Raw genomic sequence first — 144,179 nt, 5'->3', positions numbered from 1 at the left:
AGCTCAAGAGGGGCAGACCCACTGCATGTGAGAGGAATGTATCAGGAATACTTAAACCATCCTTCATGTCAGAGCAAAGCTGCTCTGTGCTACAGCCACCCTCATTCCCCTGTCTTGCTTGTGCTGTTCCCTCGGCAGGGGTGACATGACCATCAGAGCATTGCAGATGTTTGACAGGTTTTACTGATTACCAACGAGCTGCTTTCAATGAGGCACAACTGAGCAAGCACCTTAGTTTCTGGTGCACACAACTGCAGAGAAAGTTTTTGATGCAGCTCATACTCCCTGTCCTGGTTGCCCAGAGCAGTTCCCTGGAGGGCAGATGTAGATCGCTCCCAGCACAAAGAGCCTGGGCAGAAGGAGGCTGAGCCTACCTCAGAGAGCAGCATTGGGTGTAGCTAGATGAGTATGCATATAACTTTACCTAAAATTATTTTGCATTTATGGCAGACTTTGTTCTTATGACTCAGTAAGTGCTGTTTCTCTTAGGAAAAGGCCCTTCTGGTTCAGTGTGATGTGCAGATCATTCACACCCCAAGGGAAGTACAGTGGGTACCAAATCCAGCCAGATGTGCTGGGCATACGTATAGCGGAGCCACAGGACTCTGAAGCCCTGAGGCTGGACTGAAAGTGAGAAGACTGTGGGTTTTCATCTCGAACAAGGTGGAGGCATAAGGTCTGCCAGCTGTGGAGGTGGATTCAGCAGGATGAAAGCCAGGGCCTGCAGCTCAGCTGCTGGGACAAGGATATGACAAAGTTACCCGCCAGCTCAAAAATCCACGGGTACAAACATGAACATGCTGTCTCTGCAGTTTTTCTTCAAAACCTCTCACTGTTTCCATGGTCCCTGAGGCCCAGTTTTTCAGCTGTTACAGAGAGTTTTTTGCTTAATTTTAGGGCCAAGATGTTTTCTGTCAAAGGACCAGATTTCTGGAACCAAGGCTATGTGTGCTCATTCTGTATTGTAAAGCAAAGCACACGTTTACCTCATGCAAATAAGACATCATCAGTGGAAAAACATAACCAAAGCATGCTTACCATACTGGAAGGAAAGATAAGACTACTTTTACTCTTCAGATTTCGGTGGTTACATGTTCCTACCTCCTAAGTGTAGCACTTCTATTTTTATATTAATGCATGTGGTTTTAGTATATTATTTGAAAACTTCAGCTTCTAATTAATACTGTCCAAAATAATTCTGTTCCTAACACAGGATAGAGAAATACAGTTTAACCTAAAGGTACAGGTAGCAATGAGGTGCTACATTTATTAAGTTCGATTGCAGAACTAATTGGCTCATAATTTGACAAATCACCACCACAATACATAGTCTGCATGTGTTTAAAACATATCCTCCTATAACCAGCTTTCAGATCCCAGTTAAATGTAGTAGAAGTAGCTAGCACTTAAAATAATCCCTTACAAATTGTAGTTTCTCCATATTTTTTTCCTCCAATCAGTTAAATTAGATCTTCTTTTCCAGGCTTAGGGTTTAGAAGCACAATAAAGTCTGGTAGGTATGAGTTCTTGATGAAAGCCATGTAATGGTGGGCAAAAGGCCAAGAAACAAAGATTTAAAGGAGCTAATTTCCTGTTCACTGAAGGATGTGTGTGAGGTCACATGTATTTATCTTCCATCATGACTCCATACTTTCTTCTGGAAGGGGAAGGAAACTTATCTTCATGTCATTTCTGTGCTGGTATTTTAATTTTAGAGGACCTCACTGTAAAAGAAGGACCAAGAATCTAAGCAGTCCAGGGAAGGATCTTAAATTCTTGAAATATTTAAAGTACGACGAAGTAGAAACAGTCCACAGAAAAATGTCATTAGCTCTCTGCTACCAACCTAAATATCTGTCTGCACCACCACTGAAGACTGAGCTAACCTACGCCCTCCATGCCTGGATTGGTCTCACAGAGCCAGAAACCTTTTTCAGAAAAAGTCTTCCTCAGAAATCACATTCCTGAATATTCTTTTCATGAGTCTGCAACTGTAGTCACTTGGCTCTCAGTTATTTTTCTCCAGTGTTGGCAATTTGTTGTTTCTCTCAAATGTTCATCTGGCTCTGTTTTGCTTAATCGTGGTGTCTCCCAAAGGTCTGCACTAATGAGTTTCTGCATTCATACCATATGCTTTCTTTGCCATGGAGAAGTTTAGTTGAACAGAAAACAGATTTGGAGGCTCTTTCTATTCCCTTCCTCTTCTATCTTCAAATCTGAAAGATCTTCTAGGCAGAAGAATCTTCTTGGGTCCCTTCACCCTGTTAGAATCAGATCACATCTTAACAGTGCTCCCATGTAATATAGATACGTGGCAAAACTTTGAATGTAATTGTCCAGTTCCTTCTTGTTTTGGGTTTAGGTTAAGTAGCTTTTTTGGGAGCCTTCATTTGAAATCCCAGAAGTCAAGGTCACCCACACACTCAAAAAGTGGTGGCAACTTTGGGTGACAAGAGACACCAGCTTCCTGTTGAAAGAGCTGTGCTTCCCAGAGTGGTGTTTACAGCCAGGTGGGACAGGGAAGGACTGCTCCTGAGAAAGGGGAAGTCTCAGGAGGTTTTAGGAGGCTCAAGGGAGCTAGAAGACCAGCACCAGAAAACAAACCTCCCAGGAAAGGCCAAGCCTCCCCTGGAGGTAATCACAGCTAGCCCAAATCACCCAAACTACTCAACTGATAAAAACAACCCGTAAGAGCTAAATATTCCAGACAGAGAATATAAAAACTTATTTTAAATTATCCAGTTAGGAAACAGCCCAGAAGGGAATGGTCTTTACAAGAAAGTCCTTGGAGGACTATTATTCCCACCCTTACCGGCAATTGCTCTCTCTCCACTCCCATAAATTGCCATCCCAGGGCACTTCTGGCACAGATCTGCTATCAACTGCAACGCTTAGCTTAGTGAAGCATCACAAATCTAGCTCCAGTAACATAAAAGAGTTCCCCTTTTTCCCCCATATGAATCACTTTGTTTCTAGTTTTCTCTTGTAGATGTAATGCAAGCAGTGTTGAAATGACATTCCAGTTTTTCAGATTGTCCATCAAGTTGAAAGTGTACATGAGTGTTGTTTGATAATCTAGGTCCGTGGTACATGGCCTGTTCCCTGGTACAAAACGCTATCCGTTGGCTGGAATGTAGGGACATATGGAGGCACCTGGTGCTTTTGGTCCTAAGAGCAGCAGGAAGGAAGACGTCTCATACCAATAGAGCTGTGACAGGACACCTTCCAGGCAGGGAGCCATTCATGCACTGTCCATGCATGAAGTATGGGAAGATGCTGACTGACCTGAAGGATGGAGACAAGGACAGTGGCGTTAACATACACTGGAGCTGGGGGAATTACACAGAGTTCATATTGGTGAGCACTGGGAACATGTGGCAGAGCAGATTTGTTCAGGAGAATTCTGGGGGGGAACACCAGTTTTCCGGTAGTGAAGGACTATATTTTTTTTATGGTACTAGATTAACAGCATCACTCCCTGATATCCTCCAGAAAGAACCTATTTTCTTATTCTGGAGGCTGCCATTTCTCAACCTGTTTGTTACTGGAGGCTCAGGCAGGTCTGATGCGCTTTGTCACCATCCCAGAGCAGCATCCAGGACAACCTACCTCCTTAGCAGTGGTGCCAATTACAGCCCATCACAGGGCTGTGCTGGACCTACCTTTGCATCCCTTCGTGGCACTGAGATGGATATCTCAGACCTTCTTGGTCATGAGAGTCCCATCTAAGTAAGAGACCAACCACAGCTGAAGTTCACTGGTGATGTCCTGCCCTCTCTGCTTTGCAAGTGTACTGGTAAGTAAGCAGAGCGTTAAAACCAGAGGATGGAGTTTTACTCTGAGACATTAACTTTCAGGCAATGGTATCAAATCTTAGCTGATTACCTAGGCACTGCCAGAAGAGCAGAAGACAAAACTGTGCTTATGTCTTCAAGATACCAGTTCTAGTTTGTCTGCTGAAGATACTGCTGCTACATTATTTTACATCTGAGGTTTTTGCCCAGGTGTTTTTCATATGCATTTTTTCAGTTACTCTGGATTTTCTAATTCTCTAGTTTGGGGTTTTTTTTGCCTGGTTTTACAGACACTTCACAGTGTTCAGGATGCTTTATGTAAACACTGGGCTTACCTGTAGGATGTCCCCTGATAAACCTGACTATCAGTTATACAAACTCAGATTTTTCATAAGACAGACTTCTTGAAGCAGACCAAAGTATGTTACATTTATGTATGGGAAGAGACTTAATCTACTTTTATATCAATTTTGAATAAACCAGAATTTTCTCCAAAAGATCTGCCTAAAAACCTTTGTCTCCCAACTTGAAAATATATTTCTGAAAGTAATAAAATTTTCCATTACACCAGCGAAGTAGATATTAAATTTTATTTCTCTGAGTATCAGAACTTCCCCTCCCTCAAGGGATGTCTTCCGTGTGTCTTTGCAGACTTGATAAACGAAGAACAATGAATCCAACTGATGTCCCACCTTCAGAGCAGAGTTACTACAAAACAGGGGAAAAAGAATATTCCTACAGTAACTGGAATTGAAAAAATATTTTCCTTGTGTTCTTAGCATACTCAGAAATTTCTGGCAAAAATCAGGACAAGGTATCTTTATCCATTCTCAGAATGGATGAGGAGCTGACTGAGAGCTTGTGGTTCAGGATTAAAGGGAAAGCAGGGACAGGAGACATTATAGTGGGGGTCTGCTACAGGCCACCCAACCAGGAAGACCAAGTGGATGAGGCCTTCGATAGGCGGACAGGAGCAGCCTCGTGTTCACTAGCCCTCGTCCTCATGAGGGATTTCAACCATCCCGATATCTGTTGGAGAGACAACAGAGCAGGGCATAAGCAATCCATGAGGTTCCTGGAATGCACTGGTGATAACTTCCTTCTCCAAGTGATAAAGGAGCCAATGAGGAGAGGTGCTATGCTGTACCTTGTTCTCACCAACAAGGAGGGGCTGGTGGGCAGTGTGAAGCTCAAGGGAAGCCTTGGCTGCAGTGACCATGAAATGGTGGAGTTCAGGATCCTTAGGGCAGCGAGAAGGGCACACACAAAACTCGTTCCCCTGGACTTCAGGAGAGCAGACATTGACCTCTTCAGGGATCTGCTTGGCAGAGTAGCATGGGACAAAGCGCTGGAGGGAAGAGGGGCCCAAGAAAGCTGGTTAATATTCAAGGATCACCTCCTCCAAGCTCAGGAGTGATGCATCCTGACAAAGAGGAAGTCAGGTAAGAATGCCAGGAGCCCTGCATGGATGAACAAGGAGCACCTGGATAAGCTCAGACATAAAAAGGAAGCCTACAGAGGGTGGAAGCAAGGACAGGTAGCCTGGGAGGAATACAGAGAAACTGTCTGAGCAGTGGGTTAGGAAGGCCAAAGCCCTGATGGAACTTAATCTGGCCAGGGATGTCAAGGGCAACAAAAAAAGCTTCTATAGGTACATCGGTGATAAACGGAAGACTAGGGAAAATGCAAGCCCTCTCTGGGAGGAATCTGGAGACTTGGTTACCTGGGTTATAGAAAAGGCTGAGATACTCAATGACTTTTTTTTCCTCAGTCTTCACTGTCAAGGGCTCCAGCCGCACTGCCCAAGATGCAGAAGGCAAAGATGGGGACTGGGAGAATGAAGAATTGCCCACTGTAAAAGATCAGTTTCGAGACCATCTAAGGTGTACAAGCCTATGGGACCTGATGAGATGCATCTGCGGGTCTCGAGGGAACTGACGGATGAAGTGGCTAAGCCACTATCCATCATATTTGAGAAGTCATGGCATTTCAGTGAAGTTCCCAGTGACTGGAAAAGGGGAAATGTAACCCCCATTTCTAAAAAGGTTAAAAAAGAACACCCGGGGAACTACAAGCCAGTCAGTCTCACCTCTGAGCCCAGCAAGATCATGGAGCGAATCCTCCTAGAAAGTATGCTAGGGCACAGGGAAAATAAGGAGGTGATTGGTGACAGCCAACATGGCTTCAGTAAGGGCAAACTGTGCCTGACAAATCTGGTGGCCTTTCAACGACTGGGTTACAGTACTGCTGGATAAGGGAAGACCAACTGACATCATTGACGTGGACTTGTGCAAAGCATCTGACACTGTCCCGCATGACATCCTTGTCTGTAAATTGGAGAGACATGGATTTGACAGATGAACCACTCGGTGGATAAGGAATTGGCTGGATGGTCACACTCAAAGGGTTGCGGTCAACGGCTCCACGTCCAAGTGGAGTGGTGTTCCTCAGGGGTTGGTGTTGGGGCCAGTGCTGTTTAACATCTTTGCTGGCAACATGGACAGTGGGATTGAGTGCACCCTCAGCAAGTTTGCTGAGGACACCAAGCTGTGTGGTGCCATCAACACGCTGGAGGGAAGGGATGTGCCATCCAGAGGGACCTTGACAGGCTGGAGAGGTGGGCTCACGCAAACCTCATGAGGTTCAACCAGGCCAAGTGCAAGGTCCTGCACATGGTTTGGAGCAATCCCAAGCCCAACTACAGGCTGGGCAATGAGTGGATTGAGAGCAGCCCTGTGGAGAAGGACTGGGGGTATTAATGGATGGAAGAGTGACTATGAGCCAGCAATGTGCGCTGACAGCCCAGAAAGCCAACCGTATCCTAGGCTGCATCAAGAGGAGTGTGGCCAGCAGGTCGAGGAAGGTCATTCTGCCCCTCTACTCTGCTCTTGTGAGACCCTACTTGATCTGTGTCCAGTACTGTGTCAGTGCTGTGTCCAGCTCTGGGGCCCCCAACGTAAGAAGGACATGGACCTGCTTGAGTGGGTCCAGAGGATGACCATGAAGATGATCAGGGGGCTGGAGAGCCCAGGCTGAGAGAGTTGGGGGTGTTCAGTTTAGAGAAGAGAAGGCTCCAGGGAGACCTTATAGTGTCCTTCCAGTACTTCAAGGTGCCTACAGGAAAGATGGGAAGGGACTCTTTATCAGGAAGTGTAGTGACAGGACAAGAGGAAATGGTTTTAAACTGAAAGAAGGTAGATTTAGATTAGACATTAGGAAGAAATTCTTTACTGTGAGGGTGGTGATGCACTGGAAGAGGTTGCCCAGAGAAGCTGTGGCTGCCCCCTCCCTGGCAGTGTTCAAGGCCAGGTTGGACGGGGCTTTGAGCAACCTGGTCAAGTGGAAGGTGTCCCTGCCCATGGCAGGGGGCTTGGAACTAGATGATCATTAAGGTTCTTTCCAACCCAAACCATTTTATGATTCTATGATGACGATTTTACTCCTGTATGTGCACGTAACTGTAAGGGCAGCTTGCCATACACTTCACTCATTTAGAGAAAACATCCCTGTAATGGATGACATAACTATGTAAAAAATAACAGAGCCTGGTGGTAAATTTAATGTGCAGCTTTGACCAACTGTCTTTCTAATACTCCATCTCCTTAGGACTTTCTCATTTCAGGTGTCCTAGCCTCCTCAGCTGTGGCTCTGTCTTCCTCTCTTTGTTTTCTTTTTTCTTCTCCTTTATTAAATTCAAACTACAGGACAAATGTTTCTTTCTCTTCATCCAGGTATGGAGATCTCACCTGCTCTAAGCCAAAGGGAGGTGAAAGTCTATTCAATACTAGTGGAAACTTTCCTACATGGACAAAAAAATATCTCTGGGAAAATGTGGCATCTTGTCACATGAAGCACATATTGGCTTAAATACCAGTGCTGTTGAAGCGAGTGGAAATTTCCTGATGGATTTCAGTGAAGTTGGAACTTCAGTCCTGGAGTGTGGGACCACAGAGCTGGGCTGTCTGGGGGGACACCCCATGGTCTTGGCCAGAAACGCTGGCAAACATGTCCCGTGGGAGCTGGTGCTGTTTTAATGCTTGCTCTTGATCACCACCAGTGCTGTAACAAACAGAAATGGTTTTGTGGAAAGATGGTCTTCATCACTTCATGGGAAGACGTGACCTCTGTAACCAAGTGCTATGGTCATCCCAGAGGACTTTGATGTCAACCACTTCTTCACTGTCTCCTTATTCATTATGCTGAGAGAACACAAATAACATTCAAACATAATTATGAGGTCATTGGCCAATTTGGTCAGTTAACTTATTTGCTGCCCTTTCGCTTTAGCTGACAGGGGAGGAGGGAGTCCGAGCAGAGACCTCCTCATCTGACCCACCACCCACACTGTGACCACTACTGGAGACAGAACCACAGAGAAGTATCTCCTTTCCCTGAAATATAAACCTACCAAACACTACAAATGACTGGTGCAATTAAAACCACAGTGCAGAGAAGGATGATAGGCCCTTAACGTTTTGCAGGTTGAACAAGATAGATGGAAGCAATAGTGTCTTTTGGGGCTCAAGAGAGACACAAGCAAACTGCCTGTCTCGGCACATGCGACTCGCTGGCCAAAGGGAATTAGGCAGGGAATCGGCCGCCAGATGAATATCACGGTTCAAAACCGATCACTTGTGTGTTATTTTCTTTTCCTGTTTTGTTGTCCTATTGTAGTTGTTTTCTGCTAGCTGTTGCCATGCCCACGTAAAATCCTCATGGTGACTCTCCTCTTAAGGTGTTTGGTGTGGTGAAGGTGGGCCCAGAGAGCACATGCCATAGCAGAAGCCTGTCCTTGAATCCTTCAATTCAAATTTCTTCTAATCAGGCTGTCCTGCTCAATGGATACCTTGAAAAAACTCTTGTAGAAAATGGATGTGGCTGCTGTCAAAGAGCAAGAATTCAGATGGGATGTTCAATCCCTCCTTAAAAAAACCTTAGACAAAATTGCATTTTCCTTGGACAATGCTTCCATCCAGATACGGCAGCAACCTAGGTACGGTGGGGCTCTCTGGTGCACTCTCAGCGTATCTTGTTCTCCCCCCGACTTTATCAGAAGCAACAAGAAAATGCTCTTGATGTTGAATAAGCTACCCTGATATACAGACACCTGACCTGTGTAGTGGTCAGTCTGGTGACCAGACACATACCTGGAAGATTCCCAGATATCTGGGGTATCTTGTCCTACCCAAACCTGCTGGCATCCAGCCCTGAAAGCAGGATATGAGACAAAATAGACCCTGGGTTTCATCTCCTGCTCTTAAAAACCCACTACCTTCTTGAAACCCATCCTGCCCACCTCCTTCTGCCAAGCTCCAACCTGCACAGCGGATTCTGCTTCCTAGCACCAAGCCAGGGCTGGCACAGCATTCATGTCTGATGGAAATGACAGTTTCATTATTCCTAAAATGATTTGCTGAACTTGAAATAAGAGTGCTTGGCACAGAAAGATGCATAGCAGATACCATAGACCAAGCCAAGGAGTTTGGGGATACCTCATACTTACTAAGAGGTACAGCCAGAAAAAAAGCCATCCGTTTCCCTCTAAAATGTCCCTCTGTGTGTGGGTAACAAGAAAATGCAGCCTGAATTGTGATAGTAGTTGGAAATGTTTTAAAATCCATTTGCAGGTCACGTCTAGCAGGCAGGCTGGCTGTCATCAGCTCTGATTTTGCCATTTCATTTCCACTCGCTCTCATTCATGTGGAAAGACCCTGGAGTGCCCTGGGCTGTGATCTGCTCAGTTCTATTTTTGGCTGTCTCCTTTCTGAAGGAAGGTGATTTCTCACATGTGGTTGTTTTCCAATTATCACTTGTTGCAACATACCCCCTGGTTATATTACAAAGAGAATCAGGTGGCAAGTACATATTTACAAGTCTTTATTCTAAAGCACAGGAATACTTTACTGATCTGAGCTTTGAAATGAAACTGTGGGCACTCTTGGATATCACGTTTCTTCTGGCTGAATTGACCCAGCCTTTTACTCTTCCACGGGAGATAAAGAAAATTAATTATCATCTAATTTACTTGTGTGTGCGTGTGAATAGAGTGAGGGTGGTCCATTGCAGAAAATTAAAAATAAGCAAGTGTCTCCTACAGTATGCTCTAAAGTTCCCATTGTATTTGCTATTAAACAGGCTTTCTTTCAGTTACTGTTCACCCACTGCACACCAAGCCATGACCCAGCTGCTTCCTTCATTTCAAAAGCTTAATCTTTTTGATGTATAATACTAGTTTGTAAAGCACTTTATCAGGAAAGCATGGATTTGTGAAGGGATGAGTGGGTGAGCTAGCTGTGCTGTGGCCTTTCTGTTTGCTCTACCCCACTCACAAGATGCACGTGATTACATTTGAGCTCTCTTAGCAGCATAAGTTTGAAAACTGGAAAAAGTGTGATGATAAATTAAGTATTTCCATTAGCAGGGAGCAGATGGACTAGTTCTGCATCAAAAATTAGCTCAAATATTGACAGCATTACAATAACACATCAAATACAAGAAAACAAAAGCCTTGGGGCTGCCGCACCAGCTTCTGGCAAACGGTGTCACCTTCCCTCCCCATCATCCGCTGTCCCAGCAGAGTCCCAGGGCAGGTCCCAGGAGTCCCAGTGCATCCCAGCTGCAACAGTGGGATTGGCAGGGGCTTGCTTGAAGCAGCCTTGTCATCAGTGGAGGCTCCCTTCTGTGTGAACGTGCAGGACCAGCTTGGTGAAACCTCCAGCAACTGATTTTCCTCCATTCTGTGAGCTCCCAGAAGTGGCAAAAGTCCCATGAGAGCTGCTAGGAAGAGAGGATCTGTTGTGTTGATGCTGTGGCTGTTTCATGGCTCATAACCTTTGATTTTTTTTGGCAGCCACCTTTTCCTTTGCAGCAGTGTGGTCAGCAGGTGTCTTTTCTCCTTGAAACTTGAATGAATTTGACATATTTCTGCAGTTTCTGTTACTTTGGTGAGCAATTTATCCCAGGGCCTTTACACTAGCTGTTTTCCTCTTCCAGCTGTTTGCACACATCTGATGGAATGATTTCATTAGAGCAGCTTCAAGATCATTGTAGTCAATGCCTCAGATTTCTTTTACAAGTCACTGAGATGCAGTTCATTTTCTTGCCTGTAGTTTTGGGGATTGAAATTGAGCTGCATCAACATTCTGGTAATTTCTAGTTGTTTTTTACTCATCTTTTCATTTATAGACATCCCACTTTTTCAAGGCAAACAATACACCCATTATCCTCCTTCTTTCTATGCACTGTTTGATTCAGAAAATCAAATCTGATAACAAACTCACAGAGCTTTTAATCTACTAATGCATGTATTCAGCCTATGGTGAGTTGTTTTGGCTCTGGTTCAGATAAAGAAAAGTACCAGATGTAAACACGATACTTGTAGGGCCAGGGAAACTGAAGGAGAAAACCAGCATCTTTCTGAGAGTGACAGAAAGGTGCACACAGTAAATGTAGGAGTTCCCTGTTTAAGATATGACTTAGGGCCTGGACTGTGCAGCCTTACTTTGTACCTTGGCATCCAGTACTGGAGATTTCTGTGAGCAACAGCTAACAGAACAAGTGCTGAGAAAGAAAGAAAAGGTACGATCAGGCTGCAAAAAGCATGGGCAACGAGTTGAAATATTCAGTAATAGCACCAGATAGCCACAATGGAAAATACCCTAAAAATGTGTCATTACTCTCTATACAGGCTTGCAGTTGAAATTTCAATACAGTAAGTGGACTATTTCCTTATCAAACGTGACAGAAGGCAGAGCGGACTGTAAGGTACCATACAAATATGAACTATGACCATCATTTGAAGCTATCCTACTGAATAGTCCGACACCTGGAAATCCATCTACCAGTAAGAACAGTTATTTTGTCCATGTCTAAATCATATTTCTGAACTTTTTCTACCTGTCAGTAGTTAAGTTAGAAATAATTATGTGATTCAATAGCATGTTGCTGGAAAAATAAGTAGTATGAGAAAAGAGGTCATTTTCCCCTGTTCAGTTTTGTTTCCATGCTCCTTTCTGTGCTGTTCTGACTCTCCATGTATTATATGAGGGATTCATACTAATCTGAAGGAAGAATCAAGTGGCCTGGAAAGACCTTATTCTAAATTACATGTGCACTTGGGCTTCTGACCCATGGGTCAGTCTGATAGAATAAACTGGTGTGGTGGATTTTATTGAAATGGGTTTTATTGAAAAGAATAAGCAAGGGAGTTTACTCTTAAGGCAGCAAGGGTTAATCTGCTACAATTTTGCTAAGTTAATTAAAATGGAACAATCCCATGATTGCATCAGGGTTTCTATTAAGACTAAATCAATAAACCAATGGGTTCAAATCACGGAATCATAAATTAATGCAGCGAGTAATCAAACTGGAGTCCAAGGTTGGCAATGGAAGGAATTAATTTGTGTTAGTCCTGTTTCAAGCTCTCGTGAGAGCAAGGGATAGAATTTAAGTAAAAACCAGCTTCCCTTCCATCTGAGGCTGCACTGTGTAGTCTAACCAGTGCATGAAATTATTTAACCAGTGAAGAATCATTTTGGTTTTAGGCCCATGCCAAGGAGACGTTGTAATCCCATCCTGTTTCATTTTGAGGAAATGCAATTTAGACAGTTCTCAGTGGTTCCTCTTTAACACGGCCTCTTTGTGCACGGCTGCTGCCAGCAGTTACGGGTTAACTGTTCTCTCCCAATACCACAAAAGCTAGAAACTTCCCAGAGAAGAATAAAGACTCCTTCCATGAGGTGTAAAAGAAGTGATAGAAAGAGGAGCTGCTGCCCCCAGACCAGCTGCTCTTTCCCCTCCCCAAGCACTTGTTCCCATCAGCAAACTGCCAGGCAGTGCTATTCTGACCTGTCTGTCTTGGGGAGAGGCTATTCCACTATTCCACAAGACAGTTTTCTTTTTAATGTATTTCTGAATTTGTTATTCCACTATAAAACATCCATCAAATTGTTTATGGCACACAGAAAGTCCTTCGTGTGGATGTCATGGTGCATCCTCCCTCCTGATCTTCTGGAACAATTGCCCTTACACAGACTGCCCTCCCTGCCCACTAATCAGCCAAATAAGTGGCAAGACTTCAGAACAGTTTGGAATTCTTATTTATATTATTGTTTGTTTTATTTGAAGTCCCGTTAAAATTCAAGCTGTTTTACTTCTTAGAAGAGAGACTTCAGCCTCCTTGCTGTGGCTGTGGCCTTCTTGCTGCCATGCCTTTATCCAGGCAATTTCAGGAGAGCATACTCTGTAAAGCTAAATAATATGCTATTTTCCAAACATTTCATGCATTTTCTTCTCAAGACAGAGTAGTGCAAGGAAAATAGTGAGCTTTTACCTGTGGAGATTTAGTTCAGGCTTCACTGGTGAAGTTTCAAGAGACCCATTTTTAAAGACACTTGAAGATCTTGACAGAGAACTTGTAGGATTTTTAGTACTATCTTCACAGCTGATTTGTAAGCTTTTGAGTTTCTAACTCTCACTCAGACCAGTGCCTTTAGAAATCAGGTGTAATGCCTAATGAGTGGGTGCTTTGAGCAAGTGAAAAATTGTCCTATACATTTCCCTATGCTCAAACCCCTACCCCTGGTACTAAGCACCCTACTGTGGAAAGTGCCCCGGTAGGTATCTTTTCCTATGTTTATCCATTTTCATGTATTGCTTCAGTTGAGGGTGACCATCAGATGAACAGACTCTTTAAGAATTGATTAGGACATTAGAATAAGCACAAGACAAGGAAGTCAAAATGCTGTAATTTTTACCCCTCGCATGTAAACTGGAAAAGTTATTTCTACCTTTAGTTTTCTTGTGTATAACATAGGGTGGGAAACTGTGCCCCTCCTTTTCTGAGCTCCATCGTCACAGGTGTAGGCTATTACATGAGAGAAAGGGTAAAATCTTTCTTTGTCAGGGTGACTTCACACCTGATGTAATCAGTACACCATCAATAATCAATACAATTCCTGTCCAAATGCAGTGAAGTCCTGTGTGGTCACCGGATCACACCAAACAGTCAGAATAACCAAATTATTTCTTTCAGCTGAAATCACTTTTATGGTGCAACGCCTGCTGGGCATAAATACATCACATCTGGCAGAGCTGCTGGGGTTGTGCCATCACTGGGTAACTCTAGAGGGCTGGGCAGGCAATGGTATCCCTGCCAGAGACTTCTATGGGACAAGTAAAAAATATACAGGCAGGATAGCGTGCTTTACTGGATTTGACTTATTTTTAATGAATTAGAAAAAATCCATGGTAAATTCATTAAGACTTTTTTGTGGGGGTCTCTAACCAGAGTCCCACAACTGGGATTTAAAGGTCCTGAGACAAGATGTAGAAGTTTTTCTCCTTGGATGAGGCCCAGAGAACATACTGGAAAGATAAATGCACACTTCTCTGCTCATCTTCTTTCTTTCTTTGTAAAACATTTAGGCTTAGATCTTCCCTGGAGATAAATTGGCACGGTTTCACTCATTGCAGTAGAGTTACAATAATTTACAAAGGGCCTATGCATTTCAAAACACATCCGTTATGGCTGGGACAGAGGGAATACTGCAAACCACGGTTCCTTCTGAATGACCACAATGCCGTCCAGCTCCTGGTCCCCACCTGACTGCCCTCCCTGTCTCCACTTTAAAGCCAGGCTCGGCAGAGGTTTTCTCATCCAGCACCCGGGTTGTGACCTGGGGACAAAAAGTGCCTGAAGGAACAGAGCTGCAGCCAGAAGCAGCTCAGTGCCCGTCTGCCCACCCCAGACAAGCCAACGTGATCCCGCTTGCTGTGCTGAGCACCAACAAAGTTAAGCTTCCCTGCAGAGCTGCATCTTGGAGACCCCCCACAACCTCTGCAGCTGTCCCCAGGGCCCCTGGGGAGAGCTCAGGCTGCCTCGCACCCCTTCTCCACTTTGCAGCCAGAGTGCAGGGCCCTGCATCCAGCCCGGCCTCGCAAATCCCCCAGCCTTCCCCCAGAGCCTTTGCAGGCTTTTGGGGTTTCCATTTAGCGGCCCTCTGAAGTAATTAATAGAGGGCCGTATGCTGATTCTGCAGAGCCCATTAATCACTTTTGCTGAGACAGAGGGACTGTTTGTACAGACTTTGCAGAGATTATCGCCCTGGCTCCGGGATTTGTCACGTTGCATTACAAATGGCGTTTTAGTGAGCTCCTCAGTTCCCAGTGGGCCATAACCTGTCTGAGGCAAAGTCAAATATTGTCAAGCAGCAGAGGTTTCCCAAGAAGGGGCTTATCTGTTCCAGATTGCTTGATTATATAAATAGGACTCTGATATGAGATACAAATGAAATTAATTCCTCAAGGGTTACATTTGATAATGGCACAGAAATTAATCTTCAGTCGCAGAAACAACACTGGCTGTTTCATGGAGTTTAAGTAAAAGCCTGCAGAGATATCCACTATCCCACCAAAAATATTCCTTTATTTTGCCTTTTGAAATAATTATATTATTATTCTTGTAACCTACTGAGATTTCTTATTTGAAAATGTTTTAATAGGGATTAATTCATTAATAACTGAAGGAATGGGCACAGCAGCTACAAAACAGCCAAGCCACAAGCACTGTCCTGCACAAGGCTGAGTCAGTGTTCCCAGCTTTCAGATCTGCTCCCCCAGCCACAATCTGGTAGAAGGATGAACCAAGATTGAGTTTTACAAGGTCATTTAATGTGCGTAAGTACTCCAGTGTGAGTTAGTTGCCTAACACCATTGGGGAGCTCGTTCTAGATAACGTAACAAGCAACTGGGAAACTCCCATGTGATTCTACAAGTTGATGCTGATCATAAACCCATTCCTGGAAAAGTTTACCAGCAAGACAGTCAGATAAAAACAGTCATAAAGCCAAGAACATTAGTGAAGAGTAAATGTTTTCAGTATTTTACTATACATTTTTCAGCCATTCCTTCTGCTCTCAACTGAAGAGCAGAATTTCCAGTCTTAAACTTTCATTTAAGCTTAGTAATTTAGATATACTTAAACTTACTTAAACTTAGCAACTATTAGCATTATTGGTTCTTTTTTAAGGTTCTTTTCTGGGCCAAATGTACCTATACATGTAAATGCATCCAGTGCCTTCCCCAGACTCTTGATCTCCATCTGTTAAGTGGCTCTCATACACCCATGCAGAAGACCAATGCACCTAAATGCCACAGGTTTTTCTGTGGCTTTCAGGGAGGAGAGAACCTGGAAAGAGATGGAGGAGTGAGAGGAGAAGAGGGGAAAGGAGATGCAAAGGCTGGTGGGATCTGGCTTTGATGCAGAGATGCTGGTGCAGGGGTACAGCCAAAGTTAAGTGGTGTTCATGTCACTCTCAAATGTACCAAACAAATGGTGCTTACCACTAGGCAGGTGAGTAGGATAACAAGAGAAATGTGTCCAGGGAGTGGGATACACAGTTTTGGCCCAATTATGGAAAAAAAAGCTGAGAAATCCTTCAGGAAAAAAAAAAAAAAAAAAAAAAGCGAAAGCAGGGCATTACTCTTCTTCAGCTTAATGGTACCAGATTTGTTTGTGGTGGAGGTAAACTCATGTATAACAGCTGAGAAAGCTGTAATCAAATGTAGTTTAAAAAAAACATACATGAAAGAAAAGTTTTGTTATTTAGAAGTTTGGTGATTATGTATTTTGAGCAATCCTACCACCTGCAGCTTGAGTCAGCTAGCTACTTCTGAGACTTCTGGGAAGCACAAGTGAACAGATGGTGTGTTTGTGACACCATCAGGTAGTGGGCAGTGAATATTAGTAAACTGGCAAGTGTCCACCAAAAATTATTCCAAAGCAGATAATTAAATAAGTTATAAATAACAACAACAACATATAAATTAAAAAAAAAAATCTCAATAATTGAAAAGGAAGGAATGAGGGGAGGAAACAAGATTTTTTTCAGATTAATTATACAGCCTTATTTCTTACCTTTTCCTAGTCCATTACACACAAAGACCAATTAAAAATTTAATAATCATCCCTCAGATAGTCTACATAACTGAAGCTAATTGTCTGCCATTTTGATACTGTCAAGTATCAATGTAATAACAATGTTCTAGTTCTCACTAGCATTGAGAAATAAATACAGACTTGAAATCAAGTCCCCCAGACATGCAAAAAACCAGATAGATGGAAAAAGTCCACTGATTGGCACAGAGCAGTGATTTGTGTGAATGGCATATCCCCATTTTAATTTTAATATCTTCAGCTCAGAAGCTTGGCAGGCCTGCCTGGGTTCTGATAGCACCGACTTGGATTTTTTTGTGCAAATTTCTCTGACTCAAGCTTGGTGCCAATGGTATTGTTCTTGATTAGGTCAACAATAAATTTGACTTCTTTTCTACACAATGCAAAAGGAAATACTGCTATTCAGTAAGCATTCTGATGATGATGATGATGAAGAAACCTTATATAATTTTTTAGCATCCAGGTTAATTAATAAAAGTCTAATATAAACAAGCAACTCTCATTCTGAAAACTCATTGTGGATAATGAGAGGCAAGGTCTACAAGTTGGATAGAAATACAGTCACATGACTTAGGGGAAGATTCTGGCTATGGAAATGCAGTCATACAGCTACTGAGGACTACAAAAACCTTGCTAGGGCATGCAGAGAGGCAGTCAGGAAGGCTAATGCTCTGCTACAATTGAAATTGGCTGAAGATGTCAAGAACAACAAGAAATGGTTCTTCAGATGCATGAGCAGTAAGCAGAAAACAGGGCAGACGTAGGACCATTGCTAAACATGGCAGGGAAACTGGTTACTTCTCAGCGCAAGGCCACTGTCTATAATATTGGAAAAGTTGTGTAGCTCAGGAGATGTCCCTGATGATTGAAAGAGGGCAACTGTCATACCTATCTACAAGAAATGCCCAAAAGAGGACCCAGAAAACTATAGGCCTATTAGTCTTACTTCAATCCCTGGGAAAGTTATGGAACAAGTCCTCCTAGAAAGCATGGCTAATCAAATGAAGCAGGTGATTGGAAAAAGCCAGCACAGATTTACCAATGGCAGATGATGCCAGACTAGGCTGATCGCCTTCCACAACACAATAACCTCTTCTCTCGACATAGGATTGATACTAGGTCCCATGCTCTTCAACATCTACATAAATTATCTGGAGATGGGATTGAAAAGCACCCTCACCAAGTTTGCTGATGACACCAAAGTGGGTAGTGCAGTGGACGTATCAGAAGGGAGAGCCATCTTATAGAGACACCTGGACAGGCTGAAAGAGCAGGCTAGCACAGACTGTATGAAGTTTAACAAAAACAAGTGCAAGGTCCTGAACCTGGGACAACATAACCAAAGAGCCCAGTACAGTCTAAGACCTGTGTGTCTGGGGAGCAGCCTTACTGAAAGGGACCTGGGGATGCTGGTGGACAACAAGCTGACCATGAGTCAGCACTGTGCTGCTGCAGCAGCAAAGGCAAATAGGATCCTGGGCTGCATACACAGAAGCATTACTAGCAGTGGTAGAGACATGATCATCCCACTCTACTCGGTGCTTGTCAGGCTTCACCTGGAGTACTGTGTCCAGTTCTGGCTTCCACAATTCAAGAAAGATGTGGGCAGACTGGAGAGGGTCCAAAGGAGGGCCACAAAGATGATCAGAGGGCTGGAGAACCTGTCCTGCGAGGGAAGACTGAAGGAGTTAAGTCTTTTCTCCCTGTAGAAGAGAAGGCTCAAGTGGACCTCATCACTGTATTCCAGTATTTAAAGGGTGGCTACAAAGAGGACAGAGACTCTCTTCACAAGGAGCCACATGGACAAGACAAAGGGCAACAGGAACAAGTTGCACTGGCAAAGGTTTCATATTGACATAAGAAAGGATTATTTTACAGTATGAACCATCATTCAGTTCAACAACCTCCCCAGGGATATGGTGGAGTCCCCATCACTGGAGGTTTTCAAGATGCGATTGAACAGGGTTCTAGATAATCTCATCTAGGCTCTCTTTCCCATGAAGGGTTGGACCAGATGATCTTTTGAGGTCCCTTCCAAACTGGGCTGTTCTATGATTCTATTCTACTCAAATTATCATTTACATCTTAATTTTAGGGTACAGGGACACAACCATAAGTCTAGTGTATGGCTGAGTTTTATTTAGGATTTATTGTATATTAGGCGAAGACTGAGCTCTTACAATAGTGTCATCACAATAGCCCGCTGACTTGTGCATGATAGTGATCCCAACCTCTCAAGAGCTTGGGAACTCAGGGAAATACTTACACCATCATTCCACAGGTGTGAAGGCAAGACACATACAGGGCCAATGGCATTCAGCTGAGGCACCCAGGGATTCAGTGACAAACCAAGAGCTGAATGCAGAGTTCCTGTCCTGTGCCTTTTCTCACAAGACTGTCCACACTCTTCCTCTGTATTGGATTTGTGTGGTGGGGTTTTGGTAGAGGCGGAAGGGGCTACAGGGCTGGCTCGTGTAAGAAGCTGCTAGAAGCTTCCCCAGCTCCAAGTTGGATGCACCTTTGGCCAAGGCCGAGTCAATTAGCGATAGTGGCCACACCTCTGTGATAACATGTTTAAGGGGAACCTGCAGTGGAAAGAGGAGTAGGAGTGAGGGAAACACTTATGCAGACACCAAGGTCACTGAAGGAGGAGGAGGAGATGTGTTGGAGCAGAGAACCCCCTGCAGTCCATGGTGAGAGGGCAGGCCGTTCCCTGCAGCTGGTTGAGCAGATGTCCCCCTGCAGCCCACAGAGGACCCCCCATGCCCAAGCAGGTGGCTGTGCCCGAAGAAGGCCGGGACTCTGAGAGAAGCCCACGCTGGAGCAGTCTGTTGCTGGGAGGACTGCAGCCTGCAGGAGGGACCCAGGCTGGAGCAGTTCATGAAGAGCTGCAGCCTGTGGGAAGGACTCACATCGGAGAATTTTGTGGAGGACTGTCTCCCATGACAGGGACCCCACACTGGAGCAGGGGAAGAGTGTGAGGAGTCCTCGCCCTGAGGAGGAAGGAGCAGCAGAGACGATGGGGTGATAAACTGATCACAGCCCCATCCCCCGCGCCACTTGGGTGGAGGAGGTAGAGAAATTGGGAGCAAAGCTGAGCCCGGGAAGAAGGGAGGGGTGGGGGGAAGGTGTTTTAAGATGTAGTTGTATTTCTCACTGTCCTACTCTGTTTTGATTGGTACATTAGTAGTGGTGGTGGTGTTTAAATTAAATTGATGGGGTTTTTTTCCCCAAATTGAGTCTGTCTTTTGCCTGTGAGCATAACTGGTGAGTGAGCCCTCCCTGTCCTTGCCTTGATCCCTGAGCCTTTTGTTATATTTTCTCCTCCCCATCCCGGAGAGGGGGAGGAGTGAGCGAGCAGCCACATGGTGCTTTGTTGCCCACTGGGCTTAAACCACAACAACCTTGAAGAACATCCAGCAGAAAGCAGCAACACTCTGGTCTTCTCAAGTGGGCTTGAATAAGCTGAAATCTGCTTTCCTGTTAGATGCCACTGTTCTCAATGCAGAAGACACTTCAACTTGGAAAAGAAAGGAATGAGGGGAAATATCACAGAGGTGTATGCAGTCATGAGCAGCATGAGAAAGGTGACCAAGGAATGACTGCTTCATGCTTCATCTATTACAAGGGCTAACTGGTAGACAGCACATTCAAAACAGATACGTGAAAGTACTTCTCACAAGATATGTTCAAATTCTGCAACTCCTTATCACAGAAAATTAGAGGCTTAAAGTTTACACGGTCTCAAGGAAAGACTGGAAAAATTAGTGAAACAGAAATTCATTGTGTGCTGTTAAAAACAAAATATTTTCCCTCGGTCAGGAACTCCCTAACAAATTGTCAGAAAGTTGGAAAGTGATCTGGGAAGTAGCAAAAAAATGTTTTGTCTATTTTCATCCTACTCATGAGGAACAGCTTTCAGCTGCTATTGGAGTTGCGATGCTGGGCTAGACAGATTTTTGGACCGTCCTGGAACAGCCGTGCTTGTATTCTTGGGAGCTGAAAGAGAGGTCAGGGGTGGAAAGAGGGAGCCAGGAATTCTAGAAAACTGCTCTCTTCATTTTTTCTGAAAACCTGTCTGTCGAAATGGGTGCCAATTCACAAAGTGAAAAATTTCCTCAGTGTTTCTCCAAGACAGTCTGAAAGAATAACCGCCCCAAAGAGTCAAATCAGTAGCATCTTCGGTCCCACAGGAATGAATATGGCAAAAAGATCATTCTGGATCAACTGGAAGTCAAGACTGTAACAAGAAACTTTTGAAGTCCCCTACTGAGTTCCTGGAAGGAGATAAGACTTAAAAAAAATGTACCATGCTTTGGGTCATGGTTTCCACAGCCAGAAGAGCCTCAGTCTATCCCAGGCTATTGCTGCAAATGCCCTTAGGAGCAATTAATTACATGAATTCACCCTATCAATAATGGCACAAGTAAGGTTGCTCCTGGATGCAGTATCTGCGTACTGGGCAGTGAGCCACATGCAATGTCAGGCGAGCTCTACAGAAAAAGGATTTGGCTGCAAACCTGCCACTGCTGCAAAGTGTGTAATATTGAAAAACCATAAAGACAAGGAGTGTTTGGCATCATGAGACCTACATTCTGTGGGAACTCTCAGTCTATCAACGCAGGATCTGTGAGCAGTTTAGTCAGTCCAGCTCCCTGTTTTGAAAAGGCAGAAACTGAGTCAGAAAGGGCAATGACGTTTTCTTAAGGGAATTAGAAAGGTTTTTTTTTTGTTTGTTTATGGTTTATTATTCTGTTCCCTACTCTCCTTGACCGCTAAGCCATTTCTGGTTCACCTTTTGCTACTGAGCAATTCTTTCCTACAGTTAACACCCAGAAACCCTCATATGTATTTTTCTCTCTCCCTTGGTTTCTTTTAAATCCCAGTGACTAATCTACTGTCTCTTTTCTTCCTCCCAGCTCTTGGCTCTGTGGTGTTTTTAATTGGACCCTTGTTAACAGCTTCGTTGTTTCCCTGTATCCATACACAGAGCGCAGCTGCATGATCTTCCGCTCAACCATAGAAGAAATCAGAAAATAAAGTCCCCTCGAGAGAGCCCAGCCTGTCTCTTCTGTACAAGCTGTAGCAACTTTTGCAAAATGACTGCTCCGTGGGCAGACAGCTGAGCTCTCTGAGACAAATTTGGGGCTTGGAGTGCACAGCCATAATAATTACCAGAAACACATCACAAGCCCCTCTCCCGTCATTAGTTAGGCCATTTCTAAATCACAAGGTGCAGTCTCTCTCTCACTCCTGACTCTCTGGGTCTGAAAACTTTTGCTTTCTGTCATTCTCTCTTGGTACACTGCAATCTTTCTCCCCGAAACTGTAAATGATAACACCTGCTGGGGCTCTTATTTGTTCACTCCCCGTATCTCTGGCTGCTCCCTGTGTGAGATATTATGCCCACACAGAGGTATGAAATATACAGTAGTTGCTTCTGAAACTTCTATATGAAAGATGCAATGAGAATAAATAATGGCATTGTTCTGGCGTTCTTCATCTTGTATCTGACAGAACATGTTCAAGAAACTCCAGGAACACTCTAAAGCTGATGGAGAAGTCATTCACACCGTATCAGTGTAGCTGAAAACAAATGAGCAGGACTACTCTGGACATCCTGTTTTCCTTTCACCACCAGAATGTATTTATTTTGCAAGTCATACCACATTCATATTTACTTTAATGATTCATAAACATCCCAGGTTCCAGAAGCTTCTAATTAACTCCTCTATTTAGCGTCGTTAACAGATGCTCAGGGAGTGATTTATTGTACAATACCGGATCACACCAATGTATAAATCCAGCCAGTTGAATTGGCAGACAGTCTGGGTAAGTATCTTCTGCTGCTGGTAGATGAGACTCTGTCCTAAATTCAGCATTAATGCCCTGCAGACTGTGGCTGAAGCATTATTGTTTTCTTCTTCTATTACTCTGCACATGTAGCATACATTGTACCGTGCAACAGTGGTTATTTCCCTCTTTTTAAAAAAAAGATTTAGTGAGGTACTGCATAGGATTCAGGATATATATTTATCCCGAGAAAAAAGAAAATCAATAGCCCCAAAGAAATTTTTGCACAAGCTCCTTATAATTCACCTCTGGCTTTCTGTTTCAAAATGCTACAGCAAAATGATCCCAAACTTAATTAGAAGAGTCACATTGGGAACCCTGTCTATACTAGAGATCTGGCCAGATCTCCAGAGCATTTATTGATAAAGAAGGGACTGGGACTGGGCACCATGGCTTTGGGCAGAACATGGAGCTGAACACCTACAACAGCAAAGTTCGCTCTACAGGTACTTCCAGAGAGGTGTTTTACACAACACCTAGGGACGCTCCCAGTGACTCACATCTCTGAACTATAGAGGGACTCCGGCACGCTTTCTAGCTCAGACCAGCTAAACCTCCACCAAATCCTGGCAGGCAGAGGTAGTGCAGCCAGAGAGCATCCACACGGGGCGGTTCACAGGCACCCACGCCGATGTGCACTTCGAGAGCCTAGCCTGGACAGACCCAGTCCCTGCCAGCCAGGCTCGGTGCTACAGGCTGCTCTTGGCGTTACTGATTTAATGATATAAATACAGCCCGTCAGCCTTGGCCCAGTGGGCTTGTTTTACTTGGAAACTGGGGTGTTGTTTTTTTTTTTTAAATTTCAAAATGATAACAGCACATGGTCCAATTGCCTCTGCTTGTTGCCTGGGCAGATGCTCTCTTTGAAAACTGAGACAAGCTATTTACCTTGCTGGCAGAAAGCTACTACGCTGCAGACCAATTTTACAGCTTTTCTCTTAAGAGCTCACTCCCTTTTCATTCCAGTTCTTCCCAATGGCAACACCATGACTCAGTCTGTGTTAACAAAATACTAAGGAAACACAGATAAATATTGTTTTAAATTCCTTAAGGTGGGAATCATTAGAGGACTGTTAAAATATTCTTTTTTGCAGCAATTATGTTTTTGTCTGTCTATAGTCTTTAAAAAAAGGTGTATTTAAGCTTTGTGTTTCAACAGCACTGAAAGTGACTATTGTAAATAATTAGGGTGTGTTTTCTGCTCAATTTTTAAAACCAGTATTTTTAGTAAAGTGACTGGGTTTTAATATACTTTTGACTGAGAAGGAGATTTTGAAGATGAACCATCTCCGCTGTCTGCTCCAAGCTTTACTTATAGCAGTGCTTTCTGCAGATGGGTTTGGGGAGGGGGAAGAAATACAAGCAATATTTAAGGGGGAATGGGAAGCAAAACTACAGTAACATGTCACTGTGCCCAAATAAGTGAAGGAGCAGGGAATATGACAGCTTGAGACAGGCGATATGCATCAAATATGCTGCATTAAGGAATTTCTAGTAGTTACTAAATTTCTCCTCAGGACTCACTATTAGCAAACAGCGTAGGAACAATACCACAATGAGCATGACTGTTTTAAATTTTAAAGCTTTCATCTTGAGTATAGCACCCTTCCTTGCCGCTTTCATCTCTCGGGGTCAGTTCCCAAGGCGCATGTGGTCTCTCACCTGGAACAACGAAGGCACCGTCCACTCCTAACAGCTGTGCTGCAAGGAACGGCTTCGACCTGGGCCTGCAGCAGCAGCAGACCATGCTGCAAGCATGGCACACACTGACACAGCTCTCCTGCGCTGGCCGGAGGGAAACCTGCAGATTCTAGGGAACAACCCTGCTGGTTCTGCTAAGACCGGCCAACTCCCATCACTTGGGCTCAAACCCCATGAAACAACTGTCCTTATAGTTTGAAAAGTCAACAGAAAGCATCATACATTATAGCTGTGTACTCCAGAAATTCAAAAATTTCTGCAGATAATGCACGTGTAAGAACTTCTTTGCAAACATTTTGACACATAGGTTGAAAGATTGTTTAAAAAACATGGCTTAAACTCATGTAGGTGAAGCAACAGAAAGCCTTCCTTTTAAGAATTACATCTTGCTTGAGTAGAAATGCAGCTAGAAAAAGTTAAAAATCTGGCAAGAGGTGACTGGGAACCCTTTTACAGCACACTTATGCCACAGCATGTACTGTACTGCATAACCCTCTACTAAGTCATCTCAGTCACTCACTTCTGCCTCCTCATGCCACCAAACATGCAAGGCACAGGAAATACCTACTAAAGAAAATCAGGTACTTGAAACATTTTTGGCAACTCCCTCCTCCAACCCAGTTCTATTCTAACCTTACAGAACAGTGAAACAAGCATCAGGGTCCGAGTCTCATCACCATCAGCTGGCTATATTTCAGGACTCCTCCACAGCTGTGCTATACTGTGATGTCATTTGGTGTTAGCCAGCGCTTTGGTTCAGCATTTTCAAGTTGCATTCTTCCTATCTAAAAAGGAAGAATAAACCAGAAATAAACTAGATCCACTAGAGCTGCCATTATAATGTCAGCAATATCAACACAATCACATGCCCTGCAGGATCTTCTTAATAAAAGATCATGAGTAACAGGCATATCAGGTCACATGGAGTTTACAGAGTAATTTAGGCTGGAAGGGACGTCTTGAGGGCATGTGGTCACTTTGCAAAAGAGTTAACTTTTGTATTCAAACAATACAGATACATAAGATACTATGCTCTTTTAGGTCAATTCCACATTCTGTAACAGAACAACTGTCAAAACTAGTTTTAGTAAAAATAGCAACCTAGATTTAGAAAGAAGTCTAGAATCCCACCAAAACCTGTATGAAACCCAAGAAGCATTTCTAAAAAACTGCTACCAATCATGTGAACTCTTTGGCAGGAATTAAGATGCTGGAGAGAATAATGAAACATGAAGGTTCCTAAGTATTTTGTCACAAACCCCATTACTAAACAATAGAATAAATTACTAGGACAATAACCTGCAAATGTTGAGATGCAGTAATAACCAGTAACACCTCATAAAAATAAGTTTTATTATTAATAACTTGATTTCACATGATTGCACATTAATCTTTCTTTTTGCAAAGTTCAAACAATGTTCAAGTCCTGCATTGTTTACAAAGATGGGTTTACTCTTCTTCATTCTTCTACACTGACTACATGGCTTCTGCTTTAACTCTCTTTCGCTTTCTTTTTCTTCTTTTATTCTTTTCAGCAGAAGGCTCCTGACCCTCCTGTGTTTTCTTCTTTTTCTTCTTCAGACAGCTGAGAGGATTGGGGCCACCTGCCCTTTTTCGTTTTCTTCTCTTTTCACCTTCTTGCTTTGCTAGACCTTCTTTTTCTTTAAGCTGCACAATACTTTGTTTTTGGTGCTCTGGAACAAGCTGATTTGTCTGCAACTTTTGAACAAATGCCAGAGATTTAGGAGAAGGTTTGTCTAGCACCATAGTGTTCTGAATAATAAAGAGGAGAGGAACGCCGGCCTTCTTTTTCACTTTGTTTGCTAAATCCTGGTCCTGTAAAATTAAATACTTAGAGTCAATATTTTCGGATTAAACGATATTTGCAATTCAAATGCACCTAGGTTTAATACAAAACTACAAAGATAAATTACATTATGAAAAAGATAAGAAACTTAATCTAGCAGATATACATTGCAGTGCGTTTCAGAGCAATTTAAATTTCAATTTCACTCCGATTAGCTGTACTTCTGATAGAAAATTTATTAACGTTTCCTTTTTTCATGCATGTATAAGCATACTTTCATTTTTTGAGGAAAAAGCCCTGGTTTATTGGTATGCAGTCCACCACAAGAAGTAACATAATTTCTTCCATAACAAGTCATTTTAAACTCCTTATATCTTATGTAAGTATACAAAATTCTACTGTAAACCATTTTATGTATCTTTTATATAGCTTATATGACTTATACATACAGACCTAAGAAAAAAACTACCTTTCTTATTTGTACACAAGTTCTACCTTTATTCTTTACTTAAACCCTCCAAAGTTTCTTAAAGTTGAAGTTACATGGTCATTTAACACTTAATTTCACTTTTCAGACTACTGCAAAAAAAAGTTCAGGGCAGGGGATGCACACACAGGCGATATGCAAATTAACATCCATCAGTTGTCTTACATGTCTATAGGTAGTCAGTATGTTTTCTACACTTTCTGCTAAACTAAGCAATATCCTTCTATGGTAAAAACATCTAGTTCAAGTAAGACAAAAGATTCCCTCCTTAATTAGCAAATACCTCTAAGAGGGAACAAGGCTTTACGAGACTAATTCCCACAAGCTTAAAATCTATTAAGATTAAAAATCTAATACTTGAGGTTTCTCTGGGTTTCCTTATCCTTGGTACCAAAGGATCACGGAGTTACGTTTCCCATGAGTATTTACCTGTGTAGCAATAAAGAAGTGATGAGGGTTGCCTTCTTCAATCATGGAAAGTAAACAGGCTGAACCACTCACAGGATCCTTGTGGTGAGAACAGTTTCGAACCTGAAATCTTTGGGCAATTAATTTTGCTCCGTACAGTGCTTTCCCCAATGATTCCAGTTCTTTTAGAACACATCTGAAAACCAAAAGCAACAATGATTTCTAAACAATAACTATGAATTTTTTACAACAGCAAAAGGTTGACACGAGTTAATTAGGTAGGAGCAATGCCCAGTTGTTCAGGATCTAGGATTTGTAAATGGCACCCTGTAATCTGAAAGCAGTAGCTCATCTAAAAACATCAGCAAGATTTCCTCAGTTCCAAACAAGATTAACCAGTAACAACATTAAGTTACATTAAATAATATAAAAATATTTCCTATCAGTGACAATGCCAAGTCCTTACATTTATGTTCAGATACCACCTAGCATATGAACTCTACTTAACAAATAAAGTAACTTGAATTAGCACAAAATGATTAACCACTGCAGGCAAGTTAAACTCTCTATTAGTGTCCACCACCTTGCTTAAACTTGCTGTCAGAATCCAACCAACTCAAGCAGAAGAAGAAAAAAGACTGTCCATACATTTAAAAATACGGAAGTTCATGGCTCCATAACATTCCAACTAGACAATAAAATCCTGCTCTGAGCAGCACTCGGAGCAGATGTTCACACAGGACAGCGTAGCAGTCTACAGGGATGCTACGTGGATACTCAGAAACGAACAGATGAAACCTAACTTACTCCAGCCAGTGATTCTCACTATTAAATGTGGGCAGTGGCAGGAATGTATGGCCTTGAAATACAGCTTCAAGCATATGGCAGCAACTATTTGTCTTTCCAGAGAATAAAGTTTAGCCTTTGAGGTCAGTCTGTGAAAACTTGAGCCTGTTCTTTTTGCAAAGACTCTCACAGAGAGCCAGCCCATTTCCTCAGGGAAGCTCTGGTCATGCCTCTGAGGTGCTGCCTCACCAACTTAGCATTCTGACAGCAGAGAAAACAAGTCTATTCAGCTGCCCCAAGTGAAAACAACCTCAAAAAGACCAACAGATGTTGCTGAAAGAAGAAAGGAAGAAGTGACATTTAGACATGACTGGAATACAGTTTGGATCAAAGTGATTTCTGAACCTTTCACAGCTAAGGTCATGACTAGATACTGTCTAGTGTTTAGAGGTATGGGCCAGCTCTGTATGTTTTTCAAGATGCCTCAATGTTTAATTTTTGTAGCCTAGGGTATACATCTTCCTGGTATTTTCCGTACTTGTCTCCATGGTGGGCAGTTGGCTATTCTGTCATTGCAAAAATACAAGCGAGGGAGCTTTTATCACATGCAATATACAAAGCCAAGTGAAAACAAACACAACTTCAAGGCAACTTAGGTATTTAGTGTGCATGCTTTCCTTCCATGTCTTTGTCTAGCACATCCTTGTTCTCCCTTTGGAAACAATCCCTTACTGGCAGGCTGAAACTCCAGAGCAGCTGTAATCCCTCCCGACCCAGAGATGTGAGCTTGGCTCCGCTGTTCTCACTTCGCCAGGAGGACGCTGGGAGCGGGAAGAGGCCCACCCACACGTCCCTCGTCCCTCGCACACCGGGGTTACCCCTCGCCCCGTCTCATCCCTCAACAGTTTCTGCCATCTTCGGAAAGGCGGGTGGTACTGAAAGCACGTTCACTACAGCCCACAGCGCTGCCCCTCGCCACAGCTACCGCCCTCGGCCCGGACCCACGCGAGCCCCCAGCCCCGCGCCACCGCCCGCGCGATGCGCGCCGCGACCCGCCCCGCCGCCGCCGGCGCTCCCGGGCATGCGCACTGCGGCTGCCCCGCCGGGGCTCCCGCCGCCCCTCCGCGGGCATGCGCGCGGGGCCCACCCACCGGGTGGTGCAGAGCTGCGCGGCGCCGTCCAGGTACCCGGGCAGCTGCTCGCGGATCTGGATCTTGTTGCGGAGCGCGGCCTGGCAGAAGGTGCCGTCCAGCAGCACTTGGAACGGCTCGCGGAAGTGGAAGTTGTGCTTGTAGAAGCCCATGTTCTTCTTGGCGTGCTTCTGCCGCGTCAGCTTCATGGCGGCGCCGCCGCCCCCGCGCGGAACGGCCGGCGGCTGCCCCGGAAACTGCGCCGGGCCCGGCCGCTGCCGCGGAGCGGGGCGGGGCCTTCCGCGGCCCCCCGCCCCCCCGCGGCGTGAGGGAGCCGGAGCCGCCTCCCCCGCTCCGGCCGCGCTGCTGTTCCGCTCTGGCTGTGGAAGGTGCTGGGCACAGCCCGTGTCCTGCTGCCGTGCGGGGCTCCCGGTGCGTGGCCGGCGGGGCTGCCCGCCGTGCGTGCGGCCTGCACGGGGCCTCGCTCACCCACCTGGCGCTTCCTGTGTTTTGCAGTGCTACGCTAGCTCCTGCCGTTTGCTGAGATCAGAAATACACACGATTTTATTTTTTCTAATTCACTGTCATGATTAAATTGCAGTTACTGTCCCAGAAACTAGTGTAGTCATGCATCAGCATACTTGCCTTAGGACGGCCTGTTCGATGCCTGCCTATGTTGTTTTGCCATGTTGGCTGTATCAACGTAAACTCTGTGCACGAAATCGAAGTTGAAAAGCATATATTCTACATTTTGATACTACTACTTTTTTTTTTTCCACGACAAATAGAAAATTTAATTTCACTGTAGTTGGGGGAAACAGCTGTCAGAAAGCTAGATTGCACAAACTCCTCCCTGTCCAACAGAAAACATGAGCACACCAGACATTTGGCATTTAAACTGAATTTTGATGCCTGTATTTTAGGCAGGCAAAGAGATACAATGTCTTGACACCATCAAAATGATAATTGGAGACATCTGTCCTGCTATGCAGGTACATTGGGAGGCATCTTTGCCAGGGACAACTGAATTGCAAGCAAAAAATTGCAGGTACCTGCCAGTTAGCTGTGATCAGTCAGACTCTTCTAAGTCATTCAAGCAAATACCCACCTGTCATACTGGTCTTTTTGCTAGCAAACAGACATGGAAAACATCTGCTTCCAAGCGGATTAGTCAGTGTTAAGAGAAACTGAAAAATAATGCAATTAATTACTGTTCTAGAAATTAAAATGTTTAAATGGGAAGATATTTTAAAGTACTTACAGGACGAAAAGTGTGAAGAACAGGTGATTAAGAGTATTTTCCATGGGATCTCATTGCACTGTTGACAGCATTTTTCTGTCATTAAAACCTTCTTTCCAGCTGTCTTCAGGGGGCAGTTGCGTGTGCTCTTGAGTATCATGGACATACATAGATACACACCTTACTCTATGAGCTAAATGATATGTTGAATTCATTGGTCTTTATTAAATATCAGTCCTGTGGCCAACATATTCCCATACTGGTGTGGTGTCTCAGTTCTTCTATCTAATTGCATAGTTTCATTATTTAAAGAATTAGACAAAACATTTCATCAAGACTCCAAAGTAAAACCTTATTAATTACTTTTTTCTTCAAGTAGTTTTTTCTTTTTTGGGGGTGGGATGACGACTAATTAACTGTCCAAAGACAGGCAGTTATTCCTTATTAAGAACACTTCCCACATCTCACAGCTAGAATGCAGAATCTACAATGATAACAGCTGCTATTGCAGAATGGAAATAAAGAGGAGAAACAAGTAAATGAGAGCTTGAACTAGCCATCATTTTGACTAAACGCAAAGTAAGATATAATCCAGAGTAGGGTGTTAAATACCGCTGTGATGAGATACTCCGTCCCTGTTCAGCTGGTAAATGGTATCATCACAGAAGTTGTAATGCCATTGGTATGGTGAAATATGTTCAGAAGGCTGGCTAGCAGGCAAAACAACAGCGTAGATTTCTCCTTCATTGTGCAGAAGATCGCATTAATTGTATGATAAACTACTTGCAGTACCATTGTGCAAACTGTATTTCACTTTTACGCAATTCTTTTAAAGTTTCTTTTTGATAAATTTTAAATGTTAAAAGTAATGTCTATAACAATAGCAGTGCAGAGAAGTACAGTTTTTTTAGCATTTTGATAGTTTGACAGTACTCTGTGTATAATTCACCATGTTCCTTTCAAGTTGAATTCTTTTACTATTCCCATGAGCCATCTGTAAAGTGGATTTCGTATTAAGTGTGAGGATCTTATGGGAGCTGCTGAATCCAGTGGTCTTCAGGACCCAGTGATGGCTCGGCCAGCCCAGGTGGCTGCTGAAGTCCATCCATGTACACTCTTGGACGCAGGAGGGTTCTTAGGTTCGTGTGTATCCTGGACAAGCATATGCACGCACACGCACGCACAGAGGACACTAACACAGCCAGCCATGCAGACTACCATGGCACATTTAACTCTAGCAGAAATCATATATAACGTAAGCTCCCCCTCTCCAACTGATGAGGACTGACATTCCCAAGTGACCGCTCACATGCCCTCACTCCCTATACTCCCACACCCACATTCACAGGTCCCTCAAATACTGGCCATCAGTCAATCTAATACCCGTGTCTGGACCTTGGTTTCCCTAACCCATCCGTGCATGTATGCACGTCTCTTCCTACTCACTGGCTAGTCCAGCTTAAATCTGCTAGCGCATTACACATCCACAGGATTAAATTCACTGGGGAAAGATAACTAGTTAAGAAAGAAAACTAGTTAAGAAAGGGGCTTAAAAAGAAGATAGGAGAGGCTGCTGTGATCGGGCAGAGAGCTCAGTCAGACAAGTGTACTGACCGCTGCCAGCTCATATGTGAGCCCCCTCCACCCCATTTCCCCACACATCTTCCTAGATCCACCCTGATCCTTCCTTTCCCTGCCTTTGGCCAGTTCTGTGAACATCCCATAGGAAGTTTTACATAATCCCACAAGACCCTGCTGATATCCCATAAGAAGTTTTACACAGTCCCATATGCCTCCTCAAATATCTTGTGATGCTCATGAAAACCATGTTTCCCCCTTCTTACCAGAGATGAAGCTCAGGCTGACCCTCTTCAGGGTGGCTTCCTGGGCAGCTCGTTTAATGGCATGAAGAGTTCTGCTCTTCACTATTGTCTTTGTTACCACCTGCTCATTCGACAATTTTTTGTGCATCTGTGTGTGTTTAATATATCACTTTCTTTCTTGTTTCTTATTTCTTTTATACCAAATAGTCCTTAACCAGATGACTTAATGAACCAAATGTTCTTACATCCCACATACCCTTACAGAAACTGTAGCACAGCAAAGCTTGTCATAAAACTCAGAGGAAGATACCTTTATGAAATTGCTTGCTATTATATTTTTAACTAATTCATCAATTATCTGTCTGCACCACTAAAAGACTTTGAGGTTTGTTTTTTTTATAAGTGAGCATTTTATTGAAGAACTAACAAACCACTTGTGTTATCAGTAGGCTGCCTACCAGCAGTATCATTGTGGAAGTGAGTTTGTGGAGGAGGGTAGAAGGTGTTGAAGCACTGCCTTTGCTAACGTGACTTCTTTTTTCCAAAGACAGGAAAAAGAATTTGAAATGGGAACTTCTTTTTCTGAAACCCAAGTCCCTGACCGCTGCCAGACAGGATACTTACTGGTCTAGGGAACAGTTCTGATCTAACATAACAGTTCCTGTGACATTATCGATAATACCAATAACTCGTGGGTAGATATATAATATTTATGAAAATAAGGTGTCACACTGAAGGAGACCTTCTATATATCCAGAGGAAGTTCATACTGAATTTACCAAATTCGAGCAATGATAGGCATCATAGGAAACCCATCTTCACCAGTTGCACTGCGCACAAAACTTGCTCCAGCAGAGTATTAGCTCTTTACAGAGACAACTATCTCTTGGCATATATGAGTTCAGCTCTGGTTTTGAGATGCTAGGTAATGCAGTAGTAGAATTAAAGAATATAAAACTGCCGTGACATGTGGATTACTTGACGTGAAAGCTGTTCTTTAATCAAAAGAGCTTTGATGTAGGCCTACAAAGTAGGCCCTACAAAGGTCCACAAAGTAACAAAGATTTCCCTTAATAGCTGACACTTGGCAAATGCTTGGTAAGAAAAAGATCTTAGCTCCTGATTCTCCCAAACTTGTCCTGTGTCAGACCTTTTTCATCTGAATGTGTTGCTTATGGGCAAATGTTGTGCTCTGTGGTTATCTCTAGTAAGTCTTAGCACCAGACATGCTTAAATACAAAAAATTAACTGATTCACAAAAAAGAAGAGGGTAGAGTTTTCACTTAGAACATTTGGAAACAAAACTATAATAAATAAACACAGGACAGTAAAACATTGTTGGAGTGTGTCTGAAAATATTTCCCTAGGTGTATTTTTTAATTTTTCTGAGGTATGTGTCGGCCACAGAATAAGATTCAGCAGCATTTCATATGCTAAATTATATTTGTCAGAATGTTTATTATTCATGGCTGGTTCCTCCTTTCATCGCCTTGGGGCTGGTTTTGAGCTTTTGAATTTTAGCCTTCATCATATACATTCATCTTTTACAGAACCTATTTTTCTACTACCTTATGGGAATAGAGCATCTGGTTTTATAATAAACATGGCTGTGACAAGCTCTGTTTTTTCTTTATGGATTGGTACAAACTCAGCAGATGAGAATTTTCTATGTGGTAAAGCTTTCTGCACCTTCCTAGCTCTACTGTTATCATACTCCTTAGTTAGAAAATTACTTCTGGCTTAAATACCATAACTGCCCATCACAGTATGTCCCACATTAAGTATCTTTAAATTGTGTATCATAAGAAGCACACATTTAATGTAGAGGTTAGGATATTTAGTTTCACTGTATACTGGTGGCTTCCATGGGTCAGAAATACAATATAGCAGATATCTGTACAGGCCTTTAAGTGACTGCTTATAGTAGTAAATACTTTGAGAATGCTCTGGAGAACAAAGATTTTGCAGGCAACTTTATCTTTCTTACTAGAGCTGAAAGAAATTATAGGGCTGAAAATAATCAGTGGGATTTTTGACAGCTTCTCAAATGTTATACCAGCTTTTCTCTCTTTTTTGACCTTGAGCTAAATACACATGAATGATGAACAGAATCAGATCTTATCTAACTTAACTACATCTTTTGTCTTTTTGAATAGATACAGATCACCGATACAAATCATTTAGTTTATGCAGTATTTTTGGTTCGTACAGCTCTTTAAGATGTACATGTTAAACAACTGGTTTCATGGTGCTGTATGGACACACAAGGGCATCCTTTCGGAGCAGCCCTTCCTCCCTGCGCTGTTCGTCGAAATCTGCACTAGTTAGTTGCCATTCAGCTCCCTCAATACTCACAGAGCTTGCAGAAGCACTTAAGAGTGATGTAAAAGTGCCATAATCTAGAAAAAGAGGAAGTCTTCATGGAGTACCCAGGACTGAAATTGTAACTTCAATTTGGGGAGCCGGAAGAATGCAGAAGACAGGAAGATATCTTGCCAAACACTGATTATGTGGCAGCTGATATGCTAGGTAGATAGAGGGGAAGAATGGAGTGATGCTTTACATCTTGTCTTCTATTGCGCTTATGAAAGTATCCATTGCTTCATTTTGAGCAGAAGGAACATCCTTCCTGCCCTTTTAGTATTTCTGATAGAAAGTAAACATATCAGGTCCATTTTAGTTCTTTTAAACTACTACATGGTTTTGCTTTGGAGATTACAGGAAGCTGGAAGACACAAAACATTTTAGATTTTTGGTACGCTTACTTCCATTTGTTTCCTCATTTCTTGTTCTCCTTAGAGAAGGTTGTTCTTTTTGGCATGGGATAGCTTACATGTCATTTAGAATAAGAAGGTGCATTTGTTGATTATGAAGGTAAGGCAGAACAAATTGACATCAAAAGAGAAATTGCATGGGAAGTCTATCTCAGAAATTAACTTTATGGCCAAAATTCTGATTTGTGCAAGAGAATTCAGTTCAGTTGCCTGAGATACTATAAGTCTTTTCACCTTTTCATTGATTTCAGAGAGAAATCACTTAACTGGGAACAGAGAAGTGGAATTTTACATTGTGGTGGTAAATGATATATACTCTCTATACTTACATAATTTTCTAACTTTATATTGTAGCAAGAGTCTGACTCTGCTTAGAAGCATATAAAGTTGTGAAAATAACTTTTCTTTGTTTTACAGGCCAAAATTAGCACTTAAAATGTCTCAGTCTTTTTCAGCAACTACCAATTAGGTAATTTTATTGTTAATTCCTACGTCATTTTCTTTTCTTCCTGTTAGCTGTATGCTAAAGGTTTTGAGGTGCTATAATAAATGATCCATTAATAATAAAAAATATAAACACCTGGAACGTAAAAAGAGTGGGTAAGAATAGAAGGTAACTGAAAACATTTATTGGAAAACAGTTATTGAAAAAGCAGAGAAAAAGTTGCAGTGAAAAAAATACAACTTTCTGAAGAGAAGAACTTATATTTTAAAATATTTCCTTCACGTGCAGAAATACCTTATTATGCTGCTCTCCAGGACAGCTGATACATTTTTGCAATGCTTTTACATCTAGTCAAGCAAATGCTAAAAGGTTGCCTGTCTAAGAGCATGGCTGAAACCATGCATGGTCCCTGAAACCTCCATTCTTACAGAAGATAAATTGAATTTTCAAAGCTCACATTCTGGTCCTGTAGTTCCTTTATTGCATTTGATGTTTGTCCCTGGGGGTTTCTGTACTGTTGCAGCTCCCACCTTTACCATTTTTTCTATCACTCCTGCACCTTATTACTTTCCATTTCCTATTTCAAATAAAAAATCCAATAAAACCAATTTCTTGACTTTGATTCTCTTCAAGAAAATTAGAAAAAATTGTGGAATGGCCTTCAGTATTGGCACCAGTAACTTCTAAAATTGCAATTAGCCTCATGACAAATACTAGTACTTAGAAATTCCTTGGCACAAATGGCACACGCAGTTATGTAGCCTGATCTTAAATTTTCACATTGAGCTCCTCTGTGTAAAGTAGTAAGCACTGGAATATCTGACAGTAAAGGTTATTATTTATCAGTGAAACAGAATCCTGAACATGCTGTAGACATAACTATACAAAGGGCTTCACGTCAGTGGCTTGCATCTGGTGATCAGTGATCAGTGATATCTGAACAAGGTGGGTGTAGAGTGCTACCTTATTTATCAGGGACAACCTTTTTAACATGGAGTTGATATGCCAGGGGATATTTAGTTTCCTTTAGATTTAAAATGCTGTTGTCAGCAGAACACATATGGCTAAAAACCCTGAATTACATGGGATTTACACACAGTGCTGCTTCTTGAAGTTGTAGTTGGTATTTGGAATTGCCTGCACATGGCACACAGTGCTACTGTCACTGTAGCTAATGGAACAGTAATGCATGTGCTTGGCAAAACTGCGTCTGCTGGAGAGACCTGAGTGTCCCTGATACATCTTCTCCCAACTGCTATTTTTTTGTAATCAAAGGAAATAAAAGAATGAGCATTTAAGAGATCTTGTTTGTCCCATGGCTTCTGAAACTTGATTCACAAGTCTTCTTGCCTTCCTCCTGTTCTCTCCCCATCCCATGGGAGAGGGGAGTTAGTGAGAGGCTGGGTGGGTGTTTGGCTGTTGGCTGGGGTCAACCCACCACCGATACCATTGACACAGAGGGACCTTCTTGTCATAAGGATTTTCAGTGAGAGTGGTATGTATGTGAGAGGCTACTATCAAAAGGCAACCACCAAATAAGAAAGGGATTTCAAAAGAGCAAGGAGACCATGCCATGTGTAGAATTATGTAGAGTAAGCTTTTTACTTGAACATAGTGATTAAGTACAGTCTTATATTCACTACATTTCTCCCTAATACAAGCCTTTACTCTACACAGAAAAGATGTTAGAATCTTCATGCACTTGCCTGCTCAGGCAGAGTAGATATGTTACATATAATCGCACACTGAATAAGGTCAGTGGTATATTCACATGGAGTTGTGCCATGTGCCTGTGTTCTTGATGTTGTAAAGTTTAAGCCCGAATACCTCATCTCTTCGAGAAAACCGAGCTTTGCTAAATTTCAAACTTCTGCAAGGGTGTAAGATATTACAAGGCAATTTTAAGTCTGTGTTAGGAGAATCTGTTGCCACCGAGTTTTGGAGATTATTTTACTGGAAACAATTTCTTTTTGTAGGTAATTAATGTTGTTTTAGGCAATTGTAGTTATTTGGGGTGTTGTGTCTCAGTGCAAGTACAGACTGCTATATGTGTATCCTAAGTGATTCTTCCCTATTCCTCTATAATTTGTGATAATGAAATTAAGGTGTTCATCATGCTTAGAAATATTTGGAATTGCTGAGAGGGTAGGGAGGAAAAATACAGAATTCAGACATGACCCACTTACCAAGTGGTAACAAGTCATTGCAGGTTGGCCAATCTCAGGTAACTATTCATGTGCATGGTCTTAGCCTGCAGCATACACAAACGTAATTCAAGTTGGTTTAGCCCTTAAGGTAAAGTCAGTCTGACAATTTGGAAGGGATTACATCTTTGAACCCTTAATCAGATAATTTCCATTTAGCAACACTAGTTCTGCTCATAGCACTGATACGGTGCAGCAGTGCTGTAGAGAGAAATGACACATCTGACTTCTACAAAGGTTTTTACTTAAGTAGGACTGGGGAATAAAAGGGTTTTGTTTGGTTCCAGCTTTTGATTTAAGAGTATCATTTAAAAATGATTAATGGAGTTTGTGCACTACTTGAATTTTCTAAAATATTTTGTGATGGAAGTCATCTGTTTTGTGGTTTTCCTGAGTGGGTTGAGCAACATTACTAAAATTTTTTGGTCTGACACCCTTTTTATGGCCTCCTCTTCAATAATTCAGTATTTTCAATGGTGAAATTTTCTATGGCCTCTTGCCTCCAGTGATCTAGTGTAAAGTAGAAAGTTGATATTTGTGTTTCATTTTTCATGTTAATTATAATTAACTGAATTATTCTGGCAGAGCATTAAGTAATGTGAGCCCTATGCCAGTCCCTTGAATAGGGCTATTTTGGGTGCCCACAGCAACCGCTTTGAACACGCTGATGTTCTGTGCTGTAGCTACTTGTTGTTTTGGGGTGGGGGTTTTTTTGTTGTTTGTTTTTTTTTTTTTTTTCCCTTTTAAAATTACATTGAGTTTCTATTAAAAAACTGATAGGCAGGAACTTCTGTCTTGTCAGAGAATTTCTCATTCATTTTCAGATCCCTAAGAATTTGCCAGTGGTAAAGCACTGTGCGTTTACTGACAGAAGGTATGTTTTTTCTATTTAAATACCTTTCACCAGCATCTTTGAAGTAGCCCACAGATCTCCAGCAGTCCATGTACTGGAGTTGAAAACCACTATATTACCATAATACTGTTTTCTAATCTTAGTTTTCTTTAATTAATGCTATTTGATCATATTTGTAAATTAAAACTGGATATGCATGTGTATATAACAGCAAAGTGAAATATTAATATTGAATCAACCAACTTTGTTCTCTAGAAAAACTTCAAAAGGCAGTGCCAGTGGGAGTGCAACATTCAGTCATGGAAATCTGTGAAGGGTAGGACTCAAATTTGCAACACCTACATGATGTTTGAGCTCATTGGCCACAGCATACTGCTGTGAAACTCTGGGTCCTTATTGCATCAGCCTCTCTACAAACCTATTTTCTAGAACAACGCCCTAATCCTGCTGCACACACACACTTCAGTCTCTTTGCCGCACAAGACACATTTGACCTCAGTGGTGCTGCAATTCTACGCTTCACCCTTAATCTCTATTTAACGGATTTTTCCCAAAGGGAAATATAAAGTGGGATTCATCACACCTAACTTTAGACATCTATCGTGAGGTGTTCTTAGCTAAGCTGGGTATCTAGGTTTCTTATTAGTCCATGCAGATCAGGTCAGTGGTATCAGTGGTATTTAGGTTTGCCTGGTGGGGATGATTATTATTATACTAGATTCTTTGCTTGAATGTGTTGCAGTCCTGATGCAGGCAGCTGGTAGCGAATACTCTTGTGATGTTAAGGCCATTTTATAGGAACAGGCAAACGCTGGGCCTGCGTCTGCTGGAAAATGCAGCTACATTTTTGTATTGGTGTTGTTAAATATGTTCTCCTCCCCCAGCAAGAATTTAGTGTCACCTACATTGTTGAAAAGGTTAATGGTGAATTTTTATGAGGTCACATACTTGGCATAGTGTCTGGAGAGCTTTGGAGTGTTTGGTATGTCTACCTTTCACAGCCCACTCCATGTTTCAGAAGAATGTATAGGGTTTGAAATACTAGAAAAAAAAACCCACAAAACCAAACAAAGAAGAGCAGCAAAGCAAAACCAACAGTTAACTTTTAATACAACACTTAAACCCTTTCCTGGCATCAACATGAGTAGTTGAGAGTTAAGGGTTTTGTCTGTATCTAATGTTAAGATTTTGTATCCCCTCGCAGTGCACTGAGGACTTATTACTCATCCTCAAGACACATACTTGCCTAACTCCATAGCAGGCTGCTTTTTTAAAGTTAAAATCCAAAGCTTTCAAATCTATTCATGGCTTGGAAGTGCTTCTCCCTCAGTATCAAGCTGGTTTATTAGGTGTAAATGCTCCCCATGAGCAGAGCCTCCCTCAGTCCTGCTGAGGGACCCTCACTGCACACCCTGGCCAAGTCTGGCCCAGTGGCATAGCTGTAACTTTACATGACTGTTGCCATCAGAATCGCCCAAGGAAGCCATGGAAATGCACAGCCTGAGGTCCCCAGGTTGTCAGAAACGGTTTGCCAGGCGCCAGCCGCCATGTGGAGAGGCATACGAAGAGGCATGTGGAGAGGAAGGGCCCCTCGGCCCCTCTCCCGCCCCAGGCCGGGTGAGTCGGGATGGCCACCAGCGCCTTGCACAAAGCACAGGGTTTCTCCTCCTCCAGTCGTGGAGCCTGTGCCCGGGGCCGCCGTGCCAGCTGCCGAGCGAGGGCCGATCCGCCCCGCCCGGGGCCATGAGGAGCCGCTGCCCAGTCCGAGCCCCAGGCCCAGACCCAGACCCAGGCCCAGGCCCAGGCCCAGGCCCAGCCTCAGCCTCAGGCCCAACCCCGCCCCGCCGCACTGCGCACGCGCCTCCCGCCCGTCGAGTTTCCGCCCGGCGCCGCGTCCCCGCGCGCGGCCGCGCCGCCGCTTCCGGTGTTTCGTTTTTCTCTTTCCGGCCGGTGCGAGGGGAAAGATGGCGTCGCGCAAGGAAGGCTCCGGGGCTGCCGGCAGCGGCTTCGGCGCCTCGAAAGGCAAAGGCAAGGCCGCCGCCACGGGCGACTCGGCCGTCAAGCAAGTGCAAATCGACGGGCTGGTGAGCGGAGGGGCCGGGGCCACCGCCGGTGGAGGGGCGGGCGGACGGGGCGGCCGCGTGGAGCCGCGTGGAGCCGCCGGCGGGCCTGGTCCCGTCTGTGGGGTGGTGACGCGGCCGGGGGACGGCGTCCGCACTGGGGCCGGGGTCGCCGTGGCGCCCCGAGGGGCAGAAGCGGCTTCATACTCCCCCCGAGCTCCCCAGCCCGTGGCGAGGCTCCCTGTATGCTCATCCCTGCGGGGGGAGCGGCTCCCTCCCCTGTGTGAGCGAAGGCTGGGACAGGGCAGGAATTTATTGCTTTTAAATATTCCCTTTCTTCCTTCAGCTCCGCTGCTCTGGTTTTCTGTTTCCAGCTGTCGTAGCTCAGAGTGTTGAAAACTACATTGTTGTAAGAGATGGCGAGCACGGTGGGTTTTTTCCCTCATCTGTTGTGCTGTTTGCCTCCCCTGTTAGGACTGCTAGAACCTACTGTGTTTTATTAATAAGAAATACAAGAAAACGATGGATTGAAGGGGTTTAGCAGAGAAGGAAGCCATCCTAATAGAGGTGACCTTAAGCGGAAGAGTGTCTGCTGAAATTGATTTTGGTTCTTGGCTTTGCAGCTGGATGTTTTTGTGTCAGTTCATGTCTCATACAGTTGTTATTACTCACAATAATATAAAGTGGGGAAAAAATAGTTACTTGAACTTCTCAAGGATAGAACCATTGTTTGTTACTTCTTCTTTATCTTTCCCGAGTGTCACCAGAAGACTGTATAGTTGAAGTGTGAAGGAGAATCAGTATACCGGTAATGAGAAGGGAGATCATAGTTTTGGGGCAAGCTTTGAAGCCTACTTGGCATTTATTAGTGATAGTCCCCAGTCATTATCCCGGAGTTACACAGTATAGTGAATGTTTGGGAAGAGGAAGAATAATTTATTTGTGTATAGTGGTTCTTATGAAAGAGAAAATTTGAATTAATTAGAGTATTTCTGGATTATTCTGTTCAACTGTCCATGTATCTCTGGCTTTGGTGCACACAGCACTTTCACGAAGTGATGAAAACTGACTGGTTGTGAAACATATCCCTAAAATACAGTAGCTGACAACAGGCTGCTGCTGTTACGAGCAGGCTAGAGCCAGATGGACAGTGGTGCATGTGTGGCTTTTTATTAGCAAATTTGAGGGAACAATGAAAAAGAATAGTTAAGAGCAGGATACAGGTTGGCACTTTTAATTCCATTTCTGTGGGTGTAAAAGCTGTTTTATCATTTTTGTACTTAATAACAACTGTTAAGTTTGATTTCTTTTGTTCCTGCTTTATTGAAATAAAGGGAACAGATGTTTCAGAACTGTCCTCTATCAGATGTGCAGTCTGCTCTGTGAACTACTATTCATTCAGATCGACTGTGAGTGGCCCTGATGGTCTGCTTCTGACAGTCCAATAAATACCTACGAAGACTTTTTGCTTTATGCTTTTTTTTTAAAGTCTTGTCCTTGTGTATTCTTCTGGTACAGCATAGTGGTGCCTCTTGCCTGGAGTTTGTATGATTAACTTACTGAAAACAGTGGAAACCTTTCCACCTGCTGAAGATGTCTCCCAATGGATCTTACACAAAGCATTTTCAGGACACTAACAGTGTGGTTCGCAAACTTCTATGACACCTGTGGTGAAGAGAAGTGTTGGCATAAATTTGCTTGCTTGGTAAACAAAGTAGGTCCCATTGCAAGTCCTCAGAATGTCTTACTGAAATTCTGCTAAAATGTTTCTAGTGTCTTACTGATTTAAATGTGTTGTCTGTTCTCTCACAAAATAAAAAGACCACATCAGTCAACTTCATCGTGACCAAGGTGATTATGTGCCAAAACTGGGGATGGATTTTGGTGGGCGTTAAGGAAGTTAGTAATCTCTCTCTCCACTGATGCCTCATCTTTGGCAGTTGGCATAAGCAATTCTTTCAAATGGGACTGCTTTGAATGCCGTGTACATTGTTTTGTGTCTGTGTATGCAAAATAGAAGATGCATCAGTCTTCTGTATATGTGAGAATGTGAAAGTACTTTTAGAAAGCTTGTTATTTCAAAGGAACAGTAAAGTAAAAGAAAATAATAATTCTCTTCATTAGTAATGAATGTCAGTATGTTACCTTAAACCATAATACATAATGATGCTGCAACTTACTTTTCTGGCTTCCTTTTAAAATTTGATACAAGTAGAGCATCCTATAGTTAACTTCTTAGTTAATTCCTTATTTTATTGCATAATGGTGTAATTTGGATTTAGATCAAATGCAGTTTTGTTTCAGGTATTTAATTTACAATAGTAAATTAAAAAGCACTGCTATGTCAGGAGTAAAAGCCAACAATGAAACCCTAACTAATAAGATAAGCTAAATTTGCATAACTTTTAAAAATGTTTATACTGTTATTCTGCAAAAAATAATAGCACCAAAATTTAGGAAGATTGAGGGAGAACTGTGTCACGCTGTAGACACTTGATAACTTGATTGAAGTACCTGAATGCTTGTTTATAAAATGCTTCTGAAATGAAATGTGAACGTAGATTTCCAATCTTCACAGTTTGACAAAAAGAGGAAAAATAGAAGCCTGTACCCTTTTCTATCAGCTTTTCTGCTAGATAGTTAAGGTCTCAGTCATCAAATGATACATATGGCTAACTACTGTATCAGAATGACAATGAGATTCCAAGGACTGTACTCTGGTTTTGGTAGCCTGAATGTGGTTTTGTTTTCTGATTCATTTTTGAGAGATTTGTAGCAGACAAATTATCTATGCATGCAGTTATATTGGCAGTTTTGAATTTGGAATGCCATTGTGTTTTTGACTAATCCTGAGAAAAAGATCAGAAGATGAGTTCAATCCATCACATTTTGTTGTCTTTGCTTCCTGTTGTAGAACTCTGAATGGAGATTCCATTGTGTTCTCTCCACTTGAGTAGCCCAAAGAAAACTTGTGTTCACAGCAGGGGTGATCACATGCATAGGATGTTTCTGGCTTTGTTTCTGTATGGCTGTGGCATATAGGCACATAGGCAGTCTTTTAATGTTTCTGCTTTTTTGAGAGATTAGCGGTTACATGATCGCTCAAATTTGTGATGATTATGACTACAAGGATACAGAGCTTTATGAAGACTCTTAAATGCCTTCTGGAGTTCTTAGAAACAGTAATTGTAAATTTTATAGTGAGTGTCCATGTACAGTAATCACAGAAGAACAAATTATGCTTTTGGTGCTTTTAATATAAGACCTGTAAAAAAAAAAAAAAGGCAAGACTGAGTTTTTGCAGCTTGGTTTGCAGTTGGCTTTTGGACCTAATTAGAGCTCACACCTTCTTAAAGCTGTTTGACCATTTGGAGTGCTGTAAACTTTTTTACCTTGTGCAGATTGCTTTCTAAAGGCATTTTTAGAAGTTGAGTGAACTTATTCTTCAAATAGTCTCTTTACTTTGCTCAGCTAAGAACTTGCATGGCATCCATAAGAAAGAGAGCTCTCTTGAAGAAATAAGTTTAGCTTCTGAAGTTTACTAAAATCACCAGCAACTTTGGAAGACATGAGCATGGACATCATATTAGTTTTCCTTATATAGGGAACTAGACTAATAATTCTACTGACTTAGGGTCTTATGTTATTGGAACATGTGTATCTGATGTGTCACCTCAGACTGTTTTGTAGTTGTGTTTTAAAAGAAATACATGGTTAAGATCACCTTATGATCATCTTTTTCTGTTTGAGAATGTGAATTTAAACAGAATTCAGGCATATGAAGACTAAAAAATTACATTGGATTATTATTAGTTCTGGGGCTTCTGTATACTGTCACCTGCTTGGTGGTAGATCAGGACAGCTAGTTCCAGATGTACCAGCTGTATTCACAGTTGATTGCAACTGTAATTAATTGCAGTCATGCCACTCAGATTGGAAAAGTTGTTGTGACCGGACATCTAGGAGTCTGTTGTAGATAACTGAATTTTGTCTCTGTTCACTTTTTCATTGAAAGAAAGGATATATAACATGCTTTTTATACGCTTCATATATGGAGGAGAAAGGGTAGCACAGCTCTGGGGTGTGTGTGTGTGAGGAATGCATGGAAGGAAAGAATGTAGGCTTTCTTCCCAGTTGCTCCTGTGCAGCAGATTGTCTGATCCCTTTTTCCTGCTGACTGGGGAAGTAGCAACAGGTACAATAAATGTTGTAATTTGTAGCTTTTACTACACTTGCTGGAGTCTATTCTGAGTTTTTTTTATCAATAGTGGGATCCAGGTATAGCTTGAACTAACAGAACCATGTTATAGCTTGAACACTTACTATTTCTGACAAAATTCATGGGCGTAGTTTAGACTAGGTTGTGCATGACTTTGCGAGTCATTTCTTCAATGCTTATAAGCTTGCTAGATTTTCAGTTTCACATTTGTATGACACTTCGTAGCAAGGGACTCAAAAGCCACTCAGGATCTTCCCCAAAGGGGTAATGATTATCACACACAGTCTGAAATAAATGTAAAGCAGTGACATAATTTGCTTACCATTTTGTTTTTTTGCATGAGGTGTTAATGGACTCTTGTTTATTGTATTTCTAGAAATTCTTTAGTAGAGTTGAATTTTTTTGGAATTCAGCTGCTGAAATTAATCAGATTTGGTTCACTGACCTTATATTCTTTTCCTTCAGTAAGGTAAAATAAATTTCAAACTATAAGCTGATGGATTTTTAAAACATAAGCAGTAGTTATTCCTTTGAATGGAAAGAAATTTTCAGCTTAGCTGAACAGACATGGCAGTTTTCTTTTATGAGTACCTACCTGTGCAGTCAAGTGACCTTCTGTGTTAATGTACAAAAAAGAAAGATGCTTGTGCATTCCTGTTTCTTGCAAGAAAGCAAGGGAGAAGGTTAGGTTACCAAATGATTTCATTTATTGATGTCAAAATGCAGAGTAAAATCCATACATTTGCGGGAACTTTTACCGGACTCTTGTACTTACAATTATTAGTCTGAGTGGTCTGAATTTGTAAATTTGGGTATAAATACTAATTTTCCTTGTTTTTATGAAACTGATGTTAAGTCTGAAGTTCAAACTTCAATTGCATACCTAAAACTTTTGTAGCTGTCTCTAAAAATCACATATTTTCTGGGAGTGTGGTTGATGGGGCTGTATTGTTGATTTATACAGATAGCTATATTGAAAATAACCTCATAGAATCACATGAACAACTGCTTCAGGTTTTTTCATGTCTTGGTGTTTGTTTCCTTAAAGCTAACAAACATCATCTTTCTTCTTTTTCATTCTTTGTCCTATAATAATTTAGGCTCTGCATTACACCATGAAGATAATGTAACAAAAAAAAGATTTCTGTTTTTGTTCGGTGTTATGGCTGTGCTATGAAACACCACTCTGTTGTAGGGTTTCAGATATAAACCCACTTGTGGAACATTGCTGTTTCCTTCAGAACCCTGTTATTTACTTGTTTTCCAGGGGAAAATTTGAAATGAGAGAGGGTGAAAAGGAAATACTGTGTTAATTTTGTGCTTATTGGATTAAGGATAAAGGTACTTTGATTTCTTGCATCTGCAATTTTAAATAAGAGCCATTATAATCATAGAAGAGTGTGTAATGAACAATTCTGATCAGCTGCATTTCCTGATAGTTATTTATTATCTCTTAAATTGTAAGGTTTTTTTCCAAAATTACTGTTCTGCTGTTGCAATTTTTATTTGGCCTCTTTTGCACATGCACTGGATTATAGCCTTTAACTATATGAGTGCCAACTGTTTGCTCTGCAGTACCTTTACATCCTTTTTCTCACACAGCAAAGTGAGTAAATGAGGCGAAGAGGACAGAGAAACCCTGTTACTAAAGTAACTGTGCTGTGACCATGAGAGCAGATGGAGCGCATTAGTTTGTCATTAAAAAAATCTTCCAGTTTGCTGCATTATTACAATGGAATTTTGCAGGGTAACCTCGTTTTGTGCTTATAGTAACTCTTTAGCATTTGCTTTTGCAATATTAGTGTTCTTTTCAACAGAGTAATGATGATTTGGGCTCAGTATTACGTAGTTTTACTGGAAGCAGCAGGTTGATGGCTGTAGGGTGGTGTGAGACCGGTTGTTTTCTTCATTTTAGTAGTGATATCGGGCAAGATACAAAACTCTGAAAGCAGAGATGATACACCTGGTGTATCACTCAGAGACATAAGATCAGGCAGGATAAGTAGCAATTTTACTAGATGAGCATGAAAGCTTTTGTAATACAGAAATTGAACTAATACTGAAAACCAGAGTTACTCCATGTGATGGATTGTGGGTCGTGTCTGGTCGTATGTAGATAATGGATATATGTAAACTTTCTTCTGGGAGAATAACAGCTGTGGGTTGGGAGTTGGGGGATCTGTTAGCAAGGCAAGTGTGCTGGCTGCTAGGCCAAATAAGTGGTTTTTTTATTGGTCAAGTTTGCCTTCAGAGTAGTCACAGGGAAGTATGTCTTTACTTGTGTGCTGTTTCATTCTTTGCAAATCCTCTGCATGAGGATATTCTAGGAAGGAGAGTAAATGTAAAGGAAAATAATTCCTCATCTAACTAAATTCTTAAGCACTGATACATGACTTTTTTTTTTCTTTTTAAAATCCTAACCTCTTGAATTTACGTATGCATTCAGAAAATTATATCCAGTAATGCTTTTGGTGAACACAGTGTTGACTGACTGAATAAGGTTTTCTTATACATTGCTTTTGCATAACAATATAACTGGAGCCTTAACAACATGCTAAAGCATTAATATGTGCATTACTCATACTATTTCATTAATGGGAATGATGTTCCCTTTTTTATTCAAACACTGTCTATGAATTCTTTTTACACTTTGTGTGCCCATTGCACACAAATGTTAGGTGTTGTAAAAAGTAGCAAAAGTTATATAGGCTTCTTAAAATGACTGTAGGTTTCTATTCCTTTATCTTCATAGCTGCTAATGTGGAAAGCCTTAATACTAGTTATAAATTGCCAGTCTGTAGTTATTGAATACTGCTAGAGCTTTGAACAGAAGCCTTTATGGATAGCAATGTGTGAGGGATACCTGAATCTTTAGGCCATCAAACTGTGAGATGAGGGTGAGATGCCATGTTAATAATCAAGATGATCTTCTAATGCCAGGTAATATTTGTTCCAGCTACTTAATACTGCGAGTCTTTGAATATATATTTAGGTGTACTTCTTGAAGTTTGTATAGAACTTAAGATAAACCTTAAGATACCCTTGTCAGTTTACTTATATTAAATACAGACATACATTGGCCAAAACATAAATATGTTAAGAAGATGGTTAGAACTTCTAACCGTGTCTGCATTTGTATTTGCACCAGTGTGGCTATAGTGTAGATATTTGTCTTGTCAGATATGACTGATTTAATCAAAGATTGTTACTTTAAGCTTCATTACATTATCCCTGATTTGGTGGTGGTATAGTGTGCCTTATGGTTTGTATTTTCATCTACGGTATGTAGAGGTTTGTTTTTATTTCTAACGTAGATAAAAACATGTGAATCTATGTTTTTTAAAACACCCTAACATTATTTAATTGTTTTTCAATAGTTACTCTATTGATAGTTGTGGTATTTAAGTTGCTTGTGTCTTGTTTTCTCATTACCAGTCACTTTTGTCCTAAAGGCCTGTGATAGATAGGATTGTATTCCCAACTGTTAATAGGGAAAGACTAGTTAGCTTCTTGAGTGAGGAGCTCTTTTGGATGGTATGTTTGATCATAGTAATTGAAATAAGGTACCACGTTTACTGAAAATCAGTCTTTGAGACTCATCTTGCAAGTGATTGTTTAAGCACTTTTTGTAATGACAACTTTTGACACTCTTGGAAAGAAAGGAATCAATTTCTGTAGTATTTGAGTAATTGGTAATAACAGTGAAGCCTGTGAACTGGCTAAAAGTCTCTGACATTTCTTAATTTGTGAAGATTGTGCCTTCTGTAGCTTTTCTTGTGGTTTCTTCCCTTCTCCTTTGCCCTTTTTGAAGACTTTGCAAGAATGCCCAGACTACGTGTTCTGCCTGATGTTCTCTGTACAGTTTCTTGACATCGCAGAGCTGTGGAATGGGATTTTAGGATATAACATCCCTCAGGCTGTATTGTGTTTTGTGTGTCTTCCAAAGGAGTTCATATGGAATTTTAAGTTGAAGTTTAATCTCTTTCACTTTTCCTTGACCTGTTTCCCTAAAAATTTAGATCCGATTATGCTGGCACTGAGAGTTAAGTGTGCAAATTGAATACTAGCTTGATGTGTTCATGGATATCTTGAACCATGGAGAAGACAGAAGCATTTTGTATTAGTTGGGTGATACGTATATACTTTCTATTAATCTTCAGGTACAATGAGTTGCATGAATCTAACCCAGAGGGAAACTTGTGACATATAATCCGTGTTTACATTCCAAAGAGAAAGCATTGATGTCTACTAGTAAGTTGAAAAGTCAAGAACCTCCTTGGACTATAACACTTTTCAGGCTTAGTGAAGATTTCTTAACCTGAAATGGGTAAAACATTGTGGTTGTTTGAGGATTAAAATTTCAGTATGTTTTGTCAATGGATAGCAGGTATACTTTCTAACAGAGCACAAACTTTAAATAATTTGTAAGAGTGCATTGGTGCAGTCAGCATCTAGTAAGTGTCATGGTAAGTATACTCTAGTGAGGCATTTAAAACTAGAACATCTGGTATCACTTCATAGCATGAAACTAGTGTGCTGACAAAAGGAGTTAATCTAAATGTGGAGGTGACTTAAATGTGTTGAGCAGTGTTATACTTAAAGACTTGAAGGGGAAAATATTATTTCAAAACAGTCTTTTTTTGCTGTGTGCAAGGAGAAATAATGTGTTGCCCTTTACACTGCTGTCATTAACAGTTAAACTTCTCATTATTTTTTGTTCCAGTTATGTGCATATCAAATTGGTCTCTTGCCTTGTAATTATGTATGTGTAACTGTTGAAAACAGTAAATCGTGCTCTTGTGATACCTCTTTGGCTGTGTTAATACCAAGGAAAAGAGTATTTCCACCAAGTATCTTTCAAATAACTCATTTTAATGATTAAAATGTTACATCAGAAACAAACGAGATAATAAGCATTACCTTCGTGTCTTATTTAGGTGTTAAATTGTTGTATCTATGAGTGGAGAGGTGACAATTACTGGCTTTGTTGCTGAGACAATTAATTATTTCTCTTGCACACTGAAACATTGTTAAATATTCTCCTTTGGTTTTCAGTTTATTGTAACAAATTTAGACCTTTGCAGCTGACATACAGCATGGTGTAGTTGAGAGAAGCACACAAGATATGGCAGGCCACAGGTAGAAAAGCAGCAGGTACAGATGCTGAAAGGCCCTTTGTGGTATGTATAAAATGAACATCTTTTATGCCCTATTATGTCTTAGGACTTTTTCTTCCACCTTTTAAATAAAACTTACAGACCTTATGAGAGGCCTTGTAAGAAGAGGAACAAGTATTTTGTTTTTTCCTAATATTTGAAAAAAAAAAAAAGTATTTTCAACTTACCATTGCTATAGTCTTTTTTTTATTAATCTATCTTTGCTAGAGACATTTTTTGGATATGATTATTTTGTGTGTTATTTTTCCATATTTACACACACTTAATATACATTCTCAGTGATGGTACAGTTTTGAGCATGCTGTTCTTTTACAATTTTTAAGTTTTCAGGCAGTGTTAAGATTGCAGAGATGTGATACCTGCTTTAACAATAATGCTTAGCAGTTCAATTATGTTACCACATAACATAATGGTATCATCTTAATGGAAAGTACATAAATTGTTAATGTAATAAATTGGAAAATTTCAGGCTTGTATAATAAGTATTCGTGTTGGCATTTTGTAAGATTATTCAATACTCTAAAATCAAAAGTGCAAAACAAAGACAGTATAACTTATTTAACTTTGATGTCTTTTCTAAGACGTGTACACAAAGTTATTTAGGAATACACGTGGGAATGTTCTTGAATGACTTGTATGTGGGTGCTTATTTCAGATAAACATTTTATTAATTTCTTTTGGCTTAATCTAATTTTAAAGGTGTTAGTGAGGCTTATTTACCCACTGGAGTTTGAAGATGCACCTGAATTTTGCAGTATGCATGCAGTAATGGGCTAATTTTCTCTATAAATATTTGGTCTTTTACTGGAAGAGGAGGATTAGGATGTTGCTTTGAGCATATAAGGCTTGTCAGTCTATGCCTTTGTTCTGCTTAAACATTGTATCCTGCTTTGCAATCCGTTTGCTGAGTATCCTTCCTTTTCCAAGGAACCCCATAACTGTGCAATGCGCAATATACATACCTATTCATGTTAAGCAAATGTTGTGACCATTTGGTGTTTAGGATCTTAGTTGGATGTGTCACTCCTTGTCAGTGTTTGGGGTTTTTTAATGCATATCTGAGGAAAATAAGCAATCTCATTGACAAAATTACTCATTAACATAGGGCTGAGTTTTGAGCACTTAGGACAGTTATTTTTTACTATGACATTATTATCAATGTAAAAAATTAACTGATTTAAAGCTTTAGACTTTAGATGACGTATAGGGTATTTACTGCAGCTATCATCACTTTTTGGGAACAATTTGAAAGCCATACTGCCTCATCCATTGGCACTCTCAGTGATAAAATTAGAATGGTTGTTTTTAATCTCGCTGTCACAGTAGTGTTACTAGAAATGGAGGCCTCTTCTGGAAGTGGTTTTCACATGGACATGTTCAGATGGTGATACAAAGGCAAGTCTTATCTCTGTTTGAAAGATGGGGAAGCTGAATCTTACCAGCAATAGCTGACTGTCATATTTTATCATCAGTTTTATACTTTCAAGTCAGCAGGAAAACTGAGATTCAGTCCAGGCTCGGTTCTCTGGATTGCACTACCTGTTACTAGGAGGATCTGTTTCTGTTGCAGCCCCTTAGCATATAACCAAGCATTTTCCAGAAGGGATAAGTGCTTGAATGTGGAAAAAATCATGCACAAAAGGTTATAAATTATTAAAATGACATGGAAGTCGTGTCCAGTAGGGATTTTACTGGTTACTTGGAAGGGTCTATTGAATGCATATGGAAGTCATGATTTTAAGACACACCCTTAAATAGTATATGTGTTCCAGTTCTGTTGTGCAGGGTATGGTCTTTGAAAAAGATCATTAGCCTCAAATCAGCCCCCACTCCCTCCTCCCCATCTAACTCTTCACTGTTTTATTAATTTTTGAAGATCAAATAGATAAGGGTAACTGTCTTGCAGTTTTTCTTCAGCTTCAAAGTGAGTTTGGTACAATCTGATTAAAAAATATACTGTTAAATAAAACTTGCTACTGCTGCTTTTGGCTGTCATCTTTAAATCTTTTTATGGGAAGCTGCTAGAAGTTGATGCTGAAGAGAAAACCTTTTACTTGCAAATACGCTACTAGCTTAGTGAGCGCTGTGACTATTTGAATGATGGTGATTCACTAATACACAGAACATATGTATCGACTGTATGTTGAAGTATAAGCATAAGGCTCTGGTGTATCGAGTGGAAAATGTTGAAACTGACTGCCTTTACCATTTCTATATAATTTCCATATGTTGTGCTCTAAAGGAGTGTATTCATCAGCTTTCATTCTTGAAATGATGGTTAGGTACTGAATTCATTAAAAGTAATAAATATAAATTGTATTGGCAATTTCCAAAAATTGCCTAAAGTACTGAATGTTCTCAAAAAGATTTGAGTTCAGTGAGATTTGTGAAATAAGAGAAATAATACACTAAGTAGTCCTAGGAAAATGCTCTGTCCCACTTGGAACTAGCAGAATTTTGGATGTTAATCTTATTACAGCCCTATCACTGCCTCATAACAATGTGCTAATAACATCTAATGCCCTGCTGCTAGAACGATTGAAATACTGGGGCTGCCTTACAGAAATGTTTCTGCAAGGAAGTGATTCAGCAGTGCCTGTGGCCCTGATGGTTTCCATGGGAATGAACATGAATCCATGTACTGTGAAATGTGCTATGAAACTTTGTATTGCAGAGAAATGCATTATAGAAGTGTGTGAACAGGGCAATGGAGAATTTAAATACAGAAATGTAATGGTGCATTTTTACTTACATTGCAGCAATATTTAAAGTGTACTAATGGCTTGTGAACAGCCATGGAGATGATTGTTAACCTGAACTGTACAACAGTCTAAAAAAAAAAAAGAAGAAACCCAAACAAAACCAAACAAAAAAACCCAAACAAATGAAAATGTAGTGGGACAAAATCAGGAAGAGATTAGTCTGATAAAACACACCTTGATTAACATTTGGTATTTTTCTATGTTTCTGTGTTTAATAAACTTAGCTTTTTCTCCACTGTTTAATGACTTTTTCCTTTGGTGCACTGCACTTTGTGTTTAACTTCTTCCCTTTGCAAGAACAAGCAGCTCACTTGGACATGAGTAAATAAATGACTTAAACAGATGTTTCATGGTACCTACAAGACATTAGCTGATTAATGTAAGTTTCTGACAGAGTCAAGGAAAACCACAGCCTGTGAAAAACCAACAGGCCTCTAACCAAAACCCAGTAATCTCCGCTTCTAATGTTGTATTTGTGCAGAAACAGGCTTAGTGTCTGTACTATTTCAGTTCTTCATGCAGAATTCCACCACCTATTTATGTCAGTAGCAAAATCTTTTTCATTTTCTATTTTAGATATTTACTAGTTTTAGTTCTACCTACGAATTGTTTGTTTTCATGTTCTGTGTCTGGTTTTATATAAAATCAATGATTTTTACAATTTGGAGTAGGTTTTTTTTTTTTTATAGGCTTTATGGGGTTTTGGGAGCTTTTTTTTTTAAAATCCCTACAGCTTTTGAAGTGTCCCAGTAATAGAATGCAAAGGTGACCTATGTGTACAGCGGCTGGATGTGCTTCCAGTAAATACAGTGTATGTGTCAATCACTTGACAGTGTCCGTAGGAAGCCTGGACTTGCACTGTGTGAGCAACCACCTTTGCTGGAAGACTGGGATTGTGGGAAGGTGCAGGCAAGCTGTATTGCTGTAGAGAAAGGCCCTGCTCTTCTTAGACTTGGTTTCCCTCTTGCTTGAAGGGATGTTCTAGAGCTCTTGCATTGCAGCAGTTTGGAAGTAGTTCTTAAAAAGAGAAATAACAAAACAACTGAAAGAGAGGATACTTATGAAATATTTTATATGGGGCATTACCTGATGGTGGTTTAAGATTTGCATTCAGTTTACATTGAATGTGTTGCTGAGATACACGTAATCTGTGTAATGGAGTTATGGAAAGTGAAAAAGGAACTGAATGTCTACTTTCTAGACTGAGCTTCAGGGTAAGCAAGGTACATCTTTTCCAGCCATGCCCTAAAGAGTGCACATAACCGTTTAATGTTCAGGAAGGAGCAATAAAATGCTTCTTGGCCTGTTGCTGAGTTTGAGTTGTGCTTTGAGTCATCCACTTACTGAGATAAAGTGGCGAGGTATATTCTATCTAGCTTAATGCTATGTATGGATATTGTTGCCTTCTTTGTGCTGTTGGAAAAAAAAAAAAAAAACCCACACAGGAAAGTGTTGAGTTAGATGGCTATAAGCACTTTATGAGGCAGGAGGTAATACAGAAAACCATTGAGCTTCCTATAATTACAGAGTGATAGGATTCCTAAACCAAGTAGAAGTGACTGAAAATACTGACATTAGATCAATAATCTGTTATGATTTGGGTAGTTTTCTTCAGCCTAATTTACGTATTGTGGAACTGTGCTCCTTTTTGAAGGTTATGGATGTTCCCTTTTGTACTTAAATTATCTGAAATCTTGAGGTTTACCAACTGAGTGGGTAATAATGGTAGCAACTGACGTAATAAGTCACCCAGGGTACAAAAAGCTTTGCGTGCTTTTCATATGCTTCCTGATACTCGGAAGTATTCAAATAGTACAGGAGCATGTAACGTTCCCTCCCTCCTCCACCTGCTAAAAGTGCCCTACAGTTCAAGGTGGAATATTTTCCATTCAATGTAACATGGATTTCCAAAATTATTTAGTACTGAGGGCCTACATGAGACAAAACCAACAGAATCCTATATAATTTTTGTGTGAAAATGTATGTAGTATCCCCTACTTGAGGACCACCTCACATCAATATGCATTGTTCATAAGAGTTGGATTCAGGCTCAGCTCCAGGAAACTTCCACACTCATGTCAAAAAGGGATTTTGATATTTGTAACCAATGGAGATGGTATGAAATGCAATGCATCATTCTGTTATGCCTCCTATATAATTATTGTTTTTAAGCCCCAAATTTCTGTCAAGTTCAGAAATAAGACTTTTAACATCTGGTGTTTATTAGCTGTTGAGTGACATAAAATGTAAGCTTACTCTTCCAAGAACTGTATTTTCAAAGGCTTTGTAATGTTGGTGTTAGGGCTCTAGCCAGTCAAGATAAAGATAAAACATTGTGGGGTGTTTGAGGCCTTCTGTCCAAAGAATGACTATTATATGTGCTAGACAGAACAGTGAGAGCTAAGATTCGTTATTTCTGAACTTGTTCAGAAACAGCATTTCTTAAAGTTACCTTGGTTTCCAGGTCCTCTTAGTCTTGTCCTTTTGGCTTTAGATTTTGTTCAGATTAAGTATCTTTCAGATTACTTGTCAGGGAATTAAAATGCCTTTTTTTTTTTGGCCACCAGTTTTAGGATTGAAGATATCTGTCAAAACAATTACTTAAAGATGTTGAAGGTCTTAATGGAAAACAATGGGTTTTTTTACTTCTCCTGAGATAAAATTGGTCTAACAGTTATAAACGCATTTATTCCAAAGTTAAGCGTGAGGAAGGAAAGAATAAATGTTTAGACATCAATCATGTCAGGGATGGTCAAAAAATCAGCACTGTTGAGTAGGGGAATCTGGGAAAATTAAAAAATCTCTACAGATGATCTAGAATATGCATTTAAATGAATTCAGGTTTTGATTGTCAGTAGAGATTGTCATACTTCTCAAGATTAGTATAACGTAGAAAATTCAGTTTTACCTCTAATCTTCAGTTCACCTCATGGCGCAACTGTATATACCCAAAAGATTAGGGTATCAACCTGTTGATTTTGTGCTTTTGACACATTGTCTGTCAGACAGTGCTTTCTAGAACATGTTTCTGTGGACTGCACTGATTAAGTTGGAATTTTTTATGTGTGTCTGTAAACATCTGTCTCCTTAATCATCTGGAGGTGAGAGTTATATGTATTAGATGTATGTTTTCTTACTCGTAACTGTTGCAGTGGTATCTTTAATTTACTTCAGAATTCCTTTTCTTCTGATAGGAAAGTTGAGAGACTTTGTTACCGTCTTATCAAGTGGTGCTATAGCCAGGAGACAAATCAGGTCAAGGCAAGTTTTTGCTTGATCAGCTTCCAGCACTTGTCTTTTGTTAGTGTAGGATAAGCATTTATCTGTAGTGTTTTTAAAAAAACAAAACAAAGCAAAAACCAAAAAAACCCTCATCTGGAACGATTAAAAAATGTTAACATTGCCTATATTTCACTATATCTTGCTCCAGTTTTCTTTTATTTTTTTTTCAAGTCTTTGTTTAAAAACGAAGTTATTCCATGCTTACCTGAGGATTTCAGAACTGTTAATTAAATTTAATTTCTGTGTAGCTAATTGGTTAAGTTTCAGTATAACACAAGTTGTAGATTTGCTTTTGGTGTAGTGTGTGTTGGGGAAGCAGGCTGGGCCACTAAATTAGTGTAAAATTTGATGTCTTCATTTGGATATTACTAAACAGGTGAACTCTCTTTTTCGAGAGGTGCCATATATGCATTTTATGTGTGTCAGGTAGATGTCTTAATTTTAGGCATCTCTGATTTTAGCACAGTTCAAACTCAATTACGTGAGTTATTGTTAGTCATGATAGTTGAGATCTATCCATTTACAAAAATACATTAATGATTCTCTTGTGCTAGGATTTTAAGTGAAATTGCTCATACTGTAATGCCTAAATGTAGAAGTTCATCATTTGAATTCATTTGGAGAAGGCTCCGTATGTGATATGGATGTATTCAAAATATATCAGACATTATTAGCAGTAATAGCTTTCAAGACTCTTTTGCCAAGCTAAATACTGATCACACTTTCACTAGTGTTAAATATTGAGAGGATGTGGGTGTTGTGGCACCTTCTACATTTGATGTACATGTTGGTTATGGTTGGTTTGAAAATAGCTACATAACACAGTGTTATTTAGACTCGTTCCCCAGATGCTGGCAATTGGTGCTAGTGGTTGTGCTGACAACGCTTTCTTGGGTGGGAAAAAATGTTAAGCATTCAAAAAGATTTAAATACTTGATTTAAGACTGTAAATCAGCTTGTTACATCATGTATCCAGTGGGCCAACAGAAACTCTCTCTTGTTTGATATCGCATCTGTAAGACAGCACAGGTACTGGAAATCTGGTTTCAGTGTGGTGACTTCACAGCTCTGCTCTCTGGAACACAATTGTAAATGAATCTTCGGTGCTTTGATTTGCTGATGTCTCTCTTCAGAGAAATGCAGAAATGTGTATCTTGGCATATTCATGTCTTTACAGCAGAATCTTCCCAGGACCCCCCAAAGGCTTACAATAATTCCAGCTGATGGTTCATGGTATAGGTATTTCTGTAGTGAGATACAAACTTCTGAAATTAACAACTGTGATGTCAGGATGTAGCCAAAATTAAAATTTGGCATTATACTCCTACAGCTAAAATATGTATCTTTGAAGTTTTTAATAGTTTCAGAATGGTTCTTTTTTGTAATATGACCTCAGTCTTCATATTTGAGTAGTGCTTTGAAGATCTGAAGATTAGAAGCACTGCTGAATTGCAGGCTTGTGGGGTTTTTGTGGTGGTTTTTTTTTTTTTTTTTTTTTAAATTGAGGATTAATGGCCATTAAAATCGGACAAGTGGCTACTCCAAGTGATTAAATTGCTTCGGTATTTTGAACACTAAATTTACGAGGCTGGGGGACTTGAGGTTTTTTTTAGGAGTTATTTGTATATCCTTTTCTAAAGAGTCTTTATGTACCTGAATATTTCTTACACACTACTGAATCAAGCTGCATATGGTTATTGACTTGTGCGCTCAGAGGTATCAAATTTTGAAATATGATTTTTTTTTCTTAATGGTAAGTCAAATTACTTTATACATTTTCTACTTGAGTACATAGCATTTCCTACCTGACCAGCTGCATTATGTAAATAACTGTAATAGTTGAAATGTGGTTTGGTTACTGTTAATTTCACGTAGCAATGGTATAGCAGTGAAGAGTCTGATGGTATTTTAAAACAATTGCAGTTTGTACACAGAGACAATATCTCTTAGTAGATGAATAGGTAGATGGGAGTTGTAAATAGTATTTGGAAAGTGAATCAGCATTGGATGAAAGATAGGTTGTACTGATGTTTGTTTTGATTTCTTCGGAATATTTTTTTCTGTGTCATTTGGAAAAATTGATTTGTATTTCTCAGTGTGTTGTGTTACTTGCATTATTTATCATTTCTTACATTTATTTTCAGACCAATAAAACTATTCTGATTTCGTTCTGATGCTTCATAAACATAATATCTTTTTTTTGAAAATGTCTAGATACAAGTTAGTGTTCATTTTTTTGGGAGGTGTGTGGTTTACTCAATATGAAGTATTGGTTTGTACAGTCAAATCAGGAAATATCATGGTATTGTCATTTGTATAGTGATCAGCTCCTCCTGCTGTATCTAGACTAGCAAACAAATGGAAATGACATTTTTAATGTTTGAAACTGGTCTTGTTATCGCTAGAGAAATAGTTCTACTTTACACCTGAAGGTCTGTTTTTAGTACTGAAACACAAGTTCTAGTGCATGTTTGCCTCTTGGTCATATGGTAGTATTTTGATGGCAGGTTTTTCAATCAAATTCAAGAGCCTGCTGTACTAAAGACTTGTGTCTTATGTGCTAAATAAAACTCTCCAGAACAAAGAACAAAATGAAAACAAGAATCATGTGTCATTGGATGCATTTCTCAGATTTGTTCATTTATCTTTTTATAAATGATTTCGGTAGCTAATGTGTTTTCCAGTGCGGTCATAAACCTGAACTTCTGCAGCTTGCTAACGGGTGTGAAATTTAGAGTAGTGAGTTCATGACCTTCTCTGCTAACTTTCTCAGGCTCCGTTAGAAACCAAGCTTGCAGGTAGGCCTAAATGGGGCTCTGTATCTCCTTGGATAATATCTGCTGTGGTCTTCAGGCTGGAGATTGAAAACTGCAGGCTTGTGTAATAACTTCATTATGTATTGGGATATTTGGTTAGCATTTAAGACTTCTGAACTCATAGTTTTATGTCCCTGAAAAGTCATTGATATGCTATGACAACCCGTGCTCTCTTCATTTATTGCTGCTTTCTGTGAGCAATTATCATCAGAAATGCTGTGATAAAATTGGCATCGTATCACAAATGCTCCTGGAATGGAATCAAACAGGCAAACAGGATTCGCAGTAACAGGGGCAGTCAGTGTGCATAGAAAACTCACATCCAGGTGATCTTGAACTGGTGTTTGCTGTTCTGCTTTCACGGTTACATTCTACTTCTCTGCCCAGTGATCTTAATTTCCTTACTGTTTTCCCATGAAATGCATTTTATATAACCAAAGTATCTCTTTGTCTCTCTGCTCTGTAGACCTATTTTAACAAATTGGGTAAAAAAGTATGGCTTCAAAGGACTTGTGGGACAGATGTGAGTGTGTATGGGGATGAAACAGTGTTATCTACCCATGATTGAGAAGCTTCAATGCAAGTATGTCTAGATGCAGGAGAAAGTACAAGTGGTACTGTGAATGAACAAGGAATCAGTGTGTGTTAGTCTTGTTTGATACTTATATCCAACTTAGTTGGAAAAAGGTATTCTTTTCCATTCTCCCCCCACCCTCCAAAGCAGGCTGTATGTGAAGCTCTTGTTTTCCCATTTTACCCCAAGAAGGCAGTGTATTTGTAAAGAATTTGTTTTCTAGTCACCTATTTGTTCCATTTAACCTCTATTGTGGTACTTTAATTCATTAATGGTGTTTTTAAAATTATAACATAAAGTTCTGCCAAACAACCAAGGAGAAAGCTAGGGACAAATATATGTTCCTGATGTGTAAATATGGGCTTAACTCCCCCCCCCCCCCCTGTAGAATGTTCACTAAATACCAGTATTTGTATAAAATCTCTTGTCAGTGTGGTTGAGCTGAAATCCATTAGACTAGCCTGTTTGCCAACAGACATTAAAGTGGTATTGCTTTAATGACACCATAGTCATCAGACATTTTCTGTTGTATTTTGCTTGGATGGATTAGGGTTTAGTGAAATAAAACCCACTTATGTTGGACAAAGCAAAAGTACTTTCAATTCTGTGTTTGTGGTTAGTGTTTTATCTTGTTCTAGTTCTTCTTGTCAAGCATAAAATTTTACTTAAGTGTAAAGCATTTCTAGCATATGATTGACTATTTTTGAGTGGTTTTCTTCATAGTGTTCCAATTTATAGTATCATCTCATGAGAATTATTGTAGAGTTCAGATTTAGGGAAGGAAGTGAGAATTATATTATTAAAAGTATGATGAGTAATTTGTGTTCCTTTTTTCTTTTATCATTCATTATCCTTAAATATCCTATGACATAGTTTACCGAAATATAAATTACATTATTGTCTGAAGTAAAACTGCAATGAGATGTAATTTTGAAGGTTAATGCAACTGAAATTTGATGCATTTTGTGCTTTTAAAAAATTTCCTACCAGTTTCTGCAGTTACTTTCAAGGTGTTTTGATAGTTTCTTGTGCAATGTTTCCGTCAGAAGGGAGCTTATTGCCCCTGCAAGATAGCTTTTAACAGTTACACCAACAAAGTAAAGTAAAAAAAGAAAATCAATATTTCATTTTAGAAGGGTATTTGAGAAAATGGGTTTAAAACTGCATTTTGACCATTCATTTAATGGTCTTCTTTATTTTCCTGTAATATTAGGATGGCCTCCAGTTTCTCAACCTTTATTAAAATTGCTGGTGTTTAAGCCAATAGCTCACTTGGTTTGCGGCTCTAATTCATGCAACACTTCCAACAGTTTAGAAGTTTTGAATATATAATTTGAGGACAAAGAAACCCCATTGCATAATATGGTTTTCTTGTCTTTGTGTTGTAGGTTGTGTTAAAGATCATTAAACATTACCAGGAAGAAGGACAGGGGAATGAAGTGGTCCAGGGAGTGCTGCTGGGTCTTGTGGTGGATGACAGACTTGAAATCACAAATTGCTTCCCTTTCCCTCAGCATACAGAAGATGATGCAGACTTTGATGAAGGTAATGGTTACAGTTTTGCAAAACTTTAGGTAAAAAAAAAAAAAAGCCATGTGCAGAAAAGGATTTTTCTTTTCCACAATGACCAGAAGCTTGTATGTGATCAGAGACTGCTTTTATTTGACTTGAGATATCAATGGATTACTCACAATGTCATCCTGCGTATCCAGCTGTAATCTTGTCAGTGTAAGGAAAGTTATACGGATAAATACTGTATTATATGAACACACTTATTTTAGAATAAGACTGTCCACACAGAAAGTTACATAAGTTTCCAGTCTATAATTTATATTGACTTCAAAGCTTTTTATGAAAATGGCTATGTGTGTATATGTGTATGTATATATATACATGTATACATGTGTAGTCAGGCATATAGATTGCCTCTCTGTGGATTTATTTGTATGTGTTTAGTACTCCTTGAAAGCCTGGAGAGCAGAGCTTTTTAAGCTTAAGAGTCACTGGTTAACTTGAAATCTGGGTGATATTTTTGCTTTTCCAAGTGAGCTAGAAGTAGCATCAGTGATTTCTATCTGTCTTGGTGTTTCCTTGCTGGTCCTAGTAATGTTTTGTTATTGCCACTGTAAGTCAGTCTAATTGGCTTGACACAGACTGATATAAAATTGATAAAGTAAACTTGAAAGGCTTGCAATTCTAATCTTGGTAATATGTGTGTATTTAATGATACTAGTAGAAACGCTTCTTTGTTAGGGCTTAGAGAGACAGATTGACTTCAAGAGGAACTAAAGAGGCAATATAGTCAAAGTAGTTGAGGTTGGAAGCTTGATTTTTATCTAATTTTGATAATTCAGTTTAAGCAAGATTCCTTAATCTTTTAAGCATAAACTGCTTTTTCTTGTTTATAATGAGATTAGATATTATTCAATTAATCTTTTATCTTATTACAAAAGAATCTCAGACCCTGCTTTTAAAACAGATTGTTTTAAGAATTCTTTGGAACTTGGTAAGGTTTCTTAGCTGGTTATTGCTTCTGTTGGGGGATTATACAATTTGCTATATGGCAAAAAAAAAAAAAAAAAGCAAAAGCAAAATACAAGGGAATCTTAATTGTCCTACATTAATGTGGTGCTTGAGTCATAACTATATTTTATTAAAGCCTAAAAGATGTTTTAAAGATTCCTTCTCTTCTGGAGCTCTTCAAAGGATTGGAGTAATCTAAATTTTTAATTGGAGCCTATGTTTCAGTTTTTCCTGTAGAAAATGGCTGAATTATTTTCATGTAGTTGACAGACAAACAAGGAGTGAAATAAATTCAGTTTTAGAGATGGATTGATCTCACCATATGATGACTACCATGCTGAAGCTGTAAGCCTGGGATCTGGTATGCAAGGTTCAACTGTTACTGCTTGGGAGAAACTTCATTCCAAGAAAGTGACTCTTCTTACCAGTCTGACATTTTCCCTTTTCAACATGTAGGCAATAATCCTGGCATTAATAAGGTGCAAAAGGCAGGCTTGTGGAGTTTCCCTCACCTGGATGCTTCAGCTTGTCAACCTTCTGTTCCCATGCTGCAGGGGCAGAAAGAAGAGCAAACTTTAGCCAGAGTGTTGAAGGTTAAACTTTTAGAAGAATGTAGCAATATTATGCTTAGGTCAAGAAAGATGTCTATGTTAAAGCCAAAGGCATCCCTAATCAGAACAACAAGTAGATAGCCTTCTTTGAGCAAGGACATCCCGGAGCAATTAGACCTTCAAGAGGGTAACTTGCCAACTTGGCAAGCAAACTCAAGGTCCATGTATCCTCAGCTGAACTACCCTCATTATAATACTAAAAATCATGCCTGTAGGTCAAGAAGACCCTTGCCCAGGTGAAGACCCTTCCCCTAAGCATGCATAGTAGTAGAATTATTGTCAGCAGTATTATAATTGTATGTAAATTACTGACCAATCATCGTAGGCTTGGAAAATTACTCTGCAAGTTTTGTGTATAAATATAGTGCTGAAAGTCTGGTTAGTGTGCATGTTACGGGGAGAAATCCCCCATGCACCAGCGCTGTAATAAACCAATGTCGGCTTTCTAAACTATCATTTGGTTTGGAGAATTTTCTTGATTATGAGTTTTGGTAATAAGAGTGGAAAGTGAACCTATCACAGTGACGCTGATGCATGCCTCTAGCAGTGGCAGGGAATTTACAGCCAGGTCAGGGGAGCTTGCCTGTGCTGAACCCTATAAGCCAACCTCAAGAGCCATTTTGTATTGGTTTTCATCTTCCCTAGCCTCTACTGTATGGGTCACAGAGAGGTTCTCTCTGTATTCTTCTCGGTGAAATACAGTTAAATAGACTGAACCATTCAGAAAACTCACAGCACTTACGTTCATTCTGCATTCTCTTTACTTAGGGCTTGTTCAGCCGTTTGACCTATGTGGTAGAGGCTAGGGAAGATGAAAACCCAAACAAAATGGCTCTTGAGGTTGCTAGCTTGAGTGATAGGTACCTTCTTAGGCTCTGTACAGATTTACCTTCTATCTTGCCAGTGTGAAAACCAATAATATTTTATAAATACTCCTTGTTTGTTTTCTCTGGAGGTATGTTTCCCTACGCAAGCATCCTGCCAGATTTTCAAAAGATTCTTTTTTTCTTCTAGATACAGATATTCCAGCAGAGAAATCTTGTTATATGCCAGAATCTTAAAATTCAGGATACTAAAAACCAAACCAAGCAAGGCATTTCCCTCCCCCCAAGATTTGTACGTTATGTCAGTATCATAACTGGCTTTATATATTTGCACAAATTTAGGTCCAGAGATTTGGAAGGGAAGTATAAGGGTCTTGGCACTTAAGTGCCTCCATCACCTAGAATAATACTTAATGTTGTTCTCTTTGGTCAGAATAATGTTGTATTGTCTTCTTCCTTTGTGTGTATATTTTTTTTTTTGTAAATTTTTTTCCTCCCTGTCTAAGATTCTGGAATAGGAACAATCCTATTGAAATTCCAGGTTTCTGGGCCTGCATTTCTTGGCGGACTTTGGTCGTACTTGATCTTACATTAATGCAGGAACTGTTGCACTGGCTGAGGGACCACACTACCCCAGCTGCCCTTCTCCTGAGGGGCGGAAATGGGGAACGACTGTGGTGTGGTTATCTGCTGACAGACTCCTAATCTACTATGCTGAGAATTGAATGAATACACCCCAAAAAATAACAACTTCTATATCATTTTGCAGGAGCTCTAGGAACATATCACCAGAAAAATACTCATTTGGCTTGTGGTCTTGAGGTGATCATTAAAAGAACTGAACTTATGTACAGGAGGGTGATATTTGAGCAAACAACCTGTTGGATAACTGGCAAGACACATTTAAGCTAATGTTTTCCTTTTTTAAACTGAGAAAATCTAATAAAAACACATTTTTGAGGATGGTAAGAAAATATCCTTAATTTGAACTTGAAATAGGTATGCATGACATTTAAGAATCAGTTTGATAAAGATGTATTTCTAACTTTGTAGCAGCAACAATTGCTTCAGATATGCTCAGATACGCTTTTGTTATGGTGCCATTTTGCCTCTTGCCGCTAATACCTGAGACAATATTAAAGTTTTGACTATTTGCTGCAACAGAATTCATTAAAAAATGAAATTTTTGATTTAAAAAAAAACTTTACCCAGACTTGTTCTTTTAGTGCCAGAACATTTTTAGTGCAATTTGAATTGGACTATTTCTAGAAACTACTGAAAACATGAGAGGGTTTTTTTTAGCTTCAAGTAATTGTTACCACAAATCTGGGAGGATGGTCTACCGTTTATGAATCCACAGGTGTTTTTCATCTTAGAAAGTTCTCCTGCAGTGTCGTCTTCCTAAAATTCTTTTTACAAAGTATAATTTTTTTCTGGTAAGATTTCCCTGTCAGGGAAGGCTTAAACACTTAGTTGACCTGCTGCAGCACAAGATTTAGAGGGGGTGAGAAGGTTCAACCCAGCTCTCTGTGTGAGAAATCTGTAGGTGAAGTTTAGTTGCTGATGTGTGAGCTAGTGGAAGAAAATTGCAGAACAGGTACGTTGTTGAGTCTTCAGCAAAAGATGCTTCAGCATGAATGTTTGATATTTTGGGGCTGCACTCTGGATTTTTGGTCAGGCATTTACTTTTCAGATAACTATAACTGTGTTTCCTTATTACTAGTGCACTTACATTCAATACCTGTGAGGATTTATTTCTCAAAACACAGATCTTTTAAGAAGATACTTTCAGTTATCTACACGTACAGTCCCTATTCCTGTGCCCCTCCCCACCCCAATGGATTCAACTTCTTATTTAGGAAAAATCAGATTTCTGCTGCAAGGATTTTTGGCTTGGGCACTTCCGTGAAATGGTGCAGTACCCCAGCTTGTCTTTGTGAGGGTAGTTTTCTGAGAATTACTTTCACTTTAGGGTACTTCCAAGCTTTTGTCTGAGTGTAGTTTTGTCTCTTTCAGTTAAGGTTTACAAAAAAGGTGTAATGCATGAGGGAGGTATGTTTTCTTCCTAAGAAATAAATGTATTATTCTTGACTATAAAGTGTGTCTCTAAGTGACGTGTTAAGTTCAATCCTTTGCTCTTCATTGTTTTTATCTTCAGTGCTATTCACTGAGTAGCTTTTCTCTTTGTTAAAAGGAAATTTGTATTCCTTTCATGGAAAGCAACAGTTAAAAATGTAGTACTTACAAAGCTGAGATAATAAATTAAGTGCTGTGGTAATTATGCCAATAGAAACTTTGAGACAGTTATATAATTATACATCAAAATAAGTTCTAGAAGGTTGTAACTTTTTCTTCTTTTATAACTATGCATTTTTTATTAGATTCCCTCTGAAATGCTACAGATGAAAAGGTGATGCCACCTTCTCTCCCCCCACCCCTGACGTGATTTTTATTTTCTTAGCAGAGGTTAATTTTCTTTTTCAGTTTGCAGGTTAGAAGTATCTTATCTGGATGATTAAAGATTCTAATACCTGTATTTTTCTGTGCTGTAGGTTGTATTTAGTTGTATCATCACTCAGTGGCAAGTAGAAATAACATAATGCAACATTTCCACAAAAACACCATTTTCTTTGTTTTGTGGCTTCTATTTAACCTTAAACGAATGCAGTTGCATATGGAGTAACATGTTGTAGCTCCTATATAGTGCTTTTTCAGAGTTTTTATCAGCCAGGGGTAGCAGCAGTTTGTACTGCTGAGCCTTACCTCCAGTGTTGCCAGTACAGTGACCTGCCATATGTGGTCATTGCAGAAACGGAGGGCTTCAGGTAGCTAAAAGGAACACACTTAGAAAAGTTAATTTAAGATAAAGCAACAAACTGAATGTGTGCTTTTGAACTGTTGCCTACTGCAGTGAGTATTGGCTCTGTTAAGGCCCCCTCCTGTTTTACTGGAGGACTTGGTCTTGAGGTTGCATTTCTTGAAGTGAAGCCTGTGGTCTGCTACACTGGTTTGACGTTATAGGGACTTCAAGACCAAAGTCACATGAGTTCTTACACTTTACAGCATACTGTCCCTCAGTGCATAGGTGGGGTGCTGTTTGGTGGACTGTTCGGTTTTTTAGAAAGCATCTTAATAAAAAAGGCTACTGTGTTCTATTTTTCCTTTTACTAAGTTAGTAGTGTAGGTCCACTAACAGCCTTGTGAGTACAACTGGAGAGGTAGTGTGAATCCCTAAGATGCTTGAAACCACTGTATGGTCAAAACAGAATCTCCCAGACAGTACGTATATACCTATGGGGACCAAATGGGCTCTGTGAAGTTGATTTCTTTCGCTAGTGTTGCTGTAGAAGTCCTGATGTCATTAAATCACAGCTCACTAGCAGTGTTGATTCATGTCCTTTCTGTCAAGGCTAAATTTTGTCAGTTTTTCTTGTGGACCAACTTCCAGTTATTCCCATTTTAAATCTGCTGGTATTATAACTCAAAAGTTTATCATTGCAGGCATATATTTTATTTCTCTTCTGTTGTTGCAGCACAGAACTTTTACATGCTGTAGCTCAGTAGGCAGACGCAATTTTAGCTGACAATTTTCTTTCTGTTTTTTTGTTTGGGTTTATTCTCTTTAGGTATAACAGTTGACAAAAAAAGAGAAGGTCATGTGAATTGTCTTTTATTGTAAGAAAATGGAATGTTTCTGAAATGCAGAATCCAGTTATATGAAATTTAAGTTTCGTTTCACTAAGGACAGGAACAGATGACCTAAAAGCTCCTAAATCACAGCCTTGGTTCTGGCTCCAGTTGTAGTACGTTTATCTGAATCCCTCAACTCTGTTTTTCATAAGTTCTTGTAGTAATTTAGGAAGAAAGCTATACTGTGTAAATGTTGACTTTTCAATTGTGCACTTTTCAAGTGCTGGCAAAAGCCCATCAGGTTTGTGCGTGCATTTATGAAGTTTCACTTTGTGCTCTATGTAAAAAGGATATTGAATTTTAAGCTGGATTTTTTTCTTTATCATTTCTGTGTAGAGAATTCATTAAATAGTCCGTACACTTGGTAAGGATTAATTTATAAGGAATTCAGATGATTATGTCAGAGGGTGGATAGTCAATTGTTAAACACATAAGACAGTCTTATCTAGTCTTCCGTATTTTGGGGTTTTTTGGTGGGCTGCCAGAACTGATATTGGAATATACTTATTGACAGAGGCTGGTTATTAGTGTGCTTAATTGTCATGTAATAAGATCACATAATCAAGGTTCTTTAATAAAGCTGCTAATCACACCTGAGTCATTTTGTACTTTACCTGTCACTAGTGCAAGTTCTTGATTTGTTTCCTAAAAGGAAACTAATATTGACACAATTCACATAATTGTACTGGTTCAGTGGAGTAGCAGGCATGCAGTATGTTAAATGTTTTGTGTAAGTTTTCAACCTGTGCAGACTTATCTCTACTGGAGGGTGTTGTCTTTGTTGTGAAAAGAAGAAATCCAGATTGAAAGCTACTTTTCAGGGCACAGTCTGAAGTGCCCTGTATGTGCAGATATGTGGACTTGTCTGGATCAGATACAGCAACGTATCCCAAAGTATGTTTCTGTAATAAAAAGTCCTAAGAAAAAGTGCTTTTAATTATCTTAAATGCAGCAGAGAAAGGTGAAGTGTACATGTCCGTATCATCATCTCCGTTTTCAAGCTCTCTTAGATCAGGCCGTGGGCTGGAAGCAGTGTGCCGGCGGGCGGTCTCAGAGGAGCCCCCATTAGAGGGCACTCGTACCCAGCACACAGCCCGCCGCCGGGGCTGCTTCTGAGCCAGGAAACCTGGGGCTTGCAAACAGGAGAGGGATAAAAATGATTTTCATCTGATAAGGTTCATATAATCTTTTATACAGTTGAATTCCGAAAATATGTTACAAAGTGCATTGAATTAAATACAGCTCTACTGACTCAGTGTTTTTTTGTTTCTTAAATCAGCCTAAATGTGCTGCTTGTTCTAAGGAACTATATAGCTTGGTAGAATTTGATTCAGAGACTTTCGTGTGTGTGTGTGTATGTATCCTAAAAGCAGAACAGGAGCTTTCTTGTTTTGCAGGTTCTCTTCACTTCCCAATTCTACCACACGTAACTAAGAAAGAAGAGGTAGTACTTGTGGTGGAACTTCTTAGCTTATTTAAGTGGGTTTATACTGCTGGACTGTGCAGACTTAAAAAAACGCACATAAACTATTCCTTTTCTTGTAGTATTACACAAAATGCCCGAAATGCTTTGTTTATTGCATTTCTGGATTTTCAATTTGATTTTTACTGTAGAGGCAATGCTTTAACATGGTAGGTAATTCCTTTTGTTCAATGTCTAATTTTGAATCAAAAAAGAGAAATCATTTTGCTCTTTAAAGCATGAGGCATATTAAAGTTCTATTTAAATCCCGTTCCATTAAAATTTTTCTGCAAAAGAAGTTAGTGTAATTTGCTTTTAAATGCAGAAATGTTGTACTATCTCTTTTTTTAAGACAACATATTTCATGACATTTTTCCTTGAGTAATTTTAAACATAAAAAAATCTTACGTCTGCCTACATTCTGATAAAACTATAAAAAAATCTGATAAAATTTTTAAAAATAATCTGTGATTGCAATGGATATTATTGTCATATCTAATAAACTTTCACGCTGACTTATACTGAAAATTATGCTTAAGTATAATCATTTAGTAATCCTAAAAATAAAGTTATAGAAACATCTATTTTAAGTGATAAGTAGTTTGCTGTATGTAACTATCTTTTAGCAGCATTAGAATGAGTTGGAAGATTGTAAACAGCTCAGTTTTGCATTTAACCATTTCACTATTTGCAAGTTTTGAACTTGAAGCTAGGAGATTTTTACTGCATTGTATGTGTTCTATCTTAGCTGTATTCCTTATTTATAGCTGTGATATATGATTGCTTAATTTCCTATATGGATATTTCATATAGTTCTGTAACACTTGTAGAAACTCATTAATTTTTATGTAATCAGCAATATGAATGTCCAGGTTTTTACCTGCAATTTAGGTAAAATATTACAAATGAGCTATTCTGAATTTGATTTTTCTTGCTAATATAATCAGCTCAACTTTGTCTAAAGACATAAAAGTGCACAGAAGAGGATAACCAATTAAATAATAAAAGTACATTCAGATGTTTAATATGTGTTCTTTGATTCCAGGCATCAGTCTGAATTTTATGCCTGTATTTTCTTTGTGGTAGTGATTTGAAAACATTAAGCCTTATATTTATTGTTTATTAGGGGAGAGAAAATGTACAGGTTTGAGTACCCTGAGCACTCAGAAGTTTTTAAAATAATTTTTGGTGAGTAACAAAGAATCTGAAGGTTATTTGATTTTTACAAATTCATTTAATGTATTGTTTGTTCAGTTTTTTGAATATGGAAGAACTCTGAAATATGAAAATATTTTATACTCCCCATACTTCAAATTGCACAGATGCAAATGACCTCGTGTTTGTATTTTGTCATTAATTTGTGGAAACATGGTAAACAATATCTAATGTGCTAGTTCCTATTAAAAGCAGACACTCCCAAGTAATTCTTTTAGCTGTTCTAGTTTATAAAACAGTATTGCTGTGGATATATGCAAAGGTGAAACTTGCTGACTTTTTTTTTTTTTTTTTTCCCAGATGTACTCTATCTTTTACTAAGCATTTGAATTTTGCTGTGCCACAATTCAGGAAAAAAGTATGGATATAGCCATTTGTATTTTAAGGAGACGGGTTTTTTTCAGGCAATTGCTAGAACATATAACAGACAATGTGGTAGATTCTGTATTCATCTTACCCAACTGAGGTACGTGCCATCTTGGGTGCCTAAAAGTTAGAAAATTAGTAGCTTTAAGATACCTCTGCGTTTGGAGGAAGTGAAGCTTCATACAGAAGGAAGCCCAGACCAGGTAAAGATGGCATTGTCAGTTCTGCTAAAAACTTTCTACTTCTTCATCCTTGATGATGATTCTTCGGTCTTGGACAGTGTGCTACAGGAGTAGACATTTCCATTGGACTGCCTGGATCACACTTTGTGCTTTTTGCGTGTCTTCTTTTTGTCTGTAGCATGCCTTTTCTTAAGAGACGGCTTGCTCGTGGTCCCCCATAGCTTTGGCCAGGTATCTTGACTTTACACTCGTTTGTTCTTCTGGTAACACTTCTCCCAGTGTGAATGGACCAAGAGGAAGAGAGTGTTCTTTTAACACTTTATTACCTCTTTCCATTCCACCTCCTTTCCTTTTTTGCTAATGCATGTATTTGGCCATTTCCTTCCCTGAAGAACGCCGTAATAAACTTGAGGAAGCTGAAGAAAAGCACAGCAAAATGAACAATATTTTTTTCTGAGATCCAAAATGAAGGAAGTGCACATAGTTCCATTGAACAACAATTCAAATTAATACAGCTGGCTGAAAAATAATAGAAACTGATTGAAATAAGTAGTAGTAATAAATTAAGAAAAATATTTTTGTTTCTCCGTAATGTTTTATAGATTTCTCAACTGCATAATCTGGAAAAATTATGTAGCATTATTTTCTTCTAGAAGAAAATTATATATACTTGAGATATAGAACATATTAAACTCAAGTCACACCTTTTTTGTTTATAGCATTTATATTCATTTCATTGATGGAAAGACAGACATATTACTGGCCCAAGGTTCAGTACTGAACATTGAATTGAATACTTGAGGAACAGACTTGAAATCTGTTTTGCTAACAGGAAACCTACTGCAGCAGTGGAGTTGAAGGGATAAGAAATTGATTCACAAATTTTACTAAACTTAAAATATTTTCTAGCAAAATACTAGTCTTTGATAGAAAAGAGAACAATCCTTAGTAGAGTTTAAGTTTAGATCTGTATTTTAGCATTATGTATAATTAATGTATGTTGTTAAATACAGTGTTGCAGTGAAAAATATATGAAGGAACTGAGAAAGCTCAAACTGAGCAAATCTTGCATTTTTCTGTAGTCTGGTAAGCCAGTGTATAGAATCTTAGTAACAGCAAAATTCAAGGAAATAAAACTTCTTCAAAGCTCTACTGAAGACAAGTAGGCTGTGCATAGCTGCAAATGTAATAGTACCTTATATTTATATAATTCCATATTGACTGTATCTACAAAATGTATTTATTGCAGATAAGGTTGTTCTCACCCATCTAACTTCAAGACATTTACTGTATTTTGGTTTGCGGTGTGTTGGTCGAGAAGTTGCTGTAGTATGCAGCTTGTCTTTTGTTTCACTGTTTGCTGAATACACAGTTTGATTTCTTTTATTGGATTACATGCTTCAGTTCAGCGTAAATTCATGCAGTAGAAAAATACACATTAAAATAGATTGTTTACTCTTCAGTAAAATACTCATACTTTTTGTAGGCTTACTGTGATAAATCCTTGATGCACATATTTATAGCCAACATGCAGCATTGTGGAGTTTTAGTCAATAATAGAAATGGAAAGATTTTTTAAAACTTTTTTAGAAAACAAGACAGGCGTGTTCATTGTCGATATATTTAGGTCATAAGGGACATCTGCTAAGGATAATTTTTTAACACTTGCTAACAATCCTAATATAATATGGCCTATTCATCAGTCATATTGTTCCTGACTTGGCTGGTGTGGATTTTAGTGATTCCCGATGTGCATTCAGACTCACTTAATTGCTAGTTTCTTGCTGTTCTATCTTATTGTTTTGTAGGACAATGCATAAGTGGGCACAGAATAATCAAAATGGTTTCCCTGGCCATATTAGGCACCTAACAGAGATATATTTGCTGTGCAATGTGTGCTTGTTTTTGCAAGTGGAAGTCTTGTTGAAACAAAATAAATCTTAACGGGGAAGTAATTCAACAAGATTTGAACATGCTATTCAATATCTGTGTGTGAATATATATATTAAAATATATATTTATACATGTGTATATACATATTTTAATATATTAAAAATTTAATCCATGCGATACATCTTGGAGCTTTTACAGCATGCATTTGTGCAGCAGAGGAATTAGAGGGGTAAGTTAGGGAGGCACTACAGACACTAAACATCAGGATTTTAGAGTTCTCGATAAACTGTTACATTGTGCCATTTTTGTGCCTTGGGTTGAGAAAGAAAAGCTGGTTCAGAGATATTTGCAGTGTAACTGAGATCTAATCTTTTACGTTGTCATGAACTCAGAATTTCTCGTAGCTGTAAGGCATTTGACTCCTGAAGAGATTCATGTAATGTTCCTCGAACTAGCACATGTGAGGCAGATAGCAAGTAAGATGGGCAACGCTAGGCTTCATTGTTTGAGGGGAGGGAGGTTATGGTGGGTTTTAGGTTTTGATATTAGTGAAACAGGAAAAATGACCAGCTGAAGTCTGGCAAAATACCGAAAGGGGTATTTGCAATTTGACTTTCACATGTAGATGGAAATAGATTTTTTTTTTTTCTTCCCCCCCTAGCATGTTGGTTTTTTTTTTTACTTTGTAGCAGTTTGTGTTGCTCCATACTGTGTTTTTACCTACCGATAGAGTAATAACTGTTTAATGCTTTAGGATAATAGTTTTAATCATTAAGTGTTTTATCTTAATCCACTTTGTGTAACTCTGAACTGTCAGTGATAGTGAAAGAAAAAAAAGTAGAAATTGCAGCTGTTGCAGCGGGTTGGGGGAAGCTTTCTTTATAGCTTACTTGAGGTGTTGAATCTTGTTTAAACCTAAGTCTTACCTCTCTGATCAATTTTGGGAGGAAACAAAAGGACTTTATTTGCTGCCTTTGTTACTCTCATTTTTACTCAGTTGTCTTAGATGATCTCTAAAATCCCACATAGCTGCCAAAAAAGTTGTTTGTTTTTTTTTTTTTCTAATTCTTTCAGTGATTTTTAATTCCACTTTAACAAAGCATGTGTAGGAAAACTGATTGGGACTATTAAGCAATACCAATGATTGGGAATAAATCAATTTATGCCTGTTAAGTCAGTTGTTGAGTACAGTTGAAACACCATAGTCTATGCAAATGTTGATTTCATTTGGAGTTTAAATCTATAGCTGTATGGCTTAATTGAAGTATTTTATCGTATTTGATAGTTGTTCTCCATGTGAAGAAGTTGCAAATTTGATTCATCTATGCACTGTTGATTAAAAAGAGTTTGGCACAAACTTTATGTAAACTGCTTTAAGTAAAGTACACTTTATGAAATGTACAGTTTAAGCATAGAGCTGCTGATTTTCTGTGGCTGCAGCCTGGGAGAAAGGAATGAGGGAACACTGAGAAGGGAATTGAAGACGCTGTTGTAAGGATGCAGTTTGGACACTGGGTGCCACTCCTGGTACACACTGAGGCTTGAAAGCCTTTCTCATGCAGTGGAACAACAAGCACTCTTAAAAATGGAGGTCTTTGTTACTAAGGAAATTCTGAAGGTCTTTGTCCCCTGAGCTTAGTGGTTCTTCTAGTTGAAAAACATGTTCCTGAGTCCTACAAGGAGTAACTAAAGCTACAAGGGCAGGACTTTTTTAAAAATTATTTTAATTCTACTGAGGATGATTTTCTAGACTTGATGTATTGCGCTCTAGTTATGTAGTTCTCATCATGTACAAGAAACACAAGGCTGCAGCACCAAGTATTCATGAATTAGACCAAGCATGGCAATTCTCCTCAGGAATAGGAAGAATAATTTCAAAACAAAAAAAATAGGAATGAAATATCTCCTTGCAAGTGTGTGTGTGTGTATATATATCTTTTTTTTTTTTTGGTCATCTGCTTGTTAGAATAGTACAGTGTCAAAAAATCATTGATTAATGTGTTGCTGATGGAAGACTAGATGAAAAGACAGTTGAGGATCTGTTTGGGGTCGATCAACTTACAGAAACTAGTATTGGAGGCACAAAGTGATGGTTTCCAATAAGCACCAAGTACTGAAGATCAGAGAAGTGCTGAGGAGATGGTGAGCAGTGGGAGTAAGAAGTGTTTAGATGTGAATTGGAACAAGGTTAGTGCTCCCATCCTGAAGGCTGTGTAGCTCTCAAACTAGGAAGCGCAACATGATTTATGCTTTACTGTGCTCATGCCTGGAGGCATCAGCTGGCTCTGGGTGTCCTAAACATTGTACAAACATATACTTGCTCAAAAATTTTAGAAACAGCATAGGAGTTTAGGTGTCCAGGTCTTAATGGCTTTCAGTGGAATATTGGTATCTCTACCTGGCTAATTTGGAAACTGAAATTTCAGTTATAACTGAAAGGCATATGTGGGTTTGGAAGTCTAAATGCCATAGCATTTAAAAAATGTTAGACTTTTAAACATGATTTCTATGCAAAAATTTTATTCTCTCTCTGTTTGAAAAGGAATTGAAATAGTGGGTCAGAAATTAAAATGTGCTTGGAGCAGGGGGGAAAGCAAGACATTACTTGAAATAACGAATGTCAGGGTGAGGGATGACAGAGTTCCTTGTAAAATTCTACTTTGATGCAGTGGTGTAGAATTAAAACAAAAAGTCTCCATTCTCAAATGTAGAAATTTAAGCTCTTGGCTTTACTTTGTAGAAATACATTTGAAGATGGATTCCTGTTATTCAGTGTTCTGTTCTGTGATGTTTGGCTGAATCTTCCAAGCCACTTTTCTTATGATGATGTTTTAAGTGAAAAATTAATTGATATATTTGCATGCATAAAGCATGAAGTTAAAATGAAAAATAAGTGTCAAATCATCTTTTTTTGTCTGCTGTCAGAGCTTATGCTCCTTTTGAAGGTAAAGACTCTGAAGAGCAGTTAAAAATATTGACTGTTTTTAATTGAAACTTGCAGGTTAAGTCTCTTAAAGTTGCCATTAAATGTTTTCAACTTTGCAGGACAAACACACTGACCCACTGAAAACGATGGCAAACATGAGTCATTTGGTATCTCCTTTGTAATTAGCTAAGCTTTATGCAGATAGTGAATAATACAAAGCCACATTGGTTTCCATGGTTTTGCCAACTGTGGCAAAAAGTCTGACTCTGAAAATAAGTATTTTTTTAACTTTTTTTTTCCATTAGACCTTCTTATCAAAAGGCACCAGATACATAAGCAGAGCCAGAAATGAAAGAATTGGCACCAAACTTTCTTTTGTTGTCACCTGGAAATCCATTAAATGGGCCACTTGAAATAATGGGTATGGCATATGATAAACTAGAGCCACCTGGCTTTTATTTGCTACTTGATGGTTTGATCACAACTTCATTTAAAGAGTTGCCTGTGTGTCAATGTTCCTTGTCATTGCTGTGATTTAGATTTTGGTCTGACACAATGCAAAGAGGACTGCAAAAACCAAGACAGTACTCAAATCAGATATTGGTATGGGAGAGCTGCTAGTTCAACATGTCAACCTTGGAACAAAAGCACCTGTTAAACAAGACCTGTAATCTGACAGAAAGCCAGTAGAGGATTTTCAGTGGATGTGGGACACATCTGCATCATGCCATGGAGAGCAATAGTAGTAACTCACGTTTGCTGGGAGCAGACGGAGGAGTTCACACAGAGCGGCGTGCTGCCATCTCGGGTGGAGGGATCATGGTGGACATCAATAAGAATGTGTGTATGTTGGCATGCTGCAGCCAGGTCTCTTAGGAGGTAGTGCAATGAGTAAGCACGACTGTAGGCCATGTGCACAGCTCTACATTGCACTGTGAAACAGCCGGATTCTGGTCCAGCCTCAGGTTCCCAGCACTGCCCTCTGCACGACGCAGACTTACTCCTTACGATTTTCCTTTGCTTTCCCTTCACACATTTAAGTGGCACTTTAACGTGAAAGAAGGAACACTTAGGTCCATCCTCTGATCCTGCTCATTCTTGCTAATAAATTAATAAAATCTGATCCATCTTAATAACGAATATGGGAAATAGCTGTCTTCTTTCTCTTAGTAAAATATTGATGCAGACATTAAATAAACCCATCACTATATACAAAATACCTAGGCTGTAACTTTTTGAGGCTTTGCTGATTGGCAGAGCTAGGAGAACTGCTTGTTTGATAGCAGCTGTTTATTTGGTTTGGTCATGGATAGCTAAGCATATTATTCAGCCTTTAACAATACTACTTTTTTTGCTGTGTTTATCTGCTACTGAAAATTCCCCCCTCCCCTTTTTAGTTATAAGTGTTTAATAATAATAAACAGGTAGTGTTTAATAATGACAGTAGCTTTTAGGATTTTCTTTGATTCTCTTGTGTGGTTTTGGGTTCTTAAGAGCAGACAGGGTGAAGGGACGTTTCATTAAGTCTCCATTAAGGAAAAGGTTTCTGCAAACAAAGAAGAAAATATTTTTTTTTTCCTGTGTCCAAGATGGCTGCAAGAAGAAGCAGTGGGTTTAATTTTTGTTCAGGGGTGAGTCATAAGGAGAAACACTGTAAAGTGGTACGCTATCGCAGGTTGAGGGGAAGTCTGGGGAAGTCTCGAAGGATACGTTAGCCAAATGCTCACTGTGAACAGTATATAATGGGAGGAAATGTCTATCAAATGACTTTTAGCTCTGTCCCTATGATTTTGATATCCTATTTATCCTGAATTTGAAAGAGACTTAAATTGCTAAATTCTGTACATTTCAACATCTGTAATTTGATCAAGTTGTTTGGTAATATTTTCCATATACCCCCGTATATGTGGAAGTCTTAGTTTGTGCAGAGGTTGATGTGAAGGTGGTTTGATTTCATTAAAAATATTTAGGGTTATGAAATGGAAAATCAGAGTTTGTATGAAAACACTTAAATGTTGTACCTCAGGTATCTCAGAACAGTATAAAGAAGAAATAATGTGTTGCTTTTCATTATTTGTCATGTTATTCATTTATATGTGTTGCAGTTTTTTCCCTTTTGACACAGAGGAAGGTAGTTGATGTGAACATGGTAAATGTAATTTACCACAGTGTAATGTCCAGATGTGTTTGAGATCTACCACGTTATAAAATAAGAACGGGTCACTTGGAGAGGATTATTGGGGTCGGGGTGTCGGGGGAAATAGGGCAAATACTCCCCACTTTTAAACTTCTGATTTTTTTTTTCTGTTTCCAGATTACGTGCAAAAGTTAAAGTTTCCTTATATATATTTTCCTGTAAAATCTGATTTTTCCTTGATATTTTTTAGCAATTTGAGTGTAAAATTTAATGTTCATTAAATATATGCAACTGTTTCATTAATCCATGTTTTCTCTTTCAGCACAAAGTTTAATTATTAAGCTATTTTTTTAATTAGTTTTACTGTTGACTTTTTTGCTTTCAAAGAAATGCTATCATCTTAGTTAAAATAGCAGTAGGTCTGTATTTTCAGGTCATGTGCATGCAGTGTATATATAACCTTCTTGCTTATTTCACATCTCCTTTCTTCAGAAGTTCTCATCATTGTGTCACTGTCCTTAAACTCACTTCAAAGCTTAAGCAAACCTCTTTAAACGTGTCCACAGGACTGACTTGTATGGACTGAAGTCCTATAACTCCTCCTACCTTGCTTCTGGAATTAGCAAGGGCTCTGGCTGGTTTGTAAGTGCTGCTGCAGGGTCCTGGGCAAGCAGGGGTCCTGCTTGCACAGTTTGTGTGAGCAGTTACTCCAGCAGATCTGTAGCCAAGATCTCACTTGTACAGGCATAAACTGGAAAGTGCCATATAAATGGGAACAGATCTGTGACTGCCTGTGGTTATCTGGACCTAGCCCATGTATTTAAGAGACTTCCAAATATCATTCACAGTGAGTCTGTTTCTATCTGGATCAGTTCTCAAATGTGGTACACTTCTTAATGTTAAAAAGGTATTGGCCAAATAAAGCAAATGGTAGCGGTCAATTTTTATATTCAAATGTCAAAGCATAATATTAATGTAGACTCCCAATCCCCATTAACTCTTTTTTAGTTAGCTAAAATAGTGACATAGCTTCCAGGACACTCTTAAGTCTTTCTGCCAAATGTGTATTAAGTATAGAAACTAGTTGATCAAATGATTTGTTTATTGCAAACTTGGATAAAAATAGTGGTAGTTACTTTTACCAGCACACTTTTGTATAAGCTATTGTTAGGAAATGTGCTGCTAAATTCTGGGCCTTCAGCTCAGCTAGACTTTTTTTGTTTTCATTTCCTAGTAAGGTCTTGTAAAGGCCCATCCCCCCCCTTTTTTTTTTATATTTCAGGAAACTGTTACAGGAATTAAGTAATACAACTCCCACTCTCATGAAAGATCATGATCGTATCTTGATAAAGACACGATCACCATTCTGGTTTTATGACGAAATGGCTGGAAGTGTTAAGAGAATTGTAGGCATGGACTAAAGTTTTCACTAGATTTATTTACTAATACTAAATATATTTTGTCTATAAATCTGTTCATACTCTTACAAGTGAACAAAATGACTCATTTTTGTTATATAGGAATACAATTAATATATCATGACATGAACAACATAATTGATCAGATGTTTTTAAACACTTCAGCAGTCTTTTAAAAAGTATTAAGTATTTAGAAGAACCGTTGGTATTTTTCTTCCCAGAATACTTTTCTTCTCCAGTCAAGACTTCTGTAAATGTATGTGTGTGCTTCTTTTTGTCTCTATATAGCAGAAAGGTGTGTAGCGCACTGAACATCTATAAAACACTATTGCTGTTGGCTCTGTCAAAAGGGAAAAATATTCAAAAGAGGCTTGGAAGAAAAGAATGGAAAGGGACCTTGGTTTCAGGCCTGGGGAACTGCAAAGCGCTTCTGAGCTGCTGGAAGAAAAAAAAAAGGCTTTGTTTATACTAGTAAATCATAACTAGAAGCTATAGTGAATGCAGAACTAAAGTGGATTTAGCCAGTGTTGTGTAACTTTGATCATCATTAGGGTTTGTTTTGCATTTCCTTCGTAGTGTCCCACCAGGCTGTCTTTGAATCGGCTTTGTTGTCATCATGTCATCCACACGTGCAGACTCCGAAACTGCTGTTCTTCTATCCAATCTGGAACCTTGCAAATGCTGTATTTTCTTTAACTTTCTGAAGTGTTTTGCTTTTTCTTCAGACTTTTTGTATGGAATATCACTTGATGGTAAATGCATTTTTACTGTCACCTCTTTTCTAAAGTCTCTCCCATCTCCCATCCAGATTATGACATTAGGGTAACAGTTGATTTATGACTATTTTTGTCTCTCTCCTTGATCTTTCTCTTTCCTTCCCCCAGCTTGTCCTGTTAACATAGAGCAGATCTGCCCTTGCTTGCACTGTTGCTCTTTTTCCCCTGCACTTCCTGCTTTGAAACCTTTTCTCTACTTGATCTTCTGACCTGCAGACCAGGCTGATGAAAGCACTATCTCTTTGCTGCGTTGTCCTTTTTGCTACCTCTGCTGCATCCGTATCACTGGTGAATCATGAATGTGAATTTTCCAGTGTTTATGTTACTGCCTGCTCCAAACTTAACACCATTTTATTAATTTAGAAGGAAGTCTTCATCTAATATATTATTTAAATAACATTATGATGAATGAAGTGTAAACATTCTAACTGGTTATAGAACCAACGACCGTTTTAAAAAGCATGCAATTAGAAGTTAAACTTACAAAGATGGCTAGTGGTCCTTTTGCTCCTTCTATGCTACAGCTTTTACGCAAGTTAGCTGGTATCTGGCAACATATCTGTTACATGCAGCTGACAGAAAGTTTTCATGGATCTTGTAGTACTGCAGCCAAAAAATTCGATGTCTGTGTGAAGCTCGCAGGCTGTGTATTTGGGCAGTCTACCTGAAGCTGCAGATGTCTTGAACCAAATGCCTTGTTTTATGCAGGAAAGTGTAGGTAGCTGAACCACAAAAGTGCACTGTGTCTAAGGTGTCTGCTGTGGGGAACCTAGCCAACGTGTGTAGTGGAGAGTTTAAATGGTTGTAAAGCTGCCAAAGCTAGGTAGAAGGTGGGATAAGAGAATGATTTGTACCTAGAGTGTGAGATTAATACCCTGCACTTGCATAGCACCTTTCATTTGAGGATCCTGGCACGCTTTATGATCAGTTAATTGCCTCATAACCTCTCTGTGAGGTAAGCTATCACTAGTTTACAGTTAAAGAAACTGATACATAGAAGAATTTAAGTAACTTCCTTGGGATGCCTGGGTAGTTGTGGGAGAAATTGTGAACCTTGTCTCATGCTAATTTTGGAATGTCTAACATCACAACACTTAATTTGCCTAAACAAAAGGCAGTAATTGATTCTCTTTCTTGCTCCTCCAGCTCTTCAGTTGTGTGGGTTCCTTTCCTGTGTTTTTTTATTTTTCCATGTGGTCCTTTGAACTGTGGTCTTACAGGTGGCAGCTGTAGGGAACTGTTGGAAAGGGAAGCAAAGTGCTCTTTTAACTACAAGCACTGCAACTTGTTTCTTTTTTAGATGCTGAAGAGCAGAGTTTTACCATGAAAAGAATTGAAGTCTTTTGACTCTCTTCCTGTTCTTTTCAACATACGGCTGTCTTAAAGCTTCTCCTTATGTTCCTTATTGTTCTTGTCACTTAGAGAGATCATAAACCAGTAATCCAGTAGTGCCCGAGTTACCATGCTCATTTGCTAAATGTGTGTATTACTGGTGACGGTCTAGCAATGCTTGGTGAGCTAGACTACTAACCAGGAATGCTCATGTTAAGGCGTGGCTTTGTCGCTGGTAGAACTTACGAGCATTAAATAAAATTGCATTTTTGTTTTAATGTATGAACGCACCTCTCTGTGGTTCAAAGAAAACTTTTAACAGTTAATTTTATTCCTAACGTGAAAAAAGGCCAATTAGGAATAAACTATCAGAACTATCTTTCTAATTGTTTTAACCATGTCTGTATAAAATTCCTGCTTGTCTATACAAGACAGAAGTAAGTAGAAGTTAATATGTGCTGGGAAAGGTTACATCAGATATTCAGTTGAAGGGGTGCTAGAATATGAAAATTACATTTATCTTTGAGGGAAACAGTGCTACAGGCTTCATCCTTCGTAGTAGTATATATAAAATCTCTCTTTAGAAAGGTGACTGAGAGTAGCAATTCTTAAGATAGAAAAGTACTTCTGAATTTTTTGAACTGTGAGAATTTATAGTCTGGTTTGAAGTACACATGGATAAAAATGGACACTGCAGAGACACCCCCCAGCTTCATGAAATGTGATTTCTTTATTACATGTACCAGTTCTTGCTAGTAGTGACTTTCTTCTGGTTGTAAGACACTGAACTGTGAGATGGTGAAAGAAAGCTGGTATTATCCATATGCTCAATAAGCAAAACATATTTTTTGACCTCTGCTTTGGAGAAGAAAAAGAAAAAAAGTAAACAGGACTTTTCCTTAAGATACTTCAGACTTGACAAGACAGATAATTGGTTTTAATCTTTCATTTCAGCTGCTATTGGCTCACAAGATAAGGTATTTTTTCTTACGCTTCTTAATAGGCAATAATGCATCTCATGCTGCAAGGCAAAATCATGAGGTATTAAAGATAGACAAAATTTTTGTTACATTTTTTTTTTACCCCAAACCTACTGTTTAATTGTTCTGTTTTTCTGATCTGCTTCTCATTTAGCAAAGCTATGCAGTACTTCTTGCTTAAAATAAGAGCAACCAGAGCTGAACATAATTTAACTAGTTTCTTAAAGAGAGATCTTTTGAAACATATGTACAAAGCTTGTCTTTGTTAAAGGACACAATTTTAGAAGCTTTAGATGGTATCAGGACGACTGTCGTGATGGGAAAGGTAATGGATTGTTTCCAGGGAGAAAACTTACCAGCTTTAAGTTCAAAAAACATGTTGAGTCGTTTTGAGCTAGATACATCTGCTGATGCTGTTTTTAAAAATGATGCTTTTACTCCTGTAATGTATTGTGTACATATAATATTAACCAGCTCCCTCTAGCTTATCTTAACTCCAGGAAAGTTAATTAGGGTCACAAATTTCAGAGGTTCATACTGGTAAGCATTCAAACTTGCATGATAGATAGCTGAGCAGAATTAATCCCTTGTCTTGTAAGTATACCTGCAAAGCTTCTGACCATGGCTGTTTTCTTCTGGTGTTTAATGATACTTGTTCTGCATTTGGGATGTAATTAAAGAGCAGGCGTTATTGGAGTGCCTGTTGCTGTAGCCTCAGTAAAGTTATGGTTGTCTTGAAGAAAAATAAACGCATTTGGTTGTTTTTCTCTTCTGTGTAGTACAAAATGTATGGTGGTGTGGGGGTTTTATTCATTTATGTGATCCTTTCTGCGTGGGGTTTCTCTCCCGGCTGACTTGCATGCGTCTTTCATTGTTGAAATGGTATTGATGCATCGCCCATTTTCAGTGCTCAGTTAATTTGTCACACAGAAGATAACTGACTCTGGCCATAAAATTTCTTTTATTGCCAATACATTTAAACACTTCTGATTAACTTTTATTGGGGTCATTTTATTAAATTTGATGCCTGCGAGTATCATGCTGAGGTAAAGATTGCTACTTAGATGCCACTGATTTTATTAAATTGTTATCTGAGAGCATGGTGGTTCTTTGTTCCTGGCCTGGTCATCAAGTTGATTTGGAAACTGGCAATAGAGCATGTTTCCTTCTTCTAAATTGGTATCAAGCTAAGTAGTAGGGCCTCCCAAATGCTTTAAACAATTATTTTTAAAAGATGCAGAAAACCCCAGAAATATGAAGAGACTTCTTTTAAAAGCTTGGATGGCTCATTTGAAGGACAGATTTATTTGCTTTGCCTCCTACAAAAGAGATCACAAAATAATAATTCCCAAGAAAATGTACCTCTTTGCAGGTAGTTTTATTGTCTTTACAGAAAATAATCCAGCTGACCTATTTGAAACATATTTGCTGTTTCACAGTGGGCTGGAAATGAAGTTTTTAGTATTTAATGATTCAGCCCTGGAGGAGATTTTTTTTTTTCCAACTGAACTGGCTACTTTTAGTGCAAGTTAATTAGATTTTACTCCCAAGAAAAGTAAGACAGTGGTAGTCTCACTGCAACTCCAATATTGATTTGAAGATTATATTTTAGTGATTTATACTTTAAAAAAATACATTTTCATTATTTGAAAAACATTGCTGTTAGAAGTAGATGTTCTTATTTTTATTGGTAATAAATAATTTTTATATAACGTAATGGAATTTACATGATTCTGTATCATGAAGATTTTATGTGGTAATTAATTGGTATCATAGCAGTCAAATAGTATTACAAGTCCATTCTGCTGAGGAATAGAGATGTGCCAAACAGTTACATACTGGGACTTGAACAGGCCAAGTAGGTAATTTTAAGTAGTGAATAGGCTACTAGGTAATGTTTACCTACAATTTATACTGGGAAAAAGAATGTCTTTAATAGGCTTTTCAAGAAAATTTTAGATGGATTAGCCCTGGTCCCTAGCAGTAAATAGAAAGGCAAAGAAGAAGGATTAGCAAAATGTATCAAAGTGATGCTTAAGAGAAGTGCAGACGATGATAGATTAGTACTTTCATGTTTACAAGATGATAATGTACTACTTTTGTATTTACTTGGTGAGAGTTGCATATGTAAACAGGCAACGCTTAAGCAGCAGGGACAATGGAAAGAAATATGGTCATTAAATTGGCTAAGAGAGAGATCACAGCAATAAGGTGGAGAGAGAGAAGAGGAGAATTTATGCATGAAGAAATAAGGTATTTACTGTGGTGTGAGTTGTAACTTGGTGTTACTGGGAGTGAAAAGGTGATGGGAAGTAGAAGTTATAAGGCAAAGTATCGTCTGTCTTTTTGAGCATAGTCTCTCTTTTCATAAGGATAAGGCTAAAATGGGTAAATTTATTTCCTACATTGTAAAAATTGAAGGATTTGATTCAATGCATAAAAACAGCATTTGAGAAATTTGATGAACTGTGTGCTAAGTGATTATTTTACCTCCATGAGAGACCCTGAGGACCTGCAAGTTTTTGACACTGGGGGAAATATGTAATTCTTTAAAATAACTCCTGCTGCTAACCTAAGTAAAGAGAGAAATTTTGTATGGAAACCTAATATATGTATTCCCTTAGTCATGGCAGAAATGCAGATATGGTGTTTCATTCTGTGGCTCCCAGTAACACAATTGCTGAAAATCTGACAGCAATGAATGTATTTCACCATAAATTGGTAATAACTTGTGCTTTGGATGAGAAGAGGATAGTAATCTTTTGCTTGTGTCACGTAATCTGATTTTCAGTTCTTTAGTTATGTAAACACTAGAAAATAAAAATGTGGGCATCTGTTCTAGAACATTTGGTGATTTCTTTTTTAATAATAGTATCTATTTTCAGTTTGTGTCTTCTGTTTAAAAAAGATTTTATTTTTTTTCCCCTCAGGCTTTCATGGACTAATCCTCTCCCTCCTATTAAACCATGGCTTTCCTTTTCTAAAAATTAAGGAAATAGCTGAGAAATGTCTAATTTCTTGAGCATTAAGTAGTTCTTCATGTGAAGAGCTAAAGCATACCAGCCCCCTCCCTTTTTTTCAGAGGAACATGCTTTGTATGCTTTGAAAAAATTACTAAAAATGCTTTATCCATTGAGTGTTCCATCATGGTTTTTCATGATAAACACATATAAGGTACAGATTAAAAACACTTAGTGTATTTAGATGTTACAGAAGGTGATCCATCTACATACTAGGAAGGGTGTTTGCTTCTGCTCAACAAAACCAGTTTATTTTCTTAAGCAAGAGAGCTGTTTATACAAAATATTGTCACTTCAGGACACGTATGAAGTTAATGACTAGATGAATCTGTTTGAGATGTCATCAGATGGTGGTATGCATGTTTGGCATGCCATACTTACTAGTATTCTGATGTTTCAGGCCAGATTTTATTTTAAACTTTAATTTATCTGAAAACTGGGCATGTAAATAGTGCTTTCCCTCCTCCCCCTTTTTAAGAATTTTGTCTGAGATGTTTAACTATGTCATTTTAAAACCAACTGGAGAGCAAGACCTCAACAGATATGAGGGTCACAGTATTTGAAGTTTGCTCTGTTTTTTGTAAAAAAAATTTTTCTTTATAAGCAAGAAGAAAATAAATTGCAGTAAATTACTGTATCTGGATGGCCTTCATGGAAGTTGAAAAAGAAAGAAAAACAGCTGACTTGCAAATAGATTGTATAATTTGTTACTGAAAAAAAGGATACTTCACAGCTATTAGAAGACAGTGGACAATATTATAACCAGCTAGAGGAAAATGGCTTGTAAGTCATTCCAAAATAAATAAAGCTTGTGGTTCTTAGTGTGATACTGAAGGGGGGAAAAGTAGTCTTTAGAAATATTTTAACGTGTTGTTTTTCTAAGTGTAATTAATTAATGACTCCTAAGTTTTTTTTCCATGTAATTTGTACAAGTCATTTGACTAATGAAAAAACAAGCACAAACAAACCCCAGATTTTCAGTTATTTTGTATAAAATTCCACAAAAGATGATGAACAAAGTTGGGTAACTGCACTGTTTCTTGCAGTGGACAGACTGAAGGAGGATTTTAAAGCATTTCTTTAGAATAAGCCAGCTACCCTACCCAGTCCTGAAAATTTTACTGGTCTCAGATAATTGAGGGAAAACACTGTCAAATTGAGTTGGCCTGGTCACACTCAACACTTAACACTGTGGACAGAAGGAGTCCTACTGTTTTTCAGACCCCTTTTTTGACTTTCTTAAATTACGTAAGAGTAACGTGTAGGTTTTTCTGGTACTTCTAGTCTTTTGGGTGTCTTGGTAGCTATAGCTGCTGTGGAAGTGGTGGGCAATTGCAGACAAAGGGAGCAGTTTACAGCTGTGGAGGAAGGATGGGGTAGTAGCTCGGGAATGTCCCCTGACGGTATCTCAGAGGCCAAATTTATTCTATTGAGACAGATCTTCCGAGGCTTGCTTTTCATTTATGAGATGGAGAAGCTCAAAGAGAGCAGCTAATTTGGTGGCAGGGAGGATCTCAACTGACATTTCACCCCAGAATGAGAAGGTATCTGTGATCTGGCCATGCTAAAGACACATCATAGAACGGAGTTAAGCAACAAATGGTAAAAGTAAATATTTAAAGCAGCGCATAGCAAACCTGTTGAAAGTATGTGCTGAAGGACATGATAATTTTCCATTCCAAGTTTATAAGTCAGTACTATGTTACACTCTCACAGAAACATGCAAGTGAAGAGAGGATAAGGTGAGATGAGACAGGAATTACTTTTCAAGGTATAACAAACTTTGTGTAACACCATTTGTTTTAAAATAAGGCACTAACTTTTAATTGAGTTTTTCCTGTGCTTTAGCTGATACATTTTGATTTTTTGCAAAACCCCTCATGAGTTCTTTGTTTAAGCACATTTTAAACTGTAATTGCATTTAATGTTCTGGTGAGACGGAGGGGACCGTATCTGAGTGGGGTTTTTTTTAATTATATAGTGAAACAATTTTTAAAAAATACTATTTGTGTTTTTATGGTACCTCGGCCTTCCTAGTATCCAGCTTAATGAACTGTCTCTGTTCAAACACAAGCATGTTTTCTCTGCTGTTTCTTACATGCCTAAAAGCTGGTATCTCAGAGGATTTTTAGTCATTCATAAACTGCTCACTAATTTTTCACAGGATTCAGTCTTTTTCCTTCAGAATTTATAAATGGATCTTCAGTTCCTAAGCATATAGGGAAGTGTCCTCCTCCCTGCAATGTCCATTTGGTGGTGTAACAGTTAAAACCTGTATTAGAAAGGTGGGCCCAAAGGGGTTGCTGTGTATTTGCTTATGTGTGTTAAGATATTTGTCAAACCAAAATGTGGTTGTGCTGCATTTGTGTGATGCACCAACTACCATGTTTCCCTGCTTGGAAACGTTAGCAACTTCAGCATGGGTATTAAAATAAATCTGATAACTTGATAAAAGCCTATTAATTTTTCTTAAACATCTTGACAGAGGAATGGTTTCTCAAAGAATAATGAGAAGGATTTGCAGCTGGTTTTAGACAACTCTTCATAAGCAAAAAAGGGCAGCGTTTGTGATTTTTCTTCATAAGTTTAGTTGAAATACTGCAGAAAGATAATGTGGATGGGTATTGGGTGTGGGAATAGCAAAAAGGAAATGAGTCTTTTTTCAGTATTTAGTGAGAATTTACATGCAGAAGATGGAAAGACAGACAAAAGCCTTAAAAGTGGAGAGATCAACTTACGTTTTCTTCCACTCCAGTCTTTTTTACACTGTATTAGAGTATGTTAAAGTGGTTGTATAGGAGAACTATCTGTATCAGCTTTGTGAATCGGTATGAAGAAATTATTAGTATACTGGTCAAAGCCAAAGGAAAGCAAATGTCAGATTTATAATCAAGAAAATATCAAGAGACTGGATCTTTTAGTTGTCCATTTGTTGTTCCTATGTGTAGGAATGGTTGTATTTTATGTTTTGATTGACTTCTCTTAAGGATGGGTCTAGGATAGAACTTGAGAGGATCTCCACGTGCTGACTGTGAGCAGTATATTTAGTGAGCTTTGTGCATCAATAAAAGCAGATGTATTCCAAGGTGGGATTTTTAATGTAAAGTAAAGCTTGCTTGGATTTACAATAAAATGAGCCATAGGGAATGCCAAACTGAGGAGGAAGGACAACTGGGAAGAAGAAGAAAATATACTGGCTAGTTTTTATCAGATGTCCTATTTAGAGAGGAAATTAAGAGATTTTGAGAAATGGGAGAAAGGTGATTCAAACCGTTTGTGTAAAGCCTGAGCTGGTGAAGTAGTGTTCATTCAATATGAAGGTGCTCAAAGATGTCACTTCTCTAGGGAGGGTATGGAGGTGTTAGCTGGCACTATGGGAAAATTCATGCTGTTGTGATCTAATCTGAAGGATCAAACTTTGGGGACTGGATCCTACATTTTCTGCAAAATTAAACACATACTTCAATCCTTCTAATTGTTCTGCTATTTTACTGATAGCAGTCTCCCAAGAATAGAAACCTCTATTCTCTCTCTCATTCTCACGAGAAATGCAATTCACAGTTGGAGTTTGAATAATATTCTTTGTGATTCATCTTGTCCATATAGAGTTCTGCAGAAGGGAACACATTTTCTTTGATAGTTCCTGTCTTGACTCACTTCATGTAGATGTTAACTGGTCATAGATGAAATATGTACAATTATTTCCTCTGCATAATTTAATCCTACTTGACCTGCTGACAGCACCACAAAGCTGTGTGTATAGGGGTGTGGTTTACATGCACTGCAGGATGGGGAGAAGAACGCAGAGTGACTTAAAGCAACATATGTCATTTCCAGACCCTGTAACTCGGTGATATAACTTTTCAGATACTATTTCCTGATAATTTTATAAAAAAATACTCAAATCGGTAATTTTAACTCCAGGAGACCTTGAGTATTAACACAGTCTTCTATTACATGTGTTTCTATTTCAAGCTGTTGTGGAGCTCTCCTTTATCATTAAAGTACTTTCTGTACTGATACACACTATCCCCAAAACACCTGTTTAGTTGACAAAGCAAATGCTTACCCTTTATACAGCTTTTTACACAGAAGACTTTTTTTTTTTTTTTTAAAGAGAAGATTTATTCTTTCAGAATTCTGACACTCCTTTTTAATCGTTCGCTGCATAAATCCTGTATCTGTACGTAGGTCACTCTTGACTATGGGTTTGTTCTCCTTCACATTCTAAACTTCAGTGAATTAAAGTTTCCAGTTAATGTCTTGCTTCGAGTTTTACAATCTTTTTTTCAGTTTCTCATACGTGAAAAACAAAGTAAGGCTGTACATATGTATTATTTGATAAATTCTGTAAGTTCTGGATGACTTTAAATCATTTTAATGCTATTTAAGTTTCTTGTGATTCTCCTAATTAGTTATAGCTCTTGTTAGGGCACGCATTACTAGGAGCAGACCATTTCATTGCACTGCCATTTCTGAAGTAAATGATGGTTGTTACAGGGAGACCTTTGTAGGTAGTGTTTAATTTAAATATGTTCTTACAGCAGTCTTTTGGCTGCTAAATCTTGTAATTCAAGCATCTGTCACTCAGAGCTCACTCCCTGGCAAAGCAATTCTTAGGTAACAGAGGCATTTATATTGTGGCCTGAAGCAGCAGTGTATTGATTAAGTTGGATGGTTTCAAGAATGGTAAATTAACTGTAACATGTAATTTACCCATTCTTTATTTTAGTAGGACAGGTTTTTTGAATGAAGTATAGCAAAAAAAAATTTTTAAAAATTGATTGGGTTTTTCTAGTTACGATGCTATTCATTCTAGGAGTGATTTGTTGTCTACAGGTGGACTTTCATAATACATGTAATGTAATCTAACAAGACAAGGAATAGGAGGGGTCCCCGACTGTTTCTCTGTGCGCTTGACTGCATGTTCCTGCCTCCTCCATTGCGTAGGATGAGTGATTGCATGGCCACAAAGTGAGATTAGTTTGTTGATCATCTGGAGAGTGAATCCAATGAGTTGATGCAGCTCACATAGCTGGAGGAAGAGGATGGTTGAGTAGGGACCACCCATTTCAGCAGCAATTCGGGGTAAAGGATTGAGTGTAACATGAAACAGTATCATTTTTGTTCCCATCTTATCTACTTTGTTGTGTGTTAACACAGCAGAGAGTTTATTTTATCATAAAATGATCAAGAGCTGTAAACATTATTGGGGTGACTTGTTTTACTCTTAGCTAAGTATCTAGATAACATGTCAGACACAGTAATTATGAAATAAGCCTGAAAAAAATACCATCTGATTCAGAGCTGTCAAATTGTGTAGAAAAGCCAAGCAACTGTTGTGTCTCTCCTTAAGGGAAGAACTAAATTTGAGCTCACAAAGACAGGTTAGCTGAGTATTTATCTTTAAATGGTATTTTGCTTGAGATTCCTCCAAACTAATGTCCATGGACAAGGTGGTATAAACAGATAATGATTTACAGACCCCTGGCATAGAAATTTTGTAGGGCTGTCCATGTCAGAATAACATTTCGGTTATTTGTACTGGTTTGGTTTTTTGGGTTTCGGTGGTGGTGTTCTTGTTCTTGTTGTTCCTTCCCCCCACCCCCCCCACCCCCCCCCCCCAGCTGATTTGAGTTATGAGAAGCTTTTGTATCACACTTGTCTTGAAAGTATTTTGAAGTTACATTGCAAGGTAGACTATTTGGAACAGTTATTTGGAACAGAAGTTGAAGCTTGCTTGCTTTTTCTTAAAACTGAACAAACACAAGTGTCCCCTCTGCCTCTCGGTTTTCATTGTGTCAGACAGAGGTGGTCCCTTTCTTTATCCTGGAACCTTTCATCACTTTTCTGCAGGGTGTCAAGGAGCAGGACACAAGCGTAACATCAACACCTAATAATTGGGTATGCTTGGTATCACAATTCTGTTTCTGTGTGATAGATTCTTGGTATTGTGCATGATTATATCATGACACTACTCACTTAAACTACGTTTTCCATGGTTCTTAATCTCTGTTTTCCCTAGTTGACTACATTACATTCATCTGTTCCCTGTTTTTATCTGATGTCTTGCATTAAGTACATGTAAAACTTTTTAGATTATTATAATAAAGGCTATTATGCAGAAGTAAGTGGGAGAAAAGGGACCTGTACTGAGAGAGTTCTCTGCAACACAGTTTGTGTTAACGTGTGGTCTTTTCAGTGGAAAAGTTTCAGTGTTCCTGTGATGGCATTAAACATTTTAATCGCTTTCAGTTCTACTATGAAATTTTTATCCAAGAACAGTAAGTTTGGGTCTGGATATCACTTCTTCATCTTCTAAGTTTGACTAACCAAATGCCCACTAGGGTATTTATTATTCTGATTTTTGTCTCGGGTTTGATGTTAGAATTGTTTAGTGACCAAGCTCTGTTTCCACTGTCAGTAATGTTCCTACCATTTATAACACTGTGTAAAATCCAGTCTCTCTTTCATCAGTACTAATGGAAGTGAATGATAGTATGAGGTGATGGAAACATTTTATTTCCTAAACACTTCTCAGTTTGCTGTTGATTTCAGTTACTCTGGAGGACTGATCTTTCACAGCTGTTGCAAAATGTAAGTGGGTTTTTTCCCTGCTGTGCAGATATCTGCCTTTTTCTAAACTCTCCATAGCACAAAAGGGTCTTTTTAAAATGTCACAAATACAAAGCAATTTATGTCGGCATTAAATGTAAATGTTTTGCTGTCGTTGTTTATGGAAGAAATTGAAACTTTAGGAGTAAATGGGTAAAAAAAAATAAATATTGAGCAACCTTCTTATAGAAACCGGAATGAGAGTTACGCATCATTTATTCCTTAGGAAATACATTGCATTCAGTTTTATCAGTTACTACTTGAAAATACTTGGGGCTGCACTTTTATGTAATTATAGTAAGTATGCCTTTTACTGTCTACTCTTGTTTTTTACACATAAGTTTTGTCAAATGTAATGACGTATGGATGAATTAATTGTTCTCAGTTTGCTTGTGGTCTAATACTAGTGAAAACTATATATATGTATGTATATCCAGTTTTACCTAGATAAACATATATATGTATATAAATATAAATATGCCTAGATAAATGCATAAAACTGCCTAAACCCTCCTGATAAAAAATAAGAAGATAGGTTTTAAATGAGATAAATTTACTTTTAGAAATTATTTTCACTGAGGGTTAGCACTGGACATTAATGCATACATATGGAAGCACAATGTTGATTCAGATGGAAGAGGAAATATCAATTTAGATTGAGGAATGTGTTCTCTATAATCCTCCCTGTTCTCAGTTATTCTTATAGAGCTTTGTGTAGAGCTTGTAGCTATAGTGCGGGAATACTAACTTCAGTAGCAGATGTGAGCCTGAAGCTTATTACATGTTTCACCAGATGTTTCATTTATCTTTGGGGCAACCTTCTGGTTTGTTTTTTATATCAAACACTGTGAGAAATAAAATTCAGAATGTATTTTAAACATGTTCTGGGTATTTGGAGATAAAGGAACCCTTTATAACCTGAAGAAGCATTGGAATGTCTCATGTTAAATATATTTTTCTTTTAAACTAATTTCAACAAGATACTTTGTAATTTCATGTATTGATCCAATTTGATTACACTAAGCTTGCTTGTAAAGATACTGTAACACTAAACTGACCAGGTTTTGTTTGTTTATGTAAGTTCACTGCTTACTTTTTATTATATTGCTTCATTAAAGGTTCATGCAATTTAATATCTTATATATTTGCTGTTAAAACTTGTTTACAGCTTAAAATAATCTCTTGGTTGAAGAAGCCTTAGAATTTTCAGTAACAATTGTGAATCTCAAGAAGAGATCCCTTAGAGAGGGTTATTCAGTTGGTAGTTGTGGAAGAAAGTTGATCTTTAGGACACTTCTGTGGCTCACTGTGTTTGCACAGCGGCCATAGCCCCTGTGCAGGGTAGGAGGTCAGAAATTCAGCTTCTGTGTTCCTGCACCTGCTCACATGCTTAAAACCATGTGCTGTCCTTGCCATGTTTGAGTTACAAGATTGTCCTAAAGCTGATATGTGTTTGGTGTCTGTTAATGAAAATTTTAGTACTTGTGACTTGCGATTCAGGAGTATAACAGAACCACATCTTGGAAAGTTTTACTAGTGAAAATTGTAGGGGACAGCAAGTGAAATGTCTGTAAAGTCTGTTTTGTGATTTTTGTTGATCAAGCACATTTAATGCTGTTGCTCATCAGGCACCAGCTCTGCCTTCTGTCTTGTCTTGCATCACTGTATCGGTTCCATGAAAAGGAGATACCCCGTTTAGAAACTTATCAAAAAGCCTGAGTTGTTAGTCAGCTTCAACTAGAAGATAAGTAGGAACCAAGTAAACATTTAAATCTGACTGTTCTGTAGATTTGAATATTTGAGTTTTGGAGAATAATTGTCAGACTTTGAAAAATCAAGCAAAGATCGAGTGCACTTGAAATGCAGTATTGGAAAACAAGTTCTTTATTGCTCTTGTCCTTGAAAGGAGAAGTAAAAGAGATAGTCATTTTAAAAACACTTTGGATCAAGAGTTTGTGAACTCTTGTGTAACATGGAACAGGTCTTAACAAAGACTATTCTTTGTACATACTCTTCCGTTTGTGGATCTCTCCTTTGTGGCTGTGCAAATGTCTCTCCCCTTTGGGACTTAATTACATAGCCTCCTTGTAACAGCTACAATTGCTTACATAGAAAAGTAGTATCAGGAGAGTATTTCATGTATTTATAGCTGTCTTTTAAAACAACAGCTGGCTACCAGAGCCAGCATGATGTGATCAGCGATTGCTCTCCAAAACGGAGTTTGGAAGTCTATTTTAAAAGCTAATTGGCATATCTTTAAGTCCGGGGTAGTATTTCTGTTCCTCCTCATGCTTCAAAGTAATGCCTAAGAAAGGAGGCCTTGAGGATAGACTTTCATTGCCACATGGCCTTGTGGGGATAGAGGAGTAGGGAGGAGAGAACAGCCTGGGCTCCACTTCTCCTTTAAAAGACAACAGTGAAACGGGCGAAATTTCAGTTGTGCTGAAGTGATGATATAGCTAATTTAGCCAGCTGCCTTAAAATCTCATGTAAGGGTTGTCCATTGCAGAAATGGTACAGTTTACCATGGACCAGGTTATGCTGAGACCCTAGTGGAAGTCTGGATTTGTGAAATTGTGGATTCAGCTCTCCCACGCTGAGGTTTTGGTAGTCAGTTTCTTGAGTGTTTCTAACTCACATGACTCAGGCTAGGCCATTTCTCACATGTAATCTTCTCTTCCACCTGCCAAAGGAGTGGGACATGGTTTCCAAGACTACTAAATTCTAAGTGTAAAAACTCAAGGAAGATTATTTGTAGAAAAAGTGTATCATACTCTTAAGCTAAACAGTAACTGAAATGATTTACTATGTAGAAAAAAATATTTTTTATTATGCTACCAACCAACATAATCTAGTTGGTGTTTTATGACCAAGGACTGTACACATGCACCACAAGCTCAGTGCCTGTGTGGATACTTTAATGCTCTCTAATAAGCAGTGCTGTGGCTCACAGTCTTCCTACAGAAAGGAGGCATTTTTATTTTTTTTCAGTTCCCTTGAGTATATTCCTATGATAAATTATGGAGGAGGTGTTGGAAACACAAATTGCAGTTTTTAAGTAGCTGTTTGGAGACTGAGAACGGTATAAACATCTTTCTTCTGAGGCAGAGAAAACTTTTGACAAAGTTTGCAGTATTTCCTGCTGGCACCTGATACTATGATTGTGATACATAGAAATAAAATAAATTGGGAAGTTTAAAATAATTATTTTAAGTAAACAGAAATTGAGCTTATTGTTACTGAATTATTATCTTTCCAGATACCTCAAAGTTGCCACTGTTCAGCTCAAAAAACTTTTATTATTCCAAACTGTTTTCTGATATGAATGTATAACTGTGACATGTAAATTTTTTGTTTTTCAGTGTAATACTTCAGAAAATAGCATTCTTTGTAGTATCTTGCAAAGAAAGGATCTTCAGCAGTTCATCTAGATTTCATTCTGGTTACATTTTTACATTACTGACTGCTGTTGATGGCTGCAACAGTATTTCTTGATTTTCTTGATTGAAATGCAGTTTTAAACAGAGGAGATCATGGTCAGTGTACTAAGATGCTTTTTAATTTGTATTTCTTTCTGCCATGTTTCCCCATCTGTTGAACAAAATGAATTCTCCAGGCCTCTCTTTTCAAGTCCTCTTGACATTGCAGTTCAGTGTTATTCAGTCCTTGGCTTTGTTTCCTTTTTGTCCTTTGACAGTTCTGTATTTTCATGTTTGCTTACCATATTGAACTGCAGTTGCAAATCTAAGCACAGTTTGTGAAACAAAATATTTTTGGACTGACTTACCCATGTTAATTTTTTGAAACCATTTCTGTTACATTTTTGACATTCAATGAGAGAGGGTAAAATAAATACAGTCTGTGGCTATTAACCAAAGATTTTGTACCTATTGTGACTAGTGTCTTGTTTGCATTTGAAAAAGTATTTGGGCTGAATCCTTTGAGAATTATATAGTGTTCTGCATAATTGGGTTTAACATTTTCAATAACTAACAAAAAGATGAATGCAGAATGAAAATAACTGCTTTTGAAACACAAAAAGTCTCCTTTGATGAAATTTCACACTATGGTTGTTTGTTTCTAAAAGCCTGTACTTTACTCAAACCAAACTTGAATTACTTAGATTGCCATAGTTTTTCTTTAGTATGTAGCAGAACTTTTGTGATCTTGGCCACTTTTTTAAAAAAAAGAAAAAAATTGACCAATGTTTTATGTGACTTGAATTAAGGTTTGGTGGTTTTTTTGGTTATTTTCTTTTCTTTATCATGTTCTAACTTATTAAGCCATCTTTTCCAGTCATAGAATCATTGAATAGCTGAAGTTGGAAGGGATGTCTAGAGGTCTCTGGTCCAGTACTCCTGCTCAAACCTAGAAAAGGCTGTCCATCACAGGGTTTTGATCATCTCCAAGGATCTACAGCATCTCTGGGCTGCCTATTGCAGAGTTTGCCCATCCTCAGAGTTTAAAAAAAAAAAAAAAAAAGTTTTTTGTCTTATGTTTAAGTTGAATTTCGTAAGTATTTATGCACATGGATAAGATCCTCCTCAGCGTTCTCTTCTCCAGGCTGAACAGCCCCAGCTCTCTCGGCTTCTCCTTGTATGACAGATGCCCCCAGTCATCTTCATGGTGTGTCCCTAAACTCTCTCCAGTAAATCCATTTCTCTCTTGTACTGGGGAGCCCAGTACTGGATGCAGCACCCCAGGTGTTCATCAGGGCTGAACAGAGGGGAAGGATCACCTCCCTCAAACTGCTGGCATCACTCTGCCTAATACAGCCCAGGAGGCTGTTGGCCTTCTTTGCTGCAAGGGCACATTGCTGGCTCATGGTCAACTGGGTGTCCACCAGGACTCCCAGGGCCTTTTCTGCAGAGTTTCTTTCCAGCTGCTCAGCCCCAGCATATGCTGGTGCCTGGTGTTATTCCTCCCAAGGGGCAGGACTTTGCATTTCCCTTTGCTGAACTTTGAGATTCCTGTCACGCTGTTTCTCCAGCCTGTTGAAGTCTCTCTGGATGTCAGCACAAGCCTCTTGTGTATCAACCACTCCTCCCAGTTCTGTATCGTTGCAAACTTGCTGAAGGTGCACTCTGTCCCATCATCTGGGTCACTAACAAAGATGACAGAAGAGTATTGGACCCAGGATTGACCCCTGGGGCACACCACTAGTGACTGGCCTTCTGATGGACTTTGTGCTGCTGATCAACCCTGCATGCCTCATCATCACTGTGTCTTTTATCTGAAGTCTATTTGGGTAGAATTAATTTTGATGAACTTTTTTTTTCTCCAGCTCTAAATAGGTTTGTAAATATAATTTAGTTACAGAGGCATTTTGGCAGTCAGAAAAATATAGGTACCACCAAGTGATTCAATGATTCATCTTTTCCTCAAACGGGGCTGTTTTGCTCTGGGGCTGTGTTCAGAGTAAATGCTGAGTGTTGTCTCAAGGGTTTATAATCTTCAGAGAAGAAACAGGAATGGAAAGAATTGACTTGTCCAGCCTCCATCAGGGGGTCCTTCAACTGAACGAGCAGTGGAACCACAGCCTCCTGTCTCCAGCTCTGATGTACTGCGCATTACATTGTGCTTTTGCTCTTACTTGTTAGAGAATTGATTGCAGTGGATCTGTCCCTCTGTTTCCCAACTTGTTTCCCACGTACAAAGCGTACTTTAAGTTTATAACTTCCTCCTTGGCACAGAGCACTTTTTCTGCCTCTTTAAACAGGGTGTGAGTTTAGTTCTTGGCTACTTTAAAAGAACAAGCCACACTTAGATATAAAAGTTGCAAGTGCTATGTTGCTGAAATATTAGCTTTGGCTTGCAGAATCCTGCCATATGATGTTACAAGCCCTAGAAAGGGGAAAAATTCACCCTGTCTTGTGTAGCTTGATCAAAAAGACATGAGCTTTATTTTCTAAATTTAATCTTCTTAAATTGTTGAGGGGTTTAGGTTTTTTTTTTAAATTATTTGATACCTTTTGCATTTGAACACAGTGCATGATCTCAAGTTGTTAGATGCCAAAGGCTGCTTGTGAGAAGGCATGTCTTTCACCTCAAATATCTAACCACTCCTGTTTTTATTGTTCCTCTTGCTGTGCTATGGAAAAGACTTTTTGAAGCTGGCCTGAATTCGTTGTTTCTTTGAGGGCACATTGAAGAAGTTATACTAATGACAGGCATTGCTAGTGTTAGCCGGGGCTTTAGAAACTCTACTGAGTAATACCAATGGTAATGCCATTCAGTAGATACCATGCAGTGTTATAGCTCCTAACTACAGCACTAATGCACAATGAAATGGGGATTTCTGTGTTGAGTTACCTTGGTCTGAATTCCCTGTCAGGTTATTATCTGGGCAGTGGAGTGAAATCATAAGCTGGATTTTTGGTGGGATGGGGTGGTGTGGCTGTAGAGATGAACCTTGTAATACTGTGAGCAAACACATGTTATCACGCTTCTGTCTTGTTTGTTGCTGAGAAGTTGCCTTTCCATTACTCATTGTTGAACTTGCTTTAACAACACCCTTTTTTGATGTATATGAAAGTATGGCCGTGTGTGTTAACATTTACCATGGTATCCACCTTCATTCTTGGTTAATTGCATATTTAAATGTCGGGGGGTTGTGTATATTCTCTCTCTCCCCCTCTTACATATACATACACACATAAGTGAAAAGAAGGAAGCAGTAAGTGATGATAAGAAATCTGATTTCCTTGGGAAGAAAATGGGACCTGTAATAGGTCCCATTCAGGTTGTCCAAGACAAAGGTTGGAAGTCTGATACAGTTTTGGGATTTGGAGAATGTTAATGCATCAGCACAGTTGGGCTGGATCTGTCTTGGCCAGTTGAAATGTCATTTAGTTGTACCAGGTTTTACATTCTTCACATCTGTGTGGAAAGCCTCTGAAGACTAAACAATACTTCAGTACTTCAGTAGATTCTTGTGTGTTAAAACAAGGACTTGAATTTTTCCTCCCCCCGCCAAGTGTGGCATGATAAATTGTATTTTTCTTCCCCAAATTAAGGAGTGAGCATTCTGGTAGAAAGATAGTGAAAATTGGAAAAAAAATTATTTTCATGACACTCTTTTGTCAAAATGCTGCCAGTTGAGCCTTCCAGAACTTTAGCTGCTGGCTTTCCATGGCACCTGTGTTGTAAAGTTGCAAACCCTGTGTTAAAGCATCATATTGGAGTTGTTCAGAAATCTGTACCATTATGCCTGAAACTGTACATTTTGAAACGTTAAGTACCTTAATACTGTTTCACTAATGAAATGTTGCATATGCTACTTAATCGATAGCTGTTGTGGCAGCAGTCATGTAAGGAAACAATACAATGATGTAGTCATGTCCTTGAATATCTCTGTTTGAACTGGCATAAAAACAAGGTTTCACCTAATGAAGCATAACCTACTTCCTCAATTGATTAGCTCCAAAATTCTTAACACATTGTTTTTATTCTAACATTGGTGCTTAGCTCTATGGGATGAAAATTTGGATGCTATCAGTTCTGGATGATGACATTCTGACCAGAAAATCATGTCTGTCATCACTGTAAACTCTTGCTGCCTGCTAGCATCCATGGCCACTAAATAACTTTTGGTGTCTCCAGTACCCTGCTAATGCTATTGCCTGTCACGCTGACATTTACATAATATTATTTATCTTTAGGAATTGAAGGAGGCTGGCTTTCACATGCGGGAAGAGACTGCCTCTATCAGAATTTGATTTAACCCGCAGCCAACAGCTTCCAAAATGATTGTGCCATGTCCATTTGCAGGGAGGACTTAATAAAAAGGCATAGGTTTTAATGAAAAGTGAAAATGTCTTGTCATTTAACTGCAATAATTTAGGAGTCTTTCAAGCAAATTCTTTCACAAGGTTTGAACCACTGGTGTTACTCTTCCTCCAAAATTAATCCCTAGAAAATGTTAATCAGGGTCTTCTACTCTTGAGCTCACCTACAATCAGTTTCTTTCATACTGTTTCACAAACTCTAAACTATCCTAAGAGAGAATTGAGAACAGCTATTGGTGACCAACATGCTACAATAAAATACTAGTGTAATGTGTATCCCTTATGAATGTGTTAACTATCTTTTTTTTTTAAGATATTATTTCAGATACTTAGTTCTGGCTCTCTATCAGGCATCAGCTAAGTGTGGATCCACAGCTTCCATGTGTGTAGCACAAGCCTTTCACTTCATCTATAGAAGCGTTTAGGTGGAGGGGTTGTTTAGTTATCCTTTTAGAAAATTATGTGTTAAGAATTTTTTTGTGTTAGCACTACGTTAGTGCAAGTTAATTTTTTTCTTCTCTTTTTAAAGAGTTGCCCAGTGATAAGTGATGTTGAATATATGTCTGTCTCCTGTGTAGCGGTTGGATCTTTAGCTTGAGAGCTACACCAGCAGGGAACCTGTCACTCTCAGATCTTTCTGCCTGCAAGCTAAAGAAGGGTAGAAAATTTTGTTGTGGCAGAGATTGTAACCAAGAGGACTTGATTAATTTTATCTGAAAGTCAGTGCTTGGCAAAGCAAATAGTGGAGAGATGTTTTCTCATCTGTCTACTGGATAGGACTTTGCCTGGATTCTGACTTACCTGTACCTTGTGTGGATTAAAGTTATGTTCCTCATGGCTTGAGGACTTGGCTAACAGTGATGAGGAGTGCACATAGATGGTAGTACAGCAGAGATCCAAATGAAGCTACCCTTAGTTGGAGCTTTCATACAATTTAAACATTGCTCGCTAAGCTAGTCAGATGGAATGTCTCAGTCTTTCTTTGTGTCATGGACAGTTAAATGGCTACCTACTCAATGGGAGGTGTTATGGAGAGGTGTCAGGTGGTGTTTTAAGAGTATTGTAAGAAGTATACTTAAGTGTTCTTGTGATGTTGTGTTCATCTAGGTATTATATAAAGCTCCTAGTTATTGCCTAAAATGAGGGGTGAGAGTTAAGTGCTATTCTTACTGAAAAGAAAGAAGTTAATATGGCATTTTACTGCTGTTTGATCAGTGAGTAACAGCACCCGGGCTAGATAAAACTGGTAGACTTTGTAAAACAAATGTGAATTTTGGGCGTTGTGCGGGGTCCTCCTTTCTTCCTTAAAGGAGGAGTAGATGTTAACTGCTTCAAGCCTTCCTGGCACATGGGGAGATCTTGCTCCACACAAATAGGCCCTCCGATGGAGGAAGCTGTAAGCCTGAGGGTGAAGACACGTTCCTCTATTTTTTTTTTTTTTTTTTCTCTGCATGTGCTCTTAACACATTTGAAAGCTAGATACTTGTGTGATTTTGTTTCAAAAGATGTGTTTATGGGGGTAGCTACCATGTTGTTCTTCTGTTTTGACAAAAATTAGAACTTTTCTTGACTGATTCTCCCTACCAAATATTCAACAGTGTCATCCCTACATGATGGGCTGATGGAGGTCACAGAAAGCAAATCACCTGTGTAACTTTCAGCTGAAGAAAGAGTCTGTAGAAATGATTTGTCTTTTAATGAATCCTGATTTACTCTAAGGACAATTCAGAAAAATTGTTGTATGGAGGCTGTGTCTGCTTCAGTGTTAAGACCACATTTTGTGAAACTTAAGAACAGTATGAGAGATTTTTCAAAACAGATGTGTGGATATTTAATACCAGGGCATCAGAAAACCACTCACTTCATTGTATCTGGTAAGACAAGATGGGTGTTTTGGCTTTCAGTAAGCTGTTGAAGATGTCCTTTCTCTTCCCCCTTCCCTTTGAATTGTTGCAATGCTAACACTAGGAGAGGTACAAGATACCCAAACTTTGAAGCTTTACAAAAAAGAAAATATTTTTCTGCTTTTCAAGGGGAGATGGGGGATTTAAAAGCTCCCAGACCCCTTATGTGAAGTCATTATTGTTTTTCTTCACTTATTGAAAAGTTATTAACAAAATGAGACTGACTTTCCTGTGATGTGTACTGTATGGCATTACTGATTTTCAAAGTGCAGTGATTGCTGAGTTGTTTCCATTTCAGCATCTGTCCCCATTCTGCTTTCAGATTGTTGAATATGAAAATCTGTGTTACAATAAAAAACCAAAAATGACCGTGTAATTCATTAATCTTTAAACATTTCCAATTTTTTCCAGGTAATTTAATAACCTCTCTGAGCACTTAATGTATTTTTATGAAATTTTATATTACATAATCTGATTGACATTTGTGTGGGAAAGGAATTAGATTTTCACCACACATTTTTGTGTTATTGTGTGCTTAATTGCTTTGTAATTTGTAGCACTAAGGTAGATACATTGATAATATTTTTGTAAAGAAAGAGCTTTTACCTGTTAATGTAAACAAGAAAAAAATCAATGGCCAGTAAAGAAACTTAAGGAAATATTACTAAACTTTTTAATTAATTTTTTTTTTAAAAAGGAGGTCCTTAGTCAGATACGAGGTTACTCTTAACAATTGGGTTTTGACTGTGCTGATTTCTTTTAATGCCTTTAATCATACTTTGCATTTTAGCAGCTAGAATGACAGTCACTGGACAAAAATTGTGTAAGTAAAGCCTTCAAGGTGCCGAAGTTCATGGGAATGCATTCCTAATAGAAAACACTTGATGCTTGCATTAGGCATTTGATGTTTATTAGGAAATGAGTTAGCGTCTTCTTGCTTTTTTACAAGGAAAGCTAGAATGAAGTTGCCCAGATGTCATTTTTAGTGGTATAATTTACTGCTGTCATGACAGTGTAGGCTGACTGAAACTTTTTTCTTGATAAAGATTTTAATCTTATATCAAATCCATCTTCAGTCAACATAAAAACACTAGTGCAGTAAGCCAAATGGATGCTTAGATATATGTATTGTTTACCTGCCATATAGGAGGAGATTGAGGATTAAGTGGTGAGTGTTTGTAAGATACTGTGAAGATGGAGCTTTCTATATAAATAATGAGAAAACTACTCCAAATATATGGCAGAAAACCTTCAAAATATTTTGCATTTTCTTCTGGCACATGCTTCTTAAAGATCATCAGCAGAAAAGTGAAATTATACTGCTTTCAACTTTAATTGCAAGATGCTAGTTTAAAATGCATTTTTTAATTAAAAAATGCTTTTAGATTCAAGAGCTTTAATTTTTCTGGAAGGTAGTATTATAATGCTTTTATCCTTTGGAGTAATGTTCCGTGCTTTAGAAGACAATTTTGCAAGTTACCTTGACAGTCCTGCCCATCTTCTTTAGGCTATTCTTGAGTCTTGGGTGTGTTTATTTAAAAACAGTACAGATTTCCATTATCTTGAGTATTACAGAGAATTGTGTGGTCAGCGAGATCTAGTTTGTCCAAAAGCTTATCTGAGTGTTTGCTAATGTGTTAATAAAATGATATGATAGCTTGATTGGTTTGACTGCCTCCTAATTCATTGGTTATGTGCTTAGAGCAAAGCCTTAAGCTTGCTGTCAGAGAACACTGGGTGAGTGCCAGCACATGTGCAGGAAGTGGTGTGCTTCCATTTGCTGCTTTCCCGGTGTCCCGTCACGCACATCCCCATGCTCCCCTTTCTCTTGTTTTACTCCTTTCCTCTGAAAACTTGTCCTCATCCTCCCTTATTCCCACTGGCAACAGCTACTCTTTCCTACCTTGCTCTGTTTTGGTAGGAGGTATGTCCTTTTGTTGGCCTATGTTTTGGAGCCACCTCTGTAAAGCAGCAAGGTAGCGATGGGCAGTTACTGCCTGCATTAGCGTGGTGTCCCAAACTCCAGGACAGTTACCTCTGCCCATACTGCCAAGCTTTTAGTCATCAACTCTAATGGAGACTATGCATGGGCAACTGCTGTCTGAACTGGTAATAAATAACAGTCTAGAGAGACATGCTTACATCTTTGGTAAGTATCTCCAGACAGAAGCACTCCAGACATGTTGTTTTATTTTTACTATGTTCCTGTTACTTTTCACTGTTCGTATACTGATTGTGATACCTCCTCTGGGTGTCCCATACTTTTTCTGTAGAGCACAATTAATATCACACAGTGCTGTAGTAAAACCAACATTGAATTATAATCAGGGTTAAAAATGAATGAGTTCACTGAACATACATAATGAATAGTTACTCTTAAGAGTTTTCCCTCTTCTGTTTCTCCCCATCTTTCTCATAAAATGAAGGACTTTTTTGCTTTAGAAAGCACTAAGACACTAACAAAGCCTCTGTAGCTGCAATGAGTGTGTACTCACAGAAAACAGTTGGGCTTGCTCTTACTAAAGCTGTAGCATCAGTGGCATAGATAGAGGTGATTGGTACAGATTTGCTTTCAATTTATCCCTAAGTCTGTAAAGAAAATGCAGATTTGTAAAGTGTGCTTTTCAGATGGTGTGCAGTTTTTTCCATCACAGTTGCTAACTTTTAAAAATATAACAATTTCTTTAGAAAAGTTTAACCCACTTTGGACAAATAAGTTTTCCCCTTTTTTTTCATCCTTGATTTTAGCAATTAAAATGGAGTTGAACTAAGTCTTTTGACTCACTTTTGTTTTTGTGGTCTTATGATTGACTATGACTCTTGGACTTTTGCCTACTTTCAGGTGATTTTTTTTTTTTTTTTCCCCCATCCAGCTACTTACAGGTCCTCGTCTGCATAGCTTCCAAGTTTAGAGGAGATCAGGTGCTTTCAGCCCAGTATAGGAGAAGTGCATAAAATAGAGTACTGTTTTGTAACCCTGACTTGATATTTCAGAGGAGGAAATGAATATTATTGAGGAAGGCAATATTTACTTTTAATTTTTTTCTCCCTGAATAGGAGAATTGTTGAGTTACTAAGCTTGTGCATTTGTCTTGGGAGAAGTGTGTGGGGGGTTGGATTTAGATAAAAATCTGCAAATACGTGTATGCATATGTGTTGCACGCTTAAGAAATACATCTCAGCAGTATCTGAAGGTTTTTTCAGATAAAACATTGCCTTTGCTGGAATTCACTGCGAATTCTTGTTTCTTTTTGCCCATCCTTTTAATTTGTATTTTTTAACCAGAATAAGTTGGTTGTGGTACTAATTATATTTGTATCTTCACAATTGGAATTGTTATCAATAGATGCAGTCATTGTGATTCACAGTTTTTTTGACAATTAATTGAGATTGTGTGTGGAGGGAAACGAATTAATCTGTTGTCTCCATAATTCTCTGTGCTTAATTAAATTAAATAAATCAATTTTCTTTCTTTTCAAATGCATACGCTGGCTCCTTGAACTAGCATCTGCTAACTTGTTTTAGTCATTGAAGATACTGTCTGAAGCATACATGTGGTTTGGCAAAGCTTAATATGTATAGAAAAAACAGAATTTTTTGTGCTGCTAAAAAGTACCATGTAGTGTATAGCACTTGTTCAGAATGCATGCTACCACATGGTAGGACTTCAAAAGAGACAAATTATTGCCTTAAAAATACTATCCACATTAGTGGTGGTGCTATAAAAGGAATATTTTAGCTATTTTTCAATATAGTTTGACCAGAATAACGGAAATTTGCCGTGTTCATGTTGCCAGTTAAATTCAGAGAAGTGTTAGCACAGAGTCTGGGAGCTGTTTCTTCTGATGGACTTTTGTGTCCCTTGGAAAATATGCCCAGTCTTGAGTAAATTTTAGTGACAACCCTAAGTTTTAGTTCATCTGTCTTCTGTATGCCCCAAGATTCCGTGAGGAAGCAATATTCATCCTCACATACTCTCAGAGAGTCTTTTTGAGGAAGCTGGTAAAGGTCTACCTTGTTCTTGAATCAGTATCCTGCCCTCATGAAGATGTGTAATTTCTGCTGTTTGATTAAAGACAAATTTGTGAAATGTGAGTCAAGACAAACAATTGTGAAATCCAGACTGAAGGCTGCGCAGATGTTAGTGGTTCATAGCATAGAGTTGGTTGTGCTACTCCTTTGGTAGTGCTGCCTGTGTCCAGTGTGCGCTGCAGCAGGCTGGGTGAGCAGCAATGTAAAACCAGTCTACGGCACGTGGTACTGGGCATGAAGTTCTTCCACTTTGGTGGGGCATGGGTTTTTAGGAGACACATTGGTTGCTGCTCTTAAAACCAGATTTCTTAAGGCGTATCAAGTTAAAATATGTTTTAGAAATTAAGGCCTTGAGCATCTGAGGTGCCATCAAATGTATTGCCTCCAGGCCATCTTTGATCAGGGTTTCACATGTCATAATATTTACCAGCAGTCTGAATGTGGCCAGGCTGAAATGCATCTCATCTGATGGTAACGATAACTATTTAAGGACTAAGTTTCGACAACACATACATTGATCTGTGACCTGCTGAGAGCTGTATTTTAATGAATTGTTTATAAAGAAATAAAAATAATACAGTTTTAGTGATAAATAAACTTGCATCATATATCAGGTTGTTACAAGAACACTTGTTTTGGAAGCATTTTAGAAATAAGCTGTTATTTCAAGATGGATGAGAATTTTCCAGTTGTTTGTAAACTCTGGTGTCTTAGATTTGTTTGCATTTTAAAGTCCTTGCATGGACCTTTTTTTCCTTTTTTCAGTGCCTCAGTTGATTTGACTTATTCTTAAATCAGGTTTTCAAATAGTGAAGTTATTGTCCAAGGATATTTGAAGGTATTTAGAGAACATGTGTGAGTTGTCCCAGTGTTGAATGGGTCATCACATTAGTCTTGCCTTGCCTCTGATTTATTATGTAATTTTGAGTATGTTATTTTCTTACTGGTAATGTAGGGTGTATACCTCCGATATGGTAATGCCCAGATAAAGTTTCTAATGTTGCCAGTATTTTTTAGAAAAAGAAAAATTGTTTACATTATTTTAGTGTTTTGTTTAATCTTTTACAAGTTTGTTAAAATGTAGTTGAGTTCAGGGGGGAAAAAAATACCCACCAAACTACTGTAATAGGGTTTACTGTTTTCAATGAAGGGATTTTGTTAGTTCAAATTCACAAAAGTCAGTCATATGCAAGCAAAACACCCACACTGTATAGTTTTGCACTTTTTCTGCTTTAGACAAATTATAGTAACACTTTCTAGCTGCATTAACCCCCCCAATTTGTTTGCAAACTACAAAAAAATTGCCCTTTTAGAGGAAGGAGGTTTTGGTTTTGGTGGTGGTTTTTTTTAATAATAGCAAAAGAGACCACTTTCTGTTAAAAAAAAAAAAAAAAACACCTCAGGTGCTCAGGAGACAGAGGCTGTGCGTTCTCAATGCAATGAGAAGTGCAAGGACACTCCTGAACAAGTAATTTGCATAAAAACATAAGTATGTTGTTTAAATGTGGGGGAGAGGGGGGAAGCATCCTGGTCTGGCTGTTCCCCTGCCCTTTTCCTTGCTCACCTCAGTTCTGGGCACTCTCAGACTTAGTGGCGCTTTTTAGAGGCACCTTTGTGGTGTGGCTTGGGAACGACTATGACTTAAAACAGTGAACTCCTCGTTACAAGAAGTGCATGGCGATCCCAAGTCCTAGTAGATTGAGGACTGGATAGAAAGAGAGAGCTCTTGGCTACTCTGCTAAACTTCTAGGTAAAAAGGTGATATTCTGTAGGTTGGGAAAAGATACAAAGAAACAGTGGTAACGGTATCAACAAAAGCAACTTGGGGGCTGTTACCCATTTGTGCAAGTTGGCAGCTGGTTGGAGCTATCTAGCTACTAATACATCTTATAAAATATATATGTTTGGTTAAAAGAGTTTCCATTTCCCCCTGGTGGGGACTGCATCATGTTTTAATTTCTGCAGTTGTTTTCCCAAGGCAGAGATGTTAGCTATTGATGCTTTATTGGTTCTTTGAGATTTTTCCGCTATTGCCTTCATTATCATCTAACTGCTAACAGTCATGAGAGGAGGAATTGCTGACTTGAAATCTGGATGGCTTTCAGTGAGTCCTTTTTCTTCTAGACGGTATTGCTTACACTTATGTTTGGTTACGTATTGCTGATTATACTGTGTTTAAGAAAATAAGTTGTCCTAGAACTTGGTTACCAGTTACTTCTAGGGTGAACGCTTTTAAGAGCATGATATACCTTTACTCAAATTTGTAAAAGACCTGGATGTTTTCTTAGGGTATTCCTTCTTTTTAACATTACACCTCTTAAGGGAGAAATTATGTGAATGGGTCAACCACATGATTTTATAGGAATCTGTATATAAGTATCTTTTTCCTTCCCATTATTATGTGACCACCTCTACTTTGACAGTGTTCTCAATTACAAGAGAATTGCTACAGTAAGGAGCATTCTAGCTCAGCTATCTAAAAATCCACATATAACTTCATTCTCAAAAAATGTTTTATCTCTTTCAGCCACTTTTAAAAATCCCATTCTAGTTTTTCATTTTCATGACTTTATTTGGCTAGAAAGGATCTAACCATAATTTGATGTTTTATTTAGCATGTTGTAGCCCATCATGTCAAAAGTAAGCCTTACTTGCTTTCCACACAGATCTATCTTTGAAAATCTTATTTTAACAAAAATAGTTTATTCTAACTACATTTAATAAATGGATCATATGCTTTTTCAATGCGAAGTCGTGGTCAGAGTAGGAGTCTTTTAGTTTATTCTGGGGGAGGTCTGTGTTCTTTGTTTTAGTTGTAAAATTTAGAAACTTAACATCTTCCCCCCAAAAAGCCCCAACAAAACCTTTAAGTCCAAGGACGGAGCTTCTTTGCTACCTGCTAAAGCATTGGGGCTGCTGTGTAAGGAGTGTGCTTGAAACTGGCCACTATTTCTGGAAGTTGTGCAATAAAAGTGGGATTAAAATTTATTTTGATCTAGTAAGGGGGAATGTTTTCAAGCAGACTTTAAAACAGTTGTTTGACCGGTTCTACTGTCTGTCCTGTCCTGAAGAGTGTAGTGGCATCTTTAGATTTGCCTTGGTTTAGAGACAGCCAGATGGTGCAGGCCTTTTCTTTGCTTGCAGTGTATTATGGGATTTCAGACTGTAGCCTGGATGGTTTAGAGGTATTAGTTTTGGGGTGCTGTATTATCATGGTGTCCTGAATGAAACACATACTGCAAGTAATATCTATTAAGATATTATGAAATAGAATGCAAGCACCAACATATGCTGGTGGAAAAAGTCTGCAAGGGTTTATATAAATGTATGTAGATTACTTTAAAAATACAGTCAGTAAGATATGGCAATATAATGAAAAGGGCCAGCAGACTGCAGAATGTAGTTTGTGCTGTAAGGGTGATAAGTTAGAAAAATATTTGTCCAGTCTTGAAAAATGTCTCTTCGTATCTTTAAAGAATATGGTTGGATATGGTTGGATTTTTTTTTTCCTCTTGAAAGGATATGAAGTGGGATCTGAAAACATAGCACATTCTGTCCTCCAATTAATTTATGTTGCCTTCTTCTGTAATTAATTTCATATTTTCATCTGCACAAGGAGAAGCCTTGAAAAAATATTAACAAAAATGAATGCATAGGAGTGGGTTGTTTTTATCTTTGTAAATTTTGCAGCTGCAGACAAAACATAAGGATTGTGCAGTGTTGTTGCATTTGATTTCCTATAGTTGGCTGTGAGCGTTGGTTTGTCTGATAATCACACTGAAATCTGCTTCCTTAAATTTAACTGGCTGGTACAGTGTCTGTCTGTTTAAAAGGTCTGATAAGTGATAAGGTGTGTTGATCTGCTTGATGAGATTATGTTAAACATTCCTGAATAGAATTCTGTTCCATCAAGGGAATCTGTTTGAATGAAGCATTTAGTAGAAGCAGAATTTATGCATTGGTACGATGAAACATTACAGCTCTTGGTGTAAAAAGCCTGACAAAAAATGTTCTCTACTGTCTAAGGTAACTCACTGTATATAAATGTTTGTGTATTATGTATAATATATACATACATGCATACTATGCATTTATATACCTCTAAAAAGAAAGTGTTGAAAAATTGAAGATAAATGCAATCAAAACTGACACCTATAGCTTCTCCCCCATACTCTAATACTGAAAATGTAGTTTTACATTGTGAAAAAGACATAAATAGTTCATCTTCCATTTCATATACTCATTAAATAAGTCTCCTTTTGATTCTAAAACTAATCTAATTCTGTACAGTATTACAACTTAAATCACAATATTTCCTTGTTACTAAATGGTAAAATGTTACTGCTTAATGAAACCCAGTGTCAGAATTTTTTTTTATGAATGAGCAAGGTAATACACACTGTAAATGACGTGTAACAGTTTGTTGATCACTTTAGCAATTAACTGCAGCTGAAGAAAGTCTGCTTACTCAAGCTAGTCACTCTCATTCTCTGAGGAATCTCTGGATTTTAATAAAGACAGTCCAGCAGTGAATAAACAAACGTCTATGCAGTTGCAAAAACGAAAATAAAATTAAATACAATTTGCTCATCTAATATCAAGCTCTCTCTTGAAATAGTACAGATTGTGTAAGTTTACTTTTTAAACATACTTTTTATTTAATCTAGTTCAGTACCAGATGGAAATGATGCGAAGCCTTCGCCACGTAAACATTGATCATCTTCACGTTGGCTGGTACCAGTCCACGTACTATGGCTCTTTTGTCACTCGTGCCCTCCTGGACTCCCAGTTCAGTTACCAGCACGCAATTGAGGAGTCTGTAGTTCTCATTTACGGTTAGTATGAGGTTTCCTTTATTATTCTTTTCCCCTCTTAATATTATTACTACTATTTTTGTATTCTGTCTTTTGCCTGTAAGAGTAGCCTGGCAGGCCTTTTCGAGTAAATACCAACCCTGTGTCTACGGCAGCCTCAGCAGCAGCTAAGTCTAGACAGGGTTTCCTTCTTTCTGTTTATTTTTCTTGCTATCAGAGCCCTGATGTGTACGTTTTGGAATGCTGGAGTAGCTGCTTCATTTTTATTCCTTCATCTCCCCTCCCTCGTCGAAGGGGCTGGTGGAACATGACCAGATGTCTAACAAACCCTGCTTGCTAGCGTGTCTGGCTCTGTACGTGACTGACCAATCATCGCACGAATTGCCAAGTTTTTTTTATACCTCTGACAGAAGCATACAAAACCTGGACTGTTTCTTAGCACAAAGATTTTTTTCTTTTCTGCCTATTTAATGGTGTTTCCTCAAGCTCTCCAGACCAGATGTTCTGTGCTGTATCAGAACCGTAGGCAATTTAACAGCTTTATAGCCTCCCCCTCCCCAAACACTCACAGTTTGCCATATCTGGCAGACTTGCATATAGTTTCCAGCTGAGAAGTAAATGTAACGTCCTGAGTATCTGTCAGAAAAAATACTAATGAATACGATCAATCTTATGAGCTGCCCCAAAATTGTTTCAGTATGTTAACAATTGGATTACAGTAAAGAACAAGTTGTTAAAGTATACTTATATTGGCTGGAAACATTGCATCATCAGACCTTGATGAATTTTCCACTTGTTTCAGTCTATTTTGGTTTTCATTTTATCACCGATTGCTAAAAGTTTTACTGTGTTAAGTTTCAGACAACATGAATGTTAACACAGCTTTTATTCTCATGTTGGCATGCTTCAGCTGTTATCATGCTGCAAGTGTTAAGCTTCTTTGTCCTAGGAATGTAACAGTTTGTTTAGAAAATTTCCCCCTAAATTCAGTAGAGTATGTCAAGGCAAAACTGATCTTTTTATATACCAGTTACATTGTTATGCACAAAGCAGCAGGGCAACTTGATCTGAATTAGCTTATTGCTACTCTAAAATTACAAATTTTTTTGTATGAAATGTAGTTTAATGAATATTTTGATTTACTGCATAATGACTGGAGGGAAAAATCTTTATTTAAATGAGGTAGCTCTTACATAAGTTATGTGAATGGTTCATATGAAAGAAAAGAAAATGTGAACTAGACCTTTAATGGGGAAATAAAGATGTGAGTAGAATGGGTCTATATCCCCCCATGTTTTCCAAGTTAAGTTTATTAATTAGCTTCACTGTATATAGTTGGATGTATTTTACATTTGAATACAATAGGTTTACTTCCACTATAGTCTTTTCTGTGTTAGTTGTCTTAATTTTTTTTTAATAGGGCTAATTAGTTATTTTTCTCCTGTTTGTCATTCAGATATTAAAAAAAGAGGCAATCTGGGGGTAGTAATAATATGCTTCCTTTAATTCTAGATCCCATTAAGACTGCCCAAGGGTCTTTGTCACTAAAGGCATATAGGCTGACTCCCAAACTGATGGAAGTTTGCAAAGAAAAAGACTTCTCTCCAGAAGCGTAAGTAACTTAAAAGAATGTTTTGTCATAGGTTTTGCTGAATTACTTAGGAGACAGAAGGGTACATGGGATGATGAAATACTGTATTTTAAAATCTCATGTAATAGCGCGCGCTGGGGAAATGATATATATGGCTAGCGATAGACATGTACTGATAGAGCGGGCTGGGAAGGCATGAAAGTCTGTCTTTGGGCATCTAAATAAGGACTGAAGTGGTGGAACTTGAACTGATTTTTGGAGATGGTCAGTGGGCTGGCTGTAAGGACCAAGGTGAAGATAGCTGTATCTGGGAACAAAGTCAAAAATATAAAAAAAGAAGTGGAGAAAGGGAAATAGCTGGTCTGTCTTTAAGCTCTTTTTTTTTCCAGAAGGAAAATTGAACAGGTATTCTGGAATAGCTGTTCTTCTGTATTTATTCCAAATTAACTCCCCCATGTGGACACAATCTTCTGGAGTAAAGTTGGGTAATTACTCTGTTTCAGAAGATTAGCCTCTTGTGATAGATGTAGGCCTTGGCCGTCATCTTTTTCCTCAAACAGTTTGGTGTTCAACGGCAAAAGCACAAGCACTTGTTAAACTTTCTTCGTTGAGGAAAAACAGAATCATTTCATTTCTTGGTGTCTAAACATAACATTTGCATGATGAACAAACAAGTCTGTGCTTAGTAAAAAAAAAAAAAAAAAGGCGGGGAGAGAAGGCAAAAGTTTTTATTCCAAAATCCAGTATGCATACAAGGAAGTTAAGGATATATTTCCTTAGAAACGTATAGATAATGTCTTTATTTCCAGATTTTATGAAAGGTATTACTGTTTATTATAAAGCAGTAGAAATAGTTTTTATGTGCTTATTGTAAAAGAAATATACACTGGAAATTTATATTTAATATCCACCATGAAATTTAATTATTTCAAAACACACCCTATTTTGTCAATCTAATTTTTGGTCAGTAAAAATTATAATTATTCAGCTGTTGGTGAAATTATTTTTCATTGTAGCATTTATGATTTTAAAGGTATTTCAATGTCATGTGGTGACTAGCTGGTCACTTCTATTTAAGAAACCCTGATGGCAGGGAAATCAGTAGAATATTTTGGAAGGGGCAGAGTTAATCCTGTCAGTACAGTCTTTTGCTGGAGGCTTTTTCATGTAAGTAATGTATTAGCAAGCAAACGGCTGCTTGACTTCGGAGAGTTTTTCTTAGAACAGCTTTTTCTAGTCTTTGTAAATGTGAGGTTTTGCCATGCAAACGCTCTCTTACCAAAACTTGATTTTTGTTTGATTGTGGAACTATAAAAATCAAGATATTTTACAAAATTGTCAATTGCTGGAGCAACAAAAAGAACAAGAGAGTTACTGGTTATATGAATAAATATTTTAAAACTTTTTTCACAGCTTGAAAAAAGCAAGTATTGCTTATGAAAACATGTTTGAAGAAGTGCCCATTGTAATTAAGAATTCATACCTGATCAATGTGATGTTGTGGGAACTGGAAAAGAAATCTGCAGTAGCCGATAGACATGAATTGCTCAGTCTGGCTAGCAGGTAAGTACTTGTTACAATAATGGATGTATTTTTATTCGCTTTCCCAAACCACAGTTTAACACCTTGGGTGAAATCCCAGCCTCATTACAGTCTGTGGAAGCTTTGCCTTGACTTCTAACAGGGTTAAGACTTTACCCTTCATGTTCTTTTGCTGAAGGAAAAACTGTGTGGTGAAACAAAGCATTAGATTCAAGGATTAAATTCAGTCTGTAATCCGCATATACCTGTACTGCATGAAGTGTACAATCTTTTCAGTAGTGTATATTTTTTAGGAAAGTACTGGCATTCAGAAAATTCAGGCAAATAGATCTGGAAGTGAAAACTGGTTTTGTTAAATATTCCTTAAGTAATTCTATAAATTATTTTAATAAAAAATAAATCGCATTGGTTCTACTTTGGTAGCAGGATTCATTTGAAAATAAAGTAAAAGAATAAAGGGTCTATCTGAGAAACTGGCAAAAATGCTCAGACTGATTGTCATGACAGCCAGCATTCATGATGTCAGAAATTGTTTAAGAGTTTCTAGAATGATCTTCTCATATCTAAGAATAACTTCTTGTTCTTGTAGCGCTTTGCCCTGACAATACGTTTATGATAACAAAGTAGGCATGACATCTAGCAGCATGATCAGAAATTTGGTGGTGCTTAAATCTTGCCCAGCACAGTACATACGTTAATTAGATTATTATTGAGCTGATCAAAATAACCAGATACACCAAATGATGCAGTATCTTGTTGCGTGTTTAAACTGGGATGTATTCACTAATAGGTTTCTGGGGTGTAACACTTTCTTTCTACATCAAGGTATTGTCTGACAAGATTCTGATCCCCTCTGACAACCAAGTTAGCTGAATGCTAGTGGCCTCTTTTTTCCTTTTTTTTTTTTTTTTTTTTTCTTTCCACACATGCCCCCATCATATAAGGCTGTTAATGGATCCATATTGCTAGTGGTCCACATATTGCCCAAGTTAGCAGAAATTTTCCACTCTATTTTCTTTACTTGAATTTATGTGGATGTATTGAGGGATCTAATAGCTTTTAGAGAAATTGGTCAAGAGAGAACAGTATAGGGTTGAACTCTGCCAGGAAATTTACAAATGTTGCAAGAGATACTTAGTCATTAATTTTGTCTAGTAAAGTTGTGACTTTGCACCTTGGAATTAACAAAGTGAAAAATTTTTGACAGGATGTCGAGTCTGCTTGACTTTGCAGGCTTTCTGCCAGGCTCTTTCCTTGGTCAAAGATCACAAAGCTTTTACCATCTGCGAAGGGGATGGGCACTGGATGTAGGAGATGACAGTGATTCCTCACGAGCTCTACTACTTTACTGTGAAAAGGAGGACCATCACATTTCTTGGTGACCTGACAGCATTGCTCTTGATTGTTTCTATGGGTTTGCTCCTGTAAAAATGGTTGGGATTACCCAGCACCCTGAGTCCTAGCATGGGCTACCGCTAGTCACATGACACAATTTTGGAAATGGAAATTAATTTAAACGGATCACAAACCACAGTTGAAGTTTTTAATCAGTTTTACATCTTACGTGGTATCTGTTCCGTACCACTGCCCTGACTCAAGATAAAAGATAAGAACCGTAGAAATTAATTTCCTTTCTGGAATGACAGTGTTAATAGCATGGTGCAAGACAGGCTTTTGTGTCGGTCCTCATATCAGTAAACAGGATGAAAAGTGAACAAATAAAACATGAGCCCAAAAGAAAAAGGAAACTTCACCATTTCTGTTTAGGAATCCTTCTCAACAGGAAAAAAACGGATAACTTTTTTCTTAGTGAATCAAAGTTTCTTTTCTGTGTGTGTTTTCTTGGAGCAGTGCAGCAGTGTTCTTGATGATGACACAGGTGGAACTGGATTCTTGATAAACATGGTTAAAAGTGCCTTTTCAATTAAGTGTGTTTCTTTGAACTTACCCAGTGACTGTCCTGTATACTGGCAGCAATTTCTTGAGCTTATTGAAGTCTAAAATTTCCCAATAATGGGGAATTAATTCAACAGATTCATCAGTTTTCAGAGGTATTTCTGAATTACGTCTCCTGAACTGACTTTCCTGGCGGCATTCTGTCTCACCTGGTGTGTTTGAGAAACTTAAGGTGCTCTAATTTGGTTTGAAGGGGATAAAGTTTTGTAAATAACCCCAGTGGGTTTATTTGGAGGTTTTTTTATGTGTCTTTTTTTTTTTTTAAACATTTTATATAGCTGTTTTTAGTTACCAGGCAGGTTACATGAAGTGATATCTTACATTGGTATAACTCGTCAGCTGGCAAATGAAAACATTTTAATGTTTATATATTCAAGGTAGGATGAGTTATACTGCATGCTGAAATATTTAACTAGTTTTTACTTGAATTCAGCAACGAAGATTTCTCTGTCAGAGAATATATTGCTTGAAGCAGGGGAGCTCAAACCCCCACTATTCTAGAGTTTTATTTTCACTTTGCATTTCCTTATTTTTGTCTGTGAATATTTGTGGCTAAAACATCTCAGATACAAACTTTTAATTTTGGTGCATATCCTCCTTACTTAACTTTGCTGTTGTAGAATTAGTTGGCAGTAACTTTAAGGCTACTTTTTTTTTTTGGGGGGGGGGGGGGGGTTGGTTGGGCTTTCTGGGGTTTCTTTGAGTGCTTTGGGAGCATCCCTGAACCTTTTTTAATCTTCTGAAGCAATGGTTTTGGCAATGAATTTATTTACCCATAGTTCTCTGGAGAGTTTGTTTCATCAAGATTCTCACATGTTCAGCCACCCACCTTGTCTGAGTTTGAAACTGTACCTATTTGAGGTACTTTGTCTGCACCTTAATGTCTTTCTCCTTTTGAAATACATTTGTGATAATTGTATAGAGTAGTTTACTTTTTTGGGCATAAATTTGTGTTTCTCTGTGAAATCTGAATTGACTGGAATATTCTAGGGAAGGAAGTTGAAGGCAGAATAGCATAAGGCTACAAGTAATAGCAAGTAAAGGCCTTTTGCTCAAACTCCTCCTGCTACCCTTAAGGACCAAAATGTCTTGAAGACCTTGGAGTACTGCCAGTCTTTTGATAGAGACTCAAGAATTAAAACCCTGTCAGATAATGTTCCAGATCTTCAGAGAAATAATTACAACCAACTTTCCCATTCTCATCCATCTCTTCCCTATTCTATTGATGATCTAGTTTAAATTAAAAAAAGCTTTTTTGTGGTCTAGCTTCATAATAGGGTTGTTCTATAATATCTCAATTTGTCTCAAGCAATTTTTCTAATAGTGTGCGTCAGTAGAAGCAAACATGTGCTGAACATTTACTGCAGTAACATCTACTTGGCAGATATATTTTTCAAACATCAGATGCAGTATTTTTGCAAAAGTGACATAAGGAAGGGTTACTTTGGCTTTTGAAAACAATATTAACCTTTATACATTGTACTGCTTATTCAAAAATCTCAATGTGCTTAACGGATTATTAAGATAATTATGAAAATCTCTAATTTGCAGATGGGGGAAGCTGACAGAGAGAGGGTAAATGTGTTGCCCAAAGGCACACATCAAAGTCGGAATAGAAAAGGGAATGGAGCTCAAGACTCCTGACTTACATATCTCATTCAAACAAAATCCTCTTAAAAAGAGCACAGGTTGAACTCAGGCTGAAATGCTGAGACGTAAACAAGTTCTACTAAGCGGTGGGAATGTTCCTTAGAAATATTTAATCAAAAAGATGTGCTTTACCCAGCAGTACCTCTCTAATCCACCCAAAGCTGTTCCCACCAGGAGGAGAAACACTGCACAGAGTGGCACCTTTCCTGAAAAACAGTGACTCTGAGAGGGGCCTCAGTAGAGCTGATGGAAAGTGGAAAAACGAGCAGCAGATACAGCATTTTTTTTATGCTTCCTCTTACTGCTCCCTGTTCTCATCTTCCTTAGCAGGGTACAAGCAAAATAAAATGAAATAAATAAGGGCATCCATTTATGGTGATTGTAGGCAAGTTTAGGGGACCATCTTTTTTGGACACCTCCAGCTTCAGAATAGTTATACCCCAAAATGAGGTGTCTAGGTACAGCACAGGAATTCAGATCTTGGAGGCTGGGTGCCTCTGCTCTGTCATGGGCCAGGTAGGTAGGTGGACTTCTCCAAAAGTGCAAGCTGAGGCCCATGAGCTGTGTGTAGACAGAACTAATGAGCAGGACATGGGAAGCTGAGAACGATATGTGAAGTGCTGCCTCTCTTTGAAGCTTTGGTGTCTGACTTGAGACTGCGTTCTGGGTGTTTCAGACCTTTAGTGAGTGTGTGTCTGGAATCCTTTCCTGATTAAAGATGCTGAAGTAAATGTGGACTTCATGTGTAGTTCCCCATTATGAATCCTACAGAAACGAAGCCAGTTTGAGGTTCCAGCCCCAGCTGCTGCATCATTCTTCCCCACTACCCCCATTTCCTCTCTACACCCCTCTCACCCTCAAAGATTTTTATTCCCTCATCTGTTTCAGAATATGGCTGTACAAATAGCTTTGTGGAATAGTCTGGTGGAAAAAGTCAGGCTCCCACTCTTCCCTTCCAGCCTTTTGCTCAGCCTCCCTAAAAAAAAAAATCCCAACAGAGGGTGTTTTTGCATTTACAGTAGACTATTTCACTTAAAGCATTTGAAGTGTGCCCACGCAAACAGCTGAATCCATACAGCTGAGAGTGCTGTAATCCTTGGGCAAAGAGGGAGAGAGAGGCAGGAAGATGCTGATGCTGGAACCTCTTAAACTGGCTTTGCTGGCAGCAGAAAACTGCACCTTTGCTCTCCTTAAAATATCTCCTCAAAGGGAGCCTCTGGTGGTACAAGCATTACCTCAGGAAGAGGGGGACTTGCATTCAGGTCTCTTAGCCAGATCTGTATCCTAACAGGGTGCCCTCGTGTAGTGAGTGATCTGTAAGTTTAGTTGATGTATAGTTGTTTCTTTCTCCTTTTGTGGGTGCCAATGAGCCAAATGCAAGGCTCACCAGCAGGAAGAACAAGACAGAAAGGATCATGACTGTTTTCTGCAGATTAGGCTACTCTGTTCATGGGTTTCTACTTCTCACCCTCAGAATCATTTGACCTTTGTATTTGATAATTGATAAACAAGGAATCAGAACCATGTGTCAAGGACTTGAGTTTATATCTGCCCCTTTGGGTGTAGGATTATACCCCCAAAAAATTCACATCATGAGAAAGTGCTTTGCAGGCTATACTTTCTAGTCTGTTTTTTTTCCACAGTTTGTACATGTTTGTCCTTTTTTGGCATTTTTGGTTGTCATCCAAGCTACAGGTGAGTGATCCTAATAACAATTCTGGTGAAGAAGTGCTCTCATTAGATTATTTCCTCATTAGATGTGTAAGAATCCACACGTCAGATATTTTTTTCACTGTCCTAACTGCAGGAGAGGCTCCATTCTGTTTTTTCCCCCTTTATTATCTATATTTCTCCCCTAAAAAAATCCCACAGTCCACATGTGTGGACTTTCTGATGCTCAGTATGATGGCAGTTCTGCAGCTGATATTTTTCTCCCACAAAGATTCATTGATAGCTGAGGTGTGGTCTGGTGCTATCTGAAGGTGGAGCGATGTATTTCAGTTCACTTCAAGAGTGTGCTCAGATCATCACCACTGGATGATCTCAGACCTGACTCATTTCACATGAAACTAAACTGAAAATAGGCTTTAGGAGCACCTACTGTGCTTCAGCTGCTAATGATCACTGGACTATGTCAGAACTAGCGATAAGAAGTCCCCCTGAAACACAGGTAGTGTGGACACTGGTTTGTCAGCACCAGCTGTTTTGCTTTATAGATCTGTTGCTGTTGGTCTACACTACTTGCTAATCTAAATGTAAACTCGATTTAATTGACTCTTGCTGAATCAGCTGACTGAAACACTTCATTGAAAATGCTATTTCTTTATTACTGATGCCATCAGAAGAACAACAAATGCAAGTGCTGAGCTCCACATTGTCTACATTTGACTATCACAGAGCCTTGTAGGAAAGTGAATCTTAATGGGGATGTGAGCAGCATCTACTGGCACCCCCTTTTAAAAATTTTTTTATTTTTAATTTTTTTAGTTGCATTGATGTGCAGGGGGCATTTAGGTACCTAGCAGTGTGATCTTTGAGATCTGCTGTAGGGGAGTGCCCAAGGTAAGGAGGTACCTGAGAGAGACTTTGGGCAGAGTAAGTGTATGATGAGTCTTATGGGCTGGAGCAATGTGGTTTGATTTCCTGAATCTCACCAGAATAAACTTCAGCTGAATAAAACTTGCTTAAACATTGTATATATACATTTTTACAAATTACTTCCTATTGGTCTTTCTATTTTTTTAAGAGATGGAGCAAAAAGGAGTATCAGCCACATGAGAACTGAGGAAAAAGCTAGTCCTGTATTTGCAGCATACTTATCACTTCATGTCTCAGTTCACATCTGTTTAAGTTATCTGTTTTTTAGCTTTTTGTTTCCCTGGCAATGAGAGCAAACACTATATTACTGCAACTTCTAACAATAACTCTCTGTTTCTCTATTCTGCTGTACTACACTGGTCCCAAAGAGATTCACGTAAAATCATTCTTTATAATGAGCTATATTTCATATGGACGCTATCTGTAAAATAATTATGTATTCCCGATGTCCATATACCCTACAAGGCTATTAGTGTGTACCTACATAGGCATTTCTGATAATATCCAGTTGTAACACTAATTCTGTATAATATAAACTCTATAAAAACCTGAAAATATGCACACCCCTAGCCATGGCAATATTCCACAGTTCCAAATATCATGTGCTTGAAATGTTCAACCAAAAAAACCCCAAGAAGTTTAAAAATAATTATTATAGTGGCGCCTTTCTTGCTTCTGTGTAGCTGAAGACCTCCTCACCATCTGCTCCTGTATGCAACTGAGATTTAAAACTCTGGCTTGTAAATAAATTGTGTTCTGAAGTTACTGATACAACCTTTTGTTCAGTGAGCAGGCAGTTCAGCTAGTGAAATAACTGTCCTAGTACTCAGAGGTAAGGGTGTCTTTAGCTGCATTCTCAGCAGGTATACTCTAGTGCCTTAGTACATTATCAGCTTCTGTCTCCAGCTATGAGTTCTATGGATTTGGGGAATAATTTACACTTAGAAAGGGATGTGCGTAGTATTACGTTGTCGTTCCCTTTTCACTTTATGCCTGTCTCTTCCAGTTAGTTTCCCCAGTCCATAGGCTGTAGGATGGTGGGAATGCAGTGTAAAAAGCAGAAAGAATCTCAGATAACATGGAGAAGCAAACATTTTATTTGAAAGAAACTTTCATGAGCAGTAGTGAATTTCAGTTGAGGAGAAGGATGGAGTTTAGCTTTTTAGAGTCATCTGTCTTCAGCCAAGGACTGGGTAAGACTTAGATCAGAGCTAACAAACTAGGTTCTGATCAGAGGGATCAATAGAGAGCAGTAAGTATCCTTCTTTTACTGCACTACCCTGTAAACACAATTAGGATGAATACTGTCTCCATGGGCACCAACCTAAAAACTTCCAAAACTTTAACTTGGAAGCTATACCTTAAGTTGAGCATTCCTGCAAAATAGTGAATCCACTTCTAAAAATGGTTACAATAAAAGTTGTTTAACAGACTGCATTTGTCTGGCCAAGGCAATAGATCGCATAACTGGAACTGGACCCACCCAGCCTAGCAGCTTCCATGTTGCCTATGGTATGGAATGTGGAGCTGGCTGGACTGGATGCAACACTCCCTCTCAACAGCTAAGATCAAGTGATGTCTGCTGAACTTCCAGGCGTGGTTTGATAGACTAGTTAATGAGACAGAGTTCTGAAGAGTATTTTAACTACCCCTGCAGAGGGATAGTTAAATATTTGTGAAAAATCTAGCAGAAACTTGAAACCAAACTCTTTGAACACATCTCCTGGAACATTGTTCAGGGTTACATGTCAGAAAAGCATCATACTTTTTCTGTGAAACGTTCGACCTGCATCTGTAATATCAGTAAATTCACACAAGGCATTGTTTTTTCATAACTGTGAGGTTCCCTGCAAAGACCAAAACACTTAAATACGGTATTTGCAATGTGGCAAAGATGCTAGTTAAGAAGATGCCATGTAAAGTATCATCAAATAAATATATGAACAAAGATAACCAGGAACTTAAAAATTTGCACACTGTGCCATTAGTGTAGAAATGCTGGTCAAATGACTTGAAATGAATTTTAAATTTTAAATACTTTTTTAATAAATTCAATCTTTCATGAATGTTTCTTGTATTTCAGTAATCATCTAGGAAAGAGTCTGCAGCTGCTGATGGACAGAGTGGATGAGATGAGCCAAGACATTGTTAAATACAATACCTACCTGAGGAATGTAAGCAAACAGCAGCAGCAGAAACACCAGGTTAGTAGCATGGAAAACCTGACTGAGAGGATTTTTTTCCACAAAATATGGTTTGTGTGGTGTTAACTAAGACAGATGAATTTGGTTCTAGTCGAGATAAAATTCTTACAGAAACATATCCACTAAGTAGATTTATAAAATATGCTAGTCAATGGGGAATTATCAAATGGATTCACTTCTGCTGACATGTAGTGTGGATTGGTCTTTCTTTGCTATTTTACATGTTTGTTAGTGATTTATGATAAGCCAAAATAATCGATAAATATGCTGTGGACACAGGAGTTAGAGGTTTAGTAAATGAAATGAAATGGCTGAAACTACAAGTGGATTGTTCCAAAACAAACCATGTTTTAATACCATCACATGTAGTCATGCACCTAGAAATAAACATAGTCCATATTTAAGAGAATGGACTGTTCTCTGTTTGGAAATGACATTTTAGTCATGTTTTGTATCAGTAGACAGTGATATTGATCAGGTGGTGCTGACTTTTAATTCCTGATGCCAAAGAGCCTCTTTAAAATCCCAAATAGTGTGAGTAGAGAATACTGAGAGTGTGGAGACCGGCTCTAGGTGGCCCTGCTTGAGCAGAAGGGGTTGGACAAGGTGACCTTCAGAGGTCTCTTCTAACACGAACAGTTCTGTGATTTGGAGACGATATTACTTCATTTGCTGTTGCTGCATTTGATAAAGCAATACTGTGTCTAATTATAGAAGAATGCTGGTAAATTGGAAAAAAGCACTATGAGAATGATTTAAAAGCCTGGAAAGCAGCTCTTAGTGAATGTAATTCACTTCATGTGATAAATTAAGTTAATGAGTGACTTGCTTACTCAAGAAGTACCTGCATGAAAAATAAATTTGAACTCTTTAATCTAGCAGACAGATATGACAAGATTCAATATCGGCCAACTGAAAATGGGCCAGGCCACTTTAAAGATAAAATATTGCAGGTATTGCTACACAAAGTAGCTAATTATTAAAAAGAGCACCTGTGGTTCATGTGAAATGCTTCATCACTGACTATTAAAATCAAAATTGGCTTTTTTCACGTAAGTAAAGTGTATCTTGAACCGGGAATACTTTAGGGAAGCAGTACATGATCAGTGATCTCTCCTGTCTTTGTAATTCCTGAGGACATAAAAACCTCGTGCATGTTATCTTTAGAAAATTTTTCCTTTTCTGCCTGATTTGAATAGAAAGATGGCATCCACTTCAAAGGCTTTTGTTAATAACAAGGGCATTTATTTATTTTGAAAAGCCGAGCAAAGTAGGTTCCATGGTGTCTCACTTCATTTCTTTACTAACTATAGCTGCTTTAGTAGTGGCTCATTGCAGCATAGTTAGTGGTCTTAACTTCATTTTTAAAATGGAGCAATTGTGATTAAGAGCAAGCCGTTTCAATAGAGAATAATAGGCAGACTGCTGAGAAGTGAATGGGGTAATGCAAAGAAAGAAGAAACTACATGCAATTCACATACAAATATGGGCATTTAAGATTTTATTTTTAACATTGTCCAAAAACATGTATTTGTCACTACTGGGGAAAAAAAATACTTAATTTGAGTATGCCACCAAGTATGAACTGTTTTCAGACTCTTATGCACAGATACATTTAAGTAAGGGAGAGAAAACACCCTGTACTCTTTGGCCTGTTTATTTTAAAAATTTTTGTATGTTGAATATGAGGGCTTCGATAGACAAACCTTACAACTAATTCCTGGCTGTGACACAGAGTATGAAATCTCACATAGATATTTTTGAATGTATGTACTTCTGCAAGAACAAATGTTTATCCAATAACTAAAGAAGTGGTCTACCTTAGTTTTTAGAAAGTTTGAGTAATTTACATGGCAAAGGGATGCACTGAAATCTCTTTTGGTTTTGTTTGGTTTTTTATTTTACAGCAGAACAGTTTCTACAAACTGCTACTCTAGTATATCCTCTGGTAACCCACAAAGAAATGACATCAAAGTGGCAGAATATCTAAATAACTGGAATGGAGAAATAAACCATTATGGTTTGTTTCAGCACCTCTTTGTTCTCAGTTTAGAGTTAATGTCTTTTGGCTTAAAATACCTTGTTTAATCAAGTTCTCTTCCCCTTTCCTATTAATACTGTTTTGACCTTTAACTTGCAGAAAATGGAATATTTCTGGTTTGTATAACTATCTGAAGTAATGGCTTCTCATACCTACATATTCCAACTTTGTTTTCTGTTTTTGCGTGGGGAAATGGAGGCCTTTATCTACCATGCTGTATTCTTTCTATCAGATACACTATTTATCTGTATGAAAAAATTTTAAAAATTAACCCCACCACCTCAGTACCACATAATTTTCCAGTGCCTCACCTATTTAAGGTGCCAACCGGGGCGGGGGGGGGAGGAGGAACGCTTGTTACCAGTGACTTGAAATAAAATGTGAATTGCATATGCATTATTTGAAATAAGCCGAATTGCATTTTAAAAGTATATTTTTAAAAAGTGCTGGTGGTTAGGTAAAGAGTATCTGAAAAGAAGAACTTTTTGCTGCTTTGGAAGTCCTGTTGCATTCTGTTTGTATTGCTTTATTTTCAGTACCAGCAGAGACGTCAGCAAGAAAATATACAACGTCAAAGCCGAGGAGAAGCCCCTCTTCCCGAGGAGGATATCAATAAACTTTTTAAACCACCACAGCCTCCTCCAAGAATGGAGTCACTCCTTATTGCAGGTAACGTGCTAGCAGCCTCCTTAACTCATTGTTTCATATACGAATGTTAGCCGGGGAAAAAGTGCAGTTGTTACCTTAAAAAACATCTTAATTTTTCATTACCTTTGCCATTATGGTGTGATATTTTGGCATTGGTAGTATTCCAAATACTATCCTTCATTTGGTCAAAGGCGGTGGTTTCAACCTGTGATCTACAGTGTCTGAAGTATTAAAAAAAAAAACCCCACACTAAAAAAAGCAACCTTATTACTAGTAGGCAGTCCATGCCTCTGTTAGAAAGTAAGCTTCTACACATCAAGAATTTTAAACTACCTAGGTAAGTAACAGAGGCATATTACCCACACAGATATGAACATATGTAGCTTTTTGAAATCAAGCCACTATGTTTAACCAGAATGGCTTCATAAAGCTTCAAACTTGATCTATGGAGACTTTCTCCCATGGTACCTAGCTCCTGCTTCACCATCTGTGCCTCCTGGGTTGATGGGAAGGGGCAGGAGCAGCAGCCAGAGCCTCTTCCTGGCTCCATTCTGAGAGGGTGAAATGGGATTTTGAAGGAGAGCTGGAGAAGTGCCCCACAGAGCAGGTTTTCAGCACAAATGTGTGTAGTGACTACTGCAGTCAGTAAGCTGTTCCCTGCACTCATACCCCAGCTCTTCCCTCAACTCCAGAAGTTAGGGGGCTGTACAGAGAAGAGGCCAGGAATAAGCTGTTTGGGCTGGAACTACTGATTCTGAGAAGAGCAGTTGTCTGCAGCCCTGAGTTACTGATAACATCACTAGGTGTTGAACTGTTGTGGCAGCTGAGAAGACTTTACTTTTAATTTCACATAGAATTGGGATAATTTCTTTGATTTCTACAGCCAGAGTTTTAGGGAAACTATCCCCATGTTTCTGTACCCCAAGGTGAATGAAAATGTAAATGGGAACAAAACATAGGTATAGGTCCCAGCTCCCCAGTTTTTTCATTTTACTGGTATGCTGCAGTACGTAGCTGCAGTTTGGTGTCTAGGACCTCACAATGGCAACAACAGAGCAGAAAACCTGGATGCTCTGATAAGCAATCTAAATTTGGAAAATGTAATGAGAAAGTAAATTGTTTAACTATAGCAAGCTTTTTGGATCAGTCAGCTATCACCTTATTTTGTACGGAGAGAAAATTAAGCCAAATTCCTGGTAATTTACTGTACAGAAAAGAATGCTTTAACAAAAAAAAGTAAGTCTGAACCACCACTCAAATTTTTGGAGTGACCAAGAGATTATTATTTTAATATTAATACTGTTTATCATTGGTCATAAGTGCTGCTTTTAGAAGAAATAATGTTCTTGATTTATTATTCCTTCCAGACTCTTCAAAAAAACTATTGTTTTGATAGTTTTTACCAGTTAATGAATCCTAGCAGCATTAAAGTATTTAAACATTCAGCTTTAGCATAGCTTAAAAATGCAACAGAAGTGTGTATGTGTGTACACATGTGTTTTATGAAGTGATAGCTTAGGATGAATCATCTCTTAGAAGAGGAGGAATTGCAAACTATTATACTTAAAAGAAAAAACAGTTTTCAGCCAAAGCACTCTCTTCATTTGTTCTTTTACCATAGTCAGGGGAAGAATTGAAAGCATCCACTTCAACTTGGATGAGGTAAAGTTTGTGGATAAAGAATAAAACTTAGCTCTTTTGTCTCTGAGGCATTTAAAAACTTTTCAAACAGAGCATTAAATTGAGAGTTTATTGGCCTTCTAAACAGTCTTAATTTTGATTAAACTGGCTTCATGTTTTGCTATTCCTAGTTAACAAGGGAAATAACTTGTAGCAGTACGTGTATTAAAATGTTTTGATGGGCATGTTTGATTTGTAAAGCACTGACAAGTCTTCATACCCTGATGATTTTTGAAATAGCTAATAAAGTGAAATACTAGGTGGAAAAAAAGTCTAGCAAAGTGTCAAACAGGAGTACCACAATTTTCAATCTGCTACTGAAAAATATTTTTTACACATATTTTAATAGGGACAGCAGATGCATAAGGACAGAACTGAAATTCAGTCTTGTAGTATTTTTAGAGCAACTAAATTGAACAATTAATGTCATTAAGCTTCCAATACAGCAGCAAGAATTGTTTATTCTTTTTATTGCCATAGGTCTTTTCAGAAATTGTACATAATAGAATTGTAGGAGAATTAAGGTTTTTTTGAACATACCAGTTTATCTATTCTGCTAATTTAGTTTCTTCTTCCCAAACCTATTTGGGAGTACTGAAAATGTAAAATCCCTAAGTACAGAGTAGTTGAGCTGTTTTGGTTGCTTCTCTGTATAAATCCTGAATGATTCATGCACATTTGGCTTTTTAAAAACAATGTTCTAGGATGTCTTTCTGAATTGCCAAACTGACAAGGGTTTATTCTTCTTTTCTATTGACAGGTCAAATTAATACCTACTGCCAGAATATTAAGGAGTTCAACGCACAGAACCTGGGCAAGCTTTTCATGGCTCAGGCTCTCCAAGATTACAACAACTGAAGAAATTTTGCTGTAGCCCTCAACAGGAAAAGTTATTTACAGTTTTATACTGTTCATGATCCTCTTGAAAATTTAGTGTACTGGGATAAGAGTCTTGTAAAACAGTCACCTTGGTTTGTGTAGAATTCTCCTGTAAGAAAAATAAAGGCAAATTTTAATGATATTTTAGTATTTCCTTATTTGTTGGCCCTATTGGACTGGAATTTTTTGTGGTCACTCAGGTTTTCTAAATGTTTGGCAGTTATTCGTGTTTAGTCATAGCAAATAATACAGGTTTTATTTAACTTGGAATCTGAAATTAAAAAAAATTATTGCAAATGTTCAGTGTAGCTGGCTTCACAGAAGAAATTTAAGATTTCCCAGTTCTGGTTGAGAATTTACAACCATAATGTGCTATTCACTTGGAACAGTTGCTCATTTTAATCTGTTTAGACAGCATGGTGTGATGGACCTTCCATATCACAAATATTTCATAGGCTTCACATTCAGAACATACAAAATTCGTGTTATGTGGAGACTGATCCCCACTATATCATGCTAAGCTGTGTTTTCATTTTCTGTTGCTGCCACCAACTGTATTGAAATCCAGTGGTGCTACTGAAATCTTCATGACAGAAACTGTAGAAGTAGCTAACCTGGAGCAGCTAGTGTACATTAAATGTACACCATACCTACTCTGCATTAACGTTGCCATCTGGATGTGCCTTTATTCCTGAACTTGGGCTACTTACCTTCCTAATAAGAATGTTAATTTAAAGGTTTAATACATGGCAACTCACATGTGTCACTGTCATTGAATTCTTTTTTTTTCCTTGAGTTCTTTCTTGCATGTCATGTGCGATGAGTTCTGAGAGCCTAAAATGGCTGAAGGAGTGTGGTTTGGTCTTTTAAAATAAATAACATCCTCTAAATATGAACCTATCATGGAATATTTCAGCCTCTAAGGTTTATGTTCTGGAAAGTCAGAAGTGTGTGAAAATTGGGAGTTAGACGAAGAACTAATTCTTTGCCAGTCTCAACTATAGTGATTGCAGTATTTATGTAAATATGGATGCAAATTTTGTTCAGCCCTCACATATCTGGCAAATTGCCAGTCTCATTTTTTGCCTTGGGAACTTTGGACACCTTTGTCTTAGCTTTCATACAGTCAACTTCTTTGAAATCAAAGATTAGTTAAGTATCCTGCTACAGTACCACATGATCGAGTTTCATTTCCTATACAAATGATATTCAAGCCATGTTAATTTTCTAGTTTTCTGAAGGACCAAAATAACCACCAGGGAACAGAAGTAGGAGCAGGTAATTAGACTAAGATGAGACATTTTAGATAGAAAAAATGATCTTCTGGATAACTGGGAATAGAAGACTGACTCTGTAGTGACTGTGTATAGAAGGAAGCAGCAGTAACATTATACATACTAGAAGGTCTGCAAAAGGAGGTGTTAGCAAAATAAATACTTGGAATAGGTTAAAAACAAGCTGTGTGTTTTGAATTAGTTCTTTAAGATTGAAGATGTAAATGTGAGAAAAAGGGCAGTAATATTCTACTGTGCTGGAGTTTAACAAGATCAGTGAATTTTATATAGCTAGATTTAATGTGCTAAATGTCAATTAAAGTCCGTGAAGAAATACAGAAGACTTCAGTAGAGATTTGTGGCTTCTAGAGGTATGGATCTGAGTCAGACAGGGGAATAAGATACAAAAGTAGGTGAGGTGTAAGTAGACTTTGGAGATGATTTGACTAGTCTGTTCTGAGTCACACTTTGGTCTTTTGTCATGGTGGAAATAATTAGAGGAAGCCTCCAAGGGTGAGGGAGGTGGAGCCAAGTTGAATCTGTTGGTCTAGAAAGGAGAATCAAGAGCTGTGGTGATAAGGAATTAAAAGGGATGGGGCTGTGTCTCCATGCTGGGTTCAGTGTGAGCTTTCCCCACTATATTCCTGGAACTTCACTTTTATGTGTTCTCTTCCTAATGTGAGTGAGCTGGAAGCTCATTCACCATGAGACCCATCTTTTCCATTTCTAATTGTCACAGCACTACCTATTTTTTCTCCTTCCTTGGTTGTGAAAGGCTTTTCTGTATACTAATAAAAATGCAGTGACATTAGTGTCTTTTAAAACCCCCTCTAAAGAAGTTAGAACTTCTTTTCGGTCAGCAAGCCTATTGTCATTGCAGAGGCAAGCAAGGCCTCTGCGCTGGGGTTCCAGCTCCATCATGCGTCCACAGGTAATGCGTATGCACACATGGGATCGAATGTGCACATAGGAGAAAACCGTCCCTGCCGTCATTGGCTATAGACATAGTCCACATTTAGCCATCATCTCTCCTGTCACACTCCTAACCACGCAGGTCTGTGTTGAGATAAATGTTTTGTAATTGGTTTTTATTTGTGCAGAACTATAATCCTCGTAAGAGAAAATGTTACTTTGGAATCCAGCTCTAATTGCCATGAGTCTTACAAGCAAGTTTTCTAAGATACATGTTGTGCAATTCTTTCAAAAGGGGTTTGAAAGGAGAAAAAAGGGGACAATTATTTTAGTTTTGATGCTGAAGAAAACGAGTGTTTCTTCTAGTTGGTCAATACTTGGGATCTTCACCAGTATAGCTCTGATTTTGCTGTGACATTTACTTCCTCTGCCCTACTGTTCCTTGTAAAATGCTCTAATTGTACAGATAATTTGAGCCTATGTGGGATGTGAAGTGCCATCTCCCTTAATCGTAGCACTAGCTTGGGCATACTGCCATGACTGCCTGCTTATGGGAGGGGGTAGTTCTCTGACTCAAATCCCTTTTCATGTATAGACAAAACATAAGGGTTTTGCTGGTGTGAAGTGGGGTGGATGCAACTTGGTCTTGATGAATAGTTAGAAAGCCAGTGCTCCTATAGTTTGAGGTAACGCTCTCCCTGAGGAGTCACAGTAATGGGTGGTGTGTGCTCGTTCCACAACACAAAGTGGACTGGGTTCATCTCTGAGCCTTTCTAACAATCTGAAATGTGTGTGGTTATACTGACAGCCCGGAGGTCATCTTTGGGACAGGCAGTAGGAAAGGATGCTGAACTGTGAACCATCTGCCTGGTTAACTAAGAAAATATGTGTAATTCCTTGGATATGGTTAACTACCACAGCCGTTATCAGAGACTAATCCTTTATATTAATATTTAAGGAAAATTAAACCAAATGGGAGAGCGCTTTTCTGTAATACAGACATACTTGGTGTGCCCTTATCTTGACATCAAGATACATACTGGTATGCCTTTCTCCTTTTGTCATTTTCAAAGTTGGACCAAGCTCCATCTGGACTGTACGCATTCTAGCACTGACTGCCCCCACGAAGGAAACCTGGGGTGCTTTCCCCAGTTAATTCTGCATGAGGTTATCATGTCCTTTTTCTTTGCAGTTCCACATGATATTCCCCCAAATATTTAAATGGTTTAGAGGCTGAACGTCCACTACTCTGCATTCTGTCAAAGTCTGGACTTCTATGCAGAGCTGAACAGCGTGAGTGTAAGGTGCTGAACAGCGTGAGTGTAAGGTACTGCCAGGTAAGAATGGACGGCATTTGTGCAGATGTAAGCAACTGCACAGAATACAGAGTAGAGAAGGTCTGGGTGAGGTTGCAGATGTCCTTTTTAGTGCTAACAGGGACGTTGGATGGGATTGGCAGTGGCAACCAATAACACTTGTAATGAACATCTGACATCTTTGTGTTTATGTTCTTTGTGCTTTGCAAATTTCTGAGCACAGAGTCATTTATTAATCTTCTTGTTGGTCAGTATTGCCTGATTTTTTTGCTTTCTGATGCATCTCTGATATGACAAATCACTGGTGACAATCTGAGACGTCTTTAAGAAGCAAGCACTATTTAATGGTTCTCACTTGATAGTCAAAGGACTCCTGCTGCTCTGTTAAGGAGTCGTTAGGAGCTGGTGATGCAAATAATATCACCAGCCCGAAGATGTGCAATGTGTGCAGTAAGAGGAATTGAATTGCTCTCTGTAGAACTGCTTCTCATCCAGTTTGCCAGCCCTCAGGTGAGAGATATGTCCCTCATGATTTTCCCTTCCTGTGCATTTTCTTCCCCTGGATTTTATGCTTCCTTTTAGTTTTCTTCAGATTTTGCCCAGAGCTTGTTGATTTTTAAGCAAAAAGAGCATACTGCTTTAAATCCAATGCCTTCTGTCCTTATGTGCTTTACTTTTCCATGAATTCTTCTGGAAAGCTTTGTCTGCAGATGGAAAGATGCTTTAAATTTTGTAATCTGAACATCAAGGTCATGATGGAAGTTCCAGTTGCTCAGGTGTCAGGTATGGTCCTGAGTTCAGCTTTCTTGTGCCCCTAGTCTTCAGCTGTAGGGGACTGAATGCATTGACACTGTTCAGGAGGTGGTGGTGCTGCTCCTTGGGACTAGTCCAGAGGGAGGGGTTTTCATACCAACTTTACAACTGGAAGGAGGTTTATACAAAGTTGGGCCTGTGTTTTATTTTTTGATCTTTTAATTGACAGAACAGATTGCTGTTGACACAACTCATCATATGCTGAGAGGTAGCGAATTGCACAGAGCTGTAGAGGATGTCTTTAAAAACAACAGCTTTGGCAAAAGGCTTCTTAGTGAGAGAAAAGTTCATGTCTTTCTTCAATTAAAGCAAACATTTATATGTGAGGAAAAATGGCCAGATCCATTTTACAATGATATTAAAAGGCATTAGGGTGTCAGTAAAACTAAACAAGGAAGGGTAGCAATGTATTTATCCGTGAGAAACACAGTTAAAGGCTTCAAAAGCTTTATAAGATGAAAAGAATGTGTGCAGCAAAGATTTCCATTCTAGTTTAAATGATTGATTTATTAATATCTCACTATTGAGAGTGGTGTTCCTTAAATATTGTATGATACATCAAGCTCTTGATTTTTTTTTCTTTTTCTGTATTAGAGCAATGCAAATTTAGTCTTATATGCAAAATTGTGTCCTGTTTTCATCATTCATTGTGTGATTTCATCTGTTATCTCAGTAAAAGATGGAGAGTCACATCCAACAGATTAGAAAGTTGAAAGCTAGTTGAAAGATTCAGGGGTCTCATCCCATGTGCAGTGTTTGCTTGCTTACGTATCCTGACGTTTGAAAATGAATCAAAGGTTTTAAAGGAGGTTTTGTGTGTCACAGGATTGGTTAATTTTTGTGTTCCCAAATCTTTCACTTGGCTTCTTTACCATTAGCAAATTTAATTATTGGCTTGCAGATTGCATCTAAGGCAGGAAAACATATAACTGGAATGCACCAGTTGCAACAGACTTGCCTGTTTCAAGATGTGGTAATAAATATGCCTGAAAGTGAAGTCTAATTAATAATGACCAATTTAGATATTTTAGAAGAAGTAGTAAGCAGTATGATGATCCAGGCTAGTCTGTCTTCAACCAGATTGTAACACTTGAGCAGTTTCTGCTTTGGACTAAATGTGCAACTTCCACACAGTTTTTTATTTTTTTGAAGCAAAAAAAGCATGGTCATATTAATTGTAACATTTAACACAGTAGTCAAGAAAATCTGTTGTTACTAGCTATGAAAAAACTCTTTTCTGAAAGGATTAGCAATTATGAGCTTCAACGATGTTAACAACTTGTTTACATGGACTACAAGGTCATATTCAATTTAATCACTTTTAACGTGACTCTTGAAGTGTTCTAGGACTATCTAGGTTTCTAGTACAATTAGCGGAAAAAAAAACCCAACTTTCAGTTTATAGAAGAGCACTTTCTACAGTTATATATGAGAGCACAAGCAGTCATGGACTAAATTTCTTGTGGCTTTTTGGTCTTTTTAGTTCAACCACAAATAGCTGTTTGCTGTGACTCCTGCACACAACTGCCACATTATATCTTCAGCTCCCTCCAGGAGTTTCTTACTCTCCCTCTTTTGAAGGTGTGCTGGTCCAGCGCTCTACCTTGGCTGCCTGGCTCCTGGCGGAGCAGCGACCTGTCTCTGCCTGCTCCCAGCCCCTCTTGGACTGCATGTTGTGCAGGTCTGCTCTGGGACCTCAGCAGCTCAGCCCACTGATCTATCATCTCATTGCACTTGCCCAATGAGTTTAGAAGTTATCAGAATGGAGTTAAGAGACTGCATAACTGCATAAACTCTGTTTCTTTAGAAAAGCTCAGTGTAACCATTTATGCTGATATCAACAGCTGTGCATAGTACTGGGGGTGTGTGTGAAGAGGAAGCTGTGCAGATCTGAGTTTGCATGGACCACCAGCATCTGTCCTGGAGTGGATTGCAGTTGAACAAGCTACTCGGAAATGAAAAATTCTCCCATTTGATAATTGATTTTCATAAGACTTCGATGAATATTTAATGAACCCCCACTCTCAAAGGAAAAATTTCTACTTGGGAAGGATACCCAGACATTTTATATATCTGTAGAAGGGAAATAAGGTGACTTATGAGAGGAAAAGAGGCTTCTGAATTGACCACTAAACCAGTTATGTGGTCACGAAGTGACTGGATTGTGACTGTCTGCAAATTACACACGCTGGCATAAAAGTCAAATCCTGTAGCATTTGTTGGTATGAATATTTCTTAAGTCATAAGACTTTCCATTAGATCACAACACTATTAGAAGAGAGTCCTTTTGTACATTTATGGTATTTTTCAGGTATCTTTAAATGACTAAAGTAGTATGAATCAGGCATCTATCTGAAATTTCTCATCCTCTTCGTAGGTGGCTACTGCTTCCTCTCTTGGGACAACCAAAGCTTTGCTTTTCTCCTACAAAAGGTAGGAGGGCTTTCCTCGCTGAAGGAGGCAAAAGGGGACCCGGGCTATGGGCTGAGCAGTCCCAAAGGAGGAAACCACCATGCCTGGAGAGAAGCCTGTCCCTGTCTTGTGGTCCACTAGCCACAAGCTCTCCTTGCCACCACCTCCGCCTGCCACCAAGGCAATAGCTGTGAACTTGCCACTGCTGTTACTAGAGCATAGGTAGTGATGTTGATAGACACAGGTGTAAAGAGCAGCTCTTCTTGATATGAAACATGAGCTGCTTTATCATTCACAAGTGCCTGGCAATGTAGACATGAGCCTAGCAAGAATCCTGTATCTAAACCTGGGTACAGTAGATCCGGATAAATGCCCTGAGCAGGTCCTTGAATCCCAGCACTTTGCTCCTCCAGTGCAATAAGCAGCGATTCTGTCTCTTCTGTATTTTCAGAGTGTAAGCTCCTTAAGGCAGATGACATGTCTGTCATATGCATTTAAAGTGCTTCATATGCTCAATCCAGCCCATGCTCAGCAGGTCCTTGATATCATTTGGAGAATCTAGGTATAATTGCCTGATTATTACATCTTATGGAGAAAATAGTACATGATTAGGCCATTAAAAGGTTGTGTGCTGAGTAACTGGACGAAGATTGCACTGACAATTCAAGTTTTTCCTGTCTCTTGAGGGCTCAGATTTCCAAAGTTCAGTAAAGCAGATTTTATTGTAGACTGCCATGCCAACTGTATTCTGAGGCTGTATTGAAAGCACAGCTATCCTCCCTCGGAGCTAAGAGAGTGGAAAGCACCAGCACAATGCAATTACTTGATATATGTACCTGACAACAGAGAAGTGTTAATGGGCTTCTTTGCTATTTCCAAATAGCAAAGCAGTGTTGAGGCCAAAATGCGTAGCTGTGATGAACACTCCTAGCCTTGTAACCCTACCAGCCAGACAAAGTTTTTCTGCCTAGCCTCTACTTAGCACCTGCTTTTAATTTCTTATGTTTCTTAATCCTGTAATTAGCTCATCATGTTATTTTTTTTCAGCCATACTCTGTGCTCTTTTTCAGCCTTCACCCTTGGTCATTCTTTGAATTTTCAGCAGGGTGATGATCAAAACTCTTGTTTTACTTTATACTCTTGTTTTACTTTATGGAAGCACCAGAGCTTTTCATGTGAAACTGTAGTTTTTATGTTGGGTTGTGTTTTTTTTTTTTTTTTTTCTTTTCTGTAACCTCAGTCTTGGAAATAGCTGAATCCCTTGAGCAAAAGCTTCCCAAAAAAGATCCTGTTAGTCAGACAGCTAACATCAGGAATGTTTAGCCTGAATTGTTCAAAGTTATCCTGAAGTGGAGTATTACAATGGAAAATGTTAAGTAGCCTCCACATAAATGCAGCTACTTGTGCTGCCATTAATAACCTTGGCCTTGTAGAGAATGTTCTTGTGCTAGCTAAATTAGATTAACCAGTAAATTTTCCCCATCTTTAATGTCTATCAGATTTAAGACTTCTGGGCTAAAGCCTGCTGCCACTAAAGCTGATGGTAAAACTGTTGGATTCTGTGTGAACACGGACTTTTCAGGAATGATGTCAGAATTTTGTACTGTTGAAATTGGTGAGTATTAAGAATACAAGAATATAGACATCACAATGCAAAACTAAAGTGAATAGCTTTCAGACCAGAATTAAGTGTGAGCAAGAATGTGTATGGCATTTCAGTCAGTTTTAACATTAGCTTGTAAAAATCTTTAAGTATATTAAGAAAATAGGAGTCCCCATGGCTTCTGGTACAATTACATTTTTAATATTAGAGTAAAAAAATTGTGTGATGAAGGGTTCAATTCCATTTTTCTGAATGCTTCATATATCTCAAAAATTACTACTCTCAGGAGAACATAATAAAATATCTAAAGTCATATTGGTATTTAATGTTTTATCATTGTAGTTCTGCTTGCAACCTCTGCACCTTATTCCATCACCCTCACATATGCTGTGGCATTATTCACATTTAAATAGCTTTTACCACTCTCTGGCAAGAAAGCCATTCCAAAAACACTGCTTGCATTTTTAGCTAAAAAACCTGATAATATAAGGTGCTGCCCTTTTCAACTGGTGATTGCTGCCTGGTGCCACTATTAAATAGCAGGTAAACAAGTGGCATCCTAGGGTCTCAGGACATTTAGAGGTTTAAAATACTAAGCTATTTTGTTCTGTATTTTGTATGTGCTAGGCAATTCTTTTGTCCACATGAAAGTGTACAGTATCTTTAATGCTGTTTCGTGTCAGTTTTGAGTTCCCAGAGGCTTTTTTTTTTTTTTTTTTTTTTTTAGGCCCAGGGCATGGGTCAGACTAGAGCTGGCTTTAGGAGCCAGTAGTCAGTGGTATGAATCTTTGCCTGAGATAACTCACATCGCAGGACTGCTGTCATATTCCAGCTAGCTGGAGTATTTTCATGCTGCTCTGCACAAAAATAGAAAGCCTTCTGAAATAGTAGAATAATATAGACAGCCTCCAGTCTGAGATACCTGCAGGGAAAATATGCTGTATCTGTGAGCTGAGCCACTCTGCTCAGCCTGCTTCATTCCCCACAACATGCCAGGAAGTAGAGAGGGAGGCGAGAGGTTTTGGTACGTCTGGGGTGGGAAGTCTGTGCTGCCACCTCCCCAGTTTGAAAGTGAGAGGTGACGGTGACTGAACTCAAGAGTTTTACTGACCTTCCCTGGAAAGCAGGAGCCTATTCCTGGCAGAGGAGAGCTGATGTCCGATAAAATGTGCAGGGACAGGAGTAACATCTGACCCAAAAAGTACAGACTATCCACTCACTTACATCCACCATACAGACAATTCACAGCGAGTGCTCATACTTGACCGCCTTACAAAGTGATCGTATCAGCTACAAATGAGCATCTCTCTTTCAGATCGCTCTGCTGAGCTAAATAGGAGAACCTCTCTGAAGCTTTTTCGTGGCTGATTTTAATATCAGCAATCTCATCCTGGTGTGTGTGGCTTTAATTGTGCACGTCCCATTAGTGCTAATGGAGTTACGCACCTGAAGTCCTGCGTATGGAGATGAGACTATAAATCTAGGGTTACAACCTCATTAAAGTTGTTTATTTCATGTGTAATAGCCCTTTTGCCACCAGGATACCTTAATTCATTACTTTATTTGTCCCTTTGAATGAAGTCTCCTCATTTCAAGATCATAACTGTCTCTTCTGTGCCGTACCCTGAGACGACCACTCATGCTTTTCTTCATCTCTATTGCTCAGCATGGCAAAAAAAGCCAGGACCCTTCTCCCAAGAGTTATTGGGACCCTGATACAGAGAAATAATTTTTTTTCAATCTTTTAGACCTCACTAATTCCTGTATTGTTTTCCATTATGAGTGCTGGAAGGTGCTGCTAGGCTATGCCATTTCTCAGCACAATTTACCGTTGCTTTTGGAAATCCAGCTGTACTCAGCACTTCCCTATGGGCCATGAGTGCAGGGTGCAGGGGAAGCAGGGTGTAGCAGCAGCCAGGCTCATGCTGGAGGACGTGTGTGTGCGCATTGAGGAATGAGCTGCTGTGGCACGGGGGGCCTGGGAAAAGCCTTAAATAAAAGCAGGGGAAAAAAAGAAGCTAGGAAAGCCAGGAGAGGACTGGGGCTTGCAGAACCAAAAGGAGCTCACTTTCCTGAAGAGCAAGTGCCAACAACTGATGGGATAAAATGATGGGTTTTCCCAAGTATCAAAACTGGGCTCAGGTAAGGCCATTTAAAAAAAAGGGTGGTTTTGTGGGGAAAAAAAAAGGGGGGGGGATGGAGCATGATGATGGCAAGCAGCCTATGAGGGCCACTGGGCAGAGATGTCTGCTCTGGTCCCACAGGAGGAGAAACTTCTGGCAAGTAGGTCAGTGACAAGTGACATTTTAGGAAGATGGTGCCTTTGTCTTCTGCTGTCTTGTGGTCTTCTCAGCCCTGAATCCTGCTTGTCTCTGAAGGGTGATATATACAGGAATAACAGGGCCTTTTCTAATCTATCACAAATAGCAGATGACAAAAGAAAAGAATTTATATTCTAATGGCCTTTGTTTTGAACTACTTATTTTTTCAGCAAAGTGATTTTGTTCATGCTGGTCATGAAAAGCTTTGCCATCTCCAGGTCAAGACTTTTTACAGCAGTTAATAAGCTGCATGCCCATCACAGGTTGTCTTAAAAAGACTGGTTTGCCAAAAACGTAAAGTCTGAACTCTCTAAAGGGGATGTAACAAGGTTAATGGTTATTTGAGGATATTGGTCTTTTCTGCCATGGAAGGTTTGAAAAACCTGTTTTAGGCCAATGTTTCTTGATTTGCATTTTCATGAGTGTTGTGCTTTTGGCAAAGCAACACTGGGGTTACAGGGAGGACTGCGGGGAAGAGAGTGGCTGTGCTTTGGCCAGCATGGTATGTTGGAGGGCAGTGGAGATGGGGGTGGAGGGGCCAGCTCAGAAACAGGTTATGTTTCAAAAACACAGGCAGGAAGGTGATCATTAAGAGGATAAGCAAAGGGTGGATCATTTAGGAAAGTCTTGGTGGGAGACAGAAAAGGGAAGGAATTAGAAAGACACAGAGCTGTTTGCCTGCCCTAGCAAATTAGCTGACTTGAAGAAATGTCCATGTGTGAGGAAGACATTAAAGGCAGATGCAAATGTGGATTTTATTGAGTGGGAAGAGCGCTGCATAGAGGAAGCTAAAACTAGCTAGAAAAAGCAAGAATGTGAGCAGACTGGAGCCAATGATGAGCAGTCTGCTGCAAGAACTCAGACAATGGTGTGAGCTGGGAAGAGAAAGTAGACATTTGAGTACAGGTGATACTAAATGGAAATGAAATTGTTGGAATAGGGAACTTTTTCTCAGGTATTAGTTCACAGATGACACTTTCTTCTGAAGAAATGGAGTGTGTCCTCGCCAGTTAGGTCTGCAAAACCAAAGCCCAACCCCTTCATTGAGGCCCCTGTGCTCATGGCATCCCCCAGCACCATCCTGTGCTGTCCAGTGACAGCTGTATCTGTTCGTGTGTGTGAGTCTTTTTTGGAACAAGCTTTAATAACATTGCAGAGCTTCCACTTCACTTTTGCATTCAGTTTTCAATATGCAACTCACTGAGTTAATTCACAAGGGTAGTTATTACGGTTTGAAACACAAGAAAGACATTGAAGTGCTGGAACAAGCCCAAAGAAGGGTAATGAATCTGGTGAAGGGTCTCAAGAACAAGTCTCATGAGGAGTGGCTGAGGAAACTGGGGTTGTTTAGTCTGGAGAAAAGGAAGCTGAGGGGAGACCTTGTCGTTCTCTACAACCACCTGAAAGGAGGTTGTAGTGAAGTGGATGTCAGTCTCTTCTGCAGTGTAACAACTGATAGGACAAGAGGAAACGGCCTCAAGTTGTGCCAGGGGAGGTTTAGTTTGGATATTAGGTAAAATTTCTTCACTGAAAGTGTTATCAAGCACTGGAACAGGCTGCCCAGGGAAAAGGTTGAGTCACCATCCCTGAAGTTATTTAAAAGACGTGTAGATGTGGTGCTTAGGAACGTGGTTTAATGCTACGTTGATGGTTGGACTGGATGATCCTTAAGGGTCTTTTCCAACCTAAATGATTCTATGATTTACAGATGGATCCAGGTGAGACAGCAGCAGGTATTGAACTCCATGTTGTGCATCAAAATAATAACCTAAATTGAACTTCTTCACCTTGTTCTTTCCATTTTCATTCTATTTTTTTATTCATTTAAGTAAATAATTAAGATACAGGTTGCCGCCAAGGACCTGTTTTACCTGGGTTGCATGGTAACCTGATCACCTGGACTGACAGAAGCCACCTTAGAGGTGTTTTAAATTAATTTAAAGACTCAGTTATTTGAGACAGCTCTGACATTTCAAGCGTACTGAGTGTTTTTGTTTGTTTCACTGTGATAAAGTTATGCCTGCCATTGGTATGCTTTCAAGCTATGGCATCGCAAACACAGCCAGTACCCAGGCACAGCTCTCCCTCACTTCATCTAGAACTGAGACCATCATTTCTCAGGCATCCCTCGGTGCCCCTCTGGCAAGGCAAGCAGCTAAGCCAGCCTTGCAGTCTTTCAATCTGTGCAAGGCTAGGGAGAGAGTGAGGACCCTTCAGTCAAGGACTCTTCAGTGAAACTGCTGGCTCTACCACTTTTGTGATAATCACGGGCATTTATCGATTAAAAGAAACAAATTCAGACACTGTGAGTTTGTAGCAACTTTTTGTTCTTCCATGCTGATCTGGTTTGTTGTTTCAGAGCTGCGTATTTTTTGTTGGTTTTAAGAGGTTTTTATTTTTGACCAAACCAGCACAAAGTAGTAGTGGCAGTAAAAATCAGGCCATTTTATTTCAACATCTGGCTTTAAGTCGTGTTTGATATTGGCAGGGAATAAATAAAGGCATTCTGTTGTTTCCTTGTGAAATAAGATTTTTTTTTTTTTTTTTTTTTCCCGGGCATTTAGGTGTGTACTGTGCTTCGCAGAAAGTGCATCCCATAGTTCCTCACGAAACTTCCCTAATTGTGAGCCGGGTAGGATAAACATTTAGCAATCGACTTGGCAGGGGAAGCACTGCCAGGAGCCACCACCCAGGGAGCACCCCACCACCTACTCCTAGCCCAGATCCAGCAGTTCTGGTACCACCAAGATCCTGGCTGTCATGCCACCTGGGCAAGCCCTTTGATGAGGCCACACAAGCTGGTTTTCATCTAGAGGCTACCACCTGCAAAGGGCTCTTGCCTACAGCATGATTCATCTCAGCTGACTTCTGCCAGATTCAATCTTCTGGCACCTCTTGGTGAAGTGTGCGATGGTCAGGGGATCTGACCATCAGCATCTACTTTTGGATGAGATGTTTGTGCCCTGATTTCTACTGACTGCAGAGGAGGCATGGTGTTACCTGATCAGGTGCACATAGACTGTCAGTCAAACAACATTGCCTCTGGTACCTCCAGTGAGATCACGTTAGGGTTGAGGGTCCCACCTCATTTTCCTGGCTCATCTGTATCTGTATGACCTTTATATGTAGATAAGATCCATCTCTTCATCCTGGGTATGTGCTACTCTGAATTTCCACCTGGAAATGGAAACAGAGCAAGTCCTCACACAAGGAGTGTCCTTGCTGAGCTGTGCCACCGTCAGCTGCGTCTACCAGCAGGTGCTTTGCATGTGCACTCCTGCGTGCTCTGACAATCAAGTCCCCACTGACAATCAAGCTTAGAAATATGGTACGTGCCCATCCTAGGGAGAGAATTGCGTTGGTTACATGAGGTGTATCATGTTGCTGGCTTTGTCGATATTTTTGTATAGCTACAAATATTTTCTCTCAAGTTTTATTAAGTGAGACCCACATACTTCTTCCAGCTGTGACCATGCGGTCTGTTCCTACATAACTGTTCACCCCGCCCTTGCTCAGCAACACTTCACAGTCATGCTGTGGTGCAGATGAAGAATTCGAGTTTGAAGCTGGCAATCTGATTCCCATTAAAGCTCTATGGAAATTTGCCACACACCTGCCTAGGAAGCTGGAATAAATAATTTGATGCTGCGCAGTGATACCTAATGGCAAACAAATAACTTGAATAACCTTGTACTGGGTTAAGCTCCTCATTGCTCTGTCCTTTCATGACAACAGAAGGAAAAAAATGCCAAGACAGACTTGGAGAGGTTAGAAAGGGCTGTGGGCTTTTTCTATCTTAGAATGAGCTTTCAGCCTTTCCAAGAGGAAGGGACTGACATCTGGTACAGCTGAGGAATGCAGTGAGGAGAGCAAACTGTGAGACCCACTAACACTGAGGAGAGTCAGCAGCAACAAGAACCCGGCTAAAGTAATTGCTACATGTTAATAACCATACAAGGCAAACAAAAGAGCTTGTAAACCTTTGTGTCTGACTCCCATTTTCGGAAACACCTTTGGACTTTAGAAGCCAGTGTCATAAGCAGAATTTGGATTCTTCATTGCATGGATCACTTTTGCAAGGAAGGCCACCTTTATTATGTATATCTATTAACCATTAACTGTTGGAGCAGCTCTTCTACAAGCATGACTGATTTGCCCTCATTTGGGTGCAGCTACAGAAAGTTATTTTGAAAGTTAGGCATGCAGGAGCTGTGGGCAGAAACCTCTAGTTTTAGATCCTATGCTTAGGAAGTCAGCTGGTTGTATTGGCTTCCCAGTGCTTTCTCACTTTTTTTTGCTATCTACATGCCTATGGACACCTGATGATAAATATCTGGAGTTAGGGAAAGTGTCATCAGATCTAACTGCTGTTGTTTCATCTTATATTTCATAGCTCTAAAAGGTTAGGTATTTTGCATGAGAAATGAAGCCATCATGGTTTTCTTTTGGAGTTCACAAGCTGATCTATGAGAAAATAATCTTAACAAATACTGTTTTACATTTAAAAAACGTTGATTTGCATAAAATCATTTTAGCTTTTTGTCTGCAACATCTTTTAATTACCATTGTTTCTTATTCTTGAAAGCAAAATAATCTCTACCTCCAGGCTGTTGGTGATCTGTAAATTACATTGGAAACAATATAGATTTAATTCAGCAAGAATGATGTACTAACTCCAACACATGGTGCAGCCTGTGAAAAAAGGTAATCTAATCTCACTAAATATATGAATAGATTAAGAATGTAGTAACTTTAACAACTGAAGTTTGTGACTCCGGGTTTATGGACTTTGGTGACAGTTCTCTCCCTCCTGCCCTGTTGCCAAGCCTACATCTGCACCCAACGCACAGCAGACTGCTTCTGATCATCATCACCAAAAGCTAAAACTGTGTAGAGACACCTGTTAATCCTCTGCAGCCCTTTTACCTGCAAACTTGTCATTGCAGGTTTGATCTTGAATGGGACCAGGGGGAATACATCTTGGATGGCATCAGGTATGCCAGTCCAAGCTGAAGAGGTGCCTCACTGCAGACCTGTTTGCCCTGCCCCGGTGGCAGTGGGCTCCTGTCCCCACTGCACTGCCCCAGGTCCCTTGCGGGGAGCGACACCCTGGGAGGAAGAATAAACTGCAGCTGCAAACATAGCTTTGCTTTCAAAGCAAGCAGAATAGCTGTAGGTGCAGATATGGAGACTTGCTGCACAGGAAAGTGTCATTCTCATAGTGTCACTTTCCAGTGCTGTAAACTCTGTGGGCCGATGTAAATAATATCAGTGAATTAAACAGAAGTGGTTTCTACTATTACGTAGTTATTGTAATTATTTCCAAGTTGTATGGCAAAGAGATTTTTCTGGCATGTCTCTGCTTGGAGGGAAACTGTAGGTAGGTCTGTGTGCTCAATTTCAGCATTTAATCTTGGGACAAGTAGGTTAACAAGTAGTCTCTCAATGACATTACAGTATATTGTGTTTACGATGTCAAACTAAGGCCATTCTGATTTTTTGACTTCTATAAAACACCCCATATACTGTACTAGGAAATAGTCACTTTTTTACATATGATGTGCCAGGTTGGTATAGTGAGACAGTTTTGGTACATTTCCAAATGTACTAGACTTCTGGGATTTTTTATTTCATTCCACCCAATGCAATCTGATCTACTGCTGGTCCCATGTGAAGTCAGTTTATGTACCTTTGGCCACACAACCCCACATGATTACTAGCTGACTTTCTTGGCTCTTAGAAAAGATGTCAGGCAATTTTTTGATGTTAACTCCAAACAAGGAGACACAGGGAGCTTGCTGGTCCTGATTTTGCACACAAATGGTGGGATAAAAAAAGCACATCTTTTCTTTAAATATAGGGTAATTTAAAAAAAAAAAAAAAAATCCCTGAACTACATTTTTCTTTTGACTGAGCAATTATAAGATGCTGGTTTCTTTACAGGGGAGAACCGATATTCTCATAGCCCTAATTGGAGACTGGAACAGATCTTGAAACAGAAAAATCTGCTTTACTAATAACATCTATCAATCAGCTAAACATACATACCCAATAACTCTTAGCAGGTCATGCTAACTGCTCACTGGAAAACTGTGGGGTCTCTAGTACTTGAAATTGTTTTTATATGTTATTATTTCTCAATCTTTATTTTCATTTGGTGATGTCAGGATGCCAAATTTATAAATAATGGGGTCCTTTCACCTTTTATTTAAGTACAGGATGAGCCACATCCCTCTGGTTGCAGCTATGGTTTAACTCCATTGCACTGGAGACCCTTCAGGGTTAGGCATTTCTTGTCCTGCTCCCAGGCAGGGGACCGTGGTGGGGTTGATCCCGCAGAACGCAGATAAAGCAGCATCGCTGCTGGAGTGGTAACACTGTCTACTGGCCATCTCAGCACAGCTGGGTCCTATCCTGCTCCCCGCTGATGTTACTGACCAGGGGATTTGGGAGCAGGGTGGGGAAGAGTTTTGAGGAAATTCGACTCAAAGTGTAGATTTTGCAGCTTGGACCTACTTCTGTTGCTGGCCAGGGAAAACACCGCTAGTGATTTCTGTGTGAGAGAGGGACAGGGGGTAGGAGGTAACACATTCCTGACTGCAGTGGGAGAACGCGCAGGCTTTGGGAGCCAAAGTCACAGCTCTGCCCGATTTCACAGAAGCTAAATGAGCATTTTCAATCTTTTAAAATCAAAGGACCTACAAGGCTTTTTGATCTGAGCACCAGCAGCCAGGGAGTGAATGGTGCCTGTGGGCAGGCACTGACATAAATGCCTGCCAACTGCATGGGATGGCGTGTGTGTGTTTTGGTTTAGTTTCTTAATTATTTTCCTGCAATCAGTTCACAGACCACCTTCTGGTGCCTTATGGATTGTGGGTTGCCCATGGGCCCCATGGAGCAATGCTGAGCTGGATGACTATTACTTACGAACTTAGGCTGCACCAGAGGCACATAGATGAAGGATTTATGTGCTGTTACATACATTCCCTGAAATAATCACCTCTGTCTCAAGTACTTTGATACTGATAAGTGACTGAGGTAGAATCTGTGTTCCTATCTAGTCCTACATGCCTTGTTTTGCA

The 144,179-nt window shown here is 39.0% G+C and overlaps 2 protein-coding genes across 4 annotated transcripts; one reads left to right on the top strand and one right to left on the bottom strand.

Annotated features, from left to right (window-relative positions):
* Positions 1 to 25,639: 25,639 nt before the first annotated feature.
* On the bottom strand, positions 25,640 to 29,188 carry UTP23 (UTP23 small subunit processome component). Of its 2 annotated transcripts, none has more exons than XM_074886842.1 (3): positions 28,979 to 29,188; positions 27,027 to 27,201; positions 25,640 to 26,139 (listed from the first exon to the last, which is right to left on the bottom strand). In XM_074886842.1, exons 1-3 carry the CDS (start codon positions 29,128 to 29,130, stop codon positions 25,780 to 25,782), a joined length of 687 nt encoding a protein of 228 aa, XP_074742943.1. In that variant the 5' UTR covers positions 29,131 to 29,188; the 3' UTR covers positions 25,640 to 25,779. The 2 variants fall into 2 exon arrangements, with proteins under 2 accessions (XP_074742943.1, XP_074742932.1); XM_074886831.1 differs by having other exon boundaries at positions 28,943 to 29,186.
* An 11,009-nt stretch (positions 29,189 to 40,197) lies between these two features.
* EIF3H (eukaryotic translation initiation factor 3 subunit H) lies at positions 40,198 to 126,588 on the top strand. Of its 2 annotated transcripts, XM_074886818.1 has the most exons (9): positions 40,215 to 40,344; positions 40,667 to 40,748; positions 60,539 to 60,695; positions 109,511 to 109,678; positions 111,170 to 111,269; positions 112,662 to 112,811; positions 121,078 to 121,198; positions 123,776 to 123,908; positions 126,328 to 126,588. In XM_074886818.1, exons 2-9 carry the CDS (start codon positions 40,737 to 40,739, stop codon positions 126,423 to 126,425), a joined length of 939 nt encoding a protein of 312 aa, XP_074742919.1. In that variant the 5' UTR covers positions 40,215 to 40,344; positions 40,667 to 40,736; the 3' UTR covers positions 126,426 to 126,588. The 2 variants fall into 2 exon arrangements, with proteins under 2 accessions (XP_074742912.1, XP_074742919.1); XM_074886811.1 differs by lacking the exon at positions 40,667 to 40,748 and having other exon boundaries at positions 40,198 to 40,344.
* Positions 126,589 to 144,179: the final 17,591 nt, after the last annotated feature.

This window comes from Strix uralensis, chromosome 1 (genome assembly GCF_047716275.1).
Source record: "Strix uralensis isolate ZFMK-TIS-50842 chromosome 1, bStrUra1, whole genome shotgun sequence".
Classification (NCBI taxonomy): Eukaryota; Metazoa; Chordata; class Aves; order Strigiformes; family Strigidae; genus Strix; species Strix uralensis.
This window is presented reverse-complemented; position numbering and strand designations above follow the sequence as displayed.

Bases quoted from the DNA above. Each gene is read 5' to 3' on its own strand.
- UTP23 (XM_074886831.1), bottom strand. From the start codon at position 29,130: ATGAAGCTGACGCGGCAGAAGCACGCCAAGAAGAACATGGGCTTCTAC. The intron at 27,202-28,942 runs GTGGGTGGGCCC...TTTGGTTTTCAG, and splicing joins GCGCAGCTCTGCACCACCCG to ATGTGTTCTAAAAGAACTGG. The intron at 26,140-27,026 runs GTAAATACTCAT...TTAATTTTACAG, and splicing joins ACTTCTTTATTGCTACACAG to GACCAGGATTTAGCAAACAA.
- EIF3H (XM_074886811.1), top strand. From the start codon at position 40,225: ATGGCGTCGCGCAAGGAAGGCTCCGGGGCTGCCGGCAGCGGCTTCGGC. The intron at 60,696-109,510 runs GTAATGGTTACA...TATTTAATCTAG, and splicing joins TGATGCAGACTTTGATGAAG to TTCAGTACCAGATGGAAATG. The intron at 112,812-121,077 runs GTAAGTACTTGT...CTTGTATTTCAG, and splicing joins TTGCTCAGTCTGGCTAGCAG to TAATCATCTAGGAAAGAGTC.